We start from the raw sequence: 128,785 nt of genomic DNA, 5'->3' as shown, positions 1-128,785 counted from the left end.
AGCGGAAATATTAGGCGGGGGGATGGGGGGGGGGGGGGGATTTTTTGGCAGGCCCCGGAACTTGGAACGCTCTCCCGGCTTTTTAATAACGGGTCAGGAATCCATTCGGCTTTTTTAACTGCCGTTCTGGGGCCCCCGACGGGCCCGGCGCTGTAGGAAGCCTGTAGCAGCCAGCAGCCGCAGAGAGCACATATGGAATCAGCCAGATTGAAATGCCACAGTTCAGGAGCCCTGCGAGCGGGATGGGAGCCCCCCCCCCCCCCGCCTTGGAGCTCTTCTGTTCCCGCGCGCGTCAGACGCCGGCGCGTTCACAGAACGGCGAGAAAGCGTGCGCGCCGTCGAGCAGCGTCGTGAGAGCCGTCTTCAGCTTCGGGTGCAAGCCTGATCGGATGCGACATTTTCTTTTTTCTAATGCGGTTTTAAAAGACTGTTTTGGGAAAAAGATATTCATATTTTATACTCAATGGATTACAATGGAACGTTAACGTATGCAACTATTAGAATAATATTTACATGAAATGCTGTGGAGAGACCGCAAGCGTTTGAACATTCGCAGCCTGAGTTTGGGTTTATGTTTCGGGTTTCCAGAGGACATCGTTAATAAAGAAAGTTTAGATTAGCAGTTGGGTGTCAAAGGTCACACAGGATTGATTCCATAACCTCTTTCTTATTGTATTGTATAACATAGGCACATGGGAGACAGCCAAAATGCTGGTATTCATTCAAACTGTACTCTCAGAATGTTTGGGTTATTTATCGCATACAATTATGAAATTGGTAAATTATCATTACAGCTATATTATGGATTCAGTCGTTATTTTTACTGACGACAAAGGGCAGTTGCTACTGAGGTCTGAAAAAAGGGGGATCAATATCTCTGTATCATAATAAGGGTTTGTGAACTTTATCTGTGTATCTGTCTAGACGCTCCTCCAGATTATTAGGTATAATATCTAGTCCTGTATAAAGTGTAAATTGTTTTTTATTATTTGTCACAAAATAATTGTGTCTCATTAGCGCTCGATGTGTTACTGAGAAACAGAAGCTAACCGGGGATGTCGCCCGCTTCGCCGTTAGCGCTGAGATGAGCGTACGTCCGTGCTCGTGTCGTTTTCATCAGGGCCTGTCATCCGCGTGAGAACCGCGTTTGATTTATCGCCGCGTGGTTATTGCATCTCGTCCCGCGGCGGGGCGGCGCTTCGTTTGTCTTTAATAAAGACCTCATTGATTCCGTGAGAGATAACCGTTCTGAAGGCCCTGGCCCCGAGCACCCAGAACCCTATTAGTTTAGTAATAGCTTCGGATTTAGAGAATTACCAGGCGACCCTGTTGCTGCCTCGGTAATCGTTGTGTGTTTGCGCGATCCCGGAAAACAGCTGTGTGCGTTTGCAAGTGTGTGCGTGTGTGTGCGTGCGGGTATGTGTGCGTGTGCATGCTTGCGTGCATGCGTGTGTGTGTGTGTGCATGTGTGCATGCTTGTGCGTGTGAGATGGTGCAGAGGATGTTGTCTGTGAGATCGATTCAACGTGTGTGTGTTCCTTTAGGTGATTACTGTGTGATGTCATGATCAATTAAACCTTACAGCTGATGAGAGTACAAAGGAACTTGCCAGAGGAATATTTGTATATCCAAATGACTCAGGATCCCTGTTTAATAGATGAACATAAGCATGCAGTTCGATCATGCGATGATGAACATACTACAGATAGTAACACACTCCCAGTGTGCAGTGTACAGGGATGGGTGGACTAAAGCGTAATTGTGTGCATTTTCGTTTTTAAATCTTGTGGCAACATTGAGGCCATGGAACTACTCTGCTGTCTGTTCACTTTCAGTTCGTTTACTCCAAGCACAACAGTGCAGTATTTCTCATAAAAGGAAATGCTTTTCAACGGGTGTCGGTATTTTATTGAGAATCTTCAGTAACGTGTGCATTTTATGCACATTTTCAAATAGCGCCACCTGTCAAACACTACAAAGCTGCTCTCAGATTTGATTCCTGAGAGCATTTTCTGTGCTGAAAGTCCTGTTCTTAAACCATCACATTTGCCAAACACGAGAATAAATTAATTGTAATGTGTAACGTTTATGTGTACCATTTCATAAGTTTCTGTTAATATTATTACTATTATTATTAGTAGTATTAGTAGTAGTAGTCGTAGCAGCAATACTAGTAGCAGTTGTAGCAGTAGGAGCAGCAGCAGTAGTAGTAGCAGTAGTAGCAGTAGTAGTAGTAGCAGCAGCAGTAGCAGTAGTAGTAGTAGCAGCAGCAGTAGCAGTAGTAATAGTAGTAGTAGTAGTAGCAGTAGCAGTAGCAGTAGCAGCAGCAGCAGCAGCAGCAGCAGCAGTAGCAGTAGCATCAGTAGTAACAGTAATAGGAATATGATGATGTTTGTGTGATGTATGTGTCATAGTAAGTAACCAGCATGTTGGCCAGCAGTACGACTGGGGGTGTTGGATGTAGCAGCTTGCTAGCAGACTGTGAGCTGAGAAGCTCTCACATTAAGCCATTATTCTCCGTCTTATACGAGCCCTGAAGCTTAATCTGCGCATCATCATTCACTGCCACTTCGGCGTTTGTATCCGACTTAGCGTCTCAGGGTTTTCCTCCGGTCCTGGGGCCTCCCTGGTTATCTCCTTCATGACTGATTATCTCCCCACGAGTCACCACATCAGGTCTCTAACGCTCTCAGTAACTTTCAGTCATAATGCATCCGATACATGTTTAAGGACAAACTGCAGTTACTTAAACTGTGAGCACAAAGATAGTATTTAAGCCTGTTTTTCAGTGTTATGGAGAGCTCGGGGGAGCACATAACTCAAGCACCATGTTGAATCCAATATACGCACAGTATATTGTCTCAGAGTTTTGTTCCAGCTGGTGAAACGTGGTTCAAACTCATTATATCTCATATCTACATGCAGTACAACCTTTCAGGAATGTTCATTTCAGGAACTCTGAAATATTTGGAACTTTGAAAAGTAAGTCAAAATACACCCATTTTAATTTGAAGCTTCTGAATCCATTATTCAAGCCTCAGGGTTCATCTTGCAACTATGAATAGTTTTAAAAGTTAATAACCCACAGGGTAACTGATATATGATATTCTGACCACCCAGCTAAACTTAAAGTGCTGCAAGCAGTGTTAATACATGAATCCATCAGTGTATTCTTGCATAATCTTAAAACATAAATGTATCAAGAAGCACATTTAAAAAGGCATTTAATTGTACACAATACTGTACCATTGTTTTTGGTTTGAATTGCCTATCCCTTAGAAACTTGCTCCAAACTCTCTGAATTTGAATCCAACAGGCAGTTAGAGGGGAAGTGGTGTGCTTGAAGTGTAGTGTTTTTTATTTATTTTTTTATTTTGTTTTTTATTTAACCAATGGAAGGTGTGAGTCCTTCATGTGCAATGTTCACTTTTTATATCTGTGATAATAACAAAGTAAATCTAAGTATTGTATTAACCTCCTGAGAGGAAAAGCGTATTCTAATATTTTTGACTTACAAGTGTCTTAAATGGCAAAAACATGTTGCAGTGAAAACATTATTTATTATTAAATTTATATATTATTCATTTCACTATTATTGAGCCCCTTTGTCCCTTTGTAGGTTTTATCATAGGAGAATACAAGTGAGTGTATTCTACTTGGGAATAAGCAGAGACTCATGTTCCCTTAGGAAGTTACGGAGGTTGAAAAGCTAACATTGCATATGTTACATTCAGATTCAGTTTTCAAATTTTGTCATTTAACTGATGGTGCACTGGCAGTTTTATCCATCAACATTTTTTATTCAAAACGCACATGCTCAAACGGAAAATAGTTTAAGGCAAATTTAGAAAAAAATAAAACCAAAATTGTTTTCTTACTTAATTATTCAGGCCCCTGTTCCCTGGCAACTCTAAATGAATGCAGGTGCAAATAATAACCTTAACAAGTCTTACAGCAAGCTGAATGACCTGTGTGTCTTTGTGCCATAAAACAGATCATGCTGGTTTCAGGATAAAAACACCTGTATTTGGGAGAGTCACTGATCAGTTATTACATTTGAAGGAAAGAGAAGATGGAGCAGGTTTCTGAGCAAGTGTGGGAAGAAGTTATCACAGATTATGAGAATACAAGAGAATATCTAAATGAGTATCTCAGTGTGTACCTTTGGCTGCCAAATCAAGATGTTTCAGTTTTGTTTGTATGGCTTTGTCTAGAAAAGGCCTCCAAACTCAGTGGCCAAACCAGAAAGCAATGAGGGAAGTGACTGTGAAGCAAATGATCACATTATTGGAGCTATAGTTCACTGCCTGAGAGTGTAACATCAGTCAAGAGCACTACACGACCCCGTATTATCTCAAAGCCCCCATCAACCAGTGGCCAGATTAGACTAAAATAAAGCTGTGTGGTCTGGAAGCAAGCAGTGTGTCTGGCACAATCCTCACACTGCACATGTCTCAAAAGCTATTCAAATACAACATGCAGTTAAGCTCAAGAATAAGCCAATTTTTATAAAAGATGAACGCGAACACTAATCCATTTTTTTTAAACTTACACTTCTAATCTACATGGTAAATTACTTTATCATTATTTCCTTGAAACTTTGTTCTTTGGATTGAGAAAGAGAAATACAATATTAGGATAACAGGTCTGTAATTCCCTGAATGAAAGCTTTAGTTCATCCTTCCTTTCCAAATTTCACACATTGCACTGTCATTGTGGTTTTATCAATGCAAGCTTTTTGTTGATGGTTTTGTTGTGCAAACTATCCTTTTGTGCGTGCGATCACTTTTAGACAAGCACGCATTTGAATGACACAGGCAGATCGGCGACACTGGCCTTCAGTATCCGATCTGTCTGGAAGGACTTCAGCTTCTTCCCACAATGCAGCTGTACAGTTAGTGTTGATGAAAGGCACAGAAAAATATTGAAGTATGGCTGCCGCACTCCTCCAATATAGCACTATTTGAGCCCATGACTTGACTCATCTTCTGTGACATCAGAAGACCCCTTCCTCCAATGGGCCACCAGCCTCTATCACCCAGGAGACTGCAGAACATGGATTGTGCTATGAAGTTGAAACGGGGAGTTGGTCGATCTTGAGTTTGCCAAAATCTCTAGCGTTTTGAGCTCAGTGAGCATATTGGGGATGATCTTTGATCAATTCCCACCATAAACCTTACTACGTTACCTTTTACACAAATTACATTGACTCAAAGCTCAACAGTGTGAGTGATTTGAACATTGAAACATATTTTGAAAAAAAAAAAGTTTCATATGTTACAACATGCTTGATCATGCTTATTTTTGAATACATTTCTCATGCCAAGTAACGTCTGTGCCTTTAAAGAAAGCCGTATGATCATCTTTATTCTGCAATTCCACACCAGCTGGCTCGTTTTGAGTACAGCCAATGAGCTATCAGTCTTACTAGAGAATATAAATATGGAAAAGAAAATTCCATATTTATCTGTATATGAAAGCTGAAGAAAACATCTATATGTCCGATGTCCATTTTATAGTGCAGTTGCAGGTGGGTTATGTTTGCAAATTAAGAGTTGATTTAAAGAAATCAACTCTAATTTAATTTAGTCGTTGGTTTAATTAACTGTGTAGTTAAGACTGTTTAAAAAAAAGACTCATTCGTCTGGAATACTGTGACCTTGAAAAAGGATAACTCGTGATGGTTTTTTACAGATGTAGTGCCTACCATAATATTTGTTTACTTGAAAACTGCTGTGCGAACAGCATGGTAATTAATCCTCTTTCCTCTGGAGGAAACCGTACGTGTGTTGTCCACATCCACAGATGTGCAAAATGCACAGCTTCTCAGTGATGTTGAGAGAGCACATTTTGTAATGCATAAAAAATACACGCTTTCAAAATCTGATAGGTGGCAGAACGATGGACTGGATCAAAATGTGCCCACACACTGTGTTTGCTCCCCAGTTCCCCAGATTTCCATCCATCCATTATCTAACCCACTTATCCTGGGCAGGGTCACGGGGGGTGCTGGAGCCTATCCCAGCATGTATTGGGCGAGAGGCAGGAATACATCCTTGGCAGTTTGTCAGTCCATCGCAGGGCACACACACCATTCACTCACACACTCATACCTATGGGCAATATAGGGTCTCCAGTTAACCTAACCTGCATGTGTCCTCCTGTGGGAGGAAACCGGAGCACCCGGAGGAAACCCATGCGGACACGGGGAGAACATGCAAACTCGAACCCAGGACCTTCTTGCTGTGAGGCAACAGTGCTACCCTCTGCACCACTGTGCCACCCAGTCCCCTGTGTACAGCCGACACAGATTGTTGAGTGGCTCCCACTCTGCAAGGATCCAGTGGATCCTCAAGATCACCTCTCTTTTTATGTCCTGCTGGATCAAACTCTCTTCAGGGAACACCTAGATAACTCACCTACCCTCAATAAAATTAAAACTTCACTAACCCTTAAAAGAAAACCTCATGCGGTCAGTATATATTTGTACTGACTGTTTACACACCAAAGAAGCGTACATCTTGTATTGAAATTCAAATACCTTTTGCAAGTTGCTCTGACTAACTGCATCTGCCAAATTATGCAAGTGCAAATCCTAAAATATCTAAAATGTATCTGCTCCTGATGAACGAACCGCATGTGGGAGCAGACACAAAATGGCGCACTCATTCTTCTCGCTCATACCGCCACCCTGGAACTCGACCTCTCCGGCTCGAGGAAAAGTTTAGGTCAACATCGCCGCTCTTTTGAGAAATGGCCGCCGCTTCAGGAGTGATTGCGCTAATAATGGCGGCAGCAGATGCGCCCGGCCCGGCGCTGCTGCGCTTTGATTGCACGACTCCCTGACCTCCGGCTCTGTTCGAGAGAGCCGGCCTCGTGCGAGGGGTCTCCGGCAGCTCCCGGTTATGAGGCATTATTGACTTAGAATTTATAAATATTTAATGTTCGCATTAAAAAAAAATGGCAGAGCACAGCCATTAGGACCGGACAATAAAGAGGCCTTCCCTGTGATTGAGTGCCGGGCTCTCGGTGCTGGACAGCTTTGGAGGAGAGCCCTTTGAAATGATCTGAGCAATATGGAAGCGCATTTTTTATTTATTTATTCATTTTTCCATTTCATTGCTCACGTCCAAACAGGAGAAAACTTCTACAATGGCCCTGGAATCAAAACTGTGTTTTCTTTTTTCCAACAACAACAACAATAAGAGAAATGATAGGTAATACTTAGTAAGGTGAATTTAGCTGTGGAGATTTTTTTAGTCTGCTGAGGCTGGTCTGTTCTGTGGTCATAGCTAATGGCTTGGTTGACATGGACCGTTCAGTTGGACTTATTCACTTAATGTTTATGATGATATCACAACTGAGCCCTCTGCACAAAACATCAGCATAAGCAGCGTAATATATAGACGGACCAACACATGCTGACGGATTTTCAATATCCATCACGAGCATTAAATAAGCATGTTATGTTAAGCATAGCACTACATCCATCAGTCTACTCTACACGTCTATGACCAGTTTTCTTACCTATCAAAGTCCACTCTGACATTCATGAGTGAATATTAATTTTCAATGAATAAATAATGTTTCCTTTGTGGACTGATACAAAATAGATCTATGATGATGATGATAATGATGATGATGATTATTATTATTATTATAAGCTTGTGAATGGATTACTAAAGCTTTTTCTGGCTATCATTTATCTGTGATTTAAACTAATCAAGTTATAATAGAAATACCAAATATATTTTCATATATTTAATAAGGTCAAATTAAATTGTATTTGTACATGGTGATTTTAACATGCAACCATTCTACAACTATTAGCGACACTTGCTTGGGACATCTATCCAAGCCTTCAGTAGGCTTATTATTTCCTTCTGTGGAGTTTGGACATCTCAACAGACAGTTTTCTAATCTCACCCTTGACCTACTTTTAGCCCGGTCAGCACCAGACAGGTCCCGAAGTGAAAGTGACAAAAGTGAAAAAAACTACCTCGGTGGAAAAGCACGTAGACGCAACACTGGGGACGCAGAGTCCGCTATAGCGTGCAGCACTAGTCACGTGGCCGAATGACTGCGAGTCAGTTTTGTGGTCTGTTTTGCGCCTTTCCTTACCTGTGACGAGGGTTTTGTTTTCCATTTAACGCAGACTCCCGACCCCTCCGGTGACAAAAGTGAGGTCGACCGATTCCCAGGGGAGGAATATAAAGACGCCTAAAATCTTTTGTGACGGTTCATTCATTGTGCTGCCTGCAAGATAGGACGCGCCGCCTCAGAATCCAGACACGCAGTTATCTGGCTCCGCGATTGTCCGGTAAAAAAGGTAAATAAGCGCGAGGGCTTACATTCAAACGCTGTTCCTTTGGCATGTTGACAATGCGGATATCGGCTGCGCTCATTATCGGCGGAGGCGCGAGACCCGAGCTCGCCGGTGACTTAACAAGCAGCAAATCACAGAGGCCGCCCCTCCGCGTTCCGTTAATTGTGTGTGTCCTGTGGAAAGATGATCACACAGACCGTTGTCCTGATGAGAAATTGACATTTTCTGACCCGCTATCCACAGCCCACTTCGGAAGACAGATAAGACGTATGGTTGTTTTAGAGGACAGTAGCCTTTCTTTCAGAGGCTTTATATCGCTCCGGTTGACCCAGTTGATGAGTATGGATTTCACAAGGGCCTTTTTAGAATTTGAACCATAAAAGGCTCAAAAACGATACCACCCCTTTATAGACAAAAGATAACCTTGCCCTTTGAATATATTGATTATTTATTAACTGGGCAGTTTAATGCAACAAAATGAGGCATTAGATTGAAGTCCATCTGAAGTGCTTGGAATAATCTTTTGAAAGCTTACAAGATTTTAAAAAAGGTTGCATTACGGTAATTGGCACACACTTAAACTTGACTTTCATGGAAAAAAATACCGATCGGAATCGGTGAGATTAAATATTTTTTGAATGACAGTATGACTGTTATTATTGCTATGGAGGTATTCAGAACTGGGTGGTAGAAGTAAGGATGCTGAATATGCCTTTTTGGTTAGTGCATATTCTTAATGCTACAGTATAGGGATTTGACTATCTCAATGCTCAGAGATGACAGAAGACAGAATTGTATTGTGGTAGACAGCATTCTGGGCTCTAATTTGGATTCCTGTACATAACATACCAAAGACACATTCCATTGGACTGCATCTTCCTGTAGTTTAGTAAGAAGACTCATGGATGGATTGTAACGTATGTTTTGAAGAGGGATATCTTCATTTATAATTTGTCAGATATTCAGCAGCGATTAGATAAATGCAAATATTCAGCTTTGAAATACTGCTGGCCATGGCCTGCCTGTGACAATCTGTTTAGAGTGTTATGATTACGGTTAAATTTCAGGAAGTTAAAGACCTATAATCCATGGGTGGTCACGGAAGCAATTTATTGTGAACTGCTCTCCTCTCGTTTAATAAGTTTTAGACATTTCCGTGGCGTATTTTGCAGCCAGCTAATTTACGGGCCTTTCCAGTTGTTTGTGACTGAAATAAACAAAATGTAAAACTGAAAAAGGCTGCATAGTGTAGCCAATGCGAGCTAATTTAGCGTTTGAGATGCAGTTTCTGTGTTAAGGACCAGCATGAGCATAATAGGCTGTGGCTAAAACCATTGGAAATCCAAAGGGGTGACCTTACTGACTGTTAAAGCTGACTAAAATTACAGCTGGCCTCTAAACAGGAGTTTATAAATTAGGTTTAAGAACAGGGTTCAAGTTTACTGACAAGTAGTGCCGCCATGGTAGGCGAGAGACAGAAAGTGATCGTGCATGTGCAATGGCTTTACGATAAAGTGTATCAGCCAATCAGGTGCTTACCTCTCATATTACATGAGAAGTGTCCATCAATCATGTTTCAGTGTGCACAGCTCACACCAGTTTGTGCACTATGACGTGCATTGCTAAGACCTGCTGTTTTTATTCTACACAATGCACTAAAATTGCCAAAGCTTTGCTATTTACTCGTTTTGTACTAAAAGCGTTGCTTTTCTTCCTGGTCGATACGTTCTTACTGCAGAGGTAAATAAAGGCTTTTCTACTGTTGAGTGCCATCTTGGGCTCAAACTCAGTGAGCATTAAGAAGAATGTAGTTACACAATCCAGAATAGTCAGAGATGTGATTCGGGGTTCACTCGCTTGACAGAATGGCTGGTTCCCCACTGGATGTAAAGGGGGAGTAAAAATTGAAAAGGTGTTGTTTTTTTCACCCAAAAAGCATGTGGTGTCAAGGTTAATTCATGTGTTAAGTTGAAGAGGCACTTGGTTTCAGTGCTCTACTGAACGTAGTGTGGAGACACCAGTTCAAACACAAACATCCACTACAGACGGTGACATCACCCCTTGAGAAGCACTGAGAGAGTTATTAGTTCCCTTTGCGGGGGACCTTGGTCTGTAGCTGCACGGGCTGGTTAGCATCCGTCTTGGTCCATTAAATCCCTTCAGCAGTCATACCCAGCGAGAGGCTGGGATTAGTGATGGGCGAGGTTTGAGTATCACAAATTTCATATTGGTTAGAGCAACCATGACCTGTCAAACACTGATTTTTTTTTTTTACCAATCAACTGGTTTTCTCCCAAAAGCGAAACCCAGTTAGCCCAAACTGATGAGTGACCGATAGTCGTAGTCCTAAACAGTTGTGGAACCGCACTCTCCCATCACTAGCTGAAAGCATTCGGCATTTAGGTGCAGACACACCTCACAGTTTCGTGTTGAGGCATAGAAGCAGTAGAGCTGATATGATGCCTTTTTCAAGGGTGTCCTGTCATGTGATGCCTCATACACGAAGCTGATTGGATGCCCTGAACCGCAGGCTTCTGTGATGTGTGCCCAAGACTTACCCACATAGGCTAGGCCACTGAAACCCCTCCACCTCAGGTAGACACTGTATAACAAGCAGAGATGCACTGAAGCCACACAATGAATGCCTTCTGGAATGGAGAGGGAGTGGACTACATTTCCCATAAGTACCATTTAGATGCGGGTCTGTCAACAGCTGCTCCTGAAGATTGGTCCATCTAATCAGATGGCTCCTGCAAGAGAACAATGAGCTCTACAGGACTGTATACTGTGTCTCTTAAATGCCAAAACTATAAAAAATGTATTGTGAAAATAATTCCATTAGGAAGTATTCTTTTAAATGGCCATGGCAACAAAAAAAAAACATGAATTTAAAAAAGCCAGAACTTAATTAAAACTGTTTTCCGATGTATTTCAGTTATACTATAAAATATCATAAAAATGTGGTGTACAGAATATTGCAAACAACAATTCAAATAAAACAGTGGAAGAAGGGCAGGAATCATGATGGGTTTTATTTAAAAAAAAAAAAAAATTGTGCTTTATACACCATAGCTAATTTTTCAGAATTAACGGTTGGCAATTGGGGTCTACGGATCTGTTAAAACAGCAGGGGAAAAGCAAGACCAAAATGGAACGAAAAACTTAAACTAAAATAACAAAACAGAAAGTTACTCTCAAGAAGTCCACTGTTAAGGCATCGTAAAAGTTTTTTTTTCTTTCTGATAAATTAGACTACATCGTCGGTTCTTTTCGTTTACGTTCCAAATTTAGACGTCTTGATTTCTGTTCCCTGTAAACACGGTTAAGCTATGTGGCAAAGCAAAAGTGAGTTTTTACATTCTACGAAAAAATAAAATAAAAATCAAAATTAAAAAAAATTACAACCACGAATCGAATCGTCCCTCTGGGGCATTCGAACATGCACATTTTTCTACGAGTATTATTACAGCCATGTGTCACAAACAATTTATCTGACTATACAACAAACAGTTTTTATTCAAAAAATTGTTTTCGATAACTTAAAAAGCAATATAAAAATAAACAATGAATTTGACTTTTCCTTTAAAAAAAAAAATGGACGGAAAGTCTCGACAAAGTAACAAAATTTCTGAAATACAAATGAAACGTCCGCACATTGCATTATGTTAATACAAAACAGCGTATGAAAGCGACGACTCTTGGCTTAAATCTGCTGCATCATGATACCAGGCCATGACAAACAATACACACAAGATCAAATAAAACGATGAGAGAAATGTACAAAATTTCAAAGATAAATACAATATTTATAATTGATATGTTACAAAAATTCCCTTGGTGACTGCGTGTGTGTGAACAAAAATAATTGCAATGAGCAAGTCTTTCACTCCTTGCCGTTTTCACAAAGAATAAAAGCTCATTCTAAATATGCAAGTGGAACTGAACAAAAAAAATTCAAGACAAGTGTATAAATATTTAGCTACAACTTTGGCAAAATCACAAAAGTCTACCTTTTTTCTTTTTCTTTTTTTTTAATAACCACATACAAAACACATTTGGGGAATAAGGAGCTAGAATTAAAAGGACAACTCTCTGGTACAAGAAACAGACTTCACAGTAGCCTAAGAATGCAATAGTATACAGTGTTAGCAAAAAGCTGAAAAACGTTGCAGGTCACACTTGCTTAGACAGGAAGCTTGGACGATGGAAGGACATCTTTAAACCAACTAGCATCTGATCTCTGTGTGCTTGTCAAAGGCAAGAAGAATTTTTGCAATATCAAAGTTACAGTTTCTACCTACAATAAGTTACAAAGTTCATTTTAAAGATGACATAAGCATGATAAAATCTCCCCCCGCCCCACCCACCGTTCCCCAACCCTTAGTTATATTTGTAAATTTGTTTTTGTTACATTTTGTTTTCTAAATTATATATTCCATATTTGTTTCCAGTTCAACGGATCACACACGTCTTTCCCTCCCCCCCTTTTTTCTTCTTGCCACAAATCAAAATAGAAAGAGAAAAAAAGGAATTCACATTATAGAGACACACAAGCAGTTGTGAATCTCTTAAACTGAGAAAAGTTCTGAGGCGTTTTTCATTAGTGTTATTTTTGTCACAATCAAAAAGGTGCATCCACGGCTCCCCCCACCACCCCCCCTCTCCCCCCCCCCAAAACGTAGTGAGAACTGTACACAGTCGAGGTGTAACCAGAAACTTTATACAAAATAGGCATTTATTCTTCTTCTTTTGTTGTCCTCCTGGCTAAGAAAATGTGAAAATATGCAGGAAAAAAACTCAGTAAAATGGAGTTCTCCATGAATTCTCTTGCATGTTGATTCATAATAATTCGAATAAAATCTTTGAAGCAAAGTCTCTTTTCTTCCTTCTGAATAACAGAATTTATTCTCGGTCTTTGTTCGCGATGACGTCGGTTCCACCGGCGTCCTCTGTTGTGGTTTTAAATGTGTCCCCTGAAGCCTGTTTTTGCGAAGAGCGACGCTGGAGAGAAGGAAAAGTGCAGATTACATGGGAGGCACCACCAGCCCGGACATCGCTGCAGAGAAAAAAAAAACACAGAGCACACGACTGGTTTCAGCTGAGGAGTCACCACAACACACACACCACAGAAACACACACAGGCTTAGGCCGACCGTCAGCTCAATCTGCCAAAAACATTGGAAAATGAACAGTAAAAATATTATGATTTAGGAGTTATAGCTAATATCAATAGTATATCTAATGAAATTGTACTTTGTAGCCAAAGAAAAGGACAACATAGCAGCAACTTATTTTCCTTCTGTAATTCAGGTAAAGCTTGTGCTGGCTGTTGAGCTAAAGTGTGCCTCCACGGTACGTTTGTGAAAGAGCAAAGCCGCTTATGAGAGGTGCTGTTTGTTTAGCGTTCTGAAGAGAGCGCCTCCTGGTTTCTCTTAACGCTCCGCTAAGTTCGCGGGGGAAGCCCGCTATCCCGCCGGCCGCCGCGGAGGCTTCTTAGCGGTCGGGAACGGGACCCATTCCGCTAATTCCGCTTCGTCGCGGGACCCCCGGACGGAAACCGGAGCTCCGGGAGATCAGAGGCCGTCTCCGCGCCGTCTGCCGGGCGGTCGTTAGCCACGGCTAGGCGGTCGTTAGCGACGGAGTCGTCCGCGGTCTCCGGCCCCGTTTCGCTCATCTCGGCGATTAGGCGACTAGCGAACCGCCGGACGAAAAGTGATTACTTCGCCGCTAGTTTATTTGCGCTGTCGTGCTCGGAGTGCTTTTGAGTTTGCGGGACCGCTCGACGGTGAGGCCCTCCTCGTTAATCTCTGCCCACCGCATATTAATAAGCACGCGCGTGTAGCAACACGAACTTTCATTTCCCAGTTCATTAATTCAAACGTTATTAATCTCAGATTTGCACGATGGCTAAAACTTTACATTACATTACATTTACTTGGCAGACGCTTTTATCCAAAGCGACGTACAAAAAGTGCATTTCATGGTCATAGACAACTGCTGAACACGGGTTCAGTAAGGTACAATACTTATTTTGTACAATACTTAACTTGTTTTTTTTTTTTAAAAGGAATCAAGTTGGCCTTGACATACAAAAAAGAAAGGACTGAAATTTAATCTTACATTCTCATTTTGCATCTCCAGCCAGAGGTCAGAGCTCAGTCCAGCTCAGAATGATGTGTGCCCATGTTTAGACAAAAATATTTCCGGGGTGTTTAACCTGGTATCCCTTTAATGCATTATGCAGAGTTTATATGTTTCATATTATCTTAATGATGTAGGAGTCTTCAGGGTTTTAAAATGCGTTTCGTTCAGATACAATATTAATCTTAAATAATCTATTTTGTGTTTTTGGAGGGCATAAGGCACAAGCATCTTATTAAAACTCTAGGCTTAATTGACCATGCCTCACTCACTGACTGAAAGAAGCTCTCTTTGCAAATTGGGGGTTCAAAATAAAACATGTCGAAATAATTAAGGTACGAAGCGTTAAGTGATACTTCAAAATTTCAATGAAGAAGCCTTTCCTTTCCTCGGTTTATATGCTGGCTCGAGCACCAGTTTTTCCAGCTTTGAGGAAAAGCATTCCTGAGTGGCACACTCGGTCGCTAAACGGCCAATAGGAAATAGGAAACAAAAGCAATCAGCCAATAAGGTGACGGGCACTCACGTGCGCGCGACTACACAACGGATCAATCCACTCGTCCCCCGAGCCACCGACACACAAACCAGTCCGTGGCCCCGCCCGGCGGCGCCCGCAGCGCCCGGGGGCCCGGGCCCTCGGCCAGGGGGAGGGGCTCCTCACCTTGAAGGGCGTTGCCGTTGGCGCTGGTGCAGGAGGGGGGCGGGGAGGCCTGGGGCCTGACGACGGGGGCGAAGGCGCTCTTCTGTTTCACTGCGGAGACGACATTGGCAGGTGAGAAGGGGAACGCGCTGTGCGCACTGACACTGCTACAGTTTGGCGGGAGAGCGAGCGAGGAGGCCGCCAGAGTAGGGCTGGAGGGCACTACTGAAACAGAGCACACACAACCGCCGCTTAGGGGGGAGGGCACTACTGAAACAGAGCACACACAACCGCCGCTTAGGAGGGAGGGGCTACTGAAACAGAGCACACACAAGCGCCGCTTAGGAGGGAGGGGCTACTGAAACAGAGCACACACAAGCGCCGCTTAGGAGGGAGGAGCTACAGCAGAGCACACACAACCGCCGCTTAGGAGGGAGGGGCTACTGAAACAGAGCACACACAAGCGCCGCTTAGGAGGGAGGGGCTACAGCAGGGGGGAGGGGCTACAGCAGAGCACACAACCGCCGCTTAGGGGGGAGGGGCTACAGCACACATAACCTGCACTTAGGGAGGAGGAGCCACAGCACACATAACCAGCGCTTAGGGGCAGGGCTACAGCAGGGGGGAGGGGCCACAGCAGAGCACACACAACCGCCGCTTAGGAGGGAGGAGCCACAGCACACATAACCTGCGCTTAGGGGCAGGGCTACAGCAGGGGGGAGGGGCCACAGCAGAGCACACACAACCAGTGCTTAGGGGGAGGAGCCACAGCACACATAACCTGCGCTTAGGGGAGAGGAGCCACAGCACACATAACCAGCGCTTAGGGGCGGGGCTACAGCAGGGTACACACAACCAGCGCTTAGGGGGAGGGGCCACAGCAGAGCACACATAACCAGTGCTTAGGGGGAGGGGCTACAGCACACATAACCTGCACTTAGGGAGGAGGAGCCACAGCACACATAACCAGCGCTTAGGGGCAGGGCTACAGCAGGGGGGAGGGCCCACAGCAGAGCACACACAACCGCCGCTTAGGAGGGAGGAGCCACAGCACACATAACCTGCGCTTAGGGGCAGGGCTACAGCAGGGGGGAGGGGCCACAGCAGAGCACACACAACCAGTGCTTAGGGGGAGGAGCCACAGCACACATAACCTGCGCTTAGGGGAGAGGAGCCACAGCACACATAACCAGCGCTTAGGGGCGGGGCTACAGCAGGGTACACACAACCAGCGCTTAGGGGGAGGGGCCACAGCAGAGCACACATAACCAGTGCTTAGGGGGAGGGGCCAAAGCAGAGCACACATAACCAGCGCTTAGGGGGAGGGGCCACAGCAGGGGGGAGGGGCCACAGCAGAGCACACATAACCAGCGCTTAGGGGGGAGGGGCCACAGCACAGCACACATAACCAGCGCTTAGGGGGAGGGGCCACAGCAGGGGGGAGGGGCCACAGCAGAGCACACATAACCAGTGCTTAGGGGGAGGGGCCATAGCAAACATAACCAGCGATTAGGGGGAGGAGCCACAGCAGGGGGAGGGCCAAAGCAGAGCACACATAACCAGCGCTTAGGGGAGGGGCCACAGCAGGGGGAGGGGCCACAGCAGAGCACACATAACCAGTGCTTAGGGGGAGGGGCCACAGCAGAGCACACATAACCAGCGCTTAGGGGAGGGGCCACAGCAGGGGGGAGGGGCCACAGCAGAGCACACATAACCAGCGCTTAGGGGGGAGGAGCCAGCCAGTTACAGCACAGTCAAACCAGATCTGCTCTCCTCTCATAATATAGAATTACCATAATAATAATAATAATAATAATAATAATAATAATAATGATTTGACATATGCAATCCACTCCTTTTGCCTCTTCCTGGTCAACAGTTTTTGTGTTGGACTCAAAATTTTTCAGCCAAACTTTGTGGTGGTCTTTTGTGGTAATTTTGTATTTGCTTACTGATTAATTCTTGAAATCCACTTTTATCCCAGATTAAGCTCTTTTTTGTTTTGGTGTGGGGGGGAGCAGGGGGGTTGTGGTGGGCCAGATTTCAGCCCCCATTTTAGTTGGCCTTCCTGTTATCCAGTAGTGCACCCTTCCAAAAAAACCAATCAAAAGAAGCAAAGAGGAACTGCCCCACAGCACAAAACCGAAGGCGTTTTAAGGTGGGGGGGGGGGGGAGGGGAGGGGATCCGCCCGGATACTTACTGCCGTAGGGGGAGTTGGCCGACGAGCCGTTGAGGAACCCCGGGGAGCTGGGCACGCCCAGGTTGGACATGGCGGCGTTGCCGTAGCCGTTCATGCTGTTGCTCACCGTGTTGTAGTTGGACTGCTGGGGGGTGCTGCTGGGGATGTACCCCCGCGGGGAGACGCTGCCCGTGTTCCGGCTGTACCCCACTGCCGGAGGGAAAGGGCGGGGCGCGTTAGGGCCAGAGCCGAGCAGGGTCTCATCAGGCCTCGGGTTCAAACCCACAGACCACGGATCTGTACCTGACCAGGAACAGCAGCTCTCCCAGTCGCGATGTACCTCTGTGGTCTAAGGGGTTAAACTTGAGGCTTAATCTACCGCTAAACTGGTTGCAGTGAAGTTTACTTCAGCATTCTCTCGAAACGGTTTATCAAAGAGATAGCAAGAGAGCAGCAATGCGTGGCATAGCTGATATAAGAACAGCAATTATACAACAATAGAAAACAACTACCAAGAGTGACTGTACTAACACCAATTGGCTATTCATGTGATTCAGGATAGTGAACAATGGGCCTGACACAGCATCTTAATGTCACAAAGTGCAGTTTCATTAGTCCACTGGAGTCCTTTAATGATTTAATTAGACACCGTGCCCTGCAGACTGATTCATTCATCTGACTACTTCCTGAAAGCATCAGCATGACACAGGGGTTTGTGAAGCTTCCTTAACACACATTAAACATTTATCATTGCAATAAAATAATTAAGATTAAGCTGGCATTTTTCCAGTGTGTGTGTGTGCGAGTGCATGTGTGCATGTGTGTGTGTGTGCGTGCGTGTTTTTTTGGTGTGTGTGCATGTGAGTGTGTGTGTGCGCATGTGCATGTATAGCCGCTTTTCCACCGCATGGTACCGGCTCAACTCATTACATTACATTACATTACAGGCATTTAGCAGACGCTCTTATCCAGAGCGACACAACTTTTTTTACATAGCATTTTACATTGTATCCATTTATACAGCTGGATATATACTGAAGCAATTCCGGTTAAGTACCTTGCTCAAGGGTACAACAGCAGTGTCCTTACCCGGGAATCGAACCTGCGACCTTTTGGTTACAAGCCCAGTTCCTTACCCACTGTGCTACACTCCGTCCTTACCCACAACTCGACTCTACTCGCTTTTGGTACCAGGTACTTCGTTTTCCACTGCAGATAGTACCCCCGTCAATGTAGCTGGTCGTCATTAGCGACGCCGCATGAAAGGCGTTGCTCTGACCAATCAGTGGTCTGCAGTGTTTTCACGTCACCTTTTGGTATCGCCTCAGCTCGCTTGGAACCTCGACAGAGGTGATACCAAAAAAGTACCAGGTACCAGGTACTATCCATAACTTTTGCCCGATGAAAAGCCAAAAACGTTGAGTCGAGTCGAGTTGAGCCGGTACCATGCGGTGGGAAAGCAGCTTATGTGAGCGATCGAGCGTGTCGTGTGTGTGTGTGTGTGTGTGTGTGAGTGTGAAATAAGCGTGAGCGCGATGCGTTCTCGTGTGAACACGCCTGAGCTGGCTGGCGTGTGCGTGTTCCCCGGCTGTGAGGGAGGCGTATTTCCCACCCTGACCTGACATCGGCAGCAGTGACAGTGAGCAGATGTACCGCGCTTATCGGCTGCGGCGGTGAGAGATTACCAGGAGCTGCCGCTCGCAGCCGCGCAAACAGGAAACGCGACGGTGCCGGCCGTCCCCCTGGGAGATTAATAATGAGCCGGCCAGGAAGGATAGAGAAACAGGAAAGAGAGAGCAGCCAGGAAAGAGAGAAACAGGAAAGAGAGAGCAGACAGGAAAGACAGTGTACAGGAAAGAGAGAGCAGACAGGAAAGAGACAGCAGACAGGAAAGAGAGAGCACCCAGGAAAGAGAGAGCAGACAGGAAAGAAAGAGCAGACAGGAAAGAGAGCACCCAGGAACGAGAGAGCACCCAGGAAAGAGAGAGCACCCAGGAAAGAGAGAGCAGACAGGAAAGAAAGAGCAGACAGGAAAGAGAGAGCACCCAGGAAAGAGAGAGCAGACAGGAAAGAGACAGCAGACAGGAAAGAGAGAGCACCCAGGAAAGAGAGAGCAGACAGGAAAGAAAGAGCAGACAGGAAAGAGAGAGCACCCAGGAACGAGAGAGCACCCAGGAAAGAAAGAGCAGACAGGAAAGAGAGAGCACCCAGGAAAGATAGTGTGACGACACAGCGGACAGGGAGGTGAGTCCAGACCAGGTAACAGGAGAGTGAAGGGGTGGAGTTTGGATCTAGCGGTCTGCAGCAGAGCATATCTACACTCTATGGTGTCGTACACAGCAGCAGACTTATCTACACTCTATGGTGCCTTACCCTGATCGTTGCCCTGTGACGTCTCCGAGACGTTGACCGCTAGCTGGCTGCCGAAGGAATTGACTCCCACGCCCATCATGCCGCCGTGGGACGCGGTGTTGGCGAGCGACGGTATCTGGCTGTGATTGCGCGGCACGCTGTACAGGGCCTCCGCGATATCGGCTGCCCTCTTCAGGATGATCTCCTGCAGGAAGCAGAGGAGTCAGACAGTGTTATCAGCACACAGCTGCCCTGCTTCAGCTCTCAGCCTGTCTCACTGTGCAGGCTGCATGTGTGAGTCCAGAAACAGAGCCACTGTCACTGAACACACACTGTCACTGAACACACACTGTCACTGAACACACACTGCCACTGGACACACACTGCCACTGAACAAACACTGTCACTGGACACACACTGCCACTGAACACACACTGCCTAATCAACACACACTCACTGAACACACACTGTCTGGTGAACACACACTGACAGTTGAACAGCCACACCTTGGTGAACACATTAGCCTGGTTTCAATCAACTGTTTTTGACTTACAGCTAAAAGTGCTTTTTTTTTTTGTCCTCACAAAATCGTTTTGGTGAGTTCACTGTGATGAGGACTAAAACAGCCAAACCATGATGAGGAAGAATTTAAAAGATAATAAAACTGGGTCAAATATTGAATGAATCTAGGTCAGGGATTTATTCTAGGTATTTTCTCCATCTCCAATTCAATCTCATCTCAATTTCATAACTTTAAGTATTTCCACAGGATCACATGGATACCATCAAGATCATTTTGAAAAATTACATATCTCCAGGCATTAACAAAGAACCAACTTTCATTCTGACATGCAAGCCACTGATAAATATAATTGTAATAAATGCAAATGATACACGTATGTCTACTCGAGGACAGATCAACAATACATTTTCTAACTTGGCTGTTTAAGAAGTTATTTGTGAGTCATTTGAGAAGCTACAAGATCAGTAAGTTTATTTGGGAAGTCACATTAGTCACAGAATCGCTTGGACGCTGCTCAAGGTTGCGCTCTCGTTTGAATGGAGCTTGCGTGGGCGTTGAGAGTGATTCATTCTCAGATGTCTATAGCAGTCAGGGAGCCGGGCTTCAGGACGGCTAGTCTGCTAGAACCGTGGCGCTAGCCTGCTTCTGAAGAACCGTGGCGCTAGTCTGCTAGAACCGTGGCGCTAGCCTGCTTCTGAAGAACTGTGGCGCTAGCCTGCTTCTGAAGAACCGTGGCGCTAGCCTGCTAGAACCGTGGCGCTAGCCTGCTAGAACCGTGGCGCTAGCCTGCTAGAACCGTGGCGCTAGTCCGCTAGAACTGTGGCGCTAGCCTGCTTCTGAAGAACCGTGGCGCCGCGTGGTCGAACGAGAGCCGTCTGCGAAACACATACGATGGGACCGGAGCAGGAGCCCTGCTCCTCAACTCTGTTTTTCCGCCGCGTGATGACTTTACCTGATTGTTATGGGGCATTCCGTACAGAGCTTCCACCAGGTCAGCGGCTCTCTTCAACAGCACCTCCTGCAGGCCGAAAAGAGACGAGCGCACATGGATCAGACAGCCAATCACAGATCCTTATTTTCAAGGTTTAATAAGACAATGTTCTGATACTGGCATTATAGGAGGATAATAAGACATAATAAGCATTCATAGCAGTCAGACCTGGGTCAAATACGAATTTGTTTTGGATTCAAATACTTTTCTGTGCTCTATTGATCTTGCCTGGTGTAACTGAGCCTGCCAATATGGCCAGAAGGCGGCGTTTGCGCTTTTTGAGAGTATTTAATTGGTTCCAATACACCAGACAAGACCAGTAAAGCATAGAAAAGTATTTGAATCCAAAACAAATATGTATTTGACCCAGGTCTGATAGCAGTATTACCACTATGACTGCTACTACAACAACAACAAGAAAAACAACTACTACTACTACTAATAATAATAATAATGATGAAGATGATAACAAATGTCATGTAAGAGTCATTGAAGCACAAGAATTCAAGAGGTCTGATTTGAGAATAAGTCTCTTTGAGGATATTAAACAAACAAACACACACTGGAGATGCACAGGGGCACTGACGCTGCTTTTCCCAGTTTATTCCGCGTAGCCTACTTTAGCGTGGAAACACAATGAGTCATTTTCCGTATCTTAATTAAACTGGCGGAGTGCTTACAGACAACATCTCGCCCCTAATTCACGGCCCAAATTTGCAAGCGAGCCCGGCGCTTATTCTTCTTTCTCACCAACAATAAAGCGAATTAGCTCGGGTTAATCTACTTCTTTCATAATGACATTAAGAATTTTTTCAATTAACCTCTTAGACTGGCTGTTGTAGCGGACTTCATAAATGACTTCCCATCCAGCTCACGCTGAGTGTAGCCTGGGGACATGGATGCACTAAATTTTGTCTTATCCATGTCTGCATGCGTCCCCCCGACTACGGCGCACGGATTTAAGTCAGTGCACGCGGCAGTTCTCCACAAAAAGAATTTCTGGCCCACGGCCCTACTCCTCGCTCACACGCACAGCACAGGGTGGGTTTGTGTTCGTGTGTTTGCGCGCGTATTCTCTTTAAATTAAACACGGTTCCGCCTGTTCCAGACAATTCTTCCAAGATTTATTAGGTACATACTTACACCCAAATAAGCTTAATCATTTTTTAGGAAGAACTAGAAGTGATGTGACGTCATTTTATTTATTTGTTTTGAAGTTTGTGGGACGTGTAAAAGTCTGTTTGTTTTTGCTCCTTCGGTTGGGATTTTCTGTTATGTATGCTGAGAGGCCTCAGATGTGCATCTTGTAATTCACGCAGAAAGTGCGCGCTCTCTCTCTCTCTTTCATAACAGGCGTTAATAATGTGAGCGTGCCGTCAGCTGGCAGTGCCAATCTCGAATTAAAACAGCAGCTGCTCCGAGACGACGGGTAAACCCGACACAAACGCGCCGTCACAGCCGCCGCTTCAAAGGACAGCCTCGCCGAATTTGGAGCGCGTTTCAGAGGAGGGGCAGACCGCATTACGGAGCTCCTAACAGAGGCTCAATAGGCCTTTCATCCTGAAGAGCCTTCGTTCCCCTTATCTTTTGTTTATCAAGATTAATCACTGCGGGGGCCACTTCTTGCGTGTGTCACGCGCGCAGAGAAAACACAGTTAATCCAGAAAGTTACCGGATGGGTGGCTCTTAAAACGGGCTTTTACCTCTGAAATTGGTGTTTGTGCTTGATGTTGCTTGCATCTAGTTTGCATACAAATAAAGAATTATTCTTGTCATGAAGCAGGTAGAATCAATACGAGGCACAGCTGTCTTAATCTGGAGTCCGCGAGCGAGTCGCCGCTCTCAGACAAAGATAAAGTGCTTATTTATGTATATTTTTCTTTTCGAGGTGTTAATAATTACTCATAATCTCTTCCATCAAGTCAGAAGACTTTTTACATGCCTTTCAATTTTAAGCAACAATTAAAGTAATTAAGACCGTCGCGTTTACAAGCAATTTTTCATTTCCGGAAAATACCCTCGCCCTCCTTGTCCATATGGCACTTGGCAGAGACGCCATAAGGATAGTTTAAGAAAATTACGTCGCCCCTCATCCTTAATCTATCATTTGCCGCACGGTGTCTTAACTAATGAACCCGACTCACCGGGCCGCGCTTAAGTGGCGGTCTCATCACGTCGGCAGGGCGAGAAAGTGCAACCCAATCAGTCAAGGACGCTTTGAACAAGTTTGTTTTGTTCCAACGCGCCGCCCTCGTGCACGGAGACTCGCGCTGTGAATACGATTAGCACGGGGACGTCGTCAGGGAAGCATTTCAATGTAAATTTGTAGGCTGCAGCCGTAAGTGTAATTGCCTCGCTGTTTTTTTTTTCTTCGTTTTTTTTTCATGGGGATATAACAGACTTCAGGTTAAATGGAAACCATTAAAGCTCAAAAACGATTTCTGCCGCTGTTACGTGACAAAGGCCCGGTTTCATTACCGTGAGTGTTCACCGTTACACCTGCGGACAACGGCAATTTAAACGCGATCCTTCACATGCTCGATCATTTAGAATGGTACATATCGCCGGAGCTACAAAAGGTAACCAAGGTGATGTAGCTTCAGGTGCTAATGTCATTACAAAACTGTAAAGCAATTATTCTGTTAGCTCTTGCCCGAGGTTATGAATACATTCGGAGGTACAGAGCCATTAGATGTAGCTACTTCAAAAAGCAGAGAAAAGAAGATGAATTTTAATGCGTGGGTAATTGCTCGACAAGAGTGCTTTTCTGATCATTTTTCTTGTATATTAGACAAAAAAAAAAAAAACCAAGTGCAATAATTTTCTGAGTTTTCTGAGTTAAGTAAAAAAAATAAAATAAAATAAAAAAGCAATTAATCAAATTCTGTTTGTTTCATGAGGAAATGAAATTCTGCGTTCGCAAATGTTTTGTAATGAATAACTATAATAATGTTTGGCATAATTAAAGTCTACATTAATATGCACAGACACACAAAAATGAAATCTAATGTTAATTCTTCACATTTTCCCGTGATATTCCGTAGGGACATTATTGCCTTTCTTAAGACAAAAGCTTTTAAAAAATAAGAACTGTGAAGTCTCTGTCCTTTTAGCCTGATCCTGCTTTTGAATCTCCTTTCTCATCACGCGCGAGCCCAGAGTTATTGCCCTTATATCCGGGCTAGATCTTTGTATTACATTTGTTTATCTTTGCTCCTCCCCCTGGATCAGCCTGTAAATTTTGATGTCGGAAAATTAGGAGGTAAACTTCAATTCAGGACAACTCCCTCCTCTGTGTAGCAACAATATTAGAGTGTGTCCAAGGCGATCCGCGCGCACCATATTGGCTTTCTGTCGTGCCACAATTACCCATCAAGCCACGTGCATTATGGGTCCTCAGAAAATTGCTCCAGAAATCAATATTGTGGTAATATTATCAACTGCTGGAAAAAGCCACGCAGGGGGAAACAGTCCCGCGCTCTGCCTGGATGCTAATACCCGTTTTACATTTTCCGATCCTATCCCCAGCTCTCATTACGCACAGAGTTCCACCTGCAGTATAACGCTTATTTCCTTTATTCTATTTCTGCTTTCATTCTAAATATCTGTAAGGACCAATCGCGTTTTCGGTTGGAAACATGCTTTGACCCCGGCGAACCGTCCTCAGACGGCTGGCTTAACAATGATGAATCGCTTGGCAGTTTCATTTACATGGCGCTGAACTCCACATTTGGGTCCATTAGAAAGCGAATCAAATATTTATGCTGTTTATTGGAAGTGCTCGGTTTCATCTCGTGCCGTGATTGTTTTGCGTGAAGGCTGAACAACGGCGGTTCACCTGAATTAAAAGAGCTAATATACACCGCCTGCCTCCCTGCGCTGCCCAGCCTTCTGAATTTGATTGTAAGTGAGGAGGGGGAGGGGGGAAGGTTTGTTTTCCAAACTGTTTTGTAGCCGTGCATTTTTTTCCCCAACTGCTTACAAATAACGGCGTGCGGTTTAAGTGTTTCTTATTGCATTCAAAACCAGGAATAAACTCGAAACACAAGCGGGAGAGAGCGGAAACCTCACTGGCAGGAGTTGGCGGACCTTTTTAAAGACAGCGGAGATAGTTGAGGGCATTTATTGGAACAAGATTTCATGGCCAGATATTGCACTCCACTGAGAAAAGTGTAATTGAAACACTTCATGTACCGAGGACTGGCTGTGCTGGGGGGATGTATCCATTTTAGTTTCCCGCAATATCTGAATTCCGTAGCTTCCAATTTCATGAATTATACAACGGAAGTTAATAATATTGCTAGATTGCACGCTGGGCCTTAATAGAAAAGGTCTTAAAGGTTTCCTTGTATTATTAAAACTCAGAGGTGGTCAACGATTTCCTCACACCCAGGAGTTCTTCACAAACGAATCATTCATAATATTACGCGGCCCATCCCTGGATCTTGGTTTCAAATGGGAAATTAGCGGGTTTTCTATTAGCGTGGTGGGGTCAGACTGCATCAAAGGAAAATTAAAATACTGAATCAGAGAGTTACAAAAATACATAAGCGCGGATAATATTTTATATTGCACCTCTAACAGCAGGATTGGGATGTGTTACGGGCGTGAAAACAGGAGGGCCACTCTCCCTTTCTAAGGATTTTAAATGGAAAAAAGACCGATGATATTAATGTGTGGACTTCATGCGTTAGCCTGCTAAGACCGGGACTTGTAGCCAAAGCTCGGTAAACAAAAGATTAAACCGAGTCGAGCTTCGCAAAATGAAAGGAAAACAAGTCAAGTAATCACAGATCAGAGGGAGGCTGCTCAGATTGCCATCACTACAAACTGCTGGACTGGAAAACGTTTAATTGAACTCACTCGCCACACAGAAAGTTTACATTTGCCTCCCGGAATCCAAAAACAAAGCCGCACGTAAGACTATGTGTGTGCGTGTGTGAGAGAGAGAGAGAGAGAGAGTGGGGAGATTGACACAGAGAGAGAGAGGGGAGAGAGAATGTGTGTCTTCTCATCTGAATATTGTTTGTGTCCCATTTGGCAGAATTTCATACAATGGTATAATGACAGTGTGCCAAGGGAAATTACATGTTTTGAACTGAATTGCACGGAAATGCATTTCTCTGCATAAATCATGCTGTCCCCCCCCCCCCCCCCAGCCCTCACGAAACTGACCTTTGGTAACCTCTCCGGATCACCTGGATGCCTGGGGATGACCTTCTGTAATCTCTGGAACCCGTAGTCGATGGTCGGCTCATTCAGAGCTAAAGAGGAGAGAGAGAGGCAGTGAGGGACGCATGCTGATTGGTCAAGCGCTAACCCACTTAAGCCCAACAGAGAGGAGATGGACACGTCACCACTGACATGCTTGATTCAGAATAAGACAGGAAGAGAAATGAAAACACATTCACAGGGGTTCAGCCAATGGGCGGCGGCATAGTATAATGGGTAAGGAGCTGGTCTCGTAACCTACAGGTCGCAGGTTCGATTCCCAGGTAGGGCACTCCAGTTGTTCCCTTGATAAGATAAGAGCGTCTGCTAAATGCCTGTAATGTAACGTGATGCGGGTGATGAGCAAACCGGCTGCGTAGCCGAGCTGTAGGCCTTCCGGTGTACGGTAATCACCGTGTCACAACACACCACAAACCACTTTCAGCGCCGCCGGCGGGATTTATGGGTAAACCGGCGATGATGACATTATGCCCGGCTCAGATTTATCTCCCGGACCCTGCTCCCCCTCCCCGCACCCTGCTCCCCCTCCCCGCACGCTGTTCCCCCTCCCCGCAGCCTGCTCCCCCTCCCCGCACGCTGTTCCCCCTCCCCGCAGCCTGCTCCCCCTCCCCGCACCCTGCTCCCCCTCCCCGCACCCTGCTCCCCCTCCCCGCACCCTGCTCCCCTCCCCGCACCCTGCTCCCCTCCCCGCACGCTGTCCCCTCCCCGCACCTGCCCCCTCCCCGGACCCTGCTCCCCCTCCCCGCACGCTGCTCCCCTCCCCGCACCCTGTCCCCCTCCCCGCACCCTGCTCCCCTCCCCGCACCCTGTCCCCCTCCCCGCACCCTGCTCCCCCTCCCCGCACCCTGCTCCCCCTCCCCGCACCCTGCTCCCCCTCCCCGCACGCTGCTCCCCCTCCCCGCACGCTGTCAGGACACAAATTAGGGCGGGAGGACCCCCTTCCTCTGGCAGGGCTTTAATGGTCTGAGAACAGCTTCCCCACTGGCCGACGGGGTGTGATGTCTCTGCTGGTGCACGGCACTGGAACCCTGACATCGCACGCCACGAATGGCCATCAATCTCACCTCCCCGCTAACCGCCTCAAATTGCAGTTCTGAGTACGCGCTATAAAAGAAAATAGTACATTTTACTTTAAAATACTGGCATTGCCAGAACTCTACTGTATAAATAACGGTAACAATATGACTTTACTTAAGCATACGGTTGCAGGCTGTATATCTAACAAATGTTAAATGCATCACGGTGTTTCACCATAAACAATACAGTTATTTACATTTCGGCTGTTTACAGTTTTGTACCTTCGCTGTTATACAGACTTTTACCGTAAAAATTCACTGACATTTTTTACAGTGTGTACTGTGCTGGGCCATGAATCAGAATCCGCCCTGCACTGTACACAGTGAATGAATGCTAAACTAAACCTGGTTAGACTGCACATTCTGCGTTCAACACTAACAATTTATCCCTCTTCCTAATTAAAAATTACCAAAAAATAATAATCAAAACAGCAATGAAGGATGAAACTCAGCCCAGGGGTAAGAGGTCCCGTCAGGCCGAGCGTGTGTGTGAGAGCTCCTCAGTCCTCCTCGTGCGTAGGGAGGTGTACAGCGTAAATCGGCGGCTGGTTCCCAGGGCTAATACCCGCCTCGGTCTGCCCATTACTCAACCCGCAATTTAGCCCATCACTCATTACCCAGCGCGCAATTTCAGGATTAGCGCCCCGCGGCTATCCGGCTGCGCCAAACACCGCGAGCGCCGGCGACAGCGGCCGACGGCCTGGGGGAGCGGGGGGTGGTGGGCGTGTTTTGATGAGGGGGTACCCCCGCAGAGTAACAGGGCGGCTTTACGATCGAGCGGCGCGACTAGGCGCGCAAGCGGGGACGACGCGCGCGGCGATCAATGCGCCACCAGGACTGTCTCACGTTAGTGCGCGTCGCCACGGCGACTCGCGGGGTGGGGTGGGGGGGGGCGGAATTTGATTTGACACCCCGTCATGCGTACCGGAGACAAAGGCTCTGGCGGGGACGGGAAGGGGAGACATCTTCTTAATAACGCATCGATTCCGCCCCCCCCACCCCCCACCCCACCCCCGACCCGTCACATATTGATTTTACATGACACTGCTTCTGGCACAGTTTCACCTCCGACACCCCCCTCACCCCCCCACTCCCCCACCCCCCTCCAAATGACAAAAGCCTCCAGGACAGAGACAAGGGCCAAGTCTCACGGCCAAATTTTCTAAGTGCGTGTGATGTAAATTCCACACGCACAAAAACCACTTCATAATCAGCCCATTAATCATCGCCCCCCCCCGTCACGTCCGTCTTTCGGGGCGATTTGTCACGTTGGGGCCGTGGCCCGCGGATAAAGGTGTCAGGCCTTGTCGCAGCTGTGGGTGTTGGGGGGGGAGGTCGGGTGGGGGAGGTGATGTGCAGTGTGGCCTTGCCCGGTGGACATTTGACAACGCAGTTCCATTCGCTGCAGAACACCAGAGTGCTGCCGCGGAACTCGGCTACCTGCTGGTGACCTCATATCCTCCCGAGTCCTTATATTAACCCTTTAATGAGATCACAACTATGTGATTAGAATGTTCTCAACTGAACATTCTAATGGTGATGTAACAATCATGGCTGGTAATGGAATGCAACAGAGTTCTAGAACACTGACTTAGGCATTTTTTTAAAAACCCTTCCAAAAACCTACTCTTCAAAGGGTTAAGCAGTAATACTTGTGTAAAGAGAGGGATGATGATGAGGGGAAGAGAGAACAGGAGATAAACAGAGGGATGAGGGTGAGAGGACAGGAGACAGGGAAAAGCTGATGAGAAGGGGGGAGAGTTTGGGACAATGCAACTGTACAAGCCCCGCCTACTACATAAGGCATGTGAGTAAGACATACAGACCAGCACAGGCCCAAAATACAGTACTGGAGACCCATAATCCATCTCCCACCCCTCTGAGCCCTGTGGTCTGTGCACACTGGGCACCACCTGATCTCCCCCCCCCCCCCCCAAAAAAAATTAAATAAATAAGAGGTTGAGGAAGGCCTCCTCTGCTCACTGCCAGCACCCCTCCCCCCTCGCATAAATCTCCAAGCTGACGGCCCGGGCCAGGAGTCCGGCTCGGGCCGGCTGAGCCACCCAGCCCGCGGCCCAGTCATGTGGCTCCACCGACCCGGCCAATCAATAGCGCTTTCCTGTTTTTAGAAGCGGGTAATTATGAGGTGGAGAGATTGCCCGACCTCTCACCCGCGCGCCATTACTCTGCTGATATTAAGATAAATTGCCCGATTTTGGGTAAACATATGCTGCAATTCAAACTGTCAGCGCCGGTTTGCTCAGGGATAATTTGTATTGATCTCTGGGCTTCTTCCCAATTTTGCTTACTGACCCCGCGGATAATTAGAGCGGGAGCCACGGCGGGCCAAAGTCAAGGCTACGGAGAGAGAGGGAGAGGGAGAGAGAGAGAGAGAGAGAGAGAGAGAGAGGGAGGGAAAGGGATGAGAGAGAGAGGGAAAGGGATGAGAGGGCAAGAGAGAGAGAGAGAGAGAGACAGAGGGAAAGTAATGAGAGAGAGAGCACTTTGTTTTAGCATTGTCTGCTTCTAACCCACATCTGTCTGAATTCCTGCTACTCCCCATTCGTTTTTTCCGCCTCATTCTCTAAAACAAGACACTGAACACAAGGCTTTGTCTTCAAGCATATTTAAAAAAATAATAATAACTACAAATACCGCCTTGTGGTTGTATGCCTCCGCCAACCAGTAGCCAGTTTGGATATAAAATGTCATCACTTCATTTTATCCTATTAGACATGTGTGTGAAACTTTGTCATAATTCTTGAGTTATGGCCAAAAACATGTTTTGTGAGGTCATAGTGACCTTGACCTTTGACCACCAAAACCTAATCAGTTCATCCTTGAGTCCAAGTGGACGTTTGTGCCAAATTTGAAGAAATTCCCTCAAAACGTTCCTGAGATATCGCGTTCACGCGAATCGGGACGGACGGAAGGACGGACAACCCGAAAACATAATGCCTTCGGCCACGGGTGTACAGTGGCGGAGGCATAAAAATAATAACATGACGGGAAAATGCCACTTGTCAACCTCAAACATGTCATCAATGAATCTGCGTAATTTTCCTTCTCATCCATGTAAATCCCGAATGTTAATTTTGGGCTTTGGTGTTCATTTGGAAGAGCAGCACTGTGATTAAAGCCAAATTAAAAAGGGTGGAATGGCCACTGAGTGCACTCCCTGCCAAACCCAACAGGCGATCCGGAATCCCCGGGGAATGACTCGTACCCTGTGATCGCACACCGGCCAATAGCGGCCAACGGAGCCTCTGACATCGTTTCAGAACCCAATTTAGTCAAGAAAGGCCCAGAGCTCCGACAAGGCTGCATATTTAGACATGTTTGAGGGCACCAAGGCCCATTTACTTTACATGCGTTCAAGTGAATTAGGGGTAGCACTAAATATTCAAGCTATTTTCGTGTACGGGGGAATTAATCTGGACGCTATTTTTCTAAAAGAAAGTTTGCGGTCGGTTGTCGGTCCTCACTGGTGTCAGTAACAGAGACTAGTAACAGTAACTAGTCACAGAGCCAAGCGATGTCGTTGTCAAAACCAAAACTAGCAATGTTGGCAGGAAGGTACCACCGGGACCTTTTTAACTGAGCGTTTGCTAACGAATCCTCTAAGAGGACTGTATTAGTATTGGTCCTGAAATTAAAACAGTGGCTTGTAAGGCTCGCTGAAAGCCAATGTGCTGCCGGTGGAATTGTAAAAATGGTGGAACTTCAAAACTTGCATCCATCTTTTTTGGGTTCAGGTGTCATTTGGACGTATCCTTGTTCGATACAAGGCCATCACATGATTGTATACTTTGGCACATTGTTTTGCACACGGTTACGTACAAGTTACGGGTACATTCGTTAACTTAATAGCCTCGTACGTATCTTTCTTAGCCACGAAGCTAGCTAACAAGCCTGTTTAAATTTCAGGACCAATCCTAATAAAACCCACTAAGAAGATTCCTTATCACCCGTTAAGTTTAAAAATATATATAGCCAGTGAACTCATGTACGCTAATCCCACATGGTGTACAGCAGAAGGAGACGCATCCCAAAGACCCGGCTACGTGCTGGAAGCGTCAGCGAGCCGGCACACAATCCAGTGTCTTCAGTTCGTAAAGACACGGCCTCACACCGCCCGAGCTTACAAGATTAAAAAAACAACAAAAAAAACATTCAAAAGCCAAAAGCGACATCTAACGGTGAGCGTTGCGGAGAGCTCGGCCTGTTACGGGCGAAGCAGGCCCGATTCAGACGAAGCTAGCACGCTGAGCCAGTGTTCCTGCCCCGCCATTATTGGTTATTATGATAACTTATCTTTCCCGGAGATAATAAGGAGCTTTATTGCCGCCGCTCGCTATTACTTTCTCTAATTATACTTAACTGCTCGGAGCTTATCTCTGCTCCACCTACACCATCGAGCTTCCCTCCTTTTTTTCTCCCTGCACAAATTAAGAGTTGAAAGGGGGGGATGGGGGATGGGGGTACGGGGGGGAGAAGGAAGGAATGGCAGTGGAGAACTCCTTAGGCCCCGTGGCAAAGCCTAATTGTAAGTGAAGTTTGCTGTGATTGGTGGAGGAGAGAGACGGCTCCAGGCCAGTAGGGCCACTTAAAAAGCCAGTCAAAGAGGTACGAAGATAAATTGCACAAACTAGACGGCCCAATGTTTCTTTTCTTAAACTCCTCTTGAGTTTTCCGTAAGAGCCGTCCAAGAAACAGAACCTGTAAGAGACATGGCATGCGTTCTATTGTTTCAAGCCTTTTTTAACCAACTTTTTGGATTGGCCGGATTTTTTTAACCAACTTTTTGGATTGGCCGGTCTGGATCCAATCACTATTTCCCATGACTTTAACTCACTGATACACGTCTTCACAAAATGTATGGAAATTACTCAACATAATCAACAGCGCAAAAAAAAACAAAAGAATCTAAGCATGTGTGTGAGTGTGTGTGTGTTTGTGTTACACAGGGTTGGTTTTTCCTCCTTACGAAAAAAAAAGAAAAATCGATCTCCAAAAATAATAGCAGAGAAAGATTTGTTCACCCCTCAGAGATGATGAATTTAGCCATAAATTTAGCCGGTTTCATTTCAGTAATGCTGATTTCCCTGCAGGTACCCAGGCATACATTCTGCTGTGTCTCTGCTCAAAACAGACCGGTGTCATAAGAGCACAAGCAGCACACAGAAACATGATCCATGCTTTCCAAAGGAGACATCTGTTATCATCAGACTGAACTGAGACTCAACATGCCGAGTCCAGAACAAAGAAAACTGAGCCATTCTAACACACACACACAGACACACACACACACACACACATACACATACACACACACACACACCACACACAACACACACACACACACACACACACACATACGCACACACACACCACACACGTACACACACACACACACACCACACACACACACACAACACACACAACACCACACACACACACCACCACACACCACACACACACACACACACACCACACACACACACCACACACACACACACACACACACACACACAACATCGCTACACCACAACACACACACACACACACCACATGACTCACAACAAAACGCACTTAAGCGTACACACACACACACACACACACACACACCTAAGGGCAACATGTTTCTCACAAACACTCAGCCCAGGATGTGACTCACAACAAGAATCAGCTCTAATGCGTAAAAATTAAATAAAGCAAAATTAAATTGCTCAATACAACCATTCCCTCGAGGTGTTACGTTCCAGTGAAAAACTGCTTTGCTGAAAGTAGTTACATACAGCCGAATCAAGGGGAGAATGCATGCATTATGTCACCGAGTTATTAAAGTCCCACTGTAAGTACTGTGTAACTTGACCAGGTAATGCAGACTGCTGGGGAGGGTGTTATTGTAAGGGCCGCGTAGTCGCTGTTCACAAATAGGATGGGGGTCGGGGGGGGGATGGGGTAGAACTGTGCGCACACTGAAGAATCGCAGCTGAAACCGAAACACAAAGATCTGCCGACCCCCAGCGTCTGTCGACTCCACCACTGTACCTCTCGTACGGCGCCCCATCGCCCCCCACCCCCAACCCCCCACCCACCCACACAGCCAGCCCTGCCAACACCAAATTTAGATGCTGAGGAAATTAAAATTTCAAAGATCTGCAGCTCTCAAAAAAAAAAAAAAAAAATCAATAGGGAGAGATCAATGCTCATAGAAATTTCATGAACTTTGAACCGATGGATGGGGTTGATGAGGGGAGGGGGGGGGGAAGGGGGGTGTGGGGGGGGGGGGGGGGGGGAGCCGGAATCCCAGCTGGTGATTGTTCAGTCTGGAGATAAAACACAGCTGACAGTGCTGCAGGGCGGAGGAGCTGTGGAAAAAAAACCTGCTCTCGCTTTCATATTTTGTCATACAGAGAAAAACTTTAAAAAAGAGAGAAGAAATCACACCACCTTCAATTTAAATGTTTTTATCTTATTATTAAAATGGAGAACCCCCCCCCCCCCCCCCCCCCACACAGGGCCTTTTAGCACACCATCACCGCAGCTTGGCTGAGGGGTTTTACACATTTACCGCTCGACGGGAAACCCAATTGGTTCCCTTCACAGCCGATCGCAGCTGCAAATTAATATTGTAAAATGAAGATCAATACATGGACAGGGTCCCCGATTGATGGGCGGCTAAATTACTGCCCGCGTTTCCCCCCCCCCCCCCTCCTCATTCCAGATGAGTTGTGTTTTCCTCCCACCAGTCAATACTTTGCAGGTTTTCTCGTTAATTTCTCGATAAATTTGGCGGCGGGTTTCGGGCCGCGGTGAGGCGACGGGGGCGCCGGCAGGGCCAGGGGGAAGCGCGGCGGAAACGAGAGAGCGAGGGGAAGTCCGAGAGTGGAGCGAGGGGGGGGCCCGGCACCTCGTTCATCGGGACGCGGTCCGGCCTGCCGGGGCTAGGCTAACGTCCCTGACCGGAAGGACGACCTATTTAGCACAGCGCTAACGAAGAGACACGAAACAGCGGAGGGACCCGCCGATTACATCCAGATCATTCCGCGGCGCCCTTCTACGGCAACGTGAGTCTGTCACAACCCCCGCCCCCTCCCCCCCAGTGTGGAGACTGTAGTATAATTCCAGCACCAACCACCCCTCTCCCCCTCACCACCAAAAGGGGGGGAGGGCAGATTGGAGAGTGCGTGCTCAACTGCAGCCACTTGTTTCAATTATAGACTTGGTTTTCACAGGTCAATTGATAATTACATGTCATCAAATAATGGAACACAGAGAGAGAGCAAGAGATGGAGAGCAGGAGAGAGAGAGTGAGAGAGCGACAGAGAGAGAAAGAGACAGAGAGAGAGAGACGGAGAGAGAGAGGGATAGCAGGAGAGAGAGAGTGAGAGAGGGACAGAGAGAGAAAGAGAGAGAAAGAGAGAGAAGGAGAGAGATACGGAGAGAGAAAGCGATGGAAAGAGATGTCTAATTAGAAGACAGGACGGAGTGTAGCACAGTGGGTAAGGAACTGGGCTTGTAACCGAAAGGTCGCAGGTTCGATTCCCGGGTAGGGCACTGCCGTTGTACCCTTGAGCAAGGTACTTAACCGAAAATTGCTTCAGTATATACCCAGCTGTATAAATGGATACAATGTAAAATGCTATGTAAAAAGTAGTGTAAGTCGCTCTGGATAAGAGCGTCTGCTAAATGCCTGTAATGTAATGTAATGTAAAGACAGGAATTACCTCTTCTGTGGCCCTGATGCTGTCCCCAGGCATTGTGTAAAAGGAGCCCCCCCCCCCCCACTCTGTACATGAGGCCAGCAGTAAATAAGAGCACCTCGGCCAGAGAACAGACACTGGACGTGGGGGGTTGCGGGGAGGAGGGGGGCTGGGGGTGGTGCAGCTCATTGTCACCGCTTATTCAAAGGAAAGCGGCCCTCGCTGACGACTACTGGACGGCACTCAAACAGCTCTGTTTACACGGCTCTCCTGGAGCCTTCGGTTACCAGCCACCCGGGCGGCAGCCAATCACAACACAGGGGCGGGGCCAGGCCACGAGGAATCCCCCCCGCATCCCATAATCGCGGATCAGAGACTACAAAGCACCGCTGGGGTGGTGCAGGGGGCGGGGGGGGGTAGGCGGCTGATGTACAGATTTCAGACGAGTGAGGCCCTCACAGAAATGTTTTGATAATGAAAACATTTAGATCACTGACAGAGGGAGAGAGAGAGATGGGGGGACAGCAAGATAGAGAAAGGGAGAGAGAAGAGAGTGAGAGAGAGAGATTCTCCGGTCTTTTTAATTACCAGCATCCTTTGCATTTCCGAACCCTCGCCTCATCCGGTAATTTGTGTTGCGCTAAAAACACAAAACTAAAACTTTTATCATCTGCCTTTTTTTAAACTTCCCCCTGCTAACTGGGGGAAGAAGAGGGAGGATTCCTCTTACAGACATCCTCTGCTTCACGTTTACTTTCATTTACAGTAACACACTCTTAGAACCGAGGAACTCGTATCATTTTGTGAATTCAAGACTCGATCAAGCTAAAATATTTCATCAAATTACTTTTGAAAAAAAAAAAACTTATAAATAAGTCACATGTAAAATTTTATATATGGAGCTCCATACTGCTCCAACATAAATCACCCAGCACTTAACAGCTGAATGAACTCGCTTGCTAGCTAATAGTAGTCCATCGAAAAACAGCAATGACACTACTTCCCTACTGTAGGTATGATGAGACTCTATTTCTGTCGCCGCATGCGTCTCTACATGGATGTAGTGGCCCTAAACGACTCTGTATCTGTACAAATATGTACTACGGACAAGCTGAAATGCAATGGACTGGCCAGCTGATTCTTTCGCAACCTGTTCAAGTTCCCTGTTTAAATACAGGTTAATTAAACAAGTAGTACTTTAGCAAAATGTGCGATATCAATTAAATATTAATACAGGTCTGAAATTGTTACAGTCCAACATAAATGTTTTTGTTATGAGCTATTACTCATGTATATAAGTTTTTTTTTGTGTTTCTGACACAGCGTATGTCACCCAGATGAAGAACTCTGTGATCAGGAGCTTTATTGAGTAAAAGAGAAATGACCTCTCTGTCCTTTTTTTGACAAATGACCGTCTCCTTCCCCCCGCAACGTTTAGTCAGTTTCGGTGCGGCAGAGTCAATATCTTCACCTTGACGAGAAAACTTAGATTTATCAGCCCTCACCACCGTCCAGCCCCACCGCGAACCGACAGAGCATCCTGGCCGAGCAGGAAGCCCATATTTGGTCAACGTCCGTCAGACAGTAAAGCACGGCAAACAAAAAACAAAAAAAAAACTTTAAAAAATAAAAAATAATAATTCCAAACTGCTGCACAGACAAATGTGATTTGTTATTTGACACCCCCCCCCCCCCCCCACAACATAAAAAAAGTAAATAAATGAAATAAATAAAGAAATAAGAGAACGATAGCCGGACTTGCACTAATAATAAAAAGGCCAGGCTGGTCGCTGAGGGTCTGAAGACAGAGCACCCTGTCACCACGCGGGCTGGGAAATCAGTGAATGGCGTTCCCCGCTTCCTGATGAATGCGTGACAGCCGGCTCTCGTCCAATCATTTTTCTCTGAGCGTTTTGATGCATGCCCGCCGTCCCTCCGGAGGAAGGGGAAAGTTTTGCGGTGATGAATGGGGGGGTCCGGGGGTGGGGGGGGCATAATGTGCCGTTTCTCCGTGAGGAGGTGTAGTTCATTTCCAGCAATTCCGGTAAATGGGTGTGACTGATTGGGACGAATGGTCTCGGGGTTCGATGGAGCCGCTGGTGTCCGTCTTATTTCTCAGCCGTCCAGCAGGGCGTAACAGGCCAGGCCGTCAGTGACCCTGCCTAAACAGAAACCAATAGCTTTGATGCAATTAGGGCGGCGTGTTGCGTTTTATTTATGAAGCCTGTCATTGGTTGAAACCAGTGAAGGTCTTCCGAGTGGCAAATACGTTATACAGACCCTATAGCTAACAATATGTCATAATAGCTAGCAATAGCCATCCAATAGCTGATTCACATTGGGTCTTTTTTCAAGCATTAATTTGATTGATATAATTATTTTATATTAAAAAATGAATAAATAAATAAATAAATAAAGCACTTCCCCTGTTGTGGTCAACATTTATTTAGCAGGTAAATGTTTGTGTTTGCTTCTTGTCACTGAAGCGGGTCTTTCTCAGGGAAAACAGAAAAAAAACCCTGTTTATCACATTCAGCTGAGGGGATTTAAGATGTCAGCAAGGGAAGCCTTTTAAAAGTGCCTGATCAGCTGCGGGGGGCTTATTAGAGAGAGCCGCTATTGACACCAGGACAGGCACATCTGTCCCGCTTTGATTTTTAGGACCCCACTGACAGCTGCTTCTAGCTCCAAATCCAGATCAATGCACGAGTGATACGAGTATCTTAATGGCTATGGAAGTTGTGGTGAAATAAACAAGGTTAGCACAAACCTGCTATGTACAAGACCAAGCGTAAGATGTTATGTGAGTTCTTCAGTCAATTTAAATAAATATGGTTATTCATAAAAAAAAGGAAAAAAACGTCTTGGTAAAAAAGGTAAACTTCTTGCCGTTGGTGTATGATAACACACTGACGTTATATCTCTGCATTGCAGGTATGTAGCGGTAGTTTCTGTCATAAAATAAGGTTGTGATGTATGAATAATTAATATTCTGCAGATGCCCAAACTCAGATCTGTATAAATAGTTTTTCACTCACTGCCGATCCAAAATCTGTTAGCACTTGCACTTTTGTACTTCTGAACGCAACTCTCGACACTGGAAAGAAAACGTGTCTCAACAGTATCCGTGGGAGGCAGCTCAGCCATTTTTCATCGTGAATAGCAGTAATTTGTTTGAAGGGCCCTGGTCTCTGAGACAGGAAGCTTGTGTTCGCTGTGATGGCAAAGAGCTATTGACTCTCGCTACTGTAGCGGAGCCATTGACAGAATCACACAAGAATGAACACAAAAGATCTTTAAAGCACTTCCGCAACGAAGACCTTTAACTCAAAGGCATACGTCTCTCTCTCTGTCTCCCTCACTCTCTCTCTCTCCTCTTTCTCTCCCCCTCACTCTCTCTCTGGCTCCCTCACTCTCTCTCACACTCTCTCTCTGGCTCCCTCACTCTCTCTCACACTCTCTCTCTGGCTCCATCATTCTCTCTCTCCTCTCTCTCTCCCCCTCACTCTCCCTCTGTCTCCCTCACTCTCACTCACTCTCCTCTCTCTCTCCCTCACTCTCCCTGTGAGGAATTCATTATTTCAGTGAGAAACGAGCCTTACTCAGAACCAAATATAATAAATATGACCTTGTTGTCAGGTCAGGAGATATGGCACTGATATAATGATATATGGCCCGCTGACTCGTAATTTTTTACAAGTCCTCTAACTTGTAAAAGCATACGAAGAATAATCATCTGGTGCGTAAAGACATCTCGCAGATGTCTAGCAATCCCAGGAAAGGTTCCATGTATCCCACATTCAAGCCCCTCTTCAGTCTATTTAGGGTGTGTTCGCTATCGGCTGCAGATCTCTGTGTTTGCGTACAGCACTGAGCCCGCAGCCGGTGACTCCTGGGTAATTAGCGATAATTTCTTTAATTGAGCGAGAAAAAATATTTTAAACGAGGGCGGGCCAACAAAACGTTTGGGCGAGGGAGGGTCGACACGAGAAGTTCTAAATGAGCCGTGAAGAGAGTTTGCAGGAAACTGTGTTCCAAAGCAAAGCTAACAGAAATTTCCCAAAATTGAATTCGCTGAACGGTCGGTCATTAGTATGCATTCCCTGACCAGAAATGATTCACCGCGCTGAAATTAGAGACCTTTTCTTCCAACCGAACTTCCAATGTCTGTTTATAAAGTCGTTACGATTGTGAGAGGCAAAAATAATAACAATAAATCATCAACAGAATATGCAAGTGTAATTACATTAAGCATTGTTTGAAATGGCTTAGATTTATTCAACTATTATGAACAAATTTAGATCCAATAGGAAAACAGCTGTTCTGCAAACCGGTAAGAAAAACAATGTCCAAAAAAATGACATTGTTTTAACGGCACAATAACAATCAGTCTGCAACTTACGCATTCTTAAATAAAGAAAAATGTTGCTCTAATTTAGCATCAGCTGCTCACTACAGTTTGTTGTACTTTGGTCTCCAGAAGGCAATTTGCCATTAATTGGCAATTAGGTCCAGAATAACGGTTAATTCTGCTTGTAAGGGCTCTGGTACACAGCAGTAGTGCCTGTTCTTATCCTGACCTCCTCACAGCCGGGGAGAGAATCTCTGGGAATAGACGGGACTGGAGGGGGGAAGAGTACATGGTGTTTGTGACTCACTCTTTTAATTCGTCGCGCTAGTCAAGTGCGCCGCTGAGCTAACTGCCCATATTAGCCGAAGGCGGTACGGCGCTGTTGAGGAGCTGCGGCTGTTTACATCGGCATTAACGACGAGTGGTTTCTTTAAAACGAATAACTTAACATTTTAATTTCCAGAAGGCAGACTCCAAAAGCTACTATAGTTTTATCTGATATACAAGTTGCGAAAATTGCAGTCATGGTAATGTAGCTTGTATGCTAATGCCAGTTGCATTAGATATAATTGTGACAATGAGCCTGCATAGCTAGAGTATGGCGTAAACTTGATCGTCCAACACAACAACAATTCTAAGCAAACTTACAGGATGAATTCTATAAAAATGCACTTTATCAAAGTTCACCAAACCACATGTGTTTGACAGGATAATGCTGCTAACTGATGATCATTAGCATCACAATTATAGGTACATTTAAGGAAAAACAAGCCAAATTTTCTTCAGTAGGGCTATACTTTCTTTCTGTCTCAAGAAATCCTCTCATAACCAGGTTGCCCTAGCACTCTTTTGACCGGATAGCATCTGATAATATTAACTATGCACAGCTCCAGGCTAATGCCATTCTACCACATATATTTTCAATATGGAACACAAAGATATTGGGTTTCATGGTACACTTTACTGTTATTGTACCCTAAGAAATGACAGCAGAACGTGTTCACTGTTCACTGTCAGAGAAACATTCAGTGAGAGTTAATAATTAATTCCCTGTTTTTTCTGCTGCCTCTGTTTGGTCAACACCATCCCAAGCCATGCCAGTGAAGTGCTTTGGATAAACAGGGGGTAGGGCGGGGGACATTTTCACCCCCCTAAAACTTAAGACAATCATCATAATCTGCTTCATCAGTGTGACTAATGGGCTTGCTCTTAAGAGATGTGGCACGTTTACTGGGTGGTATGGGATACAGAAGGCATTAGTGTCTCAGCGTGTCAGGCTTCCCCGGGCGCTAGGCCGCTCACTGCGCTCTTGTTTCAGTATGGCGGAGCCTGCTTGCCCTCTGCTCTCTTCCTGCAGGGGGGGGTTAAATGTTAGAGTGCCGTGTCAGTCTGCGAGCTTGGTGGGGCCGTGATGTGAAACAGCTGCCCGGGGAGGGGGGGGGGTGAGGGGTGGGCGGGGTCACGGGGCTCCTCCCCCTCCTAATGGGACCCCGGCGGGTCGGCGGGAGGGCCTCTGGCGGGGCCCCGGGCTCGGGTTTCGGATAGGGAGAGCAGGCGCTGGTGATCACCTCACGGCCCTCATGGGTTTCAGAGCAGACACAGGCTTCCGGGTCAGACAGGTCAGCACCCCTGTGCCCCTCCGCCCTCCCCCACACACACTCACTCACTCACTAACACTCACACACACACCACACCCAGCACAGATAGACCCACACACTCACTCACGCACACATACACTGCATACACACACACACACACACTCACTCACTCACTCACTCACTAACACTCACACACACACCACACCCAGCACAGATAGACCCACACACTCACTCACGCACACATACACTGCATACACACACACACACACTCACTCACTCACTAACACTCACACACGCACCACACCCAGCACAGATAGACCCACACACTCACTCACGCACACATACACTGCATACACACACACACACACACACACACTCACTCACTAACACTCACACACGCACCACACCCAGCACAGATAGACCCACACATTCACTCACGCACACATACACTGCATACACACACACACACACACTCACTCACTAACACTCACACACGCATCACACCCAGCACAGATAGACCCACACACTCACTCACGCACACATACACTGCATACACACACACACACACACTCACTCACTCACTAACACTCACACACGCACCACACCCAGCACAGATAGACCCACACACTCACTCACGCACACATACACTGCATACACACACACACACACACTCACTCACTCACTAACACACACACACGCACAAACACACACTCACTCACTCACTCATACGCACACACACACACACTCACTCACACACACACACGCACACTGCATACACACAAACACCACACCCAGCACAGACAGACCCACACACACACACCACACCCAGCACAGACAGACCCACACACACGCACCACACCCAGCACAGACAGACCCACACACACACACTCACTCACTCACACACACACACCCCACACCCAGTGCAGATAAACCCATACACACACACACACACCGCACACGCACCACACCCAGTAAAGATCGACCCACACAAGCGCGCGCACACACACACACACACACACATACATACGCACACAAATGAGCACACATGCACCCAGCAGACATCGCTCCCAGAGGAAAGGTGTTTATCTGGACAGCACAGGGGAACAGACGGACGGGTCAGGGGAGTCACTGTAGTGGACTTCAGCTCAACAGGCCCTGGTAGCCTTCCTGAGCCTGGCTCTATAAGGACAGATAGTTACACAGAGCAGTCCCCCCCCACGCCCACTCTGCCACCCCGCTCTGCCACTTTTCTCTGCCACGCCCGCTTTGCCACCCCACTCTGCCACTCCCACACACCTCACAGACCCAAGAGAAGGCCGTCCCCAGGGCCACAGCCGGGCGGTAACGGGCGAGCGGCCGGGCCGCACAGAGAGAGAGGGGGACGCGAGCACAAGCCTTACCGGTGTAGACAAATCTCCCCGGGGCCCCTTTGCAGAACTGCTTGGATTTGTAGGAGAGGGTGACCTCCACCACGCCCGGGATGTGCCTGGGCGGGGTCTGGACCCGGATGGCGTGGGGGGTTATCAGCTGGAAGAATCGCAAATCACGCTTCAGCAGGCCGCTCCAAGATGGCCGCCGATAACAACAGCACCCTCGTTCCATTTGAATATAATCGCTCAGATGAAATTAGCCAGCCAGCTAACACACCCCCCCCCCCACACACACACACCCCTCCTCCCCATGCATTCAAATTCAAGGTTCTAAAGTTTTTTGTTTTTTGTTTTTTTTTTAAGAAAATGTCTGCAAATGGTCCTTGGCATAGAGTCTTGCAGGAAAGGCCAGAGGGCATTGTTCAGTCCTAAATGGCTTCCATATGTCTCCCCTTTCCCACTGATTTCTCAGCGCTAATTGTTCAATTGTACTGGGAGCCGGACCGGTTTTAACAGTCCAAACAGAGGACTTGGCAGTTGTTTAACTTAATTTAACATGCGCACACTCTCGTCCAAGTTTTTGTTTTCTTTACATGTGCTGTATATTCAATTGACCATCTAAACGTTGTTCTGAAAATCTTTGCCATGTGCATTAGGCAGGGTCAAAATCATACACACAGAATCAAGTTCAACTCTGATAAAGATCATGGTTTAATCTTTAAAAGTTGAACTGATGCTGAACTTTTTTTCCATGTAGCTTGTTAAAACTCAGTTTTATAACCTCAGTGCATTGCCTTTCTCTCTTTATTAATAATAAAATATGTTATGGGAAAAGTGGGAATATCAATAATTGCTTCATTTTCCAGTCGGTGTTACAAACCACCAAACCGTTTCACTTAATGGCAAACAAAATGGCTGGAAACAATTAAACTGAAATTACAAAAGAGAAAACGCACCTCACTCCACACCAGCATAGTGCCGAAGACAACTTGCAGGCCGTCGAAGAAGTTGTCCCCGATGATGATAACGGTTGCTCCGCCCGTGGTCCATCCTTCGCTGGGGCTAATGGCTTTTATGCACGGTGTAGCTGCTTGTACAAGGCAGAAAAAACGAGAATTTAGGACCTATCTTTGCGCAATAGCGAAGCAAAGCACCTTCCCAGTAGCACAGCATTCAAATCAATAGAAAAAGTGAATGATAGTGCCGTCACACGTAAAAAGCACAATCACATATCACCGACCTCATGTAGCCTACTTACAGAAAACCGTTAACTTAATGTTTACACTATAAACGCGAGGCAGTGCTGTTCCAGCGAGAGACAATGCATTGATGCCTTCGGGCGATGTTGGCTATTAAACATACTAAGCAGCGTGTTGCGCATGCTGTCGATTTCTCTGTTTTACTTCACTGGTCTAGAAGCGTAAATAGAGTGATTGAGGGAGACTGTGGCACGTGAGCTTTGAATTTTAAAACGCTGTCCACAGCGAATTTGGGAGAGGGAGATAAACAGAGAGACAGATATATCTGGTCAGTGAACAGGCATTGCATTTAATTTAATAACTATGAGCCATCGATAGGAAGTTCCAATTTCAGTTTTGAAACCTGAATGCCTTATTAGATCGGTATGGATGGCATGTGGAGCGCAGCATGATCGCGGACGCACGAGCACAACTGTCTCACAGCAGCCGCTCCTTGACACACAGTCAGGCTGGGGCCAAGGGGGGCGCGCGCCCCGCGTGAACCGCTTTGGTCTCCGCTTTGATCAGATCTTCTTTTACATGGTGTTGACAGACGTTTTTCAGCGGCTTGGATGGCTTTTGTACTCCGACTTTAATGCTAAGTAGAGGAGCGGATACTAAAGATTAGCGCTTTTTGCGATTTCAAATCTCAATTATCTGTCCTCAACTCAACCTGAATCACCCGCAGATTTTTTTTTAACCTTACACCTTTATTGTTACATCGCTTTTACTGTCGGTGCAGCCGCCCATCTAGGTTTACAACGAACACCTAGCCTTCTAAATAATTCACATGGGATATTCTGCTATCTGTAAAGCCTTTTAGTACAACTGAAACTGTTACAGTAAATGTTTCTGAGATTGTTTTTTGCTTATCTTTTAGCAATGGCGCGCTATTCTCTATTTTCACCATTTAATGTGTTATTCGCACATACCGCTACAATGTTAAAATAGAAACAGCCTATTTCTGAATATTTCATTTTAATAAAGCCGTAAAATATGAACTGGCGAGCTATTTCGAAGCGCAGTCCCTTCCTATGGCCCACCGCAGGCAGCCAGGTCCAGTTGAATCGCATTAACTATTGTTGTGTAGAACACTTCAGGCGAGGCAGCTCCCTTTGTTTGCTTTAATGTTGGACTAGTGGAGGTTATATTTGCTCATTCCGCGCGCATCTCCCCAGCGCAGCGGTGGCTCCGAGCACACACACCGGGAGCATGCCCTTAACTAGCACTGTTGACTTCATGCTAATAAGTTCATACAAATTTTCATTTCTGAGGCTCGCGAGTGACATTTGCTTTTCTTAATTGCAGGCACGGCGTTTGAAAAGGATCAACCCTCTGAAGACAGACATGCCTTCTCAAAGGGAGTGACCTTCATCAGCGCTGCCAATTATAGCAAATAATTCACCAAAAATTACAGTAAACAAATTTACTTTGTAGGTGAGAGGGAGAAGGGATGGGCGGGGGGTTGGGGAGTTGGGACAAAAAGCGGGGCTCGGCACAAGAGGGGCCGTCTGGCAGCTGCGGCCTTAGACCGCGGCGCTTTGCCTCGGAATTTGCTATGCCTCCCACGGAAACAGCACAGAGACCGTCACGAGGACGTCTGGGCCTTAAGCCGTCTCCCTTCTGCCCGCATTTGCATACATTTCAATGCACATATAGAGGGAGAACATGTGTTCGGTGGGAACCATGGCAAACTGAATTACACCGGCTGTGTTAGAGATCTAATGATATACGCGCGCGGGGCTCGCAAGAGGATAATGAAAATTAAAGCGCAAGGCGACTGCAGCAACAGGCCTGGAAATTGGCGACGTGCGTTCGTATCACCGTGTCCTTTCTGGACTTAGTTTAAAAGGACTAGAGAATTAGCAGGGGGAATTAATACGGCCGCTTCGAGGACTCCTACCAAAACTGGGACATACTCAAGGATATCTAATCGCATGGTTTGTAAAAGTAACAACAAATTTAAAGTAGCTATGTTATATTTATTTTCTTTTTCGTGAAAAAAATATACAAACGGACCAGAAAATGTAGACACAGCATCTAAATAAACAGAATATGTTTTCTTCGTTTATTCTGTGAACACGCGCGAGGCATTTTTGTGACATCTTCAGATAATTATGCACGGACTGTGGCAGAACCGTAGTATCAGTACCGCTCATCACACCGACAAATCATACGGGTTGTATGACAAATCTTTTGTGTTTCAAGTGGACAGTCAAGCAGCCAAGAGAACCCGGCGGACTATCAAAGCCCCCCGCGTGTTATTTAGTAAACAGTCTCCGGCTCTAATCATCGCGCTTTCCCCGGAAACACGGCGGAGTGCGTCACCTTTCTCCCGGCTCGCAATATTGAGACACTCAAACAGGTCTAATCTCGCTTTATGAAGACTTCTTTGTTCTGCGTGCTAAAATGTCTCGTAATTGTGGCGCGGAGTGTCCAGATGGCGGGCTGATACTACAGCTGATGGGATTATACCTTTTACCTCTCCTCTGGCCATCTGTTCCCTTTAACGCGCTAAAACCCCGCAGCCTGGATTCGCTTGTCTTTATTGCATAAACCTAACAGCATTACAGGCACTTGGCATGCAAATCACTTCCCCGCTGAAGGCCTTGGGCTGTGAGCTCGCTCACGGTGGTGCCCGAGCCGTTCACGAACTTGCAAACAATAGTGTGTGTGTGCGCGCGCGTATGTGTGTTTGCGCGAGTGTGCGTGTATGTGTGCTTGTCAGTGTTATGGTGTGATGGGATAAATCAGCTCTACAGCACATTACCAGAGGTTATATTCAGCCAGTGTAAATAATTTTCACAGCACTGTGATCTTTAAAGTGATTCAACAGAGCCACCCTATGCAGTAGCAGCAGCAGGAGCAGTGGCTGGAATTAATTGAGAGTTTGCGGACACTGCTTTTGAGTATCAGATTATGGGCTAACGAGGATCGAGTGAACAGAAGCTTCATACGGACACGGGTGTTCGGATCTCACAGGGATTCTCCGTCCCCATAAAGAATGTGTTGCTAATCTAAAGCATACCGCCTGACTACCTGCAGTCTGGCTTTTATGGCCGTCATGGAAGGGATTAGATTTTATTACTGTAGCTCCTGCTCTCTCAACGTCTCTGCTCATGTTTGAATGTCCGACTCAGAGGGGTACAAGAGCATTTTTAACTGCCCTACAGCATTTCCAGGAATGCGGTAGGGCGAAAACTATGTGGATGGTATTTTAGCCATAGATTTGAAGTGAAAATGATGACAATGAATGTTGTATTTTCAAAGAAAGAGAACGTGCAAAGCTGCTAAATGTGGGATGGGGTAGGGGTTCTGTATGCATATGTCCGTGTGTGTGTATGTGTGTGTGAGTTCTGTATGCATATATCCGTGTGTGTGTATGTGTGTGTCTTACAAATTAAGCAACTAGTCTGAATTTTGCCTGCAAATGCACCTTCCATGCAAAATGCAACAACTACAGAACACACATTTGCAATGGTCATTTCCTCTGGCTGTGCTTACAGTTATTTGTTTACAACTTCTATATCATCAAAAGACAAGCAGCAAAATAGTTCAATTGACAGATCTTGAAATGAAATAAAGATTAAAGGGGGGATGGGATCAGGCTTTGCAGGAGTGGTGGCCAAGTAGAGGAGGGTGAGAGAGGAACCATGGTAGACGCCTGTCTGTTCCCAGGGGACCTTAAAGACTGGGAGACAGGGCTCAACCTCTTTAATTGCTCTTCTCATTAAAGCTGGTTGCTAGGCAAAACACACCTACCATGCAATGAATATGAGACTGAAAAACATTACATCACTAGGTATAATGGTATAATGACTTTAATGCTTAGGGCAACAATTCTATATATATTTATATTATATTATACAATTCTCCTGTAGCTTAGTCATTCAATTCATAAACAATATGAAGACATTATAATATTCTAATTGCTTTGGTAATATTATTATTATTATTATTATTATTATTATTATTATTATAATGTGTGTTTGCAAAAGAAAAGGTCAGCATACCAGGAAAAGTGTTTGTGCTGTTATTCTAAATGTTACTGCTCCCTGGAAAGCCTATCGTTGCCACACAGTGTAAAGATAAGCAAATGCTTTCTCGTCAGCTCAATTTTTCCACAACGTCTTTGCGGAATAACTGAATGCGATCCAAATGCGGGAGTCGGTCAGGGGTCAGAAGGTCACGCTTAGCGCGCTTCGCGTCTGAATTTCCCAGGCCGACCCGCTCCAGGATCTCTCCCTCAGACCTGGCAATCAGTCAATCATACGGAACGAGCTGGAAGGAAAACATTGGGCCCTGTTTTCTCAGCTTTCATTGGCCCCAGCAGAACCCAGCAACAGGAAACTGACCTCACGCCAAATTCTTTTCAGATTTGATCATGGATTTTTTCTTCTTTTTTTTTGTTGTTTTTTTTTTCACAACAAATGTGCAATTGGACATCAAGCTCACACAATGCGGGAAACATTTTGACATTTGTTGGGAAATGGGGGTTAAAAATGTTTAATCTACAGTGAACCATTCTGTTCTATATATGCGCAATGACAGTAATGATAATAACATTGTTATTATTATTATTATTATAATGACGATAGTAATAACAACGATGACAGGAATAATAATAATAATTATGATAATTATGATAATGAATAATAATACCTAAAGTGGAAAAGAAGCAGAAAGTAACAGGAAGCGACAGAGTGGGTGAAAAAGGAAAAGGTAAAGAAGAAAAGGAGGAGGGGGCTGCAGAGCGAGGGAGTGGCAGAGCGTGTATCCCGGGACGGAGGAGAGGAGAGAGACGTGCGGAGTGAGAGAGAGAGAGGGGGGAGGGGAGGGGGGGGGGGGGCAGAGCAGCAAATCAAAGGGGAATGCAAAATGTGCCTACCATTATCCAGATAAGGAGCCGTACCTTCAGATGGGTCGAGCCGGCGCGCCCGCCGGCCGTGCTTGGAGTTGTTGTGCACGAACATGTTGTCCGACACCGCCAGGACGTGGCCGTCCACGTTGGCGGTCGTCGACACAACGACCTGCAACGGGAGTGAGGGCACACAGCTCGTCATTACGCAATCTGTAACCGGCGGGCGTGTCCAGCCGCCACATTCCGCGCGGACACACGAGAAGACAGACGGCTGCTCTACGTCTTAAACACTTTCTGTGCTCAGCCAGGCTAGTTGGAGACTCTTAATTGGTCATAGGTATGAGTGTGTGAGTGAATGGTGTGTGCGTGCCCTGCGATAGATTGGCGGCCTGTCCAGGGTGTACTCCTGCCTCTCGCCCAATGCATGCTGGGATAGCCTCCAGCACCCCCCGTGACCCTGCCCAAGATAAGCGGATATAGATAATGCATGGATGGATGGATGGATATTTGTGTGCTTGTTATAAATATTGCCACCACTTTGTTTATTTATTTTGCCAAGAGGGGTGTGACGATTATTCAGTAGCGCGGTGAGAGATGCATTGTGGGTCAGGTATTAATGCGGACATGTGCACTGAGCACCTCGGTCATGCTTTCCTTGGACTGGGGGCTCACGCCCGTCAATCATCTGAGCCCCGCTGTCCATCGCACTGTTCTCCTCCACCTCCGGTCAAACCCGGGTCTGCTAATTACGCTTTAATTCACGCATTGAGACAGCGAAGCAGCGCGGCTCGCCGAAATGTTCCTCCAGCCTCTATCAGTGTCGGACACCGGCTCTGGGTTTGTGCTTTAATAGCTGCCCTTCCCTTCGATGTATCGTCATATTGATCGCCGGGCTTATCTAATCAGACCTCACCTCACTTTAGTACCCCATTCAGACAGACACGAGGATTTTCACCACAACCTGATTAATAAATCAGTAGGCCTCCTTCTTTGTAGTAAGTGAACACCCCTCCTCCCCAGCAATTCCCTTTTTTTCTTTACACGCGTGTGTAATGTTTGGTGACAAAGGGGGCTTTTCCGTGTATGCAAACAGACGTGGCCGTGAGCGGTGAGCGTGTTTCCATTCAGGAGAGCGCGTTTCTATCCGCTCCGCTCCCCTGTCGGACCGCCTCGGTGCGTCCACGGAATTCTGTGTTTTCTCGCCAGCGAAAGACCTCCATTCTGGCTCTGTCCCGGGGCCCGGAGCTGAGCCAGGCCGTGGATGATGGATAGCAGCCCCCCTCTCCCTCCCCACATCCCCCCCCCTGGTCTCCAGCTGCTTCGCGGTAGTAACTGGAACGGAGTGCGTGCGACGCGGGAGACGGTGCCAGCAGAGCACCTAGGCGGGCACATCTGTGAGAGCGGGCCCCTGGAAATGGCACCGTGTCCATTTGGGCCCCCAGACTGGAGGTGGAGCCAAGAACCGCAGGCCCCGGCGATATTAATTAAAATGCCAGGCCTTCAGCTGTGCATATACACCGCATATATATTTATACTGTGGGAACTCATTTTAATAAAATGAATTTCCACATGTACAATAAGCAAACTATAGTGGAGGGGATGGTATATCCATGTATTATTATTATGATTATAAATGGAATGGTAAATGGACTGCATTTATATAGCGCTTTTATCCAAAGCGCTTTACAATTGATGCCTCTCACTCAGGAGGCAGTTAGGGGTTAGGTGTCTTGCTCTGGGACACTTCAACACGCCCAGAGCGTGTTATTATTATTATTATTATTATTATTATTATTATTATAATACAGTCATATCACACAATATTTTTGTCTGGAAATGATGTCACAGTGATTTTTTTTTCCACATCAAAAAAAGTCCAGACAACAGAATAAATGATGAGAGGCTCTGTTTGTGCTGGAAGGCAGAGGGTAAAGCGAGTAGCAGGGCTCGTTTACAGAGTGGGACACCGTGCCGACCGAGGGCGGAGGCAGAGAGCAGCTCTGGTCCAGGCGCTCAGGCCGCTTGTAGACGTGGGAAGTGCTCCCGGGGATGTGTGGAGTGAGTGACAGCTCGTCCCTCTCCCCACCCCCCAGAGGGCGGCCGCGTGCGGGGAGAGCGCCGTTCCCCCTCCGTAAAAAACACTCCCCCTCCTCCCGTCTGTGCACCACGGCCCCAACCGGTAGCACCTCTTCAATCCCACATTAACAAACAGAAGAGATGAGAAACATACACTTTCTCTGTGGTTCGTGGTGCATTAAACGAATAAGAATCCTACCACTTGGCAAACATATGTATGTGTGTGTGTGTTCGTGTGTTTGTGAGTGCATATTTCTCTGTGTATATGTATGTGCATATATGTGTGCGTCTATTTCTGTGTGTATATGTATGTGCATGTGTGTGTGTGTTTCTGTGTGTAATGTATGTGCATATGTGTGTGTGTGTGTTTCTGTATGTATATGTATGTGCATATGTGTGTGTATGCCTGTGTGTGTGCGTACATACTTCTGTGCGTGCATATATGTGTGTGTGTATAAAGGTGTAATGCAGGCCAATCATTATTCAGTGAGCCGTACCCAAGCCAGCTATCCGGGGTGAATCCACCAGAGCCTTGCCTCCCACTCAGACTGACTGAGCTCTGAATATGAAAAAGCTGGAGCAGCTCCAGCCCTGTGTCCCCTGAGGGCCCCCCGTGAGGGCCCCCCCTGAGGGCCCCCCCTGCGGGCCCCTCCTGAGAGCTCCCCCGGCTGCCCTGCCCTCGGCCAGTTTAAACATCCCTGCGAAGCGGTACGGGTCACCTGTTCTACTGGACCAGGAAGCTCCTGCTCTGACCCATCCCTAATGCAGGCTCAGCACTTCCTGCTTAGGAATAAACACAGGATTGAGCTCACTGGAGCGATTATGGGTGGACTGTGTGTGTGTGTGTGTGTGTGTGTGTGTGGGTGTAAGAGTGTGTGTGTATGTGTGTCAGTGTGTATGAGTGTGTGTAGGTGGGTGTGTGTGAGTGTGTGTGTATGTGTGTGTGAGAGTGTGTGTATGTGTGAGTGTGTGTATGTGTGTGTGTGTGTGTGTGTGTGTGTGTGTGGGTGTAAGAGTGTGTGTGTATGTGTGTCAGTGTGTATGAGTGTGTGTAGGTGGGTGTGTGTGAGTGTGTGTGTAAGAGTGTGTATGTGTGTGTGAGAGTGTGTGTATGTGTGTGTGTGTGTGTGTGAGTGTGTGTGTCAGAGAGATTTAGCGAGTTACCTGGAAGCGGCGCATGTCTCTGGGGTTCCCTGCATTCTTCAGGCAGTTCTGATTGCACTTGAGGAAGAATTTCAGAAAGAACCTGCAGAAGGAGGACAGAAGCACAGGCCCTGGGGTTAGCACAGCAGCCTCTCCAGGAGAAGCACAGAGCCACAGGCCCTGGGGTTAGCACAGCAGCCTCTCCAGGAGAACACAAGCACAGCCCTGGGTTAGCACAGCAGCCTCTCCAGGAGAAGCACAGAGCCACAGGCCCTGGGGTTAGCACACAGCCTCTCCAGGAGAAGCACAGAGCCACAGGCCCTGGGGTTAGCAGACCGGCCTCTCCAGGAGAAGCACAGAGCCACAGGCCCTGGGGTTAGCACAGCAGCCTCTCCAGGAGAAGCACAGAGCCACAGGCCCTGGGGTTAGCACAGCAGCCTCTCCAGGAGAAGCACAGAGCCACAGGCCCTGGGGTTAGCAGACCGGCCTCTCCAGGAGAAGCACAGAGCCACAGGCCCTGGGGTTAGCACAGCAGCCTCTCCAGGAGAAGCACAGAGCCACAGGCCCTGGGGTTAGCACAGCAGCCTCTCCAGGAGAAGCACAGAGCCACAGGCCCTGGGGTTAGCACAGCAGCCTCTCCAGGAGAAGCACAGAGCCACAGGCCCTGGGGTTAGCACAGCAGCCTCCAGGAGAAGCACAGAGCCACAGGCCCTAGGTAGCCACGCAGCCTCTCCAGAGAAGCAGAGAGTCACAGGCCCTGGGGTTAGCACACCGCCTCTCCAGGAGAAGCACAGAGCCACAGGCCCTGGGGTTAGCCAGCAGCCTCTCCAGGAGAAGCCAGAGCACAGCCCTGGGGTTAGCACAGCAGCCTCTCCAGAGAAGCACAGAGCCACAGGCCCTGGGGTTAGACAGCAGCCTCTCCAGGAGAAGACAGAGCCACAGGCCTGGGTTAGCACGCAGCTCTCCAGGAGAAACACAGAGCCACAGGCCCTGGGTTAGCACACCGCTCTCCAGGAGAAGCACAGAGCACAGGCCCTGGGTTAGCACAGCAGCCTCTCCAGGAGAAGCACAGAGCCACAGGCCCTGGGGTTAGCACAGCAGCCTCTCCAGGAGAAGCAGAGAGCCACAGGCCCTGGGGTTAGCAGACCGGCCTCTCCCACAAATTACAGCGTGGCTAATCTTCAGAACAAACGTCGCGCGCGAGAGACCCGGAGCGAGGCGGGGGATTCTCCGCCCCCGGCCCGTAAACTTTCACGTGGGAGAGCCGACATGAACCCGTGTCCTACGCTCGCCATTTTACTAAAACCCCCTTATTACAAGGGTCCTTTAAAATGAACCCTCCCCCCCCACTCGAAAAAACCATTTTTAGAATATTCAGAGGGTGGAGGGGCTTATCTGAGACAACTGCTGAAAGCAAGTCAGCTTGCTGCTGCTGACGATGCCCTGGTGTGAAAAAATCGTAAATTTTGCTTTTTAATTACCGCCTGTGGTGATTACCCAAAATACACTTCACATGCTATTTTTTTTTTTAGCATCACTTTCTTATTCTGACTCACAGTTGTGAAATATGGATGTGACGTTACACGTGAACAAACATAATCTCACTGCACGTTTCCTTTCCTATGCATGAATGTAGTCTGTACAAATATTAGCTTGGCCCTGCGATGCTTTCTTCGTGGCCTGTGCACGTTCCCGTTTGATTTCAAATACAAAATCGTTTTTTTTTTGAAGTCACATATCCGATTGCATTTCGAGAAATGCATTTCGCTCGACAAACATGCAGTCTCTACACAGACATAAAGACATTCTTTTTCTCTTTTTTTTTCTGAAGCCACCCACTTTAGGACCTTGACCAACGCAATAAATCAAACAGGAAGTGACACGTTGAACCACCGGGGAACTTTCGCCGCTCCACCGCTCCTGCATATGCATTCTCCTCTGGGTTCTCTCTCTCTATTTTCCTCTCCACTTCTCCGAAGGCCACGAAGAGAAGGAGAGAGGGAAAAAAAAGAGGAGAGCGAAGAGACGGGGAAAAAAATGTTTGTTTTGCACGTCAGGAAATGTTAGCTTGTCGCGTCAATAAAGTCGCGTCCGGCCGGCGTTGGCTGACATGGGTTCCCTCGGCAGGATTAAAAGGGGGGGGAGCTGGGGGGGTGGGGGGCCATAAAATCTGGGGCTTGTCATTAGCGCCGCGGCACCTAATTGTGTACAGTATGTTTTCCGTTGCATGCGCCGGACCATTATCAAAATGACCATTACGCACGCCGATTCCCTGACCCCCCGCTTTATTTCCCCGAAGAGTCGTAACGCTGCGCGGGGAAGGTCTCTGAGTAAATCAAGCCTGAAATATGCCCTTCATCTCCCTATTACTCTCAGACGCCGAGGAGTCCGCGCTCCTGAACAAACTGCTCCTCCACCGCCACGGCCCCCACGCTGGAATCAAACTGGATGTGAGGGAGGGGAAATGTTTTTATTTATTCATTTATTTAGTTATTTATTACTTTGTCATTTTTGTGATTTTTTTCTTTCAAGGATGAAGACTTTTGGCTTTGTTTCTTTTTCATAAATGAATCCAATGTTCTCTTTTACGAGCTTGCTAAATAGAGATGTACAGTAAGCTTGCACATTAAGACCCCCCCCCCCCACACTCCTTATCCCCCCGACCGGCAGCATCGACCAATCTACATTATATCTCCTGGAGATCTCATCACACACACGTAGGCCTATTATGCCTTGTTTAGTTACAGATACAATATGAGGAATGATACTGCCAGATTTATACCCTAAAGCCAGCCTTTACCACCCACCCCCCAAACCACAAGTCAATTTTTGACACAACTGCATGGCACCGTTTTGCTCTAGTAAAACCCCGACCGAACGAACAAAGACTCGCTCGCACCGCGTAAGAAGAGTGGAGTCAGACTCGGACTCGGACTCGGACTCGGACTCGGACTCGGACTCGGACTCGGACTCGGACTCGGACTCGGACTCGGACTCGGACTCGGACTCAGACTCAGACTCAGAGTCAGACTCAGACTCAGACTCAGAGTCAGACTCAGACTCAGAGTCAGACTCAGACTCAGACTCAGACTCAGACTCGGACTCAGACTCAGACTCAAACGGCCCGCGTTAACGCCGTACGGATGAGTTCATTTCTCCGCGCTTTTACGAAGTCGACTAAAACCCGCGCCTCCCGTTCATCAGATTAAAAACCGTTTTAATTGTGTTCTGGGGCTGCGGCGCAACATCCGCGGCGTTTAGGAGCGGTTTAAACCGCACGGGCGGCCGCGCAATCTCTCCTTTCGATTCGGCCTCGCGGTCGAACGGCCTTCTCCTCCAAACGGCGGCGGGGCTCGGCGGCGGAGCTCGCGACGGCCGGGAAACAAAGGAGGGCCGTCTGATCGCAATTTAGCGGGGTGCGGAGGAGTCCTCCGCGTTAGACATCGTCGGAGTGCGAAGGGGGGGGGGTAGGGAGGGGGCGGGGGGGGGGAGGACGAAATTAACGGCAATTAGGTTTGATTAAAGCCATCCTTCTCAATAACCGGCCGTCCTGACAGGCCGGCGGGTCCCGGCGACGTCCCGGGACGGCGCTGAGGGTGCAGAGAAATATTAGGGCCAATAAAGGGGGGGCATTAGCGCAGGTAATTAGAGCTCGGCCGGGCTCGGGGAAAAGGTGCCTCCTCCGTGTATTGTAATGCAGGGGAATAATTGGCTGGTGGGGTGGGGAGGGGGGTGGGGGCGGTTATCGGTTTTAGGGAGAAGAGCGCAGGGTTTGTCGCGGGGAAGGGGGGGGGAGAGAGAGAGAGCGGACGCGTTTCGTCGTTAGCCCGAACGCCCCTCTCTCTCTCTGATGTCTCGACCGCGCGACTGAGAGCTTTATCGGCTTTCATCTCGGAAACCGCGACTCTGAAGTCGACAAATCACCGATAAAGCTATCCGGGGGGGGGGGGGGGGTTTCGGGTAATTAACGGGACGCGTCCTCACCTCCGCGCTCGGCGAAGACGGCTCCGCTCTCCTCCTAAACCCCGAGCCACTAATCACGCAGTAATCAGCCCCTTCCCTCCGGGTCAGAGGAGGGGATAGATCGTCTCTTTCCAAATGCGCCGGGCTTTGCCGCTTAAACCGCACGGCTTCACAGAGCGCGTGATTGAGAAGAAAAGGGGGGACCTTTTTGGTCATTTGAGGTTCACGAAGGCCCTCTTATCTTCGCTCTGATCTTTTTTTTTTCCTCTCCAATCGTGAAAGAGCACAGCAGAACCCCCCCACTCCACCCTTTTTCTGTACTCCCTCCATCAAATTAAAGAGGAATAAAAAAACAAACAGACAAAGTGTTGAGAACAGACATGGTTTTCAGGGTGCTGTGTAATTGGGGCCTATTACACACTCGTATTTATAACTTTGTGTGTGTTCGTTGTGGTGTGTGGTGGGGGGGGGGGGTTGGGTCACGGTGGGGTGGCATAGAGCCAGCACGTCTCTCTTAATGCACGTTAGGCCAACATACATTATCAGCTTTAAGACTGAATGCTTTAAATTTGAAGCAATTTAATTGTTTACAGCGTGAAGGTCGGTATGTCAGTCTTCAAATATTCAATTATTCAATTATTACGGGTTTTTTTAGCCAATATTATGAGCTGTTTTTAGTATTTTTATTTTTTATGTTGTTTTTTTGCTTTTTTTCAGAGCAGAGATGCACTCTGTAAATGTTCTGGTGTTTCTGCTGATTAATACAAGCTGGGCCCGGTCTTGTGCTGTACCAGAGTACCAGATGGCTGAATTGGAAACTATGGAAACTACGATGCGCTGCGACTGGCGGACGGAAGCTCCGGCGCCGGCCGATTGGTGGTTGGAGACCGTGCTGCTGGGTGATTGGTGGTTGGAGACCGTGCTGCCGGCCGATTGGTGGTTGGAGACCGTGCTGCCGGGTGATTGGTGGACGGGTCAGCGGAGGGCTCGTCTGTGGTAATTAGCAGAGGAGCCGTCGAACGCAGAGGCCACAGCTGCACAGCGCTAACCCCCCCCCCCCCCCACCACCCCACCACCCCCACCCCCCGCTATCGATTACCCAGCGGCCCCGGCGGCCGGTCGGGCCTTCCCGCCTCGCGGACGGTGCGCGTAGCGAGCGCTTCCTACACACCGCCGAGCTATGCTAACATAAGATGCCTGCGCAGAGACGGCACGCAGGTCGACGCATATCGCATTTCCCAAACGCTGGGGTCTCCACGTCGGGTCCTCCAGCCCCCCTCCCCTTCTCCGGCAGTCCCTCTGTTAGCCGTCCCTCCGCGGTCCGCGTTCCCCGGGACGCCGAGCGGCACCGCCCCCGAGCGCGGAACCTCGAGCCGCGTCAGCGCCCCACGACTCCCTTCGGCCCGGCCCTCGCTCCGGCGAACCGCGGGAGGGAGGAATTTTTGGGAACGGGTAGTGGATTTTGATTTTACAGCAGGAACCAGATGGCCCTTTGTGCGCTCTCCCATCCCCCTCCTCCTCCTCCTTCACCACCCCCCCGACCCCCTCACCCCCCCCCCCCGCAACTCGCCCAGCCTTTAAGAAAAAAAAACGAAAAAAAAACACACAATCGGGAACGTACTGGCGTCCGTCTCCGCACCCGGCTCCTCCGCCGCACCCCAGTGTTCTCACGCTGACCCCGCGCACCAGTCCGGGCGCCCCCCCCCACGCCCCCTGTCAGCCATTACGCCCCTTTGTCTGGAAGCAGCCGCTCCTCTGGCCCCTCCAGCAGCCCCCCCCCCCCCCCCCCCCCCCTTGGAAACCGAGGCGCGCTAACGCCGTCCGTTCTACTAACCGCCCAGGGACCGGGCTCCTAGCCTCCCGCTATCTCCCGTCCAGCGCCTCCCTATCACCCCTTATTAGCTTTGGAAAATTAACCCCCCCCGAATCTGAAGGGCCTCAGCCTCTCTCCACGTCTCCACAGAGTCTTATCTCTGAATTTTTCTGATACTTTTTCTCGGCTGGTTTTGCTGTTTTCAGAGTTCGCCATCAAGGGATACTTAAACACGCCACGATCCCTGACACTTCCCATGATCCTTCGGGAAATTGGAAAGACAGAGATCTCATATGATCTGCACCAGAACCTGAAATTGAAAACACTTTTTTTCACAATTGACTGAGAAAAAAAGTAATATTTTTCAGTAAGATTTTCTTCATTACAATTTAATCTGAGAAAAAGGCTTGCATAAAAAATCAACTGCTTTTTCAATTCATATTTTTTTTTGCCTTGGCTGCGGGTACAGGCACATTACCATAGCCCTTACTTAAGAAAAATGCCAGCATCAGTTGCTTCACATCAAGGGCACTGCTGTTTGGTTGGAGCAGGCACTGGGGGGAGGGGGGTTTACATGTTGTGAGAAGATCAAGTGCATGTGCTTATGCTCATTGTATGAGCTCCCCCCCCCCCCCCATTCACCTAACCTCATTCTCAGCTGATCTTTGTAACCTAATTCCTCATTTGATAAGATTTGTTAAGTTAATTATAGGTCACAGACAGACAGTTGTTCCTTTCTTGTATTTATTTATTGTTTTGTTTTTACACTTAAATAGTAGTTCCTTTTTTGCATTTTTCGACATTGCATTGACTCATTAAATTTTATTTCCTTGACTTTTTTCCACCTTCAAGACTTCATTAATTAGGATTATCAGCTTCACAGAAGTTATTTCAAGAAACAGGAAAAAACATTTAAAATCAAGCCAAAGCTCTCACACATAAAACACTAATGCAGAGATCCCTCAGATCCTGATGAAAAACGTATTATAAATATTATAAATGATTCATGTGAGCAGAGCTCTGCCTGCCAGTGATTAGTTTTAATGCAGGTAACGCAGCTTCATAATGAGAGGGACACATCTGCATGCAGCTCCACATTCATTAATCCTGCATGTCAACAAACACCAGAACGCTGAGCCCACAGACCAGGCATTACATCACCCAGAAACACCAGAGCACTGTTACTACAGACCACCCGTTACATCACCCAGAAACACCAGAGCACTGTTACTACAGACCACCCGTTACATCACCCAGAAACACCAGAGCACTGTTACTACAGACCACCCGTTACATCACCCAGAAACACCAGAGCACTGTTACTACAGACCACCCGTTACATCACCCAGAAACACCAGAGCTCTGTTACTACAGACCACCTGTTACATCACCCAGAAACACCAGAGTGCCATTACCACAGACCGGTCATTACATCACCAAGGAACACCAGAGCTCTGTTACTACAGACCACCCGTTACATCACCCAGAAACACCAGAGCACTGTTACTACAGACCACCCGTTACATCACCCAGAAACACCAGAGCTCTGTTACTACAGACCACCTGTTACATCACCCAGAAACACCAGAGTGCCATTACCACAGACCGGTCATTACATCACCAAGGAACACCAGAGCACTGTTACTACAGACCACCCGTTACATCACCCAGAAACACCAGAGCACTGTTACTACAGACCACCCGTTACATCACCCAGAAACACCAGAGCTCTGTTACTACAGACCACCTGTTACATCACCCAGAAACACCAGAGTGCCATTACCACAGACCGGTCATTACATCACCAAGGAACACCAGAGCTCTGTTACTACAGACCACCTGTTACATCACCCAGAAACACCAGAGTGCCATTACCACAGACCGGTCATTACATCACCCAGAAACACCAGAGTGCCATGACCACATACCGGCCATTACATCACCCAGAAACACCAGAGCACTGTTACTACAGACCACCTGTTACATCACCCAGAAACACCAGAGCACAGTTACTACAGACCACCTGTTACATCACCCAGAAACACCAGAGCTCTGTTACTACAGACCGGTCATTACATCACCCAGAAACACCCAGAATGCCATTACTACAGACCAGGCATTACATCACCCAGAAACACCAGAGTGCCATTACTACAGACCAGGCATTACATCACCCAGAAACACCAGAGCGCTGTTACTACAGACCACCCGTTACATGACCCAGAAACACCAGAGCACTGAGCACACAGCTGTTACATCACCCAGAATCACCAGAGCAACGTTGTCTCAGATTCTTAGATCTACAACCTTTTTCCCCTTATATGCCTCGTATATCATTTCTTTATGGAGACACATCCACAGTAAAATATTGATATTAATTTTATTATTATTATTTAATTGCACTGAAGCAATATTATGCTTCTGTTGACCCCACAGAAGATCACAGCGCGAGTGAGATGTGGTCGCTACTTAACATTAAGCGGTAACCTTTCTGGAGTGGCTAAGGAGAGAGACGATAGCTGAGAAAAGAACACGTCAAATTAAAGCGGGCTCGGATTTGGACGAGCCAAGGAATGGCCAGGGTGCCATATTTTTTTGGGGAGGCCATAATGCTGTTGGCAGCAAAGATCCCTGTATCTGATTCATCTTGAGCCTCATGGCAAAGCTTTGTCAGTCCGTACGGGGCATAAATAATTCAGGGTGAGAGATGGCAATTAGAGGGCGCTGCACAACCAAAATGAATATTTTATGAGGACTAAAACTGCTCTGGAATGATTCATACACACACACAGACTCTCTCACGCACACACAGACGACGCGTGTGCACCTGACACGGACTCGCTCCGAGACTTCGTCTTCTTTCGTACCGTCGACTGCGCGTAGTAATCAAACAAACAAGCGGATGACACCGCTGTCGTTCTCTCGTACGCCACAAGCGATGTTGTTCACCCCGTTAGTCGCGGGGTTTAAATCATTCATGTTTCTGTGTTCACTCGTATTCTTCCTTCGGTGTTGTGTTTTAGCTATTTGTCACCGCTGCGTGTGAGTCCAAGGACTACTGCACGAACATAAGCATTACATTTGCTAATAGATTCCACTTGCAATCCCCTATCCTTTGGTTATACTGAACAGCACTGATACAATTCTGAGATCCCATCCTGAGTAACAGTTGACTGATCTGTTGATAGGAAACAGTTATCCATAAGCCCTGTTCGCACCCACCTTACATAATCAGAAACATGCGTTATTATTTTCATTAAGTTATTTTTGATACGAAAAGTGAAATAATTTCACGGCCATGTATATATATATTTTTTAAATCAGCACATTTTCAGGTGACGCCCTGCTGTTTCTTAGTAACCCAGAAGTATCCATGCCAGCAGTGTTGAGCCTGAGAAAGTGTTCAGGCTACTGAGTTAATTTTGCCCAATCAGACGTCCTCTTCCCAGGCGGTCTTCGAGATCGGCACTCTCATTCCTCCTGCCCGTTTAAGTAGGCACCCCAGGGCTGTACTTATTTTTGGGGATATCTATAACCCCATCACTTCTACAGTTATATAAGGATAGCTCTGGACCCTTGTAAAAATGCATATATGAGGACTTATTTACCACCGTCTTCACCACTTTCCATGTTAGGATGCATATCACAACTCAAAATGAAGAGTGTTACTGGGTAAAAAACGAAAAGTGTCTTTGAGGATAACATCATCATAAGCATAACCACAAGCCTGGTAGACAATTAGAAAATTGTTAGGACAAGAAAAACTGGTATAACGATGGAAGAAATATAACATGCCCCAAAGTGATTTTTTAAAATATCTTCAGCTATGTAGCTTTAGGCATAGCCAAAAGGATGTTCGCTACAGCTACCCATCCTCCCCAATAGAAGAGATGCTTTTGGACCACAACAAGAGAGGTACAGCATGCTTACTCAGTATAATACTGGTACCTGTTGTCCACACTCCATGAATGCAGTAATGACTGGAACCTTAACATGGCTGAAATCACTTGGACAAAGATAAGGGGATTTGCAAATGACACTTCTGTTTGCAACATGACAAAGGGATTGCAATTCAGACTGCTTAAGGTTACTCAATTTAGGCACAGGGTGGGCCGTAGCAAATCTTAACTACGTACAAAGTGTAATACTGAAATAGAGAATCATATTCACTGTGTCTGGACTTGTACTTATATGGAGGAGTACTGGAAGAATATTATGAAGAAACTTAACCTAATCCGGGGTACCCCGCTTGAAAAAGACCCTTTATGCCTGCTTCTTGGCTTGCCCATCATACATGTTAAAAGCTACCACTTCAGAAGGCTTTTATGTGTCTGTACCTTTTGTTCAAGGAAGAATATCTTGCTGAAATGGATAGATCACAAACGCTCTACAATAGCAGGGTGGCATAGGGTCATACTTGAGCTCATACCAATAGAATATTTGAAATACAGATCTGGAAATGTAAGGTAGAAGTATTTCATAAGATATCGCTCCCTTTTATGACACATGGGTCCCTGGTCAGCAGCTCTTGTATACATTGGCAGACTGTAAGAGAGAAATTCAACAAAATGATCTGTGATCTGAATGCAAATGTTTTGCTTTGGGGTTTTACTTTTATGTACAGGAATATCTCGTTTTTTGTTGCGGTAAACAAAACAAATTGGGTAGATATATATGGGGGAATGTCTTCAACTTACCCCCTTTTTTTTTTGAAGTGGCCTCCTCTTTGTGAGTGTGTTCAAGTGTGTGCTGTTATGCTTCTTTTCCACTTGTTTGTGATTGCGTTTTTGAATAGCGAGAAAAAGCATCATAAAAAACGTTTTAAAAAATGACGTATTTTCATTACACTTGGAATCCAACTGCAGACATTACCGGCTAAGGAACATGTTCCTAAAGTTCAGTCATCAGAAATAGAAAGAAAGAGTCTAAAAGAAAGAGAGAAAGAAAGAGAAAGCTAATGGCGCCTGCAGCCTTCCCAGATAAATGTTTTGTCTGTTCGGTTTCCTGCAAAAGTCCAGCTTTATAACTAATACAAATACTGACATTGTTGGGAAGGCTGTAGAAGTAAAGAGATCTGGCTGAATAGGTATTGTGCCAGCCCAGCCAGTGATACCTTAGCCTTTGTAAGCGGAAAGCAGGTCAGGTCCATGACATCATCAGGACACAAGTGGCCCTCTGTACACAACTTAGAGAGGATTTCCACCATGGTGGGAAAATCAGTCAGGGGGGGTGAGGGGTGAGGGGTGGGGGAGTGGGCTTGTGGAAGGGGGTAAGGGGAGGTTAGATCCTCATTCATCCCCCACCATTATTATTTATTAGAGAAAGGGAGGGCGGGGAGTGGAATTAGCAACATTAACAATTTCATTAAGGAGGAAATAAAGAACTCTATCAGGTGTTAAATATTCATGAAGACAGGGACACGGTGCGCATAGGACACGTTTTTTACTGTGAGATCAAGAAAGTCGTTGAAAATATTTGACTCCAGGATGTTATTATTACTGAAAACAAAATAAGACAGCTCCATCTGCCCCACCAAATACTACTACTACTATTACTACTACTACTACTACTACTACTGCTACTACTACTACCACGAATAGTACTACTAGACGAGCAGTGTTGGGCTGAATGGCCTGTTCTCGTCTTACGTTAAGTTATATTATGTTATGTTACTACTACTACTACTACTACTACTACTACTACTACTACTAATAATAATAATAATAATAATAATAATAATAATATTATATGGGGCGACATAGCTCAGGAGGTAAAAGCGGTTGTCTGGCAGTCGGAGGGTTGTCGGTTCGATCCCCCACCCTGGGCGTGTCGAAGTGTCCCTGAGCAAGACACCTAACCCCTAACTGCTCTGGTGAACGAGAGGCATCAATTGTAAAGCGCTTTGGATAAAAGCGCTATATAAATGCAGTCCATTTAATAATAATAATAATAATAATAATAATAATATCACAAGTAGCAAAGGACCAAGAACTTAAAGAAAGAAAACAGTTGGGTGACTTGTCAGACGGAGGGGAAAGAAAGACTCGTCATTGCATTGCAGAAGCAGAGCGCAGCGTGAACACGGGGAGACTACGGGGAGCACACAAGGAGCGCTCGCGAAGTGACAGCCGGAGAAACGAGACAGGAAGCGCACTTCCAAAGGAAACGGCGCTCGCGGTCGCCGCCGCGAGGGTAACTGACACCCGTAGTTCGGCTCGTCGCGCGGGGACGCGAGTTTCAAAGAGAAGGGGGAGTCGCGTATAAACATGCGCTCGCGACGAGGAGAACGAGCACAGCCGCCGCCTCTGCGGAGCGAACCTCGAGTTGACAGCTCGCTGTTTTGTCAGGGGGGGCGAGGCGTAAGAAGACGGTATCCCCCCCCACCCGTTCCTCCTGTCATGCGTACAGAAATGTGTCAGCTTCCACACAGACATTGCGCTGGGGCCAGTCTACTTTGAAAGAAACCCCACCAGTTTGAGCCTATGAACTTTAGTTTATTTAAACATCCCAGGACGTTTAAGACAGCAAGCCATGGGCTGCGGTTACTAGCTGAAGAACAATTCTTATGTGCCACTTTTTCACAGCTCCACATGGGGGGCTTGTTTATCATTAAAAACAGGTAACAGCAAGCATCCCTAAGATTTGACTTCTATAATATAATTACAAAATAACATAACATAATGATGAGAACAGGCCAATCAGTCAAAAAATGCTTGCCATTTTCCTACTGATCAGTTCTGAGCAGAACTGACCAAAATCTGGTTAAGTGTCTATGATCCATTATTGAAAAAAGCTCTGTTAGCTGTTTGTCTAACAATGGAGGATCAATCGAGCACAGACTGGGTTTCTACAGTCTTTAGGTCTGGGGTCCCCAGCCCTGGTCCCGGAGAGCCGCAGGGTCTGCTGGGGTCCCCAGCCCTGGTCCCGGAGAGCCGCAGGGTCTGCTGGGGTCCCCAGCCCTGGTCCCGGAGAGCCGCAGGGTCTGCTGGGGTCCCCAGCCCTGGTCCCGGAGAGCCGCAGGGTCTGCTGGGGTCCCCAGCCCTGGTCCCGGAGAGCCGCAGGGTCTGCTGGGGTCTCCAGCCCTGGTCCTAGAGAGCCGCAGGGTCTGCTGGGGTCCCCAGCCCTGGTCCCGGAGAGCTGCAGGGTCTGCTGGGGTCCCCAGCCCTGGTCCCGGAGAGCCGCAGGGTCTGCTGGGGTCCCCAAACCTGCTAAGTTCGCTAGTTCTTATTTTCACCTTAAATCAGCAGCCAATAATAATAAAAGAACCAAAGTAACCAGGTGGAGTGGGCTAACCGTGTGAGTAATTAATCAGGTACTGGGTACTGGAACTCGCTGGGGCCACAGCTGGTTTCCCTGGTTTAGGGCCTGACATGCAGCTGCAGGCCAGGACTCCAAGCAATGCTGGAAGGCTGGTGGGAACTAAGACCACAACAGTCTCTCATCTATAAAATCCATAATCAGAATACTAGCGCCATCACCCTCTGCAGCAGAGAATGTGCTGTGAGGCCCAGTGTGTATTAATACACAACAGTACCTTCTGCAGAACTAGCATGGCCTTACAGTATTCTGAGATAACACGCCAAGTTTTAATAAAAATATCAGCCTAAAATGAGGAACCAGATGTTGCTTACACATGTTGTTACTTGACCCCTCTCCTTGTGGTACAATTATGAAATAATTAAAACAATTTATATAGCAGGACATAGATATCTGGGCCTGCGATAGAAATATACCAATAGAGTGTAAATCCTGTTTATTTACAACAGCATAAAACTATCAAAACATATTTACATTACATTACATTCATTTAGCAGACGCTTTTATCCAAAGCGACGTACAAAAGTGCATTTTCATGATCGTAGACAACTGCTGAACACGGCAGTATAAGATATTGCTGATAAGATATTTTATGATTCAGCTTTGGCAATGATAGCAGGAATTCACTGGACTGAAGACATTACAGAGGAGGAGCAGGTTGTGTGGCTGCAGCATTGTGTTCACTAAATAACTTCACTGGGAAAAAAAACTATCAAGGGAAAAAAAGTCCATCGGCACCTGGAATTTAGTCAGATTTACCATTTATCTCTGAAGCCTGGATTCAGCATTTGTCCTTAATCTTAACTGCATCAAAAAATAAATGCCTGTTACATATTTCCTTCACAAATACAGTTTGGCAAGTTGATTGTGGTGATTGTAGAACTTGCTCAACTCTGTAAAGGAAAAAAAAAACATTTGCTTTTAATTGCAAGACAAACGTTGATTGAATCCAGGCTTAAGCATTATCTTTTTTTGGCAAATCTCAAATTCATAACGTCACGCTCGCTTCGCGTTTTTGACAAGCTCCAACGGCTGCTTCCCATTGGTCCCTTCAGACAAACTATCCGATACGGCAGCAGCCATGGGAGAACTCTGAATCTGCTGTGATTCAGGGTTCAGCGTCGCCCTCCATAATATGCATGAAGACTAAACATTTAATTTGTTACCTGATAGGCCGTGAGTTTCGCCAGTCACAACACAAATGGAAAATATTAGCGTCACTCCCCAACGAAGCCATTTGAGTATTTTATTATTTGTAGTATTTACTTGAGGGAAATTATGATTCGTGTCATATTTATCTTCGTGGGGGAAAAAATTGTGAATCTAAATGGAAATCGCCTTTTGAACGGACAACTATACGGTGCGATGCTAATATGCTTCATGAACTATAAAATTTAGTCACAGCGTATGGATGTGTCACGGACTGGCTTTAATAATCTCGCATCAAGCAAATTTTCTGTGCGTTAAACTGACACCGTCAGCCCTGATTCCGTTAGATAGTCATTACGCTCGCATGACGGTACAAATCGCTGCGCGCGGATTTATGAGCCCCCGTTAGCCTCGCGCGTTAATCTGCTTTCCAGTAAGATATTTGCACATCCACGCCCGCTTCGGGAAATTGAAATGAGGTGTAAATTTGTAGGTCTCGGATCTGAACAAGTACAGACAGATATTTCTCACCTCGTACCAGTCATTTGTCTTAAGCAGACGAAGCCCAGGACCCCTTTACATGCGTTTCGGCTTTTAAGTGATTTGATCTCAAATATATTAATACGTGGGAATAGGGGAATAAATTTCACTCTATGCTTGTATTACACAAGATACGAATGACACCACGCAGTAACTCTACTTTCACTGGAAAAATACAACCATACATTTTGCAATGTAAATATGCCAAATCAAATCATTTATATGAGCATGGATAAACTGGTAGAATATAATTTTAAAAAATATGATGTGTCATGACTGCATGTATTTTCTGTTAATCTTTTTTTTTTCTCACCTAGAGTACAGCAGATAGTACTTCACTTCTTTTCCTGTGAATAAAGTTTGTTTTTGCTTAAGCAAATGTAAATCTAATAATGAACATATGTCAACAAGAATCTGCCTTAAATACATGTTATCATAGTCTTAAAGGCCATGAGCATGTGTAGATTCCTTAAAGTCAGATATACACCCAGAGCACTTGTTAGTGCTGGGGATTGATTGCCACAGATATGTCTCCAGGTTATGACACCAGAAGGCCGAGCAGCTTTTCTATAACAGTCACAGAAAGAGAGACAGGGCAAGTGACCTCAGGTGGGGTTATGGCAACAAAGGTCTATCCATTAGACAAACAGCTACTGTCCACCACTCGTGCTAAGGACTCTGGAACACTACAGTAGACATGTGGTTAGGCCAGAGAAACTGTGTGTGTGTGTGTGTGTGTGCTTGCGTGTGTGTGTGCACGTGAGCATTCATGTGTGCATGTGCATTCTGTTACTGTTCCCATAATAATATTAACTAGACAATTCCTGCAGAAATTGTGAAGTGTGGTTGCCGCCAACGCAAAGTCGACTTTGTGCTGAACGGAGTGAACAGTGGTAGGTAGTTGCTATGATGTCTGAGTCAGTTGCTAGGGTGTTGCTACGTGGTTCTATGGAGGTCTAAGTGGTTTCATGGAATTCTAGGCGGTCGCTAGGGTTGTGCTAGGTGGTTGCTATGGAGTTTCAGGTGGTTGCTAGGGCATTGCTAGGTGGTTGCTAGGGTATGCTAATTGGTTGATAGGTGGTTGTTATGGAGTTCTAGGCGGTTGCTAGGGTGTTGCTAGGCAGTTGTTATGGTGTTCCAGGTGGTTGCTAGGGTGTTGCTACGTGGTTGCTATGGAGTTATAGCCGGTTGCTAGGGTGTTGCTAGGGTATTCTAGGTGGCTGCTAGGATGTTTCTAGGTGGTTGCTATGGAGTTATAGGCGGTTGCTAGGGTGTGTCTAGGTGGTTGCTAGCATGTTGCTAGGTTGTTGCTATAGTGTTGCTAGGAGGTTGTCATGGTGTTACAGGTGGTTGCTAGGGTGTTGCTAGGTGGTTGCTATGGTGTTCCAGGTGGTAGCTAGGGTGTTGCTAGGTGGTTGCTATGGAGTTCTAGGTGGTTGCTAGGCATTTGCTATGGTGTTCCAGGTGGTTGCTAATGTGTTGTTGGGTGGTTGCTATGGAGTTCCAGGTGGTTGCTTGGGGGTTGCTAGGGTATTCTAGGTGGTTGCTATGAAGTTATAGGCGGTTGCTAGGGTGTTGCTAGGCAGTTGTTATGGTGTTCCAAGTGGTTGCTAGGGTGTTGCTAGGCAGTTGTTATGGTGTTCCAAATGGTTGCTAGTGTGTTGTTGGGTGGTTGCTATGGAGTTCCAGGAGGTTGCTTGGGGGTTGCTAGGGTATTCAAGGTGGTTGCTATGAAGTTATAGGCGGTTGCTAGGGTGTTGCTAGGTGGTTGCTATGGTTTTCCAGGTGGTTGCTAGGGTGTTGCTAGGTGGTTGCTATGGAGTTCTAGGCGGTTGCTATGGTGTTGCTAGGTGGTTGCTATGGAGTTCTAAGCGGTTGCTATGGTGTTGCTAGGTGGTTGCTATGGATTTCTAGGCAGTTGCTATGGTGTTGCTAGGTGGTTGCTATGGAGTTCTAGGTGGTTGCTAGGGTGTTGCTAGGTGGTTGCTAGGGTGTTGCTAGGTGGTTGCTATGGAGTTCTAGGTGGTTGCTAGGGTGTTGCTAGGTGGTTGCTATGGTGTTCCAAGTGGTTGCTAGGGTGTTGCTAGGCAGTTGTTATGGTGTTCCAAGTGGTTGCTAGGGTGTTGCTAGGTGGTTGCTATGGTGTTCCAGGTAGTTGCTAGGGTGTTGCTAGGTGGTTGCTATGGAGTTCTTGGCAGTTGCTATGCTGTTGCTTGGTGGTTGCTAGGGTGTTGCTAGGTGGTTGCTATGGAGTTCTAGGCGGTTGCTAGGGTGTTGCTAGGTGGTTGCTATGGAGTTCTAGGCGGTTGCTAGGGTGTTGCTAGGTGGTTGCTATGGAGTTCTAGGTGGTTGCTAGGGTGTTGCTAGGTGGTTGCTATGGAGTTCTAGGCGGTTGCTATGGTGTTGCTAGGTGGTTGCTATGGAGTTCTAGGCGGTTGCTAGGGTGTTGCTAGGTGGTTGCTATGGTGTTCTAGGTGGTTGCTAGGGTGTTGCTAGGTCGTTGCTATGGTGTTCCATGTGGTTGCTAGGGTGTTGCTAGGCAGTTGTTATGGTGTTCCAGATTGTTGCTAGGGTGTTGCTAGGTGGTTGCTATGGTGTTCCAGGTGGTTGCTAGGGTGTTGCTAGGTGGTTGCTATGGAGTTTTAGGCGGTTGCTCGGGTGTTGCTAGGCAGTTGTTATGGTGTTCCAGGTGGTTGCTAGGGTGTTGCTAGGTGGTTGCTATGGAGTTCTAGGTGGTTGCTAGGGTGTTGCTAGGGTGTTGCTAGGTGGTTGCTATGGAGTTCTAGGCGGTTGCTAGGGTGTTGCTAGGTGGTTGCTATGGAGTTCTAGGTGGTTGCTAGGGTGTTGCTAGGGTGTTGCTAGGTGGTTGCTATGGAGTTCTAGGTGGTTGCTAGGGTGTTGCTAGGTGCTTGCTATGGAGTTCAAGGCGGTTGCTAGGGTGTTGCTAAGTGGTTGCTTTGGAGTTCTAGGTGGTTGCTAGGGTGTTGCTAGGGTGTTGCTAGGTGGTTGCTATGGAGTTCTAGGCGGTTGCTAGGGTGTTGCTAGGTGGTTGCTATGGAGTTCTAGGTGGTTGCTAGGGTGTTGCTAGGGGGTTGCTATGGAGTTATAGGCGGTTGCTAGGGTGTTGCGAGGCTGTTGCCAGGTCTTTACTGAGCCCAATGACGCGACCCATTGTTCTCTATGACAAACGGTTCAAAAGTTATGAAATATCAAACATCGGCCAATCAGGAAGCGGGGCAAGGCTGATCTACACCAATGGACAAAGGACGCTCTACCATGTCCAATGAGGCATTGTACAATTTGAGGGCAATTTTTCCACATAGAGATGAATGGCAGAATGTTGAAATCTAGAGAGAGACCAGAGTACTGCTGCTAGAAGACAGGGCATTCTGACATCACAAGGGTGAGAAGTCAGAGCATTGTGACATCACAAGGGTGAACATTCCGCCATTCATTCCCTATGGGGAAAAATTGCCCACAAAAATTCAAATTTTTCAAAAACCGTGCAACCAATCTTTCCACAAAGTAATAGCACACCATTCCCGATCAAGCCGCTCGATTTGACATATTGCACGTGTATGTGGTGCGAAAACTCTGGGAGGAGTAGCGGTCCAAAAAACAGGCGGAAAGAATAATAATAATAATAATATGTGCAATAATAATAGTGTAGTTGCCCTAAGGCAACCACACTAATAATAATAATTGCGTTATTAATATTACTGCTGTTGTTCTCAGTCACACAGATCACATTCTCACACGTAATGTACTCATAAAGCACAGCATCTGCTCACGGCTGTGTGAATGCACCTCCCAGATTTGCTGTGAAGTCACAGGCTAATCTAACATGCTGTGCCATTAGCCCACTTCCACGCTGAACCAATCACGTCCCGGATTTCACCACCGCCGCCGCCAGACGCTCCCCTTCACATTCTAACGGCGCGGTGACTGTAATGGATTGTGATTCGCTCCAGACATGCACTGAACCCTGGGAAACCGCTCGGTTTTCCATCCATCACCCCCCCCCCCCCCAACCCCCCACCCCCACCCCGGTCCGTAAGCGGAGATTTAAACAAGGCATGCAGATGTTTAGAGTTTGGGGTTATCAATAAGAAGTAAATTAAGATTGGCATTCTCTGCACTCCACTTGACAAGCCCCAGCCTAATGTTTGTCAAGCAAATTAAACACTCTCAGACTTTTCACCTGCTCCTACAACGCCGCCACATATGGCTGTGAAGTTAAAATAAGACACTGCGCATACATTATCATACATAATGCACAAGACCCTCCATTTAATATGCAAATTCTGTAAAATATTACTGAATACCTTCTGTTCTAAATGAATAAATTTGAATTGCAATTAGAATAATCTTGCATAATTAATGAAAACTGTCAATTTTTGTTCATGAGTAATTTGATTAACATGTTGATGGGACACTTATCAAGTTCAGTAAACTGTTAGATTAGGAAGATGAAAACAAAAATTTGAGGACAATTTTTACCAGCTTTGACAATTTCCCCTAGCATGGTAAACAAAGAGATTGGCAAACGTCCTGAAGAGTGGGAAAGGATGGGAGGAGGGAGAGAGAGAGAGAGGGAGGGAGGGAGGGAGGGAAACAGAGGGAGAGAGAGAGAAAAGGGAAGGATGAAGGGAAAGAGGATGAAGAAGGGACTCTTGAGCTACTAATCTGTGAATCCGAAGCCTCAGATGATACGGCTAAGCTGCTCTCCAACACACAACGCTCGGCTCTGTGTGCGGCTAAGCCTGAGTTTAAGGGTGCGGTTAATTTCACCGCTCGGTCCGACACGGCCGTCTGCCGAGGTCAACGAGGGGACGACCCCTCTTCTGCCGCGGGGAATCACAGGCCGTCCGTAGCGTACCGCTCGCCACCGCGCACGGCTGGCCGGGGCCCACATCAGTCGCTAAATAAAGACAGTCACCCGCAACGAGCCCTCATTAAAACCAAACCACAGCGCGGATGTCACGTGACCTCTCTGGCTCCGCCTCCATGTATTCCCTTGACAGTATCAGCCCCTGAGCTCCGCCTGCACCAAACCGCAATTCTTCCCGTTCGCCGTTTGTTGTAACGTTTGTTTGCACGGGAGGGAACTCTCTCAATAAGTGAGTGTTAACACCCAACACATTTTTTTTTGCTTTACTACATTTCTACTTTCAACCAGACCTGGGTCAAATACGTATTTGTTTTGGATTCAAATACTTTTCTATGCTTTACTGATCTTGTCTGGTGTATTGGAACCAATGAAATACTCTCAACAAGTACAAACCCCGCCTTCTGGTCATATTGGCTCAGCACACACCAGGAAAAATCAATAGAGCACAGAAAAGTATTTGAATCCAAAACAAATATATATTTGACCCAGGTCTGCTTTCAACACATTTTGTGTTAGGCTCCTTTCAACATAGTTTGCGTTAAAAAGACACCTTTTGTAACACAAAAGTAGTGACTGTGACACAAAATGTGTTGAAAGTAACGCAAAAGTAGTCACACAAAGTGTGTGGGGGATTGACGCGAGGTTTTTAAGGGTGAAGGAACCTGTCCCCGAGGCCACCCACACCCCGGCGAATCCCGCGAAGGAGCCGCAGATATTTAATTCACGAACCCCGTCACCCGTGCAAGCCTCCCGGTTTCACATCGAATATGACTCCTCGTCGTTTAATTAATTTAATAATGCCTTTCAGGACCCATGAAGGAAGGGGGCTCTGAAACGAGCGAGGTAATTACCCCCCTATCCCCACCACCCCACCCCACCCCCCCTCCCCCCAGCCCGGCGCCTTGTCAGAGCCGGCCCTGTCAGTCGGGAGCCGAGGAATGGGGGGGGGGGGTGTGTGTGGTAATGCGCCGCTGACGGGGGTCAAAGGTCGCGGCGGTCGTTCCTGCAGGCCGTCCATCTGTACCGCACTCAGGCTCTGGGGGGCGCTGGTGAGTTCGGCTACAGACGGAGCCGGATAGTCCCAGGGTCAGGAAGTGAAAGTCCCGCCATGTGTTTCTCTCACCCATGAACCCCGCCAGCTGATTCCACTAATTAGTTCTGCCTCCTGGCTGGAGAATTCCGCTAATTAGCAAATCCAGGTGTGTGGGACAAAATACCAGGGAAGGACTTTTACTTCTTAAACCTGGATTTTCCACCTCTGTCTACAGGCCTGATGATCTTCAATCCATTTATTTCCCGAAGCCTCCTCCTGGCCCCGCCTACTGGGCATCCTGACCAATCACTACTCACTTCTCTTTCTTATGTTAATTTGGCTGCACAATTCAAGATGCTACGCTATGTGGGCGCTAAATTAGGCTTGTCATTGTAAGAAACCCACCATCCCTCCCTCACCCCCCCCCCCCCCAACCCTGCACAGAATGATGGCACAAATAGAACACGCAGTCACACTGCATGTTCGAGGCTTGCCTTCCACACTGCATGTCAGGTTAAGGCTTCATTGCGCTTCCTGCCGTAGCTGGTAGCAGAAACTGGATGCCGCATGTATTCTGTTCATCATCTACCTTGATGATCTGAGGCATTTAGCTCAGTTTTAGCTAGCTGTTCGATAAAAGCTGTCACGTTTCTGTTTACTTGAATATAGTTACTAGTTAGTTAGTAAATAGCTCTGTTATTGTTGAACATTTTGGGGCTCCAGGCTGTAAGAGGGGTACAGCTTTGGGCGTGCTGGTCAATGGAGAAACCACAAATTTGGGGTTCAGGCTCCTCAACCCACAATGGCTCCCCCAGTTGGCACACCTGAGCTCATGCTGATAAAGCTCTTTGTGTGAGAGTACTGATCTAGGACCAGTTCAGGCTTTCAGCTCATCATGGATAACGGCAGGATACGGGCAAGGTGAAACTGATCTGAGATCAGCGCTCCTAAATCTGAGATATTTTATGAACACAGGTCCAGGGATGGTCTCCCAAGAGCAGGACATTAAGAGCTTACGTGTGAACAGAGTGAGAAGCATGGAGACCGCCATTCTTCTGCCAACAGGTATTCCCAAAAACACGCACTCTCCCCCACTCTCACACACATTAATAAAAGTTAAACTTTTGGCTTGCTCTTGCGTTTCTTTGCCAGACCACCCATCGGTGCTAACACATACCCTGCTTGACAGTGAAGAATGGGGTGACACAGATTATTTCTAGCCACATATCTGTAAAAAAAAATACAGCTGACTTCAGAGTTTGTCAATATCAGGAGAGGTAATTAAGTATTTTGAAAGGATCCGTAATGGGGGACTCTGTAATGGCATCATTTGGAGTCGAGTCACAGCTGTGGCACGCAGAGCCATACTGTAATTAGGCGGAAACGCTGTACAGGTTTTCTGCTAATTAGCAAATTATGCTGAAAATAGCATCAAGCTAATTAACGGTTATTATGGCATTTTTTTTTGAGAGTATGACTTTAATTTGCAAAGTCCTGACGCGTGCAATTCCAAACTTGTCCAAAGGAAGAAAAAAAAAAAAAGAAGAAATCGGGATTATTTCAATGTCAATTATTTCAGCTGGAAGAGAAAGGGAGAGAGAGAGAGGGGGAACATAGAGGGAGAGAGAGAGGGGGAGAGAGTCAGTGAGAGAGAGAGAGAGGGAGAGTGAGACAAAGAGAGAGAGACAGGGAGAGAAGAGAGAGGGGGAGAGAAAGACTGAGAGAGAAAGGGAGAGAGAGGGGGAGAGGGAGACAGAGGGAGGAGAGACATAGAGAGAGAGAGAGTGGCTGTCTGAATCTGTAAATGAGTGAACATGTGTGCAGTCGGGCCTTGCCAGGAGCGGAGTGAGCAGGCTGGGGGAGGTCAGGTGACCCTGGCGCTGGGCGCGCGGGAGGCGGGGCCTGACTCGGCTGGCAGAGGGGCCGTTCACCGACTCTGCTCCAGCGCGCCGCCGTCCCACACGCCGTCCGCAACTAACCCCGTCCTGTTCCCCAGAGTCACCCCTCGCACGCTAAAATAAACGATAGCGTCTCACGCGCTTAAAGGAGAACGAGCTGTCGCGTGCGGTTTCGTAGTTTTTGTAGTTTTTTTTTCGGGGCCAGGGGGTGAAGGGGGTGAGATGTGCTGGGGGCGGTTTGGCTGATTTTGGGGGGGGGGGGGTAATTACAGAGAGCAGGGGTGTGCCCGGCCTCAGGCTCTACCTCACTCAGCCTATTAGCCGTGGTGACCCTCTCCGTGCCCCCCCCAACCCGACACCCCCCACCCCCCACCTCCCACCTCCCACCACTTCCCTTCTTAAGCACTCCCTTTTGTTGTCTCAAAAATTGGGGAGGGGGGGTAGGCTGTGCCGTGTCTTAAGCTCGAGGTAGCGGGCTGGAGACCACCTCTAACGCGGGGGGGGGGAGGAGTCATGGCTCAAACAGAGGGGGAAATCATGGTGGTATTTTTACCATGACAGAAAGCACTGACAGCACGGTACTGCACCAGGAGAGCTATACTAATGTAATCCCTCTGCCCTCCACTCCCCCCACCCAACACCGGGGTGTTTGTATCTGTGCTCAGACTGAGCAGGCCTATCCCCCATGCCAGGCCGAAAGCCGCGTCCCGTCAGGAGAATGGGCGCCTATTCCGCCCCTCGCCCATCCCGCTGGAATCACAGAAAGAGAAGGACGGGCTGGGATCAATCCCGAATCCATCTCCACGTCTCTCCCTCCCCCGTCTTTTTATATTTTTATTTTATTTTATTTGTGCTCCCGCATTTTTGCGTTTTCTTCGGCGAATAAACGCCGGCTCACCGCGCCGTGCGTCGGCCTTTGTCCGAGCCCGTTCTCGCCCGAAACCCTCCTCGTCCTCCTCGCGTTCATTTAAAAGCAATGACTGACAGATGACATTCTCCCTCTTATTATCCCGGAGCGTGACTTCCGATGCTATCGGAGAAGGGAAGAAAAACAGCCCAAATGTCAATCCCTGAATATTTTCGCCCTCTTTGTAAAACGACATCTCACTTTGGCCGGCTCAGTGTACCAGACCCTGTTTTGCTCCTCACGCAGTCATCTGCATAGAGAAGGGCAGACATCGTACAAATGCCTTCCCTCTCCCTCCCCGGCACACACCGACGCCAGAACGGCAGAGGTTTATCCCTTTCGGAGCTGAGGTGTTTCACGCAAAACCCGAAATAAACCCGCGAAGACCGCGCCCGCTCGCCCGGGGGACGGGCCGACCCGCCCTCGCCGCGTACGACTTCCGTTTTAAAAGGCGGACTTTATCCGAAATCTTACATCTCAAGACTCCTCGATGCCCGGAGACCAGTGTGTTTTTTTCTTGCCTTTTCTTTTTTTCCCCGCGCGCTGCGAGTAGAAGCTTCGGCGGGTCTAAGTAATTAAACGATCGCGTTTCAAAGTCTCGGCGGCGGCACGGAAGCAGGAGAGGGAGGGGGCGACCGCGTCAGGACGAGCGGCTGAGTCGCAATCGGGCGCCTGTCGCGAGAAACGGCGCCCAGGACGGGACAGCTGGCTGCGGCTGCACCTCCACCGCTAACGCTAGCGAAACCGTACCCGAAACGGCGGCTTCGACGAGGTTAGCCGCCGGGCAGCAGCAGCGATGGCAACCAGCTACAGAGAGCCCGTCCCGAAAACATCCCCCTTTCTGCGGGGAGTCCGAGAAAGGAAGGGATGTCTAGGGGGCGGAGGGGGGGCGGGGTGCTGGAAAAAGGGATTTAAAAAGTCAATAACAATTGAAAATTGCCGGGCCATTGTTGCCGTGAAACCTGAATTCATCCCTAGCACACACCCCCCCACCCCCACCTCCACTCCAAACCCCTTCAGGCATAAACCTGTGCGTCTTCTTTATTTCAAAGTCACTTGACCGATCGTCGGAAACACCGCCACTTGTTTTGTTTTTTCCTCCTCTTCTGTTACAGTCGTTTGCCATTCTTCTCTGGCTGGCTTTTGGAAAGTGAATTGTGAAACACACGGAGCCCGTGTGCTTGTGTTGAGCGGGTCACTGACGCACAGCTTAAAGCTTATTTTACTGTGTTCATCTCTGTCTGGAACTGCCAGGGCATTTGCATGTTTAATTGATCAATATGCTCCCTGTTCTATCCGCACATCTGCCAGGCTGGTTCCATCCTCTTACCTTACTCATTTCTCAAAGTGACAGCTCTCTCTCTCTCTCTCTCTCTCCCTGATGCATGCATCTCCCTCCCTCCCTCCCTCTCTCCTCCCTCTCTCCTCCTTCCATGCACAGGGTCTCAGGGGCTCCTTGCTCTGCTTGTCTCTCCTCACAGCTCAGTTCATTCCAGGCTAAAACATCACAAACTGCTGCTAGATTCAGCCTTTCTGCATACAACCCCATATTTACCATGAGCAACATGATCGAAAATACCATGGATTACTACCTTCCTAATAATAAACAATGACCACTGACAACACACACGCATACATACACACACACACATGCATGCATGCACACACAAACACGCGCGCACACACACACACACTCTGCACTGTAGTTGTGGGGACATGTTTTCCGCGTGGCGAAACGTCTCGTCGCCGGGCGCAACACGTGCGCCGGTGTCTCCGGCGCGGCGGCTGTCTCCGTGGCGACTCTTATCAGCGGCGTGTCAGAAACCCCGCCCCCTCTGCCCCCTGTAATCTCTTATTAAGAGCTACACTGCGAGCTGTGATAGCACCCGGCTCCGCCACTTCATCATTCAGAACTCGCAGCCGCCATCAGCTCCCCCGCCGAGCCGCGACATGAAAGGCGCGGCCGTCCGCCCGCCAATGAGAAGCTCCCGTGTTCGGAGGGCCGTTCGTCTGGGGGGCGAAGGGAGGGGAAGGCACACTCATGGTGGCACGAGCTCCCATAAGCATAGCAGCACACAAGAGCATGCTAACAGGGTGACAGCGTAGCATAACAGTTAAAGAACTGAGCTCGGGGGTTGGAGATCTGATCACTATACTGCCATTGTACCCCGGAGAAAGGTGCCTGCCCTGCACTGCCTCAGTAAGCATGCAGCTGTGATGAGGGACTCCATGTTAAAGGATGCAGGTTGAATGTAAGTCACTCTGGAAGAGAGCTCGTGCTAAAAGGCTGGAACGTACGTAGAGGATCCACTAGCTGCTCAAGGATGTGCTTTCAACATCATCAGCACTTTCAAAACAGTCCATTCATGAAAACAGGACCAAAGCAAGACTAAAATTCAGGCACTGCTGTTTATTCGCCGTCATTGAATGGGAACTATTTACATATGACAAATTAATTGTTTATGAAGGGAAAATAGAGATTATTGAGGAAAGCGGAAGATAACTATCACTGTTATTCTTTGGTATGTTTATCTCTCTACACCTGATGGCTGTCTTTGACTGTCTTGTCATCACTGTGACTTCTATCTCCGGATGAAGTGTTTTGTCCATAACTGAAATGATCTTCCGTTTAGCAAAACTCAAGAGTGTAGCGTTTGGAAATGCTGATATCACATTTTACTCTGCTAAATAAATGGTAGTATTCTCCTTGAAACACCATCATAAAAACAGTCCCCTGAGATTCTCCAATACCTTCCAAAACAGTGTCACTTGTACTGCCATAAAGAGCTTGTAAATAAGCAAAAACTTGGTCCTATGAACTCTTTTATTTTTAATAAGTCAGTTGTCTTTTTCTGGGGAGCGAGAAATGAACCAGTTCTGTGAAAAAAGAGAGCTGCGTAAAAAACAAAACAGGGAGAGTCAATCTGCTCTGAATTTAATTTCAGTTTTAATCCAAGTCAATCTCTGTCTCAGTATCAAAAGAGTGTATTCTGTATACTACACAAAGAACAATGTGTGCTGTTTCCAGCTTGCAGCAAATAAACATTCCCTTAAATTTCACTCAAATTTAAACTCACATGTTAACCTTTTTTTCTTCACAAACACATTTTGGCAGGGTAGTTCTGACAATAGCTAAAGTTACGACTGACTCTGAAAAAAGTAAAAACAAACAAGCAAAAACACATTTTGTTGTGATCCAAAGTTAAGTGTTGACTGACTCCAGGCTACGGATGCCTCCTCTTCATTTCAACAAGCGTACACACGGCTGTTGTGTAAACTAGCAGGAAGCAGAGTTTCTTAAGTCTATAAAAATCTGATCTACAAAATAAGACCTTGGGATTCCTAAAACATAAAAATAAAGAGGTATTATATGTATTTCAATCTATTGCACTAATTTCTTTACTGTATGTTCATTACAACAAAGGCTGGCTCCAAAACGACTCAAAACTTAATTTTGATTGTTCAGTAAAGACATTGCAAAGAGGCTCTTTTTGCGATATTAGCATCACAGCGATTTAGGCTCATTATCGTGCAAATAGGTTTTCGGGAGTTTTCAGTAAATAGAGCGGAGACTGACAGGAAGGGAAGAGGGAGTGCGCTTTCCTACCAATTAGAGCAGCCTCGGGCTCTGCTTTCAGGAGGAGATAAATCCCGCAAATGGCTGAAATGATCCCGTCGCGCGCGCCCAATGTTAAAACGGCGGAGGCTCGCTCCGCGTTGGGGCTAGCCCTCTCTTAACGAGCCGGGGTGGGCGTCGCCACGAGACCTCCCTCGCACGGCTGGGGATCGCTGATTGACAGCGTGGATCTGGCCCCAACCGCCAGTCTCCAGCCAGTGGGGACAGATGGAAAATCACCATTCGTGTTTAAAATATTCGGTTTTCGGGGCTAACGTTAATTCCCAAACTGTCTTTCCACCTCCCACCTGTAAAAGTATTTTCCATAATAAATGCTAAATATGCTGCACATTAGCTAAGATTCCTTTTTTTTCATTCCTCAAAGCAATATATATATTAAATCTTCTCCTTGTTAACCTGAACATAAGCGTTAACTTTTGATTATGTTCAACCAGAGGCAGTAACGTGTAGGACATGAGGAAGGGAGATTGAAAACCTGGCACTAATTGTGCTGTCAATTAAGGTACATAGCAGCTATGGTGGAGGTTTCTCTCCTCCAGTAATCCCATCTAATGGGAGAATGCGAAGTTCCGTCTGTTACCAAGGAAACCACTATGAAGGACAAGAAAGCACTGAACTTTGTACTGTACAGCAAAACTTTACAGGTAGCGAGCGTTTTTCAGAGTTCCCTGTGTAAAAATGCAAAATGTCTCCTCTGAGCGATTTGATGAAAATGTGTTGAGACTGACAGAAACGGTAAAAACAGCGCTGTGTTCTGGAGTCCAGAGAGGAAATGACCTGGCACGGGATGCACAGCTGCTTCCTTTACCTGTCCTGCTCCGCTAGCCCAAAAGTGCAGACTCTGCCGTTTTCTCCTGCTAATTTTCCAGCGTGTTTTAACGATGATCTCATAAGACTAACCCCACCCCTGACAACCCCCTGGCGCGGGGGCTATTAAACAGCTTGTGTGTGTGTGTGTGTGTGTGTGTGTGGGTGGGGGTAGTATTCCAGGTAATGTGAGAACTTGGGGGAGGGGGGGGGTGTTGGGGGATGTGCTGTGGGGGGTATTCACTAATGAACCAGGATTAAAGAGCACCCTGCATGTCTGCGGCATGATGGGAGGTGAGAGCTGACTGGGGCAGATAGGATTCTGGGATACTGACTGACCTGACCAGCCATGAGAACACACACACGACCAGAAACACAGTCAAAGGCCTAACAAACAACACACATCCTGCCAGATCACTAACACATCATTTAAGTTTCCTAACATCATTTTCAGCTTCCTATATAGCGCCCTTCCTTTCACTGGATACCTGTTCATAGAATAAGAGCAATGGGTAAATCATCTCAGCAAATGACAGAAGAGAAACAAAACAGCATAATTTTCTAATTAGAAATGAGCACTTTCATAATGGCATTGCCTATATCCAGAAAGGAATTGTGAAACTGTCAAATATTGTCAGATCTTTAAGGCACACTCTCCAACACACCTAGTTCATGAATGCAACCACTTAATTCTGATTCATCAGGAACAACAAAAAAAAAAACAACAACCAGAAAAGCTCAGTGAACCTGTACCATACTCAGGGACAAAGAGAAAGTCTAGAGTTGAATATCTCATTAGTCCAGCTTGCATGAAGTCTTTTGGGTGACCTGCTCCATTCTTTAAAAATGATTCACAGTTTTCACAGTGGAGTGAATGTAAATCCCAGGCACAGACCTAACGGGGAGACAGTGGACCCGGGACAGTAAATTTGTCCTCATAGCGCTTAAGGAGCCCTCCCTGGGGGAGTCGCCCAGGGAACGTGGAGGGAGAGTGGCGCCCGAAAGGTCTTTATCGTGACGGATCTCCTTTACACCCTCATTTTCTTCGTAAGGAAGAGAGAACGGAGTTAAATCCAGAGAAATCTGGATTTCCTTCCTTTCCCCCCACCCCGACCCCGCCTCTGCCGTTTGGGAGTTGAAGGATGCTCCGGAGAGTTCTGCTGTCTCCCCCCGGACCCTGGCCTGGGCCGGCAGGGGCCTACATGCCCTCATCGCGGATCCGTGATTAACCAGGGCCAGCTTAAAGGGGAAGTCCTTAAAGGGGAATTTGGCTCCCATTCAACATCACCAGCAGGTTGGAAGCACTGACTGTAACTCTGACTGTGATCCCGACTATAGCTTTAACAATGACTGGAACTCAGTACTGTGACACTGACTGTATCTCTGACTGTGACACTGACTATAACTCTGTACTGTGACACTGACTATAACTCTGTACTGTGACACTGACTGTAACTCTGACTGTAACTTTAACTGTAACACTGACTGTAACTTGCTGTAACTCTGACTGTAACTTTAACTGTAACTCTGACTGTGACAATGACTGTAACTCTGACTTTGACACTGACTGTAACACTGACTGTAACTCTGTACTGTGACACTGACTGTAACTCTGTACTGTGACACTGACTATAACTCTGACTTTGACTGTGATAATGACTATACCTCTAACTGTATCACTGATTCAGATTATACTTTGTTCTATGGTCATTATTGTTTTATGTACACTGCCTGGCCAAAAAATTGCACACTCTAATATTTTGTTGGACCGCCTTTAGCTTTGATTACAGTGCGCATTCGTCATGGCATTGTTTCGACAACCTTATGCAACAACACAACATTTATTTCCGTCCAGAATTGCATGAGTTTTTGGCCAAGATCTTGTATTGACGACAGGAGAGTCGAACCACTCTGTAAAGTCTTCTCCAGCACATCCCAAAGACTTTCAACGGGGTTAAGGTCAGGACTCTGTGGTGGCCAATTCATGTGTGAAAATGATTCATCATGCTCCCAGAACCACTCTTTCACAATTTGAGCCCGATGAATCTTGGCATTGTCGTCCTGGAATATGCATGTGCCGTCAGGGAAGAAAAAATCCATTGATGGGATAACCTGATCATTCAGTACATTCAGGTACTCAGCTGACTTCATTTTATTGCCGCATAACGTTGCTGAGCCTAGACCTGACCAATTGAAGCAACCCCAGATCATAACACTGCCTCCAGAGGCTTGTACAGTGGGCACTGTCCAAAAAAATCCAAACGGTAACTTATTTTTTGGCCAGGCAGCGTATGTTCACTTTTACTGCATTATTCTATGTGCAGTGCATGGGGAGCATTTGTTTGTAATTTCCCAAGTAGGAAGGCTAAGGGAACTGTATAAGTATATGAGACAGTATGTTTCAGTACACCAAATGTAAAAACAATAATAAAAAACATAACATCAGCAACAGAGTTGCATATAAACTCTTGTTTTGAACAGCTTGATCTTTAAACATAGTGTAACTGGTAAACTTCCGCTAGCGTGAATAAATGTCAAAATGTCAAACAGCACATTTAGAACATTCAAAATAAATTCCACAGGGAAAGCTAAACTTCCCAGCATTTTGTGGTTTTGTCAAAATGTCTTACACAATCTCAGTTTTGATGAGAGTGGATTCAGATCTGGAAGAGAGAGAAAGAAAGAGAGAGAGAGCAAGAGGGAGAGAGAAAGAGAGGAAAAGAAAAAAAAAACTATGACATCTCAGCCCTTATTAGGAACACTTCAAAATGGCCTCCCGCCTGAAATCAGCCAGCAGCCAGGGAGGCACTGGGGAGAGCAGTAAACAGGGAAAGCAGTGGTGTGAACAGGAACCAGATGATGAAACTCAGAGTTCAGATTCGTCCAAACTCCTCGCTCATGACATGATTGATTTTCCTTCAGAGTGCTGGGGTAAGGGATTGTCGGTCCCCCCCCCCCGTGCTTTCCTCCTCCATGGCATAGGCTAGTGCATAGAGCTACATGCCCCCCCCCCATGCCCCCCCCCCCCCAACGTGCAGACGAACACCCGAAATGAACGCGGGGTGAAATTCGAAGGCGCAATTTCCCAACCGTCAATCATCTCTTAAAAGTCAGCTTCACCACCAATCAGCGAGGTCCGAGGCGAGGTCGTTCTCTTCCGGGGATATATATGCAATACCGTCACCTCATAACACTAGGAAATGTTTTTGAATGACATGTAATGAATTTATTCAGAATAGACCATTTGATCTTGCGAGTAGATGTTTACATTTGATACCTTTTTTGATACTCTTTTTTTTTTGCAAAGGCTACGATTTACCGTTACTAAATAAACATGAATAAATAAATAATTAACATAGCTCCTTTCTACCATCAACATTCGAAATATTCACTTTGGTCCTAGCACACTGGCCCTTTCAACACAGGCAAGTACGGTTTATTTAATTATTAAGGACAAATAAATAACAGAGAAACATGTTAAAAATCTTTGGGTTCCAGTCAATCACGATAAAACATTAATGAGCCCGGATAGAGGGCCATAAAAACTGATAGGCACCAATCGTGAATTATAAATTGGTATTGATTCCTTTTTTCCCCCCTCTCTCCGGTCCTCCCCCCCCCCCCCGCAGAGAGACTGCCAGGTAATCGCATGTTGCGACATGTAGAGTGCACTCTCCTGCCGGAGATAAATATTAGCAATCAAATATATATGAGACGGGCCACTTTTATGACCGATCTCATTTTGCAGACAAAAAGAAATGAAGAGGTGTGCAGAGAGGGCCTGGCGTGGAGTGGGGGGCACGGTGGGGGGGGGGGCGTCTGGGTGAGCGGACGCCCAGCGGAATCCCAGAATGCCGTGGGTGGCGGCGGTGAGCGGCCTCGCCCGAGCGTGATATGCTACCTTGTTAGCGGCGCTAAGAGCTACATAAATATTTCCCGCTCGCCTGCGGCTCCCGGCCTCGTCCCCGCTGACAGACAGGCCAGGAGCTGCCTCACCTGACACCGGGCCGGGGGGATCATTCATAAAACAGCGGCGCTCGTATTTTAGGGACGCCCCGCACGTTAACGAACCACCCCCCACCCCCGCACCATGTGGGGGCAGGCGGTTGTGGAGTCCTGCTTATTGAAAGCACGTGGAAACAAAGAAGGCATTTTCCAAGGCAACCTCAGAGACAGCGGACAATTACTATTGGCAATCTGCATGTAAATATTTAGCACTGCGCAGCTAGCGTACGGCTAAATGGCAGTTAGCCATCAGGGCAGGCCCGGACACCGCCCCCCAACAGTCATCCCTCTACTCGTTCACAGGATCAGGGCATACGCAAATCTACCCCTCAACGGCCGCGGGGGGACGGACCCGGTTTAAAGTGGGCGGGGCCGTCGGCGCGACGCTCGGCGCCCGCGGTGTCCGACGCGGAGAGAGGAGAGGCGGCCCGGTCGCCGCGGCAGCGGGGAAGCGCGGGTGTTCCCTGACAAAGCGACTCGGTGTCAGGTTAATTGATAATCTCCTGCCCCAGTTCATTAGCCCGACAGATCTGCCCTAACAATGAAGACAAAGGAGAGGAGGTTTGTGGGAATATGCTAATGGGGAGCGGCCGGCCGGAGCTACCTTCCCCCGATTCATCTTCTTTACTCCCCCTTTTCCTCGCCGGGAGAGAGAGCAGCCAGCCGCTATTAGAGAGATGCTACATTTATACAGCGGCTTTAGCAGTGCTGCTAGCCCTCTTACTGAGTATGAATAAAGAGCGTGTGCTCATTCATACACATACACTCACACATGCAAACATACACACACACATGCACATGTGCACACACGCATACTCATTCATACACACATACACACGCATAAATACTCAGTCATACACACACAAACCCACATGCACACGTACACAGCCACACACATGCATGTATACACACGTGTGTGTGTGTGTCTGTACGTATGTACATATATATATATATATATAGATAGATCATTTTAAAATGAGCTTTACCCACAACGACAGCAGTAAGTGAATGACTGAGAGATGTTGGACACACGCAAGTTACACTTACAGGAAAGCTTTTGATAAAACAGCTTATGAACCGCCAGCTTGCTTATTGCAGTCGGGTCTTTTCTGTTCAGACAGCCCTCAGTGCAGCGCACTGCTGCAGCGTGTGCGGGACCTCCAGCTCTGACCCGGGCGCATGCATATTTAATGAGCCGGCAGCGGCTGCAGCGCTGACCGCCATTCGGACCGCGGGTCTGAACGCCCCCGCTCACACCCGCACGCTCGGCCTCTAGCTGCTAGCGCCAGACACACAAACCAAGCGTCACAGAGGCGGTAACCGGGCCTCAGCCCCTGCCCCGAACGCTGCTGCGACCTAACGGCTGAGATAAAGGAGCGAGCGGTAATAGCGGGACTGAATGCCCGGCTCCCGGTCCTCGTAAGGACGCCGGGGTGTTTCACGCCCGCGCCCAGCGGCACACCGAACGGGTGCGCTGCTTTCAGCAGACGCAATTGGCCAGCGGAAACGGCGCCGACCGCTTAACGTCTGTTTGTGCAACGGCGTCCCGGTGAGTTACGCACTCGTCAATGTGACGAAGCGTTAACGGCGAGGGCTCCCGCTTTTCTCAGGGGCGTCCATCTTCCGGGGGGTGGGGGGTGTTCACCTCACACCACCTGAAGAGAAGAGGAGCTTAAGACTGAAAAACGTGGGTCCACAGACACATCTGAGGCATGTTTCAGGAGCTTGCCGCCGCTGAAACCGTTTCCTGCTCATTCTGAGCTGTTCCCCCTCTCCCTACCCATCGCCTTTCCTCACTGAATCACGAAATGAGCAAGGACGCTACGCTAACCTGCTCAGAGTCTGGGACGGCCCTGCTCTATGTGTGATGTGATGTGTCCCGTCTGGCGCGTCTGCATGCGGTCACACGGCGCGGACGCGAAACGGACAGGATGAGGGATGAAGACGCCGCGCTCCGCGACGTCTGTGAGCGCCGTCCGAGCGAGCGCGTTTCTCTGTGACTGTACCGCCATCGATTCTCAGGGGCGCAGGCTTTGCATCAATGCTCATTAGGAAAGAACAGAGGCACTGGGAGGAGGGAGGAGGGAGGAGGGAGGAGGGAGGAGGGAGGGAGGGGGACTGGTGATCCAGGAGGACTGTGACTCTCGTCCGTGGCGGGTAGTGGAGAGTCGTGGGGGGTCTCGGCTCAGCAACCCCCTCGTTTTAAAATGCGCACCAGCACACACAAACACACACACACACACACACACACGCACCCAAAGAGGGCCTCATCTCAACCTCCCCAGCTCTGACACCGACACCAGCCCCCCCACCCCAGTCCCCACCCTCCCCTCCACCCTCCTCCTTGACCCCTGCGCTCTGGAAACAATTACTCCAGGAATGCCTGTCAATATCATTATTTTTACAAGAAATCAATACGGCTCACAAAGTTAATGGGGGATTCAGCTAGCAAACGTTTACCCTCTCGCTGTCAGCGGCGCGGGAAGCTCCCGTGCCCCCCCCCCCGCGCTGACGGATTCGCCCCGACGCCACGCGGACAGTAAGCGACGGGCCGCAGGCAGGCGTGGAGAGCATCGGGTTCGGCAGGCTAACGAGCCCGGGGTGTTAGCCGCGCCACGCCGACAGTCCTCTCCAAAGCGAATCAGCTGACGCCTGGAAGGCCGAAGCATTCATGCTCACCCCCGACGCCCCGCACTTCCCCCTTCTTTATTTGAGGTGGTTCATATGGATTGTTTTGAGCGTGTTGCCGGGCTACACGGCAAGCTGCCAGGCTAGCGCGCTGGCGGCTAGCGAGCCGAGCTTCGGTTCCTCCGCAAAACCGGCGGTATTCTCCCTCTGTCGCGCTGCCCGCCGAAACGCGACGGATCAGAAACGGCGAGCGAGCGAGCGCAGCGGCGGCTTAATTAGCTTTTTAAGAACAGAATGTTAATTGGTAGTTAGCCGTTTCGTGTCACATTTGCTCGCGGAGCAACATACGCTAGATAGTTATTTAACTGCACAGATGTATAGCGGCGGGCTACTCCCATTACTCTGCAGCGGAACCTTCCAGATGGACCTCAAGCTGTGCCAGAATTCCACTTGTCAACAGCCCTGCGAGCCGCCAGATCCTACGGCTGAAGGATCCGCTTACCATTCTTTGCTCTTATTTTCTTGCTAAACTAACAAACTGAGCTTATCTATTCCTCATTTGAACATGTACCTTTTAACTATGTTAAAAGAGACCAGCTTATATATGTTTGCCAGCATCAAAACACCAGCACATTTAGAACATCACTTCAGTGAGACCAATTCAGTCAGACAATATGTATATTGTGAAAGTCAGACTTTTTTCACAATGTATATATATTTTTTCTTTTTCCTTCCTCTCTTATAATGACCAGAATACCCGAGCCATCCCAGAGAATGGGGTGGGTGGGAGGGTGGTGTGGTTCTGGATCTCCCTCGTCCAGCACTCAGATGTTTGTAATCTGCTCGAGCACCTCGCATCGTTAGAGCGCTCGTTCACAGCCTTTCAGAGCGCTAACGCAAACCACATGCCGAAGCCCCGCCCCTTATCACGGGCCCCGTTAAGCAGCCGCATTCTGATTGGCTGCCGCACAGAGGAAGTAACAAATATCAGAAGGGGGAAGCAGCGAAGAGGCCTCGCGCCTACTAAGCAGAACTCGCAGCGCCTGTGTGCATTCCAGACCTCAGCAAAAGCAATATGCCGTTCAAAATGAGGGACCGAACTCAAGACTCGTTTGACAAAATGGGAAAGCGAGCGCTGCTTCCTGTGACATCACCCCTGCCCTACACCGACAGGAGCGTATTCTCTGGGATTCCCCACTGGCTCCACAGCAGTGAACTCCATTCATGACTTATCTGACATTTCTCGCCCATTTTTCTGACAACAGCACTCGGTGGAAATTTCAATGCTGCTCTCTGCTGACAAGTAGAAATATCAATATTCGAATAAACTGCGGATTCAAAACTTCTCACTTCGATGCACCGGCGCTGGGAACACTATTTTTTTCCCCCCGTTTTGCTGGGTATAATCCCTCAGAGCCTAGAGGAAGAAATCAGCATGCAGCACTTCATTAGGAGAAAGCCCTACTGACTGACATTTGAGGCACACATCTAAGTCAACCTGATGAAGTTCACTTCCTTCAAACAACAAATAGCGGCTTTGTATCACTCCCTCCCCATGGTAAAAAAACGAACGATAGCTAAGCAGAGGAGGAGGAGGGGGGGAAAACAGAAATGTTCATTCACGTATTGACAGGCCAATCTCAAAACAAACATGTTTCCAGGGAAACAAATGCAGCATTGTACAACTGGACCTTTCTTCTTTTTTTTTTTTTTTTTTACTTTTGCCTGACAGAAAAGCTGATTAGTACGAAATTGTGTGGATTGAGCCTATGACACCATTTTCACAAGCGCATACGGAAAAATATCACCATGCAAAACACTGTCATTAACATTTAAACTGAGCATGCTGCTTAAGATAAGGTGTTACAAAGAAGATTCTGCATCCGATCGTACAGTAAAAAAAATATGAAATATGATACTTTTGATATGACACTTAACTAAATAAATGTTATGGAGTTTACATGTTCAAAAAGTGAATGACAGTCATAACAACAATAATAAAATTGGTACGATTTAAGAAGACAATGGCAGGAACTGTAGAGAGGAAGGGGTTTTCATTTGGACATGTTGTGCGTTGAACTAACTCCCTGAGGCTAAAGCAAAGACAGGGAGGAGCTGGACCTCAGGGCTCGTTCTGGCAGGCCCCGCTCTCTCCACACTCTCCCGCTCGTAGCCTCACCCGTCAGAAACCATGACGACGCACTCCAGCTTGCCGCCCTCGTTTTCTCTCTTTTTTTTTCTTTCGCTTGTGAAAGGAAGAAATGTTTACAAGCACTTCTGGCTGAGTTTCATTTTGTTTCTCTGAGGTGGTAGTACCGGGTGAAAAGCTCTCCTCTCACATTCAGAGCCTGGACTGTCTGCATTGAGACTTAGCAGCGGCTAACGCTTCACACACACAGAGGAAAGTGTGTAGCAGGGTCCAGTCCGATGCCTTTCCGTATCACACGTACTGCTATCTGTCTCCTTTCCTCGCCTTTGTCCGCCCTTCCCTGTGTACATAACTGAGCACACGATGTGACCCTCATTTTAATGGCCCCCTGGAAGTGGTCAGGTTATCCAAAAGTCCATCTAGAACCACGAAGCCGGGACGTTCAATCCCGCGTCCCGACCTCTTTTTCCATTTTCGGCGCGCTCCGGCAAAACCAACACTGCCTCGATACGTTTCACCCATGACTGCGTACGGAGAGATCGCCAGTGAGGATTACCCGATTCGGTCAACAGCAATTTCTATAAAAAAGGGAGAGAATTATAAATACGGAGATAGGGACGGGGGTCGCGATGGGCGATTAGAATCACGTTCGCCGGGACTCTGTCCCGCTCACAGAGGTCAGACCGCGAGGGCCTCGATTTGGCGGTGAGACGGGTACCGCCTGTCTCCCGGTGACATTCCTGATTGCGCATGCGCGCCCAAATTGGCACAAAGTAGATTCACGATCAACACATCACGATCAACTGCAGAATGCACGTCCTCTTCAAAAAGGGCCCACGTTTTACAATAATTTCAGACAGATAAGCAGGCACATGTACTTAATACTCATTTCCTCTGTGACTGTCTGAGTAAAAAAAAAAAAAAAACAAGAGAAGGGTCTCAATCTCTCTGCTAAAGGACCCTGTAGATGAACAGTAGATACCGCGCACCCCGCGATCCACGAACCGCCATCCCCTTGCCTCCGAAAGCTAACTTATAAGAGCATTATGTTTGATAAGGAGAACCAGCCATTCAGCTTATCTACTCTCATCAGCCAGACAGACCGTCCAGTCCCTGACTCATTCTTACTCCAGCCGACCAGCGCAAGCCACTAACGCACGCAGCCACTTCACAGTGATAAGAACATTCGGCCCAATAATCTAAAACACTGATAGCTGGAACAGGGTCCATCACTCTAAACTCTGAGCATTTTCCACAGACGCTGTACAAACGGGCTGAACAATTTATCACCATACATTTTTCTCATCTTTATTATATATACACTGCATGGCCAAAAGTATGTGGACACATGACAGCCAACATCTCATCCAAGATTATGGACACTAATATGGAGTTTGTCCACCATTTGTTTCTATAACAACAACCTCCAATCTTCTGGGAAAGCTTTATACTAGATGTTGGAGCATTGCTGCAGGGATTTGCTTCCATTTAGCCAGAAGACCATTAGTGAGTGCAGGCTCTGATTGGGCAATTAGGCCTGGCTCGCAGTTGGCTTTCCAATTGATCCCAAAGGTGTTGGATGGGGTGGAGGTCAGAGCTCTGTGCAGGCCAGTCAAGTTCCTCCACACCATTCTCCACAAAGCTATTTCAATATTGACCTTGCTGTGTGCCCTGGGACATTGTCATTCTGAAACAGGAAAGGGTGTTCTCCAAACTGTTGGGGGAAGCACAGAATCATCTAGAATTTGTATGCTGTAGCATTAAGATTTGCCCTCACCTAAGAGGCCTAGCCCAAACCATGAAAAACAGCCTCAGACGAAGGGGTGTCCAGATACTTTTGGTCATGCAGTGCATATAGAAAGCTTAGAGGAATGAAAGAAAGCCTTATCAGCTAATGTGCTTTATGTGCTCTGTGGAAGTGAGGCAGCGTTTTGGTGCGTGTGAATTAGGCTCTGTCCGTTCTCCCAACCTCAGGGGTTGGCCAGCAATCAGGTCAGGCTCAGCTTCCAGACAAGGTGGCCAGAGTCCGAGGGGAGGGGAATTCCCCCCCCCAGGCCACCCTGCATCACAACCCCCCCCTCATTCGGAGCCCACACACTGCTGGTCTCCCTCTACCAAACCAAACTGCGAATACTCACGGGATGGGGTGGAGGGGAGGGGGTTTAGAGCCGACGCCATGACCGAACATAAGAGCATTAAACGGGATTTGCCCTATCGCAAATAAAATGAGTCACACATCGCCCGCCCCTGCATCCGTAGAGCCAGCCGCTGCAGGTTCAGCCAGATAGTTCGGCCGTGAAAAGCGTTTCCCAAATTCACCACCCCGCGGGGGATTTGCGGTTGTCTCCGTGGTTACGCAACCGTAAAGCGCCGGGTGTTAAGAAATGATCGGGTAATGCCTTCCAGGTGCCGGCGGCCTCCGCGTAGCTCGAACGCGGCCGACAGGAAGGAAGCCCGCTGGCCGGCAGGCTGGAGCAGGAAGCGCGAGGAGAGAGAGGCGAGCCTGACTCAGAGGAGATGAGCTCCTACGATATGGCCCCTTTCCACACACCACACACCACACACAGTCACGCATGTGCGGGAATTATGACTGTGTGTGGCTGCACTTAATCGTAAGGAAGTGAGGAATTCATATTGCTGATGGGGCCACACACTTCAGCTATTTAATAATCAAGCTGATGTAAACATGGCTTTAAACTTCCTCGCTACATATTAATCCAATTATAGACTTTTTTTTTTTTTAAGACCAGCTGTTCGCCCAGAAATGTTCTCTCCCTAATCAGTGTATTTTCTACACACGTACTCACTGTGAATTTTCAATATTTGTTAAAACATTCAATTTGTTTTCCTTTTAATCATTTTTACTCAAAAGACACAATATAACTGCACATGCGTTATCATATATCTGTACCACACGAGGTAGCTATTAGCTCGTGCACTTCTCAAGAATGCTCTATTTTGTTTCTCATTTGCCACTGTTTGTCTTTCGTTTCCAGTCAATGCAGAGTAGAGCCACAATGCTTTTTCATTCAGAATATCGAGCGGGGCTTCTGGACAAGCAGAGGAGTGTTTTTATTGTTAATCAATGCCAATCAATTCCGAGCCTTGATGTTAAATATGGATCAATACCGCTGGGCTGAGGGTGAAATCTGATTTCAATTGACATGCAGTGCCAGCAGAAGGTTTCCATCATCCTTTAAATCAAGACACGGGAACATAAGTCAGATGGATTGATATAGACCATCCAGGACCCCTCATGCCACTGAACCAGAACGAGGAATTTTCTGTCATAATTCATTATCGCAGTTAAGGCACGCTGATCCCAGCTTTCAGCGCGAAAGTGAGAGCGGCGCTAAGACCTCAGAGTAGGGGGAGCTCGCGTTCGCAGCTAACGTTAAATCCTAGACGAATGCAGCTACGAATGAAGCCTTCAAATCTCTTTTAATAAGCGTCGTGCAATTCCATAGACCACCTTCAAAAAAAAAAGCATTATTTCCAAATGTGTTACCTTTGATCACAGCGTTAATTCCAGTCGCCTGACAAAGGGAAAGGAGACAATGGCTTTCTTACAGGAAGGAAAAGTGTTATTTAATGCTTCAAAGTGATATTATATCAAACTTTTTAGGGTGGGAGATAAAATCCATGGACAGATACGCCAACTAGCCCATTTGCTTAAAACATCTGATGCAACGTGTTTTACTTCCAAGAATGACAGAGACATTGGGAACTGGCCTCCTTGACGATCATCACATGACCATGACCACAACTCTCTGCGTGTTTTCACCTTTCAATGAATCAACCATCATCTTACGAGAACATTCGCAGAGCTCCGGAAACCATGGCCGTGACCTCATCCTCCAGATCATCCGGGGCGGTTTTAAAAGCATTTAATGAAAAAAGGCTCGCGCAAATGAGAGTGATTGATCAGAGACTTCCATAAATCGCGAGGGTTTTACCGCCTTCCTCCGGCTTCCGCGGCCGCCGAGCTTCCACCTATGATGATAAATTAATGCTGGACGGAACCTAATGAGTTTACAAAACATTTGGGATTTGCTCTAATAAACTGGCCGGCTGTGAACTCGCAGAGAGAAGGAACAATCCCCCTGCTCCCCCTTATCTCCGAAACATGACAGTTAAACCAGGTTCCCGATCCGTGATCAATTCATCACGCTAACACCATCGCACATTCTTCACCAAATGATAATTACTGCTTCCTGCCATGTGATCACTCGTATATCTTCGGAACTGCAGGTCCTGATAGCAGGTACTGTCACCACATTTTTAACCACTTCGCGGAACGTCTCCGTTCGCGATTATAATATTTTGCCTCGACAAGGATTCTAAAGGGCATTTAGTAGGCTAGTTTGCTCTGCTGCGGAGATTCTCAACAGAACAATTTTGCTGTGCAAACAGGCAGTTTTGATAAAGACAGCAAGAGTAACCTAGCCTACAGTAATACTGAAATCTGTTGTTCGTAAGACTCACTGCTTATTTACTGAATCGTTTTCTTTTCTTTTTTCACCATACATTTATAGATATATGTTTTTCCTGATGACTTTTTCTCTTTAATATATATTTATATATTGGGCAAAACAAGGGTACAACTGCCATGTCACACTCTGGATTAAAATCTGCAGCTGTTAGGTCCATGTTCTGTATTAAGCACACTTCAAGCACACACTTAAACAGGAAGTGCAAAAACAGTGTCAGCTGTTGTCAGTCGGCAATGGAACAACAAGCATGCGACTATTTGCAATGTGGAATGGAAATCTGTGGACTCAGCTTCATCAGAACAGTGCATGCAGAATATATGATGCAATCAAACTCTTATACATTTTCTACCATCAAAATATAATTTAAAAAGCATTTATATCAATATATAATAATCCTGCATTCTATTCTATTAATATATTTATTTTAGCCTAAGTGTAAATGCAGTTGATGCGTCAGTACAGTGTATAAAGTTAGGGGAATGTCACTGAATAAATTAAAGATTTGTATACTTGCCCTTATACAGCAATGAGAGGGCATCCCAATTATGTGTTACCATCTCTTAATATTCCCTGCTCTCTTTCATGTGCCAAAAACACTAAAGTTGCACATTGCTACTTCTTCATCAGTCCTGACATTCATTGATATAGCTGTCAATATGGCCACATTTTTGACTGCTGTACTGAAACAGCATTCAGAGCTGTCTCTGATCACACACAAGCACTGCGCCACAGGCTAGTTTGTACACAGCTTGAATCTGCATTTCTCGTGCTTATCAATCATGGTGTCTGTTGATCAAATGCACCGTTCCTGTCAAAACTGAAGTTTACCACAAAGCACACAGGACAAGAAAAGCTCATCCGTATTTCTGCAGAACACATGAAACAAATGCATACAAGCATAGTGTAACCGTACATACAGTATACATATATTGACAGTATATCTCAAGCACAGTATATTAAGACTGAATGTTCCCACATATAAAGTATTAACTTTGATAGCGTTACAGTTTTCTGTTTGTTAATGATTGATAACGATTGTTTTAATTACATCTGAGTTGACAAAGCTCAGAGCAACATAAGTAGGTGTTACTGAAGAAATAAGAGCTTGATAAAAGCCAAGGAAGCATCACCGTCAGTAATGTAATAATTAATGTGCTATATTTACAACGCTTAATGCAATTTGCTTTGTGTGTGCTTGATACATCCAACTAAATCAAGCTCCCCGAGAGTAATTTTTCCAAACACAAATTGACTTGCTTTCCCTCATTAAACTTAAAATGAGTAACAAACCCTAATAGCATTTGAAAGCAACATAACTGTAAAGAAAATTTTAATATCTTAATATTATTACTGAAGAATGGCCATGGGTGTCTATTAAGTGCATTCAGCAGCTGAATGACTATGTAGCCAAAGTTCTGTTTACCCTTCAATGTTACCCTATGTGAGGAATAATCTAAAAAGCACCAGGAAAAAGAGAGTTCATAACAGAGGTGGAAGTGGTGCTGAACATTTGGAGGGCTTTTATTTAGCATCTCTAATGATGTTGCCTGAGATGTGTTAACTTCGTGTGACCTGAAGCACACACAATAAATTAGCATCACGCCACATATACAAACCAATGTAAATGAGACACAGTTTAAACCTAATAAATGAGTACAAATGCATTTTGGACTGCAGAAGGTTTCCGGACTCTGTAATTGCTGGGAATGATTATAATGAGGTCTCAAGCGGTGGTTCACTTGTAATGACAAATAGCCTTGAGCCAGCAACCGCGGTTTCAGAAAACACGATTTGCCGAACGTAAAATTACACCTCTTTCATTGCTGAGATTTAATTTGCATGAATGTGCTGTATTGTTATTTCTCTCTCTCTCTCTCTCCATTTGTTAGTTCTTAGAATGTGAATTTAAATCGATTCACTCGAGTTCACCGACCTCGGCGGCGCGCAGACGGCCTCCCAGGCAAATGCTGTGCTGATTTCCGGAGGGGTGAAGGTGTGCGGCCTTCACACGCTGTTCTTTCGTTAAGCGATTTGCCGGGGGGAACGAGAGCCGCATTTTAAAAGACAAAAACCGGGGCTATATTTAGAAACGACTTGTCAGCTTTAATAAATGGGACTTGTTTGCGCCTCTCGCCAGGAGGCTGTCTCCGGGACCGTCCCAGGGACCCTGGGGGCCGGGGGGGGGGCCAGCCAAGGACCAGTGACTTTCGCAGGGGTAACTGATGGCTCCTGCCCAATGTCCAGATCACTGTCCTGTGACCTCAAATTGCTGGGACCAGCACCATGTCCAATGCAATCTGCAGACTATTTCCAAACCTAATCTTTCTGGTGTCACACTACAAATTGGTACATTCAGAAAACAGAGATACATGGAGAGGTGGGGGTTGGCTGGGGGGGAGGGGACGGGGGGGGGGGTCTATCGTTGTTAGGGAGGTGATGCAGTGGCTATGTTTCCAATAAGCAAATCGCGCAATAGGAATGACACGAGGGATTCCACAGAGAGACCACATCATTCAGCCACACAGAGCGGATTCACTAACCCCACTGTAATGCAGAACACATGTTGTGGGTGTGAATTCATACTTAACTGTAAACCCCCCACCCGCCTTCGCCCATCTCTGCTTTCAGTACCTGCCACATGTGACCCTCCCCGAGACCCGGGCTGCGGTTTCACGGCTGCAGATGGGGAAGGCCGACCCAGCATACTTTAGGCAGTATGTGGGAGACACTAAGGAAGGATATAACAGGAGGGTAACTGGCAACAGGAGAGCTGTTTTTTTTTTGTTTCTCTTTTTTGTGCATACTATGTTTTTGCATAAATTCTGCAACAAAAGTATGCATCCTTTCTACCTCTGAATACTTTTTATTTCTATTTTTTTTTTTTTTGCCTTGCATTAAATAATAGTCGAATAAATCATTCAACAGGGTCTGTAACATCTCCTTTGCCAAAGAGATCAGCTCATGCAAAATTAGAGTCGCACGCTTCATATTCAGACTGATACCACCAAGTGTTCTAAGAACACTCTGAACTCCCAATAAACATTTGTGTGGTGAAAAATCGGTGAAAGGTTGTTGAAACGCCGTCTAGGCATTCAGGTGAAAACCCAGCTACATTTGGTCGAAAAGGGAAAGTTTTCTTGCGGGCTAGAATGTAGCCAGGCTATATCAGGGTAAACCTGGGCTATACTGAGGTTAGCCTAGTCTGTTTACGTCAAAACATCTCTGAACAGAGATTCCCGCACCTCTAAAGGCCTGGAATCAAACCCCTGCTCTCTGGGCTGTTACTGAGCAGCGGAGTAAAAGAGCACACAAGTGTCACGCAAAAGAAGTGCTCCTCGCTCGAGTGCTTTCCTCACAATCGAACAGGCAAATCCACGGGCAATTCAATTAGGCTGGCTGTTCTTCAATTGAGCTGGTACCTGCATTCAGTCCATTGTACAATAAAACCCCCTCTTCATCCTTAAAAGGGTTTCTTTTGTGCCTGTGAGTGCGGGTCCTCTGTTCAGGTCCTCCAAACTGTCGTGATGGGAAGAAGTAGTGCCTATCGGGAATCCTAAAAGCCCTTTAAAGGGGGGAGAGTAGGTCTACTCGGTTCCACACAAAAATTAAAAACGTCCTTTTATCGCACATCAGTCACACTTTGATGTACTGAGATTAAGCTTAGATTCGATCAATGTCCTTCGACTCAGTTTTAAATAGTTAGCTTTTTGCTTGTTGTGTGGTTGTTTGTGTCTTCATACCTGTGATTACAAAAATCAGCCTGCCAATCAAATAGTGTCTATGAAGTGAAATGATCCCAGTGGTAAAAGTAAGATTTTCGGATAAATACACACAGTAAAATTCCAGAGTGGGACCAAATGTTACCTGTTAAGAGCTGAATTAACACTGTTTAGAGCAGAATTAACACTGTTTAGAGCTGAATTAACACTGTTTAGAGCTGAATTAACACTGTTAGAGCTGAATTAACACTGTTTAGAGCTGAATTAACACTGTTTAGAGCTGAATTAACACTGTTAGATCTGAATGAACACAGTTAAGAGCTGAATTAACACTGTTTAGAGCTGAATTAACACTGTTAAGAGCTGAATTAACACCGGTAATTGTGCTGTGTATCTGCAGAAAGAGCCTTTCCTCTCCGCAGAAACGCTGATGCGCTAGGCCTGCGCTACATGCTACACGGCATTCCCTCCTCTCCCACATGTGTTTTCCTCATCTGGGAAGGAATTCCTGGGAACGCTGAGGGCTTTGCCAGCTCTCACTCCACGCTAATGTCACAGCGGAATTCCAGCCTGACTAGGATGAGGATGGGGATGGGGGTGGGGGGTGGGGGGGGGGGGGGGTTATGTCCGTTTGGGAATAGCGCAGTAGCTTTTTTAGGCAAGATAAACACGCCGGGGATCCAAACTTTACAACATCGTTTCACCACAGCACAAAGTCTCTGCGTTCTGACGTGCGTCCAGCGTGAAACGAAGCTGGCACGCACCCGCAGGAGCAGGGTGGGGGGAGAGAGATTCTGCCCCCGGCGCTAGTGGTGGGGGCTAGCGTGGGGGGTGGTTTCTCTGGGCATGAGGGTAGGTGATGCCTGCCAAGGCCCCCATCCTTGCGGTGGACGGGGCAGTTCATCATTAAAACAGGCTTCGTTCAGAGTTGCTGGGGGTACGAGGTGCTGTCATTTGCACACAGTCTGGGGGGGGAGGGGGGGGGCATCCCCGCTCCCCTTAATCTCATGGCTCATAAAGTCCCATCTGCCACTCAAATGACATCGAAAGCACAATCAACGCAATAAGTGGGAAGTGGAGTTATTCTTCAAGTATGAAGTATGAGGTCATTTACAAATGGCAGCTTATCAACTGGAAACATGCACAAAGTTTGTGTGGGTGTGTGTGTATGTATACGTGTGCGAGTGTGTGCATGTGTGTGTTTGTGTGTGTGCATTTGAATTGTGTGTTTGTGTGTGCATGTGTGTGTGCCTGTGTGTATGTGTGTGTGTGTGTGAAGTAAACAAATTGTCGAATAATCACATTAGCCATACGTACAGCTTCAACACAGAAGGAGTTTCAAAGCTCAATTAGTGAGTTTCTTGCCTGACACAATTAATTGAAAAGCACAAGTGAAATGGCTACTGTCCAGTGTGCTGCAACTCCTACACTCAATGAGGCAATACTGCAGGCAGGAATGCTTTTACAGTACCTCAGAGAGCATGTTTTTCTACATACCAGCTCGCTGCTGACCCCTGCCACACACACACACATAAACACATACACCCCTCCCCCCCACAGACACACACACACACACAAACACATGCGTGCGCACACACACACATAAACACATGCACCCCTCCCCCCCATGCACACACACACACACACACACACAGGCACGCGCACACACACACACACATATGCATGCACACACAATTCTTCCAAAAACATGCAAGCTGTCAGTCCACCCAGTCACTTGGATGTGGGACTCTCAGCACACACTCACGTGCTTGAGGTAGACTGCGATGAGTGACACAGGGGAAACACAACCATGCTGAAGGAAGTCAGCTTGAATATGGCTTTAAAAGCTCTGCTCTAATTATCGGATTTTAAACCAGGGCGGTTATAAAACAATCTGCGCACCTTCCCCTATTTTACCAACAGTGGTCTCTCCTCGGTCTCTGAAATAAGTAAGCTGGCCAGCTGTTATCCATTTTCAGGCTAACGGTAACACACAGGTTTGTATTTTCTACAGTGGTCTGACACGTATTTCGTAAAGTCGATGCTGCTAACCAGATGTACCGACACATGCCGAACCCCCGGCAGATGGCTTCAGCGCGACTATTTACACGTCAGAGCCACAGCTTGCCTGAGCGCAAACAGCTGAATGTCACCTCCGGCTCAGACCAAAAACCGAGAAGCCGCGCGCACCGGCGTTGCCGGGAGACGCGAGAAGCCGCGTTAGCGCCGAACGTGCGGCTTTAATTGCATTATGCAGATGCGGTGAAAACATGTCATTTAAGAAGTTAATCAACAGATCCCACTTTGCGCGTTATCCAAATGTTGCCTTGCTGAGCAGGGGAAAAATCTCTGTTTCTGAAAAGACGTGGAATTGAAAATGAATTTTTAAAAAATCATCCCTGACAGTCCGGGACTTAGCCAAAATGTAAATGGAATTTTTAAAAATGTCTGTTTTGCGGATTCTAATTTACATACCATTTCTAACAAAACGCTGACCTTTGAAACACTGCCATTTTTCCAGCCTCCACGGAGTCAGATGTAGTTATGCTTGTGCAACGTCACAGGAGCGGAGGCTTAACGTTTTCTACATGGCTGCAGTGTATCACATAACCTAAAGGTCTTACAATCCCACATCTTCATAGAATAACTCACTCATAATGAACATAGCAACCATTAAACCAATCATAAGAAGATTGCAGTTATATTACACAAATATTTTGAACGGGTGCAGAGAAGTCCTTTAAACATGCTAAATCAGTCGAGCCCCAATGCGTGTGCTCACCAAAAAAAAAAAAAAAAAAAACTCCTACAGCCTCAGTTATTCAGTGGCTGGGTTGGCCCCAAGGTCAGGCTGCATTGACCTTTGTGACAGGAAGTGAAAGGAAGTGCTGCTGACTGGGAAAACTCCAATCTGTCACTGAACCCTTCATTATTCCAGAGATAAACGGCAGGTTAATAGAAATTTAGAGCCGCTTGTGTCAGAACAGGCTGTTCTTACTATGTGATTTAAAACTGTCATCAACACAATATAGGATGCTAAATTCTTATCATTTGTGCTGCTCAGTAAGAACACTATTCATGTGTATGTACACACATACACACACAAGCACACATGCACACACAGGCAGACATACACGCGCGTGTACACACACACATACACACTCTCTCTCTCTCCCTCTCACTCACACACATACACATTTTTGTTATTTTATAGCTCTACAAAAAGCCATGGACTGTTTTTTTTAATGCATTTTCATTTAATATTTAATTATCTTGAAAAAAATAAAATAAAAATGTGACCTATAACTGAAAGGATAGTTATACTGGCCCCTTGGTTTTTTTTTTGGTTTTTTTTTTTGCATATCAGGCTAAAATATTTTTGCTTAATTTGACTCTTCCCCTGACTAACTGAATAAATGGCTCGTTTTCTTTTTCCAAAAATAAATATGAATAATTTATAGACGTCTGAGGTCAGTTCTGAAATATTTAAAGATCCACCGGGGTTGAAACTCTGCAACAGCTGTTAAATCAGCAATGCCTCTTTAAATAAATAAATAAATTAAAAATAAAAAACTCGAGCTGTACCAAACTCCCAGAGAAGAGGGGATAAACAGATGTCTGGCCAGACTACAGGAAAATAGGACACATTTGGAATGATAAGTCCCCTAAACTCCATCTGAAATGCCAACTCCGCGCGGATGCCAGTGACTGCCTCCGCGATGCCAGCGAGCGGGGCGAGTGCCCCCCGTACCATCTGGGAGGGTGCTGCTGAGAACGCCGTCACTAATGGATCGCGAGTCTGTTCCGGCGGCTCCGGCGGCACTGAGCGCGCTCAGTAGGGCGCCGCGGAAACACGTCCTGATTGTAATGTAATCAGCCCCTCCCCTCGACCGCCTCAACGATCAGACTTAACACCGTCCTGTGGTCTGATTCCCAGGCCCAGAATCACCATAACAACAATTCAACTAGGAGTTATGGCTGTAAGCATGTGTTATTATTCGTAATAATATCTATACTATTGCACGCACACACACACACACACACACACTACAGTGTTCTCTAAAAGTGTGAGTGCAATTTGTTATTTTTGTATGTATATTTTTTTGGAAGTCAATAAACATAACTAACTAACTACTTAAGGCATTTGGATTTGAGATCAAATCAGTTTTTATTTCATGGTATTTATATGTGTGTGCAGTATGTTTTACCATTTTGCAGAAACAGCTGTTTTTGTGTTGAGACCCCCCCATTGTATTATTGATGCACCTATCTAGTATTGAGTAGGACTCCCGTTTTGCATCCATAACAGCTTGAATTCTTCACGGCCAGGATTCAACAATGTGCTGGAAACACTCCACAGGGATTCTGGTCCACGCTGACTCAACAGCACCACACAGCTCCTGTAGATTTTTCAGCCGCACAATCATACTGCAAACCTCCCGTTCTACCTCATCCTTAAGGTGCTCTGTTGGGCTGAGATCTGGGGGACCGTGCAGGCCTTCGGAGTGAACTGAAGTCACTGTCATGTTTGTGGAACCAGCTTGAGATGATGTGTGCTTTGTGACATGGTGTATTATCCTGCTGGTAGCATCCATTTGAAAAAGGGTAGACTGTGGCCATAAAGGGATGCACATGGTCAGCAACAATACTTAGGTATGCTGTGGCATTCAAATGATGCTCAGTTGATATTAAGTGGGCCAATGTGTCCCAAAAAATATACCCCACACTATTACACCATCACCAGCACCAGCCAACTGACACAAGGCAGGATGGATCCATTTATTCACTCTGTTTACGCCAAATTCTGACCCTATCATCTGCGTGCAGCAGCAGATATCGAGATTCATCGGACCAGCTGATGTTTTTCCAATCTGAAATTGTCCAGTTTTGGTGATCACGTGCCCAATGTAGCCTCATCTTCCTGTTCTTAGCCGACAGGAGTGGAACCCGGTATGATCTTGCACTGTAGCCCATCCGCTCGAAGGTTCGATGCGAAGTGTGTTCAGAGCCGCCCTTTAACAGGTAACTGCTGTAAACAGTGTTTACAACACTGTTCGTGTTCTTTCTGTTATCCTGAACAAGCCTGCCCATTCTCCTCTGACCTCTGACCTCTCTCATTAACAAGGTGTTTTCACTCACAGAACCGCTGCACACTAGATGTTTTTTTTTGTTGTTGTTGTTGTTTACCACTCGATTCTCTGTAAACTCTAGAGACTGTACTGTGTGAAAATCCCAGGAGGGCAGTTGTTTGTGAGATGCTGGAACCACCATGTCTGGCACCAATAATCGTGCCAAGGTGTCTTGCTCATTCTAGCGCTTGGGTCGAACAACAACTAAACCTCTTTACCATGCCTGCATGCTTTATATATTGAGTTACAGCCACATGATTCGCTGTTGGGAGGAGCATGCTATTAGCAACAATGAGCAGGCGTGCCTAATAAGTGGCCACAACAGTAAGTGTAGTCTGTAAGTATTTGTACAGTGACACAATTTGTGTTGTTTTGGCTCTATACTCCAGCACATTGGATTTGAAATGAAACAATGATTATGAGGTTAAAGTGCAGCCTGTTAGCTTTAATTTGAGGGTGATATCAGGTGATCTGTGTAGGAATTACAGCCATTTTCATACACATAGTTCCATTCAAAAGGACCAAAAGTATTTGGACAAATTAAGATAAGCTTAAATAAGGTCATCATATGTATTACTTGGTTGCAAATCCTTTGCATTCAATGACTGCCTGAAGTCTGCAACCCATAGTATTCACCAGACGGTGGGAATCTTCCCTGGTGAGTCTCTGCCAGGTCAGTACTGCAGCCATCTTTATTTCTATGTTTTTTGGGGTTTTTTGCCTTCAGTCTTGTCTTGTCAGAAAGTGAAAATCATGTTCTGTTGGATTCAGGTCATGTGATAGCCAAGATCGTCCCACTTGTTAGTCCTGAAAAACTCCTTGGTTGCTTTAAGCAGTATGTTTGGGGTTCATAGTCCTGCTGCAAGATGAAGTGATTGTGATTTGAGGCATTTGATCCAAGCAGATAAGATGCTTCTGTACACTTCAGAATTCATCCTGATGTTGCTGTCAAATCTTCAATGAAGGCAAGTGAGCCAGTTCCAGTGCCGGCCATCCATGCCATAACAACCCCACCCAATATGAATTTAAGTACCCTAAAATTAGAGCTGACAGTCTGCACTTTAATCTCATATTCATTGTTTTATTTCAAATCCAATGTGCTGGAGTACAGAGCCAAAACAACACAAATTATGTCACTGTGCAAATACTTGACACTGTGCAAATATATGACAAGGCTGATGTCCTCATAATTTTAAGTTATTTTTTTAAATTAATGAATAAAGGAATAAATACCGTTTCTTACATTAAAAGACAGAGCATGTTGTGGCTGGATTTAAAACTTGGCCTTTATCCATTTACAATCAATCTAAAGAAAGGAGCATGTACAATTTCTTACTATGAGTTTTCCAATGCATACAAATAATACCATGTTACACACACACACACGCACATGTACACGCACACACATGTGCACACAGATATGCACATGCACACACACACACACATACACACAGCGAGCGAGAAAGGAGAGAGAAGAGAGATGGAAATCATTTGATGGCCATATTATGCAGCACTATCTCCATTTATAGCCAGTGAAATTCCCTGGGTCCAACAGGCTATAAAATGATCTGCTTTTAAACTGTGATAGACAGACAATGTGAGGGTCTAATGAGGAACATGCTTTTGTGATTCTGTTGAACAAATCTCTCCACTATGAAAGTGATACTCAAATCCCTCTCAGCCTCAGCACAATGAAAAAGTGAGCTTTCACTGTGTAGTAGAGCTCACAATATCCCTTTGGTCCTGTCGTCTTGGTCCCCTTTAAATCTCAGTCTTCGCTTCCATTTCCGTACTGTACTTCAGTTACACACAGTGTACTGTACCACAGACTCAAGCACGATGCACTGAGAAATTCAACATGTCCTAGTTCCTAGTCTCTAGAAAAAAGAACTTGGATCCAGTCTAATGTTTTGAAATATGTCCCTTACATTATTTTGAAGTACATCAGTTTTTACAAAATATTCAGTAGAGCAAGCTTCTTATATGCACACAAATGCCAAAATAAACCCCCGGCTACACAATTCAAAATTCAAGTGTTTTATTTTTTTCCCACTTTGGGGCCACAAAAACAGCCTTCTTTGGGTCCCCAGACCCCTTAGGGCCAGTTCTGCTTTGAATGAATTAATGCTAGTTTTACATTCCTCCATGCAAGGCTGGATTACCGTTTCATATCCTCAGATCAAATGCTTCTTTCTGCCAGTAGCTGTTGGATGATTCTTTAACATTCCCGTCAGTGCCAGCAAATATGTCCACTGTGCTTATAGCAATATGGTTTCGCAAAATAATAAATAAATATGTAAATAACAAAGTAAATTTCATACCCCATATTCACTGCAAATGTGTATGCTAAAACGCCCACAACAACAACTGACGAAATACATGCGTGCATTACATATGCGTACAATGCGTATGATTTAACAGACCCCACCGCCGTATTTTGCGCTAGAGTTTCTAGCAATCCGTTGGCGTCAGCCCACAGCGCACTGACTGTACAGTAAGTGTTTGAGGTAAATTCACTTTGAACAGCAGCTTTTCCTTTCGGCTAATGTTTGGTTTCAGTTCCACGCTTTTCAACGAAGCCTTTGTCTCTTTGTGGATTTTGAAGCTCACAGACGATGCTTTCCAAAGCATGTGCGCGGCTAAATATAGAGGCACACAGCAGCTTTTCAATCAATAATTAAGATTATTTTAAGCATTAATGTTTGGCACAAATGGATTCGCCATTTAACTTGCTCAAATAATGATAGAACCCCCAAATGCATGGTATGAGTTATTTCCCATATTCTTATGTTACGACATGTTTTACAGAAATATTTGAGTTTTACACTAGAAACATCCTTAAACATAAAATAAAACTGTTCACAGTTATTATCATTATGCCTATTTTTTAAGGAAATGCTGTTATGATAAAATTCATAAAATTTGTTTCCGCGTTCAGTAGTAGTAACATGAAGCTGAAATGGTAATTGGTTGCCAGATTTGCTAAATAAATTGTGCCCAGAAATAGGTTCGTGAAAAGCAGAAACGGTTTAATCTCTTGGAGCCCTTGTTTATTTTCGTACATTTAGCCCTGCACTGACTGCGAATCCTCCTTTCTGATTGGTAAGCCACTAGCAGAGTGACAGCAACAACTGGGCAGCCTTATTTGATTACTAATGAGAAAGACGTTCCCGCTGTCAGATACCAAACATTCTCCACTAAGCAAACAGTGATTCCGGCAACTCAAACATTAGCATTGCGATCCATTGGCGGTTTATTTTTTTCCCCGGCTTAACCAGGAGTCCTCCCATGTGTTTCATTTTCCCGTCCACGGAAGGCGTAGTTCACAATCAAACGCTAACTCCGTGAGGCAGGAGCAGCGGCAGTCGTCCGTGCTGACCGTGAGCGTAGCCTACACCGCCTCTCACTTCGCCTGGACGTGCCACAGTGCTACGGCGTTTCTGGAGGACACTGTCCTGCTCCCTTTGGAGCACACTAACCACTAAAAGGCTTTCATCCAAAGAAGGCTTTATCATTACATCACTGGTTCCACTTGGTGACTCCTAATGGTCTTGGGGATCAGGCTTGGGTGCAGGGAGAGCATTCAAAGTTCCAAAACGCTTTGCCCTAAACTTAATCCTCAATTTAGTTGCAGTTTTAAACACACACATTCATTACATATTTGCTTTGTAAACTGCACTGATTGCCAAATTGATGTTCATGTGCATATTACAAGCATAATAACAGTGACAGAACACCATAGAGATTACACTGAATATTCCCTTATAACCGATCCCGTTCATCAAACTGAGCACTGAAACAGACAATCAACAGCCCACTCCAAACAATCAGATAGCAATGAGTTTAAAAGAAGAAAAGACACCAGCTATTAGAATAACCGTAAGAAGCAGTTTTATCCCCATCTGTTTACCAATTGTTTTGTCTTTAAATTAGGTTAACTTTGTAAACTAAGGGAAGCTCGCCAAAAAAACATAAATGAACAAGAACTTCTGGAATAGGTAACCATCAGAGCAGTGACACAAAATTAAATAAAGCTAAAATAGCAAAGATGCAGAAACGTAAGCCAGTTAGGAGAAACGCAAATATCACGGGCACAACTGAATACAAGACTTGTTAGCAAATTAGGAAGAAGCCCTCTGTGATATCTCCACGCATTTCCAGCCAAGACCTCTCTGGGCATAAAATACTCCTCACAGCAAGCAGAAAGACAGATGAAACCGCTTCCCTTGACAACTCGAAAGCAATTACCGATTCCCCACTGAGGCGGCCACTGGGAATCTCCGCCAGTCCACCTGTGCTCGATAACACAGGAGAACAACACGGCACAACGTGAACCTAAACACGGGCCGAGCCAACCGCAGCGTCCCGCGCGAAAAAACGGCGGCGAAATGAAGGAGCAAAGCGAGCTGCCAACCTGTCGATGATGACCGGGTCTGATGGAGTCTCGTTCCTGTTGCCACAGCTTTTCTTGTCGCAACATCGGCTGTGGAGAAAGGGGAAAATGTTATTCTTTTACAACTGGAGTAGGCTAAAGGGTCATTCAGTGTTGATATCATACTGTGCCCGCGGTTCTCGGTTTAGCATAGATCTCTTTAGGTAAATTTTGTTTTCAACGTATTAATACATTGTACAAACTGATGTTTCTTCTGAAGACTGGGAAGAAACTTTTAAAAGCTTTATCTCATGTTTACATCTTCTGAACTTGTTTCTGAAAATGATGCAAGCTTCCATCTTTGACCGAAATTTATCGGACATCTATTAATTATGATCTTAAAAGCCTTCTTTCACCTCAGCTAATCTCGTTCGGTGAGCATACCTTCAGTTCGAGCATAAATGAAATAAACGCGGTTACGCTCTTTGCGTTAAAAACACACTTGTATAATGCCACGTGCCTAAATTAGCTAAATTAACACCATATGGTAGGGAGGGTATATAAAGCCTTTTTAGGACTGACAGCGAAAGTGATTACCGAAAGAATACAGCCCTCCACTTACAGCTTAAAATCACATCTGTGCACTTCTCATGTTAATTGAAGTTCATGCAGAAGAGAATGATAAAGAAATTCCTCTGCATTGACTATAATTCATATTTATTACCCAACAGAAGAAAAATGCCGCTTTTTTACAATAGCACAATGTGAAGATGTCTGCGAATAAATGTCATTCAGCAAACGCTCATATCGGGAAGGGGAAAAAATAACACTTTAAAAGCACGTTGTCTTCTACTGTAGTTTCAGATTCTACACCACGAGTCTTGATCTCTAATCCCTCCATCCCGAACTAACAATCATTCATATTTCACGAACTAGAAATAAAGGTCAGCCATGTATGTCTATACAGCCTGTGCAACATAAAATAAAATCAGCGCGCGTTTTGTCTCTTCTAGCAGTAAAGAGTTTCTCTAGGCCTTAGGTGAGGTGCTGTTAAAGTACGTAGAATAGAATCTGCGTCTAAATGTCGCCTCAGTCCTGTATGTCGTCCGAGTCCTGTTTTAATCAATTTTTTCCCCCACTGACAACATATCCATGTCTTCCGCTAAACATGTCGCGGTCATACGCTTCATATGGCCTGTTTGTAACACCAGGACAGTTTCCTCTTCGGACCGTTGCGCGCTTGCACCAATTGCCTTTCATTTTAGAACATAACATATGGCTGCGCGGTTAGAATTCGGGTAGCAATGGTACTGTAAATCGTATTTGCCTATACCATTCTAAATTAATAGAACTGTGCAAAAAAGGGTTTAAAGATTTCGTGCAGACGCTTAAGTTGAACTTCTACCAGACCTTGGCCGACAAGTCAGACAAAAACAGAAGACGTATAATCCATTGATTGCTCACGTTAGGTTGACTTCACGATGTTAAACAAACACGCAGTGAACTTTGCGCTGCATCAAAATTAGTACAGTTGCCATGGAAGTATAGCTTGCTCGTTTATGCTGCATCTGTAGGCCACTGTCAAAGCAAACGAAAGCTGATGCACGTGACCCCAAAAGCGAAATAGATGCCGATATTCTGAAAATTTAACGCTCCAGTTCTACGGGACGCACATTTATGTTTTATACAAACAACGTGTTCGCTTACCTGCACATGATTTCGTGTGTGAGTAGAACTCTGCACATTTCTGGGTTCTTGTCTTGACCTTCGTATATAATTGCCTTAAAATTGCAGATAAATATGAACATGGGTCAGACGATTGAATTACACGTTATAGTCTACAGGTTCAGCAACATAATGTGGTTGTGATGTACAAGCCCAGTGTTGCTAAGAATGAGAAGTAGCTGGCCAAACAGGTCTGGTGTCGACAAGCTGGTCACCATTAAAACATAAATTACAATCACATCAAATCATATTCAGCATTCTTTTTGGCTGCTTGCAAATAGACTGGCAATAAATAATAAAAAAACTATACCAAATATATGAATTATTATGTAAATAAAGACAACATGGTATTATTATAATAATTCACACACATATGAAATGACACTTTGTCTACCAAAAGCTAATGAAGGCGTTCATTAGATACAGAAGGACGGATCAAATAATACTCATAACCGTATACATCAATATGGTCATAATCTGCTGATACTAGAGGAAAGTGCTAATGGGCAATCTGTTGTTTATTTTCAGCTGCTAACAATGATTTTTCTTTGGATAAAAAGCGGTGTCTGGGGGTACGGTTGAGTAATTTTTGAGCATTGGCTGAAACAGATGGTGGGGAGCTGTAGGTGCGCTCGCTTCTCTCTCTCTCTCTCTCTCTCTCTCTCTCTCTCTCTCTCTGTCTCTCATACACACACACAGACTCTCTCTCTCTCTCTCGCTCTGTCTCTCTCCCCCACATGCCTTGTCTGCTGTATACGGTGCCTCCCGAGTGCGCTTCGTTATTCAGTTTAGCCACACGCCAGTCCCGTTACTTCTGTGTGGAAACTTAGTCACACGTTGAACTAGCTTCGGTGTGAACAACTTTAAATAAAAATAGACAGTGCATCGACAATACGGTGGGATAGGATATCCACGTGCAAGTAATAAGAAAATGTTTTTCTTCATCAAACAGCAGACTACTGCGTCCATTTGGGGGAAAACTCCCCGTGTTAGTTTAGGATAAACTGTTGACAGTAAAATGTTTGTTTTGTCGGCTTTTAAAAAGTATGTTTGTACGTTTGTAGTCATTCGCAATATTATGCTTTCTTTTCCCGTTTCGGACTACTAAAGGCCGGCCGCTACTGCTTGGTTACATCCAGGCTATTTTACCTTCAGTGGGAAATTAAGCAAATAAGCATTCAAATTTTCAGTTCGACTCGGACCAACGGACAGCCTATTAGTTTCAATAAAAACCTCGCATCGTCTCACCATCAGTAAACAAGCTTTATTTTGTGTTAGAAACGTAATTATATGTACATGAATTAAGAGCCAGTTATTTCCGAAAACATTTAGCTTCTGAAAACAAAGGAGAAGAAGAAGAGAAAAAAACACAAACACTGTCAACTCAAGAGCGGCTCTCAGGATAATGGGCGCCTTTTTTCTTTCGCAATTGAAATCATGAAAGAAGACTAAATGCTTTAGTCCGTTTTAGCATTACTGTCACAGCTACACAACACTCAAGCAAAACAAGACTACATTTAGGCCTACACGACAAGCGCCCAGGTAGCCTAAACAACCAGAATCTGCTATTTAGTTTATTAATTGATTTACATGTTGTCCGAATTTCGGCCGCTGGTAAACCTTGCTGACAGGGCGTATTAACGATACATCGGCTAATTTATTCTGGAAAGGTCTTGTGCATAAATAATAATAAAAATGTAAATGCGTTACTACTGAATGCCGTATTATGCATGTGATATATGTATATCACCTACATAATTAAGGCTAAAAATACAAATACAAGAATGCATTATTTATGTATGTATTTTAGTCCAGAAGTCCCTTTTTATTCTTCGTTTCAAGAGCGGGGCAGAGTTTTATCATTTTCTACTGATAGGGTTCTGTGCACAGTTAAATGTTCAGTGTCAAATCAACTCCTACGGAGTACATAATCCCTATTGGACTCACATATGATCTGTTAGAGTTGAATTAACACTGGACATTTCACATTGTATCAGGATATCCCCTATTGACTCAATCTATTTCCCTAACGGTAATGTTAAAATGACACATTTATTTTAGAATGTTTAAATCCTGTTGTGGAACGTAGATTATAGACAAAAATGTGTAATAATAATACATTAATAGGAAGCCTTATACTTCCGTTTATTAGTGCAACCATGTATATCAGCAAACACAATTGAACATGTGTTTAATTGTTGAGTCATGTTTATGAAATATATGCAGTATCAATAACACAAACTGCATATTGCTTCATTTGAAAGCAAAACAATGATTCATGATTCAAACATGGATATTTGGATATTAATTTAAGCAGCTCTTACCTGTTTTGTCATGGAGTCTATTAGCCGTACGTAAAGATCCTGTTCTGTTCTGACGCCTGAGAAAGGAAAACATCCATTTAGAATATAACTACGAAGGGAAATAAAGTACCTAAAATGATGTGCGTTCAAAGTGTGTGGCGGCAGCCTACTTTGTTTCGCCCGTGTCAGTCTATATATGTGCATAGTAAACTCAATGGAAGGGTAACCGTGAATAAATAATTTAATGCCAATAAAATGTAGAGTTAATTTTTACACAAATAATGCGCGTACAGTCATTATCAGGATTATGAACTTTAATGTGGATTGTAATCATATGCCAATGCGGTGCCTTAATAACACGTGTTACAGGTTATTATTATTTTTATTATTCCTGTTGTTGTTGCTGCTGCTGCTATTGTTGTAAATTTTTGTTTCTCTACAAATGCATACCCAAAAGTAGCCTACAAATGAAATAGTTGTATATGTTCATGCCTGCTATGAGTAATTTAATTTAACTTACCATTGCTGTATAATAATTGTAGTTTGTAATGAATCCCATTGTTAGTTTTTTCACTGTTTGGTTCCTGTAAATAACCAGCATTGATACGTTGAGATATTGCGCTGATGACAATCTGAATTACTGCAAAACCTGTACACTCAATAAACTGTGCATCTATCTATCTATCTATCTATCTATCTATCTATCTATCTATCTATCTATCTATCTATCTATCTATCTATCTATCTGTCTGTCTGTCTGTCTATCTATGTATCTGTCTGTCTATCTGTCTAATCTGCCTGTACCTCAGACAAAAAGGTAAATCTGCCGCGATACATGAAACGGAACTAACATTTTTAATATAGTTGCAATCCTTCAAAAAGTTAGTTATCTACAAATTTCCTTTCCTCGGCGAAGAAAAACTCAAAGCGCACGTCGTTCCACCTCAAATCTACCGTCATCCTGCCCATCGTTTCATTTCAAAGTGAATTTGTTTTGGACGATATTCCAAAGTAGGGCTTACTTTCTCCTTCTCCACAAAGTCCACAAAAGTTGTCCTTTCGATCTCGACGGGCTGTCCTTGTCTGTCATACAGAGCAAGAACGAAGTGGAAAAAATTTGATTTTCTGAGATTGGAAGGTGGTTGTTTTTCATAATGTGCTCGAGCCAGACCAACGCCGCTGCGGGGAAAAAACAGAGGGATATCTCGGTTAAATATAGAAGACGCTGGAGATAAACAGAGATGATAAGAAAAAAAAACACTGGAGACGAGGAAGCACGTTTGGGAGACGAGAGATTTCTTGATTTGTCACTATAGCGGTAATATGATGTAATGAACGGGGGGAAAGCTGAAGAGGGACATGGGGAGATAGTAATTGATACAGAGTATTGAGGGAATTTGGGGTCGATATGAGAAATACATTAAAAATCAGATGATTTGGCATACGTACCTCTGGGCGGCCGTGTTAGCGTCCACCACCCCAGCTGTGTGCATCCACGATCGGACTGGGTTCATTCCACCACCCAGTGGTTCCTCTTTCATTGTCGTCCCTCCTCTTGGTATGTTCTCCTGTATCCCAAACATTAAAACAGTTTGTACGCAAACCCAGATCCTTCCAAAAGAGTGACGATAAATTAAATGTCAAAATAGTTCTGTTTGTTTTTTCCCCCTTTTCCTTGGTGACTGGAAGAGAATGACTTTACTCTTGAGTGATCAGAACATGTAAAACACCGTCCGCAAGTCTTGCTTCCTTCTTCAATATCTCCTGTGTTGGCACAACATAAACAAAGTGCAGCGCTTCGGCAGTTTGTTGGAAAGCGATCCGTTCGCTGTAGTAGAAGTAGTTCAGGGTATCGTTGTTATTGTTTCTTTTTTATATTAAAGTATAAAACAAGAATGTTTGATGCTTGCGTTTTGATGATGCTCTCAATGTGGTGTCATCCTTCTACAACCGCATCAAAAGCCTTCAGGACACCGCTGAATCGACCACTCCTGGCAAGGCGCTTCGGCTCCAAAAGACAAATAAACGAAAAAAATTATTACCATGGAGGTGTTCCCGGACACCGGAGAGGTTGATGAGGGGCCTTTAGCGTCTTGCAGAATGCACGGAAGCATTGAAAACTCAGCCCTCTATCCCACAGGAATGAAATGTTTCCCGGGAGCCAAAACTCTGAACCCACGGGAACAGCGCAGTCAGAATATGACGCTCATGGGGCGTGGCTTTGACCATATATGGAAGACAGACAATTCCTGTCTTCCAGTGGTGTTCGGCTGTACGGATAGATACTAATAGCTGCAACCCGAGAACGCGAGCTCTACATTTCTCTTTCAATGTGGTGAGTGGATTTTTTTTTTCCTCAAATGAACATCCAGTGATGTTATTCACGAACACGGCATTCATATGAAAAAAAAGATCCGGCTATTACGAATATCCGCCAAAGACGCAGACAATAAAAGAAAGGGAAATACATGTTTTTTGTAAAGTTTTTGTCTTTTTATTTATTTATAATGCTGGTTTTTCCATTAAACCTGTCAGAAATCACTGGATTAAATCATTACATTAGCATAGCTATGTGGCCTTGCGGGCCGCTGATCTAACAGGAACATAGCCCATGGCCGTACACTGATTGAAAATGTTTTTGAAAGTAGTGCTATAAATTAGCTTTTTTATTTTTTATTTATTTATTTATTTTTTGCTTACTCCAAACAAAAAAAATAATAATGCGTATTTTTAAATCGCCATTGTCACATAATTCTAATTATATAAAAACGACAATATCTCCACGTGTTTTACTGATTATATCTTTAAAATTTTCAGAAATTGAAAACGTCGGATTCTTATATAGATTATAAAATGGTCAATTAAGAACACAAATCATTTAAAATAAACCACATTTTAATTCGTAAACTGGCCTGTATGAATGCAATGTATCTACAGTGCATCGCCTCAATTATATTACTGGTTACGTAGGCTACAACCATTTATTTATATAGACTATGCCTTTTGATGTTGTCATCAACCGGTAATATAACAAACTGTCATATTAATTGCCTTGTGAATGTTTAATAAACGTTGAATTTATTTCAATTTAGGTTTTCTACATGTTATCCAGGAAGAGGACTCTGGGGATGTACAAAGTCGGTCCGACCTTGTTTCCGGGAGATGAGGCAGGCGGGATGTCTTTCATAATAAAAAGATTTGAGGACAGCCATTGCCATAAGTGACTTCTTGTCTTTGTAAGTTACTGCAGCGCGTCTTTTTGGCAATTAGTCAGATGTGTATTTTTTAACATGGAATTTATTAGGTAGCCTATAATAAATCAGAATTGAGACCCCCTATTCCACTTCAAGAGGTTTGGGTTTGGGGGTTGGGGGTGGGGGGTACTGCGAAGGGGGAAAGGAAGAGAGGAGAGATGTGTTAGGGAGTAATCTGTTTTGCTGATGTTGGGGGTTAATGACTATTGCCAAAGATAAGTGAATTATCAAAGCTGTTGCTCTTGCCTCCAAAATCCATTACACTGCCTGGTCATCTAATTAAATACGTAAGTATAATGAAAGAACAATTTTGACGATTTCTTTGAGTAATACGATTAATCTTCAGAAGAATTATATGTGTTTCAAAAATAGTCTGACAGAATAGTATGTTAAGATAAGGGATGATTATCTTTTAGACACGTTCGGATAAACTAGTCGGTAATTTGATCTGATATTTGAACGACGTTTTTAAACAAGCTGGATTGAATTAAAACCGATTGAATTGTTTTGAAATATATTTTAACGGAAACGAACAATGAGTTTAAATATACAAAATATGCGACCGTGCACGTCCCTGAACTGTGCACGGATGCATATTGCGCAATAATATTTATTTAGGGACACAATTTAACATTTTGTCCTTTTCTGGCTTAATCAGGCACGATCCTGTATATTGTATACTAGAGGTAATTTACTATATATTTAATTGAAATTACACACAGTGAGGGCATTTCAATCAAATTACCAAAGGGGGTTTAAGACAAATCCTTTTAAAGCTGATACTGTTGACTGCAGAGGGGACAAGTTCTACAAACCCATCACGAAGGTAACGATCCCGTCCTGAAAGGGACTTTTAAACCTTATTTGACAACAAATGCAGCTGCCCCGCTATTTTGGAAGATATTAGGCGAAAATGAATGCAAATCTGTGTTCAGAAGCCATCTGGCCAGAGAGAGAGGAATCAGCTGCTCCTCACAACGGGCGCCGCTGCCTGAATCTATTTCTGCTCATTTGCGGGGATCATCTGTCCGCGCACCCAAAGCGTGGAAAACACGCTTTTTATTGCGGCCAAGTTTTACCTTGGCTCTATCAAACCGTCTGCGTCCGAGGTTAAATTTATAGGGACGACACACAATGCCAAAAAAACTAACACGCGATTATTCTAACAGGCTTGCTATAAATTATATTTATATGCAATTTAACTTTTACTACGGTCGCGCGTGATACAAAATCTTTTTCCTATAGGCTACTTATTTAATTTTTATTTTAATTCGCGCACAAGTCAGTCTATTTGGGTATTGTACGTGCTATTAAGTACAGCGAGTTAAAAAAGATTTAACTCGGATTGTCTTGTACGTTTCGCTTCATGCAGACTGTAGTAGGCTTCTGGTTGTTATCAAGTGCTGTTATTATTATTATTATTATTATTATTATTATTATTATTATTAGCAAAAACCACATCGATCAAATATGACGAGAATTGAAAAACTGGTCATTTTTTGGAAAAAAAATTTATTCCGGTATCCTTAACCAATACAAACAGCACAACTCAAGTTCACTGCATTTTTGGCGATGGTCTCTTTTGGAGACGTGTGATAAAAGAGGACGACGGACAAATAATAATTTAGTCATGCAGAAGGTGTGCAGGTTTAACTAAGGTTTGCTTGGTGTTGCCAAGACCTCCCGAAGAAACGAGCCTCCTCCTTATTGTGTGTGAAGTGTTCCTTTTGTGTGGATTTACGGGGTGAGGCTTCAATGATCCCCCGCAAATTTGCATTTAAATAGCGACATCAACCGATTCGCGTGCCACACACCAGTGGGTTCTCCAGATGTCAAGGCAAAGTCAGTCTGATAGCCGTTGCCCAGCTGTCTTTGGATCGTACCAGAGCGCGAGGAAAGCTTAAAAGCAGACTTTTTTGGTCTCAATCGGTTAAATCAGCATTTCCATGTCATGATTGTATATCAGACCTGGCTCACACAAACACACACACGCGTGCGCGCACACACACGACGAAAAAAAGTGAAACATAAATCATGGGATACACAACAACCTAACAATCATTATGTCACTCAATATTACCATTATGTCATTCAATATTGCTGCATGATATGGGAACCTCAACAGTAAATATAGGGGAAAGTTGGTAAGGATAGCGAAAAAAGTTTGTAAAGCTCAGTTCTGGTTGGCGTACAGGGTGTCCCTTGCAACGAAAACATACAAAAGAAATTTGTTTTCCATTAGCAGTCAATCACCTAAATTCACGATAAATCGGACAATGATGAAATGCCACATACTTCCCTAATCTAGGGTTTCTAACCATGTCAGACTGTCTTTGCACTGCCACTGTTACTGATTTCTTATAACTTTATTTACATTTTTCTTAGTGAATGTTTTCATACTGGATAGTAATCTTTGTCAATGTCTTATATCAATGTCAATAAACTACCAGATGGGCAGTAGTATTCTACTCTATGCTATTATATTCGACACATCGCGTGGGACAAGAAGTATGGATGTGAGATTTCTTTTTTTTTTTTCTTTCTTTTTTTTCTGACCTGCGCGCCTCAGAATGAATATGATGTTGGCATCGACACAGAGGCTCCTGTAAGCTATTGGTGGGCGAGGATAAGATCTGACCACTGAATACCATGGAATGAAGCCGCAGGGCGCCAAATCATTAATACATTAAAATATATTTTAGGATTTACGTCAAGCATGATAAGACTGGTATGCCCCTTAATCAAATCCATTACGCAAATAAACTTGAATTTATCTACTACTACTACTACTAATAATAATAATAGGAAGCAGAAGTATACAAATTGTTATGATTATTATTATCATTATATTATTGTTATTGTTATTATTATTATCAGTAGTAGTAGTAGTAGATTTAATAATAAGGATTAATTAATTAACAATGCATGATAAAAAAGTAAAATACACGATAAAACTGCAAATGGTTCAAGTCTAAAGAGTGCCTCTTACTTTACATTACCAATGCGCGAGAATAAAACATAGTGGATTGGTGAAAAAGAAACCTTTGAAAATAAAAGAGTGTGGTAGTGTAGTCTGCCTTCAACCCTTTAAGACGTAAAAGCACCGACAACCTCGTCATGCTTAACCCAAAGGTTACCAGCATTGTAGAAAAAGCGAGTGGTGACAGCCTAGACTTATTTGTTTGTTAGTCTTGCTGTTTGCATGTGAGTTTGTTTCAAACACGGTTTATAGAAATAACCAGCTCCTCGTGTGCATTTCTGTCTTTGTATGCATTCATTAATCGATGATTTATTTATTTAATCATTGCGTAACACGAAAATATAAGTGATGGTTCGTTCCTATTGCAGGTCCGCCATCTCACACGAATCGACAGCGATTTAAAATTAACATCTTTTTATTGTGCTATGGCTTGAGACATTGTCTAGATGCTGTCATTTCCCTCTGCGCTACTATTCTAACGATTTATATGACATTTGTCTTAGGTTTATTTGACATTTGTACGAATTAGAGTGATCAGTTGAAAGTATGATAGCCTACTCTTCAGTCTAGCATTCAAGAAATTTAAGCCGTATCATTACAATGACATCAACAATTACAATCATATTACATTACAAATCAACACCATAAAGATATGTTACTGCATGGGTGATATTGCACGCGCAGATCTGCATTGATTTAAATAGGCCCCAGGCAGTAATGGGTACGTCTATTTCAAGAGGACATGTCTGTGCCCATCCCTTACTTCCATTACAAATATGAATACTGTTGAACAGACACGAGATTTAGAATACACGCAGATGCCAATCCTTTATTTATTTATTCATTTATTTATTTATCGCAAAGACTGCCTCTCGAAATAGTTCCCATGATAGCCTACTTTGAAAGGTTTTGATTTGATAAACAGCGCCACCCTTAGGAGGGAATCAGAATGCCAATGCATTGAACTTCAACGGATAAGTGGCATGTGTTCATTTTTTTCAGAAAACATGCCTACCAACCACGAATACATTTCTTGCACCTTCTTCATTCCCACTGAAATGTACATTAAAATTATGTCACTGAAACTACATGTGCAACTAATGCAATGCATCTTAAAGACAGATGCATTGCACAATATAGGGCATTCAAGAAACTTAAAATACATAGGCTATTAAATGTCTTCGTTTATTCCAAAATACTTCTGCTTCAATAATGAATTATACCTAGTGAAAAGTAAACCCAATGTCGCAAGTATGAAAGTGCAGCGACTTAAGATCCCCCTCAAATGTATTATTATTATTATTATTATTATTATTATTATTAATAATAATTTTTATTTAAAAAAATGTATTTATTTAATTTTTCATTATGAGTATTAATAGTAGTATTAGTAGCAATTGTAGTAGAATAAAAAGAAGAAAGAGAAGAGGAAGAATAAATTATTTTAAGTGAGCACCTCTTGCTCTATGAGCTATAAGCGTTGTGTTCGAATTAATTTCACATTATATAAGTACGTATTCAGGTAAATAAAAAGTGGACGGGGAGGTGGGATTAGTGGGGAGAAAAGATCGATCAGATAGTTTTAGGGGCAGTAATTGGCTTTAATTAAACATGCTTCATGCTAATTAACTCTGAAATCTTTGCAACCACTGGGACGGCAGTCAGCTTTGATACTGTCAGCCCAGATGTCGTAGTATAATTTGGTCTTCTATTAAAAGTGCACGTTTCTTGGAAATACGACGGAACTTACCCAACATAAGACTAAAATCGCCAAGCGTTTGTCCATTATCATGAGATCATCCAAGGTTTTGTCTAATTTCGGTAAAAAACACTGGATAGCACAATTGTATGTTGTTTTTCCCCGTTTGTGAATTTTCTGTTTTAACTCGTAAAAATGGCGCTTAAATTTCAATGACCAAAATGACCTCCGTCAGGGATTATGTCAAACGCAATTTCTGAGAACATGTTTGAAACAAATTGTTATTATTATAACTTAATTACACCAAATAATATGTTGTTGGCTTTTAAATCATTATTGCTGCTTTCGTGGCATTATATTTTATCTTACATTTGAATTTAATAACTCCCCGGTAAGTCTTAAAATTCTGATGGGCGAAATCTGATGAACCGCGCGCGTTGGAGAGCCAAGAGCCTCGGTCGCTGTCTGATTTGCATTTCCGTTCCACCATTAAAACGAAGAGAGATTTGCTGGGCGGTGCGTGCGCCCACAGCATTGCCCGCGGCGAAGCCGATAAAAAAAGAAGGAGAGAGAAATTAAATAAGTAACTGAGACCTCTTCTTGACTATTAACATGTACAGTATCCAGTGGAAATCGAGACCGAAAAGATCATGTCTATTATATTCCAATTTGTTTTTAATATAATAACGGAATCAATATAATGATTGAATATTTGACTTGAATAGTTGTGCACCTGGCAGTTTATATGGGTACCTCAAACATCGAGACAACCCTGAGATAAATGTAGCCTATTATAATTTATTTTCAAATTTAGGAATCGATTAATCAGATTGTTGGATCTCAGTATTTACTTGTATAACATTGTTTCTGGTATCTGTTTCTGGTAATTGTGTCTGCCATTAAAATGTACGACCAACCTCACCTTTGCAGCACAGTGGCAGTACTGCCAAGAGGTTAATCTCAGCAATTGTTGAATGAGATCTAATGGGCGATCCTGATAGACACTGGTGGTAGTCAGGTCAATAGGAGATTTGGTTTCCGTGTATTGAAGCTATTGTGCGGTTATATTGCCCCACCTAGAGGAGAGCGCGAAACCTCCCCAAACGAGGAAACGACCAGTCCGGGCGGCAAGGGCGTAACCTCCACAACGACCCATTCAAGTAACCTACACAGATCATGCGTTTGCTTATATTTTAGAAAACAGCATTAAAATTAAACTCACAGGATGAATGTATTAATTCATTGGTTAATTGTATTGGTAGGCTATATGCATAATATTTAATAATATGTATTTATTACGTCTCACGTAAATTGTTATTTATTATGAACAATTTTGATTAGATGCATGCTGGTAGTTTTCCAAATTGTACAATGCATAATAACTTAACAAAAATTTAATTCATTTTTTAAATAAAATGATTCAGAAAACAACAGGTTAATAAACGAACAACAAAAAAAAGAATAATAATAAAATAAAACGAAACGAAACAAATAATGAAAATTCAGTTTTCCCATTTGCCATGGTGTCCTGTTAGGCAAGTGTATATAATTTCTATTTCTGACGAGGACTAAACATACTCCTTATATTCTTCCAACTTCAGCAATGTTGACTTAAGCATTGTTTCTTGAAATTGTCGTTGAAATCATCATTGGAATTGTCGTTTAACACTCTTGTATGACGTCTGTTTTGGCCAACGAAATTGAATACCTTGTTTGTTCTTTAGTGTTTCTGTTGCTTATCTTGTTGTTGTTGTTGTGGTTGATGATGTTGATGATGTTCTACCTCATGATTTCCTTGACTGTTGAATTTGTAGTTGACCACTAAACACATTATTTCCCTCCGAATCATTGAGTAATGACTGGAATATAGTCTATCACAAGAAAGGTCTTTTGGTTCTATTTAATCGTGTTCGAGACATTCTAATTGACTCTATTTAAGCTCATTTTATGTGGCTCAACTTAACCGTTTCACAACATAAGTTCGTTCGGACATGCTGCATAATAAATCATAAATCAAAGGATATCCCTAATAGTTCAATCGCAGAAAGCAAGTTTCGAGATTTTTGGGAGCCTACGTAAACAAAGTGTAATTAAATTACGCGCAACTACAGAGGAAATCGGTGGACTGAAATTACTCCCGTATGGAACTATCGCGTAGGCGCATTTAAAGGGTTACAGGAACACAGAGTTTAAAGGACATTGAGGTAGGCGCATTTTCCATTGACTAGAGAACATTGGCAGCTGTTGAAAAGACACAATGACAAGTATGGCAGAGTCGCCATAAATGAAACAGTTTCCTTTTTTTTTGTTTTCGGATTTTGTTCATTTACTCAGAAAATATTTAGCCATAGCATTATGTATTTTTCTTTTAACTGCTTTGAGATGTAAGTAGTCATTTCAATTCCATTCATAACTTAATCGAGTCGGATACAATTAAAACCAATATACACGCATTCCGATGTTACATGCATGCCAGGTGCGGAATAATTGTATCAGTTACTAAATGAAAATTACCTGTAATGTGCGTACGCAGGTATTTTTATACACACAGCCTACTAGTGTTAATCAAGGAAACACATTTTCAATGGTTAGGTGAGACCAGTCACATCCTCAGACTATGCAACATAGGGCTTTATTCATGGGAAAAAAGACTGTGCGTAAACATCGACGTACAAGCAACTTCGTAACTTACCGTGAGTTGTGGTAACAACTCAATGAAGAAATCGATGAAGAAAGCTGCTCCTGTTTGTTTCTTAACACCCAGGTAAGCTTTTACAAAGCAAATAGCTGACCATACAGACCAATCTGGAGTGTACTTATTATGAATGGCTGTCATCAGGTGGTTGTTTCTGTTCCATTTATGATCACTTGGAACATCAGCAGATGATTATATGACAACGCAGCAAGAAAGTTAGTTGAACACATTCAACATATTAAACACTACACAGTAAATGTAGATGGTTTTCAACACAATCTGAAGCCCCCTCCGTGACCTCCCTGGGTACTAACCCTCTCGTTTTCTCTTTAGATGCCATTCTGCAAACATGTAACAGCAGAAAAGCACGTTTTTGGTTACAGCAACTCGGCATAACTGTAACACCTGTCACATTTATACAGAGGGGGACGTATTTTATTCGGTCACTTAGCATCCAAGCCGAAAAAACGCGGTTCCTTGACAAAAGATGTTCGATTTTAAAGATGTAGCCAGTTATTTAACTTACAGTAATTATTTGCGCAAACACCATTTATTTATTTATTTATTTATTTATTTATTTATTTATTTATTTATTTATTTATTTATTTATCCTTGTCCGGTGGATGGAGACCGCTTTGACTCTGGAATCGTTTGACCAATGAGTAAAAAATAACATTTTAATAATAAAAATCAATACTTTAAAATATGTCTTACAGCTGTAATTTCAAGTCACCACACCCCTCTCCCCCGACAGACGCACACGCACCATTAAAAAAAAAATCAAAGCACCCATAGTTATGGTCTCATCCCGAACCTTAGGCTACCGTTCATACGTCTGGCATATCCTGAGCATGGATGGCATTGTGATGGAGAGGATCAAATTGTGAACTCGCCTTTTGAATTCCCGAAGGTTAAGTATGCCAATCATGAGTCCCAGAGCACGCAACAGTGGAACTATGTTGACTAAAACTGTGGCCTGGAGCGGTACACTAAACGTAGTATGCCACCATCTCAGAACTTCAAATTAAATAAAAAGAGATGCCACGTTTCGAACTACAGGCAAAGGTCCATGGAATCTAATTTAAATCTCTAGCTTTTAACACCTTTTTCTTTGCAGGTAAAAACAGCCGTTGGTAATCTGTCCAATGTATAATTTTTTTAATGTTTTCCTGTCATGTTGATCAAGACTTAACACCATTTAAAAAAGTTACAGGAAAATGTATTCTATGGGCGGCATGGTGGTGCAGTGGGTAGCACTGTCGCCTCACAGTAAGAAGGTTGTGGGTTCAAATCTCGGCTTGGGGCCTTGCTGTGTGGAGATTGCATGTTCTCCCCGTGTCCGCGTGGGTTTCCTCCGGGTATTCCAGTTTCCTCCCACATTCCAAAGACATGCAGGTAGTATAATTGGAGACTCTCAATTTCCCCTAGGTATGAATGTGTGAGTGAATGTTGTGTGTGCCCTGCGATAGATTGGCAGCCTGTCCAGGGTGTATTCATGCCTCTTGTCCAATGCATGCTGGGATAGGCTCCAGCACCCCCTCTGACCTTGCTCAGGTAAAGTGGGTATAGATAATGGATGGATGGATGTATTCTATTTAAATACAGTTTCAGTAATTTTTTTGCAAAATTAAAATACACAATGCAGGCTTAGGCCTCAAATTAATAGCCATGACCATTGTTTTTTTATTTTTTATTTTTTGTAATACAATTAAGCTAATTTCTTTCTCTCTTTGTTTCCCTTTTGATATCTTACTCATTATCTATACATTGCACAGTGAAGGAAAGTGTAATGTGATTTGATTAACAGGACTTCGACACAAAGGCTGTGTTTAAAAAGTCACTTTCCATAACGCTCCCTTGTTACCATAGTTTCTACAGCAGGACTGTCAGGCTTTGTTGGCATTCTGTCATATTGCATAGCAGTAATCTACAATGACAGAAACCCATTCAAGACCCTTGGACCAGCCCGAAAACCCTGTGTGGTCACTCAGAATTTTATAGGGAGCTCAAACTCCACTCCTGGAGAATTGTGGTATCTGCAGTTTTTGTGTGGTTTCCGTTCAATCAGCAACCAGTATAGGTTTTCAGAGCAAGGTGAGTGGGCCAATCAGTGGCTTAAATTAAACGCTTAAGTGCTGAGATACATCAAAAACGGCAGACACCGAGAGCCTCTGGGATTCGAGTTTGAGATGCGTGCTCTGTGGAACTCTCCAGTGGCACATAGAAACATTGCAGGCATCACAAATGAAGTTTCACCTGCAAACTCTGATGTGGGAGCTCTGGGAATCTGAGCCTTGCTCTGGGAGTCTGTGGTCCTCTACACTGCCACATACGTGCAACGGCAACAACGGCAGCTGTCGAACAGAAGACCCCGCCCACTGCATAAGAAATGCACGGCGGTGGAAGGGGTGGTGAAAAAGATCTGATTTGTCAAAAAAGCATTTTGAGCGATGACAAGTCCCTCTGTGCCAGAAGAGAAACAGCATTGCTACGAGCCCAGCCTCTGTAGCTCCCCTCTGTACCACGGGGGGATTGAGTTGGGTTATTCACACACAGGAGCCCAGACCGTCCGCTTAAAAACTCAAACAGAAAAGAGGCTTCACGGAGTCAAAGAGCCATCATCGCATTGCTGACAGCCAGGTCATGCGGGCTGCGCTCGGCGAGGTTACTGGCTTCTGAGTGACCAGGTGCTTTCCGTTGCACGTGCACATTGTGTTTGCAGTTGTAGTCGCGCACAGAATTGATTCGTTTAAGGAAATGCCACAGTGCTACAAATCGACTCGGAACTGACTGACTTCGAGCAAATACTCACGCAGACTGAGAAGTTCCTTAAGCGGTTCTGAGCTTGTGATTTATTCAGTGCGCGTCTTCAGATTCAGGACCCCGCAACAAATCAATGCATTTGAGGAAGCATCGCTTATTCTGTCACAAAATCAAGAACTGGACTTGCCACTAAAATCTCAGAGGATAAAAACAATGAAGATGGATTCAATGAAGATGTGGCCTTAAAAACAATGACTCACAATTAAATGTTTTTGGGGTTTTTTTACTCTCAGTTTGTCAAGGTCAGGGACCACAAATAAAACAAACAAAAAAAAAAACTTTTGGGGTGAAAATAACTCTGTACATCCTTGCTTGAAAATAAAATGTCTCCTAATTTTTAGAGTTTTTTCAGTTTCTTCCTCCAATTTGCATCCTCTGTTTTCAGTTCAGGAGAGCATGGGTAAGCATGGAGGATTGTGGTATCTGTAGTTTTTGTGTGGTTTCCTTTCAATCAGCAACCAGGATTGGTATTGGGAGCAAGGTGAGAGGGTAAATAAGTGGCTTAAATTAAGCATTTAAGTGCTGAGATACATTGGATAAGCATGTCCTTTCCTCTTAAGCAGATGAGGTCAACCATCGCTTCTTACCTCACAGACGTGAGGCAGAGGAACACACTCCATGTGCTGCTCAACAAACAAATGAGCAGTTGCCCGTTTGACCAGTGGGGGTCACTGGTGCCTGCTAAGAGGCTGTTGCCCGGGGCAACAGGACCCCTCCCGTCTCTTAGTGACTCGCTGTGAATGGCCCCTGTGGGGCTGCTGGCCTCAGTCTCACCCACACTGTCTGGGCTTCATACCATGGAGTTCATCCATACACTAGGGCAATGCCAAAGGAGCAGCCTCTTTTATTTATGCATTTATTTATTTGACTCTGAAATCGTTTGACCAATGAGTAAAAAAAATGATACTTTATGATAAAAAAACAATACTTTACATCTCTAAATTCAATTTACCCACCACTAAAGTTATACGCCCTCCCAACAAACACACACATACACTTTTAATAAATTTTTTCTAGGCTCCTGATCAAGACTGAGTGAGCTGATAAAGTTGTTCCACCCGGAGTCAGTCATCAGGATTTACCCCTGTACACGATCTGCCTGTTCAACCCATTCTGTCGCCTAGGAACAGGAACTGTGCCCCTCCGACTGTACACACCTGGACTGGCGACCCAGTTCAGCCGCCTGATGTGCCGGCTGTGTCTGTCGAGTTCGGCTCCCCTGTGTGTTTCTCCTGTGCTCTAACCTGTGCTGAGAGCAGAGTGGTCCTGGGGGGGTGTGGGGTTCTTCTGGGCTCTGACCTGTGCTGGGAGCATTGTGGTCCTGGGGGGCGAGGGATTCTCCTGCGCTCTAACCTGTGCCAGGTGCCCCTGCAAGCACAACAATTCCTCAGAGGCTAACCCAGATAAGTAAACAGCCTAAAAAAAAATACCATCACCTTTTTAGGCCTCGGATTACCAGGAAAATGGCTTCGCCATGGAGTCTGTTCCCCTGTGTGAGAAAGAGCTGGGGAGGTCACAATCCATAAAGAAAGTTCATACACAAATGAAGATGGGGAAAAAATCTATTCAAACAAACTTAAATAAGCAATCTGTAAGCTCTGATGTTCCCAGCTGAACCTATACCTTTGAAGCACTGATAATCCTGTGTTGTTCAATATGTATTTTGTGTACGTTTTATATTGTGACCTGCACAAAATACACATCGAACGAAACAGGATTTAGTTCTAAAACCCGTTGTAGTCATGACGATCAAAGCCAGGTTGATAGTGAAATACGTTTCAGCCCTGTGAAGCAATTATAGCGCTGTGCTAACATCATGGGAAATGTATTTTGATCTCTGTTCCTCCAAGAGGGGATCTCCTCCTCATTTTATACAAATATGTAGAGTTTTTAATCAAATGTTACATCCAACAGGGAGAGAGGCAAACATCCTAAAGGAATTAATCTTATCATGACCCAGCCTCTGAATTCACGCTTAGCACAAGCTTTGTAGGACAGAGGTGAGTGTGTGTGTGTGTATGTGTGTGTGCATGTGCATGTGTGTGTGTGTGTGTGTGTATGAAGCCAAAGAAAACAAAAATTTACAGGCGCTTGCAGTGGTGCAAGTTTTTATAACGCTAATTAAAAAATATTCACTACCACAAACTCAGAGAAAAAAGAAATCAGTAAAGACTCTAATCTAATATAAAAACCGAGCCTTAGTAGGGTTCATTAAAACACCATGGTGCCATGGTAATTCCTTTCTACAGGTGTTATTGAAACTATTATTGAATAAAAATAATTATTATTTTAAATGTGCACTGCATATATCAGTATATATATATCAGGGGATGTGAGTAATAAAATGTTTCCATACATAACCCCATGGTCTCATTCAATACTTAATTACTAAATAAAGTATCTCAATCTGAAAGAAATCTATGTGCTGGAAATGTGGATACAGCAGTGTTTATTGCAGACCCATGCACAGCCTTTTTTGGGGAACATATGCTCAGAATAATAAAGGGCACCCTAAACCTTTGGTTAGAAAAAACTTTATTTGCACAGTGCTTTTTAGAACATGGTATGTGTTATGTGTTTGTGTATGTGTGTGCATGTGTGCGTGTGCGTGTGTGTGTGTGTGTGTGTGTTTACATAGATTGGTGTCTATCTGTGCATTTATCTGGTCCAGTGGTCCACTGGTCCAGTTCCTGTCTTCCTGTTGCAAATTTAATTTAATTTAGAAAAATACAATCAGAATGACCCTTAATAAGTTCTCATTTGTGCATTCCCATTGCATACTCCAGTTTTTAATATTTTCTGCTGAACAGCTGTTCTCAAACTTGGCATCCAAGCCCACATTTCGTGAGCACTCCACTGAACAGTAAACACTGTGTTCTTATCTATATCTGAATCTATAGACATTTCTGCCCTGGTTTCATTGTAGGAGACATTCACAGTGACAATGCTGGATACACAATACCTTAGAGTGATGCATTCATGATACAGCAGCTTTTAAAGACTCATTGTACGCGTGGAAATACGCGAGACCGGCAGTGGCATCCTTATCAATCAGTAAGACCCACCTAGAGTTCCTGATTATCTGGAGTGAAGCCTCTTTGTTTACTGACCACGTTAACTGTACTCCACTAACTTTGAAAAGACCTTTGTTACCTGGAGGATCTCAGATGTGAAGAAAAGCGAGCTTTTCATTTCCTCACATTTTGAGCCTTTCATGGCTGGTGTCTAACCCCTCCAAAATGTCCAGGTCACTGCTGCCTCAGACGGATATAACTCTGCCGACCTCTCCCCCACCATCATTGTCCTCACTGGTTACACCCATTGGAAATAAAGCAGTGGGGTGCTGACAGACCTGGGTAAAATATGTATTTGTTTTGGATTCAAATACTTTTCTACAGTTTACTGATCTTGTCTGGTGTATTGAAAAGTGCAAGCCCCTCCTTCTGGTCATATTGGCAGGCTTGATTACACCAGGCAAGATGAATAGAGCACAGAAAAGTACCTGAATCCAAAACAAATACGCATTTGACCCAGGTCTGGATGCTGGGTATCTGTTAAAGCACTGTTCCATGTGTGGATGGGTCCCATGGTCTGGTGTCTGTTAAGGCTCTGTTCTAGTGTGTGGATGAGCCCCATGGTCTGATATCTGTTAAGGCTCTGTTCCAGTGTGTGGATGAGCCCCATGGTCTGATATCTGTTAAGGCTCTGTTCCAGTGTTTGGATGTTAAGGCTCTGTTCCAGTGTGTGAATGGGTCCCATGGTCTGATATCTGTTAAGGCTCTGTTCTAGTGTGTGGATGGGCCCCATGGTCTGATATCTGTTAAGGCTCTGTTCTAGTGTGTGGATGAGCCCCATGGTCTGATATCTGTTAAGGCTCTGTTCCAGTGTGTGGATGGGCCCCATGGTCTGATATCTGTTAAGGCTCTGTTCCAGTGTGTGGATGGGCCCATGGTCTGATATCTGTTAAGGCTCTGTTCCAGTGTGTGGATGGGCCCCATGGTCTGATATCTGTTAACGCTCCAGTGTGTGGATGGGACCCAAAGTGCACATACCTGCTTACTAGCCTACTACTACTTTAATAGTAATTGACAAATAATAATAATAATAATAATAATACATGGGAACTCTTTACTTATAACTTATAAATCTTACCCGTAAAATTGCATTTTTATCCCAGTCCTCATTGCAATGCTGAAGTGTCAGACACTCCCTGTCCCTGTTTGAGTGAGTGGTTTTTGAAAGCAGGCGAGCTCAGGGCTCGGAGCACAGCGAGCGGACGGGAGGGAAGTTAAAACTGTACCATTAAAGAGCACACAAAATTGCGTCTTTGTGCGCGGCCTTTTGTGTCCCTTTAGAGGAGCGGTCCGTCCCTGAAAGAGGCAGGGAGAAAGGGCTCCACGGGTATTGGGTTCCCATGGGGAACAATGGCAGGCGTTTCGCCTTGCAGTGCGTGGGCGCGCTCCCTCTCTAACACCGCCCATCAAAGACTCATAAACAAAGTCCGGCGAAATTCGGTAAGAGTATATGCAATCCGGTAAAGGACACATTCATACAAACCAAGGGCCAAAGCTTAGGAAGGCAGTGGTGATAAGTACTGTTAATATAAAGAGTGTTTATCTTTTTCAAGCAGGTTGAAATAATCTATATATGGGATGTCCATGAAACATATTCACCAAAAACTAAACATCTGAGCTGTGGGTCGTATTTCAAAATGCACTATTATTCTCAAAAAGATAAATTTGTACAGAATTTGCTTAAGTAATGAACCCCATTTTGAAATGTAAGCCACATCACAGACCATTTCTGTATCAAGATGGCTTATTTTTGGTTTTAAGTGTTTGTCTGGTATTCCTTTCAATAATAATAATAATAATAATAATAATAATAATAATAATAATAATAATTGTTATTATTATTATTATTATTATAACAGCAAGAACAACAACAATAACAATAATAAATACAATTATAAGCAGCAGTTGAAGCAGTTATTTGTTGAGATCAGAAATTGCCCAGTATAAAGAAGGACTTCTTCAACCCTAATGTTCC

At 45.4% G+C, this 128,785-nt stretch overlaps 1 protein-coding gene across 12 annotated transcripts; it reads right to left on the bottom strand.

Moving 5' to 3' along the window:
- Nucleotides 1-11,333: 11,333 nt before the first annotated feature.
- On the bottom strand, nt 11,334-112,396 carry LOC135244878 (transcription factor COE3-like). 12 transcript variants are annotated; one of them, XM_064317522.1, is made up of 16 exons: nt 111,735-112,396; nt 111,308-111,464; nt 110,806-110,869; nt 110,307-110,362; nt 107,965-108,038; nt 106,300-106,368; nt 51,829-51,910; nt 48,616-48,757; nt 43,446-43,579; nt 42,520-42,646; nt 26,329-26,417; nt 21,115-21,180; nt 19,661-19,844; nt 17,309-17,497; nt 15,129-15,332; nt 11,334-13,327 (listed from the first exon to the last, which is right to left on the bottom strand). In XM_064317522.1, the coding sequence occupies exons 1-16, from the start codon at nt 111,866-111,868 to the stop codon at nt 13,287-13,289; spliced, it is 1,812 nt and encodes a 603-aa protein (XP_064173592.1). In that variant the 5' UTR covers nt 111,869-112,396; the 3' UTR covers nt 11,334-13,286. The 12 variants fall into 12 exon arrangements, with proteins under 12 accessions (XP_064173592.1, XP_064173594.1, XP_064173595.1 ...); XM_064317524.1 differs by having other exon boundaries at nt 48,640-48,757; nt 111,735-112,395; XM_064317525.1 differs by having other exon boundaries at nt 43,446-43,576; nt 48,640-48,757; nt 111,735-112,395.
- Between the last annotated feature and the right edge of the window lie 16,389 nt (nt 112,397-128,785).

This window comes from Anguilla rostrata, chromosome 18 (genome assembly GCF_018555375.3).
Source record: "Anguilla rostrata isolate EN2019 chromosome 18, ASM1855537v3, whole genome shotgun sequence".
Classification (NCBI taxonomy): Eukaryota; Metazoa; Chordata; class Actinopteri; order Anguilliformes; family Anguillidae; genus Anguilla; species Anguilla rostrata.
The sequence above is the reverse complement of the archived record's forward strand: the minus strand, read 5'-3'. Positions and strand labels throughout refer to the sequence as shown.

What these genes read in the sequence shown, in the direction of transcription:
- LOC135244878 (XM_064317522.1), bottom strand. Translation starts at nt 111,868, where the DNA reads ATGTTTGGGATACAGGAGAACATACCAAGAGGAGGGACGACAATGAAA. An exon ending in GGCTCCTTATCTGGATAATG is followed by an intron (nt 43,580 to 48,615) that starts GTAGGCACATTT and finishes GCCTTGTACAAG; the next exon opens with CAGCTACACCGTGCATAAAA. An exon ending in GTCACAGGGCAACGATCAGG is followed by an intron (nt 17,498 to 19,660) that starts GTAAGGCACCAT and finishes TCCCTCCGGCAG; the next exon opens with TGGGGTACAGCCGGAACACG.